The sequence below is a fragment of the Pagrus pagrus genome (assembly GCF_965226575.1).
Source record: "Pagrus pagrus genome assembly, chromosome: 17".
Classification (NCBI taxonomy): domain Eukaryota; kingdom Metazoa; phylum Chordata; class Actinopteri; order Spariformes; family Sparidae; genus Pagrus; species Pagrus pagrus.
Genome location: NC_140201.1, coordinates 4156638 through 4289348, shown reverse-complemented (window position 1 = coordinate 4289348; position 132711 = coordinate 4156638). Strand labels below are relative to the sequence as shown.

The 132711-nt window shown below is 40.7% G+C and overlaps 4 protein-coding genes and 1 long non-coding RNA gene across 15 annotated transcripts; 2 read left to right on the top strand and 3 right to left on the bottom strand.

The window, feature by feature from the left end:
* Positions 1-741: 741 nt before the first annotated feature.
* Positions 742-4571, bottom strand: LOC311273339. Of its 2 annotated transcripts, XR_014624658.1 has the most exons (4): positions 4500-4571; positions 2913-3098; positions 2276-2328; positions 742-1734 (listed from the first exon to the last, which is right to left on the bottom strand). It is a non-coding gene; the product is annotated as an uncharacterized lncRNA (long non-coding RNA). The 2 variants fall into 2 exon arrangements; XR_014624659.1 differs by lacking the exon at positions 2276-2328.
* brd2a (bromodomain containing 2a) lies at positions 3092-15438 on the top strand. Of its 3 annotated transcripts, none has more exons than XM_084380301.1 (12): positions 3092-3610; positions 8354-8660; positions 9064-9201; positions 9538-9679; positions 9847-10046; positions 10150-10674; positions 11062-11190; positions 11340-11531; positions 11628-11890; positions 12227-12549; positions 12906-13034; positions 13271-15438. In XM_084380301.1, the coding sequence occupies exons 2-12, from the start codon at positions 8382-8384 to the stop codon at positions 13396-13398; spliced, it is 2448 nt and encodes an 815-aa protein (XP_084236427.1). In that variant the 5' UTR covers positions 3092-3610; positions 8354-8381; the 3' UTR covers positions 13399-15438. The 3 variants fall into 3 exon arrangements, with proteins under 3 accessions (XP_084236427.1, XP_084236426.1, XP_084236425.1); XM_084380300.1 differs by lacking the exon at positions 3092-3610 and adding an exon at positions 3619-5221 and having other exon boundaries at positions 13274-15438; XM_084380299.1 differs by lacking the exon at positions 3092-3610 and adding an exon at positions 4747-5221.
* Positions 15439-21685: 6247 nt separating this feature from the next.
* Positions 21686-25608, top strand: hsd17b8 (hydroxysteroid (17-beta) dehydrogenase 8). Its single transcript, XM_084380336.1, has 10 exons — positions 21686-21861; positions 21998-22136; positions 23070-23272; positions 23470-23586; positions 24034-24129; positions 24442-24527; positions 24616-24700; positions 24852-24894; positions 25128-25202; positions 25392-25608. Exons 2-10 carry the CDS (start codon positions 22091-22093, stop codon positions 25409-25411), a joined length of 771 nt encoding a protein of 256 aa, XP_084236462.1. The 5' UTR covers positions 21686-21861; positions 21998-22090; the 3' UTR covers positions 25412-25608.
* Positions 25609-27338: 1730 nt separating this feature from the next.
* On the bottom strand, positions 27339-97881 carry col11a2 (collagen, type XI, alpha 2). Of its 3 annotated transcripts, XM_084380292.1 has the most exons (68): positions 97790-97881; positions 97624-97690; positions 91086-92567; positions 72528-72676; positions 60241-60402; positions 58576-58786; positions 58219-58381; positions 57969-58091; positions 52630-53823; positions 51118-51237; positions 49235-49450; positions 47949-48002; positions 47322-47363; positions 46972-47034; positions 46717-46791; positions 46504-46590; positions 46189-46245; positions 45896-45949; positions 45662-45715; positions 45292-45345; positions 44831-44884; positions 44666-44719; positions 44511-44555; positions 43643-43696; positions 42754-42798; positions 42520-42573; positions 42306-42350; positions 41389-41442; positions 41230-41274; positions 41051-41104; positions 40857-40901; positions 40642-40695; positions 40380-40487; positions 39783-39836; positions 39595-39648; positions 39315-39359; positions 38720-38773; positions 38432-38476; positions 38248-38301; positions 37994-38047; positions 37729-37782; positions 37415-37612; positions 37199-37252; positions 36754-36861; positions 36534-36641; positions 36268-36321; positions 36082-36135; positions 35704-35811; positions 35528-35581; positions 35364-35417; positions 35104-35157; positions 34937-34990; positions 34722-34829; positions 34509-34562; positions 34275-34328; positions 34125-34178; positions 33718-33771; positions 33270-33377; positions 33097-33150; positions 32677-32838; positions 32509-32562; positions 32317-32352; positions 32151-32204; positions 31773-32058; positions 31498-31610; positions 31206-31274; positions 30792-31028; positions 27339-30139 (listed from the first exon to the last, which is right to left on the bottom strand). In XM_084380292.1, exons 4-68 carry the CDS (start codon positions 72643-72645, stop codon positions 29993-29995), a joined length of 6516 nt encoding a protein of 2171 aa, XP_084236418.1. In that variant the 5' UTR covers positions 72646-72676; positions 91086-92567; positions 97624-97690; positions 97790-97881; the 3' UTR covers positions 27339-29992. The 3 variants fall into 3 exon arrangements, with proteins under 3 accessions (XP_084236418.1, XP_084236419.1, XP_084236420.1); XM_084380293.1 differs by lacking the exons at positions 52630-53823; positions 97790-97881 and adding an exon at positions 55917-56030 and having other exon boundaries at positions 97624-97685; XM_084380294.1 differs by lacking the exons at positions 52630-53823; positions 97790-97881 and having other exon boundaries at positions 97624-97685.
* Positions 92778-115977, bottom strand: rxrba (retinoid x receptor, beta a). 6 transcript variants are annotated; one of them, XM_084380306.1, is made up of 14 exons: positions 115724-115835; positions 114771-114911; positions 112393-112628; positions 111146-111299; positions 110802-110981; positions 108735-108755; positions 106439-106599; positions 106033-106162; positions 105183-105315; positions 101095-101130; positions 100137-100228; positions 99874-99979; positions 98980-99136; positions 92778-97830 (listed from the first exon to the last, which is right to left on the bottom strand). In XM_084380306.1, exons 2-13 carry the CDS (start codon positions 114784-114786, stop codon positions 98989-98991), a joined length of 1413 nt encoding a protein of 470 aa, XP_084236432.1. In that variant the 5' UTR covers positions 114787-114911; positions 115724-115835; the 3' UTR covers positions 92778-97830; positions 98980-98988. The 6 variants fall into 6 exon arrangements, with proteins under 6 accessions (XP_084236432.1, XP_084236431.1, XP_084236430.1 ...); XM_084380305.1 differs by lacking the exon at positions 115724-115835 and adding an exon at positions 115881-115977 and having other exon boundaries at positions 92778-99136; XM_084380304.1 differs by having other exon boundaries at positions 92778-99136.
* Between the last annotated feature and the right edge of the window lie 16734 nt (positions 115978-132711).

Below are 132711 nucleotides of genomic sequence, written 5' to 3'. Positions count from 1 at the left end.
AAGTTACTTTTGGAAAAGACTAAGCAGTAAAAGGGAAAACAGAGACTAGAGACCTTTGCAGTAACAACAGAGCACACTGGAAAACAATTCAGGTGTGTTTTTGAATACGGGCGTGTAAAACAAACAATAACACACTGGAATGCAAATGAAAATAGCTGGAAATGGAAATATCAGCATGCTCGGGCCAAATACTGTGAGTGAATATAGAAAACAATTTCATGGACAGAGATAACGTAAGTAGCACTCTTGACATGGTGATTGTGTGGGTGTGCATCCGTGTGGGTGGGGGACATGAAAGTACGCTTGCAATAGATATGAATTTTTCAGAGAGAATATGATTTACAGAGGTGACAACAGGGGTGAATAGGAATAGTATTAGCTATAACTACTATAACTATAACCTACACCACAAGTCAATCTCTCTTTCTGTGGCTGTTCCTGCAGGGTGTTTTGGACATTTGGCAGACTCATAAATATGTGTTTGTGGTCGGTATATGCATATGAATATACACTATCAACTTATCAGTGTTAAAACTAGCATCGACACCCATATTTCTTGTCAAACTTGACCACACTCTCGTATGTTACACTGCATCTGGTTTGTTAGTTTATACAGTAGTCTACATCATTCACTGAAGTCTCCAACAAAGTTTATAGCCAAACATCCAAGCATGTTACTAAACACTAGGTGCTGGACTGAAGGAAAAGTGAAGAATACAAAAATAAAGTATGCATACCAGATAATGTCCACACACACATTTATTACCTCCATATGTGATGTTATGGACTCTTGTTCACATGTTGACATGAAACAAGTGAAGAGACAAACCTTAGTACCTGTACAAAGGGATCACCTGACAGGTCATGTGACTACAAGAAATATAAGTACAAGAAAAAACAACACATACATTAAATACCAGACCTTACAAAAACAATTGATATGCACATTGAATCCTATAAGTACAATATTATCCAAACCATCTAAATATACAATGACCTTATCATCAGGTAAAAACCTTCATATCATTAAGAAGAGAAAAATACCAAACATGTTAACTAAACATAGTAAAAATGCATATTGAGGGCCCCAGAAGACACATCAAATATATACATATCCACAGAAGGAATGTACAAAGCTCCATACTTAAAAAATATTTATATACCAATCTGCCAAACCAAAGGCCTTGTACAGTGGTTTAATCAAAACTATTTGAATATCACACTATGAGAGCATCAGGTATAAGCCATCATAATGTAATGCAATAACAAGAAGAAAACAGACTTTGTTGTTTTAGTATTTTTTGTCGGGGTCTCCAACTTGCGAGTTGGTCTTTAAATGCCCGCTGTTCTTCTGTATCTGAGAACTGCTGCTTGTATCAGTTGTCAAAGGGACTGTTGTTGCTAGGGAAGGCATGCCAGCCATAGTGAGAGAAAGTAAATGGACCGAGGCAGAGTCCTAGATTTACAGAGTTGTGCAATCACAACAACCACACAAAATACATAAGACTCAGAATACACTTACTTTGTTGCAGTCTTTTTATGACACCAGTCTTATGCAAAACACCATAAAAATGAGCCATGATCCTGGGGTTTGGCTGTGAATACTGGTTACTGTAGATTTGCTAAAACTCTGGCAACCTATGACTCAGGACTGAGGCGTTGTGAGGGAGAGAGCTTCCTTGGCAACCATTTTGGACTGATTTTCATCATGTGACGAGCTGGTGCAGCCAAGCGCTGAAAAAAACAAAGGGACACACAGGGAGAGAGAGAGAGAGAGAGTGTGTGAGAGGGAGAAAAAGAGCACTGATGAGTCAGAGGAGGCTGATTCTGACGTAATCCACCAACCCCTCCCTCCTTCCCATTCCCTTGCCTACACTGGTGTTCCTGGATATTCAGGTCGGACCCTGTTTCTTCACCAAATATAGAAAAGTAACCCAACACATTGTGAATTGGGTCTAATAACAGATCAGTAAATGAAAAGTCCCTTCATCCTTTTTGGGAGCAATGACAATTCTTCTTCAGGCTTTTTTATTTTATTTTATTTTTTTCATATGGTTAGCAGGTGAGAAGACTGATGAAAGAAATCGCTCAAAAACTAGTTTGAAATGTGAACGTGTGTTTATGTTTTTCAGACAAAAACATGATAATACATAATAGAAGTAGAAATTATGGTAAATGAGGAAAAACATAAAACACAACAGCCTATCTCTTGATTAGATATTTACATTATTGATGTGTGGACCAATCCACAGCACATCGATATCAGTATACTCACACAGTATTTCTTATGCAGAACTGGAGTATGGCTGACACCAAGCCTGGAAAACCCTTAAAACATTTAAAAATACATTAGAGCTTTTATCATTTGAATTATGTAGTTATGGGCCCAATCATCTGTAGATTACAGTAATAGCTGTGGGTCAAACTCCCCATTTATCAGAGGCCACCAGTCTGTTTTATGTTATTATAGACATGTGGAATATTCAAGAAATTATGAACATATGCGCAAGTTCACAGGCACATTCTGACCCTGATGGTATGTCTTCTATCATAGTATAGTCAACGTCAAATCTTTAATTAAAAAACATACAAACTGGTTTAAAATTTCTTTGGGAAAGGAGACACAGAATCATTAGATTAGATATTAGATTTCACCATCTTGATTTATAAAGTTTCTTTAGTTTTATGAGATTACTCCAGTTTGTGGTTTATAAGAAATTAATGGTGAAATGTTCACACTGTTGTGATAGGTACTAGATAGAATCTAGTTGTAGTTCAGAGGTCAGAATCATTGGTCAAAACAAATACAAAAATATTGTATTTTGTAAAGCATCTTTACAAAAAGCGTGGAGCTCGAAGCTTCTTCCTGCTTTAATCTGAAAACCGACAGTTCGCCTGCAGCTCAATCCCACCTCCTTTTCTTTTCTTGGGAACACTGAAATGTGGAATCTCCCCTTTCATCGTGTGAACAACTCGAAACTGCTCTTAGATCAGCCTCTTGGATTCTCAGTGCATCGCTGCCAATGCGTCTTCATGGCAGGGACGCATGCGCAATGCCTCGTGTTGCAACATACACTGAGATCGACAGCAATCGTCATCTGGAGAAAAAAAAAGACATTTCTTACCCTTTTAAGACAAACTCGAACGCTACACACGGGCTGTAAAGGATTATTGCAACCATAAAAGGATTACAACCGAGGAGGTTTGGGAAATAACACAATCAATATTAGGCTACTAAATTCGTCCTCGTCACGTGGTCAAGCATGACCAATCGGAGCGAGCCAAATCCGGTCGAAAGTATGCTCTTTGTTCGGATATTTTGCCAACTTTATTTCCAAATCTGGGCCCAATACTTTGTATAAATCACAAGATGTGGATATGGAGGGGACGTTTTGACGAGAAAGGACAAGCTGTGGATGCGTTTTATTGCGGTTTTTGCGGAATGCCACGTGTTCAAGTTTTGATAAACAGTGCGCTCAGGCTTATTTCATCACATGACTCCCCTCCCCCACCCCGCGGAGGGAATGGGGGAAGAAGGCGGACATGTTTGAGGGAAATGTGTTGGTTAAAAAGTATCGAGGTGGAAGACAAGAAGATTATTTGAAGAAAGGTTTCGCATTATTTGGAATTTACCTGTCGAGATTTGTATTTATTTTAAAGTCAAGGTTTTTATGTCATACTTTCTAAAACATTTAATGTTATTTCTTTGTCTCTTTGATAACCTAACTTACCACTTTAACTGTATATGTCGTATTTTTACAGCGTGAAGTTACCAAAACTTAAGTAATAGGCTATTTCACATTGTGACGATCTTTTGTTACTTTTCATCGTTTGTTTGAGTGACATTGTAGGGAATTTGTAACCTTGGTGTGGGGGATGGGCGCTTGTGGTTAGGTAACCATTTTGTGTCGTCAAACTCGTTTAGTGTCGGTCGCTTTTACAGATTTCTTGTGAGAATTTACTCATCTCATAATTTAGATGGGGTTTAACAAACAAAAACAAAAAACTTTTCGTTTGATCGCCAGTAAACCCTTGAGGTCATGCCTGGTCGTTGCACTTTCAAACCCTTATCAGATTGATTTTCTTCTGACGTCCTTTCGACCTTAATGTTTTACCGTAAATAACGCAATTATTCATGTGATTGTCTAGTTTGTTGGGCTAAAGCAGCTTTTACTGCGTTCAAATGGAGCTTAAGGTCAGTGAGAGAAAAGTGCTGTGTCATTCAGTGAATAGGTGGAAGCTCTTATTACCCTGCTAGGTGTGGTCTTTTTTATTGTTCCTTGGTGTAAATGGCGGTTGCAGCCTCGTCTTTCTACATTTGGTTTAAAGTCTAAGCTTGGATTTGATCTTATTTCCCCGTTGCTGTTTGTGAGGCATAGAGGCCTTGTCTGACTTGTTCTGAAATGGTGGCCTTAAACTGCAGCAGATGAACGAAAATTGTTTCAGTTGTGTTTGTTAGGAAAATATACAGCGTTTTGTATGTGTTGACAGTGTTTTACCTCCAGTATTGCAAGTAACTCTTGTGTAATACTCGATGCCACTGTACTTAAAAATGGCGGCTGTGTGCCTCTTCTGAAAGACAGAAATGCGGATATTCCAGTAAGTAGTGAGCTGGGGAGAGGCTCTTGGCTCTTGAAGGGTACGCGTGACCCAGTGCAAGAGCCAATAGGGTTCTTGGTATTTACCCTGGAAGCCCGCGTTACAACCTTATTGACCAATCCCCGCCGTTGCTTTGCACACGTTGACGTAATGTAATATGATAAGGAGGAGGGTGGCCTGGTTGCCCTTGCATTTTGTACAGGATTATGTTGAGGAACCAGTTACAGACGGCTTTGCTGTAATACTGAATAGGCTCGGCCAATAGTATTGTGCAATTGCCTTGACGGACAGCAAGAACTTGCGAATAGGTTGGCCCAAAAGATTGGCAGAGAAGCGTCAGTATCGAGGGGTGTGGCAACTTTGACGGACACCGGAAGCAGCGAATAGAAACTCCGAGGGCGTTGACATTCTGAGGGAGTCTATCCAATAGGGTGAACGGCTGGTCTATAAATGAACGGGTGTAGTCGCATCGTCGCCATTTCAACGAAGCAGAATACAGGAATTCACCGTGGCGGGGAGCGGAGAAAACTGACGAACAGAGACGGGTCCAGGTCTGAGTCTAGCTAAAAACAGAATCCGGATCCATCCTGATGGATATGGCTGTTAACCCGCTCCTTGACAGGTATCTACCGGTAAAATTGACTCTCAGCTTTCCATCAGGGGGAATATTGTAAACATTTGACATGATTTTCCCCCCAAAATATCGTTGCTGGCACCCTGTGTTTGCTGTACGAGTGGACGACTGACATGGACACTGATTGTACTACGGGAAGAAAAGTATCGCGTCGTTAAAGCGAAATTTGTGTTGAGGGAATAAAATTTGTTTGTGGGTTGTAACAAGCTGCGACTGTTGTTCGCACTACGCCGGCGCCATCTTCGGAGCGCCTCTGCCGTTGGCCGCTCTCTCCCGCTGCCTGGCAGTTGGTGCTAGCTCTGCTAGCATTAGCTTTACAAACGCGAGCTCTCGTCTGTAACAGTGGCTCGGCCAGACTTTATGACTCGGGAGCGGTGCATTTTTTTTGTGTAATTGTAATTTTATTGCAAGTGCTCTGACCTAAACGGCCCGACTAAAGGTGCGTTAACAACACCGTTAGCTTTTGGTAACGCTAATCATGTAGCTGGGGATTGGCGAGGCGGACAAGTATTTGAGCTAAAGAAGTGTTAGCAGTTGCCAGATACAAAGAGACGACCGTACCGATATTATTGCTTCTTGTTCCACTAGGTTTGTTATTGTAGCCATGTGACGATCAGAGGTTGTTGTGATCAGTACGACTGTATTGTAGCGCTAGGGCTAAAGCAGCTACCCATGTGTGTTGGGTGTTTCATTTGGTTGCCTGGTTACATCTCTCAATATCACTCAACCCAAGTAAAGTAACAACTTTAATTGTGGTGTGAATTACTCACACCAACTCTGTGAATTGATCCATTTATAGCCTAACTCAACTCTACTGTATTTTAGTATGAAGTGTTTTTTTTCTTCTTTTTTCCCCCTCGGCACGCATTTTATTCATATTTATTTGTTAATCCGATTTACAGCTAACATAACATATGTTTTGTTTAGTGTTGTTAATGTTGTACATGATTATTTTCCTTTTTAATAATAAAGTACACTAACTGTCAAATGTGTTTCCAAAAGTTGTATCATTCAAAACGGATTTCTTTACCACAAACAACTCGAATAGACCAATTTCCTCTTTATTATCCCACTGTTACAGTGATAGCTAAATTGACTTATTGTATCTTGAACAATTTTGTTGAATATGGTGGACTAGTGTAGAAAAGCCTGGGGTAAAGGGAGTAGAGACACAAATGTCTTATGGCACCCCTTATTTACAGCACGATGCAAACACAGTAATACTATTTGCATCAATTTTTTTTCTTTCTTTTTTTCTCTTAGTGGTTAGACAAAAACATTTTCTAGATCTGAACCTTGATTGCAAAGGACATGCAACAATGACAATGCAAACAAATGGACAACAGATGCTAAGTAGTATTGTAGGGTTTCCCACAGATGACCCTAAATGCCCCCATTTGCACTTGGAGCGAGTTTTTGTTTTGCAGTGCCGGTAGGCCAGCGGAGATGTCCTATGGTGAGTTAATGCTGTTGACGACGGAGGAAGAGGATGGTCCTAGACACCAAAATTTGCAGTACTGGTATTATTTCATGAAGATTAATTGGATGTATTGCACGAGTAGATGCCTATGGTCAACAAGTAACTGGTTTTCATCAGAGCGTATCAAACATTTTTGAGAGTGGTTTATAAGGCAACCATTAGCATATGTAGCATTGCAACAATCAACTACTGGAACAAGTAATGGACCTTAAAAACAGTCTGTTTTATTAAGTGGTATGGGGCATCGCAATACACACGTGTTCATTTTAATCCCTTCACGGTGATATAAATATTAACATGTAAACTGGAGTTTGGCTTTGGACATGTTGGTGTCAAGTGGCAGCACAACTCATAATAGTGTATAACTGCATTCTGGGAAGTTTATATTTGCACCGGATTTCTGGCTCCGTATCTGTATTTTATTTACTTGATGTCTAGTGTCTGTCCTACCTGGCTGAATACTCTTGTGTTGGAGGGGGCGCACCTTGTTGTCTTGTAGTCGAACCAGCCCGGTGGTCATTGCCACAGTGTCACTACAGTGGTACACAATACTGGTGCCCTTATATCTGTGGAATTGTTTTTTACGGTAGTGTTTGGGCCTATAAAATTATTATATGTGGCTTGCAGAATACCATTATGCTAAATAAAATGGCACATCAGGTTTTTCACGTCAGGGTTTTGCAAAAACCTCTCCATAAAAGTGTGTTTTATACGTGTTCTTGTTTTTATTGATTGTGCTAAAACATGTCGTGTGCATTTTTAAAGGCCAATGCAAGCCCTTGACTTGTTCTGCATAGACTGTTTTGCACTGCTTGCTTTCCCAGTGTGACCAGTAAAAACTACACGTTGCAGTGCCCAACAGAGTCCCAGTTCTGAAAATGTGAAAAATGTGGACGTGTACGGCACTGCAGTATGTTTATTCAAGAGATCATAAGCATTACACTGTGACTGTTAGTAGACTGGTCCAGGCGATATTCTAAATTTTTAGGTCATGTTAGGGTGATAACTGTAGGAAAACTCGAACAGTCATTACTGTAACCTGTAAGATGGTTCCACCCACAATCCTTTGGGGTGAGTGTTTTTCTACAGGGAAATGGGGGTGGAGCTTCTGTCTGTGTACTTGGTGAGATGGATGTAGAGAAGAGGAAGTGGTAGTCATGACTGTTCGCCTGGGACTGTGAGTGCTGATTTGGCAGGAGCCTATTCCAGGTCAGGCTAACGGAGGCTTGCTGGGAAACGTGTGACTGACAATCCATCCCTTGTGAAGGGGATTTACTCTTTACTATATGCTTGTGGGTGTGAAGTAGGGATAGCAGGATTAACTGAATCTGATAGGATATCAACAAAGGGAACATTATGTCAGGCTGACACATAGGACAATTATTAGTGTTCACATTAATCCCAGGAGTTAGAGGGTGGCATATATACCATAAATGTTCAGAATTAAAAAAAAATCTTAATTCTTACAAAAAAAACCTGCCATTATATTAGTCTAACTGTTAAAGTTTGATTTTGTTGAGGTGAAGAGCAAATGCTGTTCAGTACGAGCAGCTAGTAAATATATCTGCCACAAGTGGTCTTTGAGTCATTCAAACAGCCTTTACTAAATAGCTAATTAGTCTTTTAACTATTCTCTACAGCTCCCTTGTCGGGGTCGAGGTTGGCATAATGGGAGTCACAACGATGGACCAGAGCTCTGGCACAGCCGGGAAACGCATCCGAAAACCATCACTGCTCTATGAGGGCTTCGAGAGTCCTGGATTACCTGCACTCAATCAGAGCTCCTATCCGGGACCCCCACAGCCCCCGGTTAGAGACCCCAGTCGGCAGGGGAGGATGACCAACCAACTTCAGTTCCTACAGAAAGTCCTGCTCAAGTCTTTGTGGAGGCATCACTTTGCCTGGCCCTTCCATGAACCTGTAGACGCAGTCAAGCTCAGCCTGCCTGTGAGTGTGAATGTCAAGAAATTGGAAATCTATCTAAGAAGGGACAATCCCTTTTTTACTTGCTCCTCTCCACAAAACAAAGTGAAGCTTTACTCAGTGTGTCCAGGGTTAAAGTGGGGGACATAAGATGTTTTTAACAGGGACTGTTTTAAAAATACAAAAAGTTTTCTTAAACCTCTCTCACTCTCAAACAGTGTCACCATCACTGTTGATGTTTTAGTTGTATTATAAGCTAACATCTAACAGGCTAATGGTACAACTTTTCAATCTATTTGTAGCCACATGGCCAAGTCATTGGTTAATCATTAGAGTTTTACCTATTATGTCTTTAATTTTGTCAAAAAGTTATTTTGGATGGAGTGGTTACTGTTTCCTGCCCTGACGGTGTCTTTTTCTTTCTCAGGACTATCATAAGATCATCAAAACACCCATGGACATGGGCACTATTAAGAAGAGACTAGAAAATAATTACTACCGCAGTGCCAGTGAGTGCATGCAGGACTTCAACACCATGTTCACCAATTGCTACATTTATAATAAGGTAAGACTTCGAGCATGTGTGTGTCAGAGTGTAAACCTAGACATCCTGGCAAAAATGCAGACTTTATGTTAGAGATATTAGTTAAGTCCCCTGGGAATCATTTTAAGGCATTGACAGAAGCTCGCCTCTACCATGAAAGTTTCAGATGCAAAATGTAGTTTTAATTAGGGGGATTTGGGATAAAAAGACCATTTTACCTGAGTTGTTGTTGTGTGTAGAAAAGTGTGGTTGATTTTTTTTTTTTTTTTTTCTTCTTCTTTTCTTTTCATTGATTTCATAAATTGTCTACTTTCAACTGTCGTAACCATTTTCCCCCCAAATTTTCCTCCCCTACAGCCTACAGATGACATAGTGCTGATGGCCCAGTCTCTGGAGAAGGCATTCCTGCAGAAAGTGGCACAGATGCCCCAGGAGGAGCTAGAGCTGCCTCCTCCCCCTCCGAGGAGCAAACCAGGCAAACCTGGAAGAAAAGGCAGAGGTAATTCATGTGAGCACTGGCTGCAAGCAGGCCACTGCAGACAGACATGTTGCCTGCAGTCATCATTCATACAGTACATGCATAGAATCTGTCATAAGGTGCATACACACACATGCGTATGAGCACAAATTGTGTACTGAATCTGTTCTCATCCTCTTCTCTCCCAGTCTCAGGAGGAGTGACGACTGCTCATCAGGTCCCAGCTGTCTCCCAGTCGGCCTACTCACCTCCCACCCCGGAAACACCCGACTCCATTCTCTCTACCCCCCCACAGACACTTTTGACCAAGAGCATGCCCCCTTCCCTTCCAACTGAACAAAGCATCCCTACCATTACGGGTCTACCTCCAACACAGCCCACAGCTAAGGTAACATTTGACATCTTGTCTTCATGTGTTCAGAATTTGCCAGCATTTTGAATACATTTCAGGAGACCTCACCCTCTCTTGATGGTCTTTTCCTCAACCCCAGAAAAAAGGTGTGAAGAGGAAAGCAGACACCACCACCCCGACCACTGTAGCCATGCCCATTATGAGCACCATGGGTGTCAGCGGCATCAGCCTGGGGATGGGCGGTGGTCACGACTCCCCGCTCACCCTCACTTCTCTGGGGGTGGACCACAGCTCCAGTCTGGGCATGAACCAAAGCCTCAGTCAGGGCATGGGGATGGGGATGGGCATGAGCATGGGCTTGGGCATGGGGATGGGGATGGTGATGATGGGTAGCAAAACTACAGCAGCGGCCAGGAGAGGAGTGAGTGGGCGACCCATCAAGCCCCCAAAGAAGGATTTACCAGACTCCATGGTGCCACCACCGGTGCGCCGCAGCAAGCTCAGCCCCCAGCTGCGTTACTGCAACGCCGTCCTAAAGGATCTGCTGTCAAAGAAGCACGCAGCATATGCCTGGCCCTTCTACAAGCCAGTTGATGCCTCATCGCTCGGTCTTCATGACTACCATGACATCATTAAGCAGCCCATGGACCTCAGCACCATCAAGGTAGTTGTCTCTGGAATACACAAACAATGGTGAACATTTGTCAGAACAGAGTAGTAGGGTGTTATCTGTTCTGCTGTAAACAGTAGCAAGTGTAGAATGAAAACAGGGCAACACTGTGACATTTTGGTAACATTTGCCCCTATGCAGGGCTTTGAAAACCACTTAAACCACAGGCGGCACTTTAAATAAAATAGTTTTTAAGTATCTCAAAGATGGAAGAAATCAGATGTTAGCCTTATGATGTACATCTTTTGGTAGCTGTCTTTCACCTTCTATTCAGGTATACTTTCTCTGATGGAGAATAGGCAGACAATGGTGCTATCTTTTTTTTGTTTTTCTTAAATACAGTATTTGGTGTAAACCTCTCTACTTCTCTGTTATCTTTAGCGGAAGATGGACAGCAGAGAATATCTGGACTCCCAGCAGTTCTCTGCTGATGTGAGACTGATGTTCTCTAACTGCTACAAGTACAACCCCCCTGATCATGATGTGGTGGCCATGGCCAGAAAACTGCAGGTAATTTACTTATTCCACTGATATAGTAGTAGTTTTTATAGTAGTAGTAGTAGTAGTAGAAACACATAGAAATTAATTAAGCTTGCTGCTTATCATTTAATGTTCGTGTTTTTAAACTGGTCCACTCACATACTGTTGAATTATTGTAGGATGTCTTCGAGTTCTGCTTTGCAAAAATGCCAGATGAGGCTCCAGTGCCCCCTAGCTCCTCGTCTTCCTCCTCCTCATCTTCATCGTCATCAGAGAGTGAACTCAGTAGTGAAAGTGAGGAGAGCGAGAGCAGCCCCAGCTCCGACTCCGAGGAGGAGAGGGCAAACCGGCTGGCAGAGCTGCAGGAACAGGTCTGTATTAAACTCATAAAGATGTTCAAATACAAGTTTCTGCGGCATTAATGTGATTAAGTATTTTTTACTCATCTGTCCGTCTTCTCCCTTCAGCTGAAAGCCGTACACGAGCAGCTCACTGCACTCTCTCAGGGCCCCATCGTCAAACCCAAGAAGAAGAAAGAGAAGAAGGACAAGAAAAAGAAGAAAAAGGTAGAAAAAGAGAAGCATCGGAAGATAGAGGAAGAGCTGCCGCCTATTAAACCTGCCAAGGCCCCAAAAATCACCAAGACTCCAAAACCCAAGAACAACCGAGCAGCACCATGTCCTGTTGTGCCGGTTAAGAAGGCACCAAGCAAGAAAAACAACAAGAGCAAGTGAGTGCTGACACCTGCTGGACAATGTTGGAATTAGAGTATGCTGTGTTTACTGGAGCATGTGACAGATGCCCCAGAAAATGCATCAAGAAGTCCCAAAAGCTTCTCATTTAAAAGGAAGTCGGACAAATTTCTAAATGTTGTAAGATTTTGTATAAAAATTGTATCATTAGAAGAAATAAAGTGTGTGTCATCCATATTGCAAGTCATGAAATATGATGTCAGCTTGCAGTATCTAATGACCATGCTCTTATGTTTTATGACGTCACTTTTGTAGGTTAGGTTTGTTGTCATTTTCTAACAGTCTCCATCTCCTTCTCTTCTGCCTTCCACCAGATCCAAAAAGGCGGGGGGCATGACGTTCAGCGTGCCTCAGCCGATCCACGAACCCATCGTGAGTCATTATGACTCAGATGAAGAGGAGGAGACGGCACCCATGTCATATGATGAGAAGCGTCAGTTGAGCCTGGACATCAACAAGCTGCCCGGCGAGAAGCTGGGCCGTGTCGTTTACATCATCCAGTCCCGTGAGCCTTCGCTCCGAGACACGAACCCAGAAGAGATCGAGATCGACTTCGAGACGCTGAAGCCATCAACACTGCGTGAGCTGGAGAGATACGTCATGACGTGTCTGAGGAAGAAACCTCGGAAGCCATATGGTCAGTAAAATGAAAAGGATGAGATCATGAAATTATATATGAATAATTTATATTTTCTAGAAGATTTTCGTCAACTCTTGATTCAAATGTTCAGGCTGTCTCTGATCTAGTGTTTTAGTCTTGGATATATGTGCTTGTTTTTGCTCACTGTTGATTTAAAATCTAAAAGGAAATGGATAAAAATACTCATCTCTTCATTCTTCAAAGATAAAATGGAACACAGGGACGGTTGTTGGGGCCTTTTTAACTATACAAAACAGTAAAGAAATCAGTGAAGTCTATAGGCTGTAGGTCTTTGAAAATGTAATACACTGCCCACATAATAATGATATTGTTACTTTTCTGTTTCAATGCAGCAAGTAAAAACAACATAGCTGGCAAGTCACGGGAAGAGCTCGCACTGGAGAAACAAATGGAGCTGGAGAGAAGGCTGATGGACGTCAGTGGTCAGCTCAACTCTGGAAAGAAGCCTCCAAAGACCAAACGTAAGTCCTCCATACTGTTATCAATAGAGCACAGTGTTAGGGGTGGAAATAATGGCATTAATAGTAGGGCTGCATTACATGGAGAGAAAAATCATACTGTGATTATTGAACAGATGGTTATGTTTGCTATATGATTCATGGCTAGTTGGAAAAGTTGGGGGTTACATTGTCAAAAACTTGTTGTATTGTGAGTTCTGCACGACATGGTGCTCATTGTGCGTATTTGTTTCCTCCAGCAGAGAAACCTGCCGCAGAGCAGCACACCCAGCCGTCACGTCTCAGCGCCAGTAGTTCCTCCTCAGACTCCTCTTCATCATCCTCGTCCTCCTCGTCCTCAGACACAAGCGACTCAGACTCTGGCTGAGAGGCAGAGGGGGTTTCCATATGAGAGGGACCCTGGACGTTTCGCTTCCCACCAAGTGGACTGAACTGCAGTAGAGCTACTGACGATGGAGCCGCAGGACGGATCAGAGGAGACCAGCACCAGGCAGAACTGGTCTGCCTCAACAAGTGTCAAAGAAAGAGAGAGATGGGGCTTTCCCTGAGCTCGGCTCATTCATCCAATCCTGTCCTGGACACAGAAAAGTTGAGGATGGATGGAAAGGAGACTCATTGCCGTTCTCTGGAGAACTGGTTGTGCTGGGCAGAGCGAGGGATGCTCCATCTCCTGCAAGAAAAAGGAGAAGAGCGAAGCATGTGTTGGAGGGTTAAGGGTGCTAGAGCCAGAATCTATCTCGTTTCTGGAGATTATTTCCCTTCTTCCCGTGCTCTCTGTCCTTATGCTGTATAGATGAGGTGTACAGTTATATAAATATCTATTTTTCTTTTATAAAGAAGCATTTTATGGCTAATTTATTCCCTCATTCTGGGAAAGATAAACTGGTGTGGGCGGAGCTGTGTTTTAGTTTTTGTTTAGGTTTTTTTCTTGAGTGACAGAAGGTAGAGGGGAAACACGTGTGTGTGTTTGTGTGTTTGTGTGTGTGTGTGTGAGTGAGTGTCTGTGCGAGTGTGTCCGTATGAATGTGTCACGTATGTGTTTGCATGCACATGTGTGATTGTGAGATCCGGCACCACAAGTGCTGCCTTGTGATGTTCCTCATAGTTTTGACGCAGGCGTTGAAAATCAGTCTGCACGCAGAAGCACCTTGGTTCAGTAGAATACAGAATGCATGCAATACAGAGGAGCTGACAAACACCTGCATACTCATGTACTACTTTACTGCATCCTTGTGTACTCATGTACTTGTCTGAAAGGGTTGGCCACTGTACAGAAATGTGACCTAGTTACACATCAGTTTATACATAAATATTTCTGTTCCCATGTGTGCTGTCTTTTTTATTTCTCTGTAAACGTTCTATTTTTCTTCTTGTGACCAATCTGCTAATAAATTGTGAGGACGTGTCTTGTCTACTCACCTGTGCCCAAATTACATCTTGGTTCTTTTGCTTTCTTTTGGTGTTCAGTTGTGTTTGACTTAAATCACAAAACATAAGAGTTTTTTAAAGTTGGAAGATAAAAGTTTTACATTTGATATTTTATTCAAGTAGGTGAAGCATTTGAACTTGGTTTCCCATGGGCCTTCACTTCTTAACATGGTGTCACAAAAGCAAAACAGCTTTGTCTTTTAAAACTATTTGGCCTTTGACATCTTTGGCAGCTGAAAGTTTTATTGTCTGTATTTTGTTTAAGAGTAAGTTTACTTATTTGTGTGATTTAGAGACGGTAATGACAGGTTCTCACCTGCAGCTTCAGGCTGTGGATGGTGAGACTTTTCTCCTTTAGCCTCTTTGTTAGTTTTTTTTTTTTTTTTTAAAGCAATGTGATTGGTGAAAACGAGAGTGGCTTTTTAAATTTTTTGGGATCCAGCAGCCAGTCTAACCTGTAGACACACATATGGTTTAATGTTGTGAGTAATAACGATGCACTGTTTGTTTGGTGGTACTACTAAACAAGTTTGTGATTTAGGTGTGGCCTGTATCATTTTGTTCTTTTAAAATCGCCTGTGGCTTGAGATTGGACTATTGTATGTTTGAAACTGATTATTTATTTAGCAGGAACTTGAATGGAGATTTTTTTTTTCATAATAATGAAAGTAATCAAATGATTTTTAAGTCAAAGTCTATTCTGAAATATGCACAGATTAACTGTCAGGATTGTAGATGTGTACATATTTTACAGTCTCAATCTTGGAGCATGTTTTTGTTTTTCCTTCAGTAACTTAGTTGAGCTTTTCTCTGCCGAGCGAAGGTTTTTTTGGGGGGTTTTATGTTCTAACAACAAAATACTCCAGAGTTGTCAGTCTTACCTTTCTGAAGTTTGTCAGAAATCTAAATGCCTCTGTACTTGACTCCATCGTTTCATCTGAACATCTGTACATAAATAAACTGAGACATGTTCATCTTTTCACCGACTTTGGGGATATTTTATTTACAGATTATGTCAATGTAGGAAAATACTGAGCTCAGGAATGAGGACGTCTCGAGTAAATGGTGACATCTACGCTTCAAAAAATATGTAAATGTATAATTATTATTCCAGTGGACAGTAATTAAAATTTAGTACAGTACGAACAAGCAAATATTTCTTATTTGTATTTCTCTTTGTGGGTTCGTTCTTTTTTTGAAATAATATGTTATAAACCACATTTTTAAAAATCCAGAACTGGCAGTGACTGGCATCTATCTCTGATGTAAACTGCCTTGAATTAATAAATGACAATAAAAGCTGACACTTATTTCCAGTCTATTCAACCAAATATGAACCGTGTCATGATTTGTGTTTTGTGGCCTTTGTAATTATGATTTCCAGTGAAAAATATCTGATGGTTTAATGTTAAACACAGCAGAATGATGTTAAATGAACCTTAAACAAGCTGGTTTTGGGAAATTGCTAACAACAAAAATATGAAATTGTCATGCACATGGATTCACTTTGGTTTGTTACTTTACAGCAGGAGTTTAACTTGGACTTCATTAGTGCCAGTGCTCACTCTCCATAAAATCTTCTTGCAAGACAGCACTGTGAACATCAGATGAAGCAAATTCATAAGTTACTAAGCAACAGGATCCGTTCTTGGCAACCACAATAGAGCTCAGTAGAAACACTGAGTTCTCTCCTGTGCTGCAGAAAAATACAGAAAGTTGAGTTCAGCCACTGGGGTTTTAGTGACAGATGCATTACTGCCAAATTCTGCTTCATGTAGCTCCATGTGAATAAATGGGCTGAGTTCTCCTTAAAAAGAAAAATGAAGACAGTTACAAACCAAAACCAAAATGGACATATGACAAAAACGAGTCACAATTACATATTTTATTATGAAAACTGTCAAAATGACTTATAATTATATGGAAAAAACCCTCACAACACTTATAAACTTAATGATTAAATATGCAAACAGCATGTGCATGTTGATGTAGATAGATCATGTAGGCTGTGGCTGATTATGTCTTTGACTATAGACTCATTTAGATCAGTAAATTAAATCAATTAGTTGAGGGAGAAGGCGGCCATGTTCAACATTCTCAAATAAAATTATTTTAATATAAAGTTAAAATGTACAAACTGTAAAGCAACAATTAATTACAATTTAAATTATATTAGAGTGAACAGACACTAAAAAAAAAAAAAGGAAAAAAAAGAAATGGGAACATAAAAAATAAAATAAAAATAGATCAGGCACTACATTGGTGATGTCATGTTGGTACATTTGGACTTTCAGGGACTTTCCCAGGATGAAGTGTTATCACCTACTGGTCAACCTAAGTCATTAATACATGAAAAACGGGTGTTATAAAGAGAAATGAGTGCCAAACAGCCTTCAAAGGAAGTTGGATACTATAAAAACTCTAGGAAATATAAAATGCTTGTTGATTAACCTGCCAGGATAAAAGTTTTGACAGTCAATCATTGTATTTACATGTTAAACAGGATGTTCCGCCCTCTAGTGGCCACACAGGATAACTGCTCTCCTCAGCGAGCAGCTCCGTGGTCAAGACAGACACAATTACACTGTGACACTTCCGGTGAGCACTTTCACAATAAAACTGTTACCGTGGAAAGACGTGAAATATATGATTACATTTTATCATACAACATGTCACAGTACACAGACAAACAAATAAATCAACACAGAAACGCTGCCAGGAAGCTATTTCTTATTTATTTTCTCCATCAAGGCAGTTAACTTCTGGTTTGGCTTTTGCTAGCTAACTAAATCCCAGACCAGGTACCTCTCATTTTAGCTAGCTAAACCCCGAATGTCGACTCAGCTTTAGCCTTCTTACTTGCTAGACTACAACTCCTGTAAGTTTGTACAGTAAGGAGGTGAAGCAGCCATCTTAGGAAGATAGAAATAAGACGAAAATGCTGTTAATATTAATTAAAACTGTCGTGTTAATGGTATTGACAGTCATTTAAATAAAGTATAATCAGGGTTTTTCTGCCCTCTTGTGGTCAAACTGTAGAACTACTCCGCTCCGCTAGCGTCAAGATAGACACAATCACACTACATTACTTCCGGTGAGCACTTTCACAATAAAACTGTTACGTTGGGCAGACGTGAGACGATGCTCAGGACCGTCACAGTCGTGATGATTATGTTTAATGACCTGTCACAGTGCATAGACAAAGAGATAATTACAGAAAAGTTGCGAGGGAGGTATTTATTATTTTACAAGACAACTATTGGTTTGGCTACTGACCTGCTGTGTTAATAGTTTTGACAGTCATTGATTATTTCAATTATAATCAGGGTTTTTCTGCCCTCTTGTGGTGAAACAGTAGAACTACGTCGCTCTGCTAGCGTCAAGGCAGACATAATCACACAGTGATACTTCCGGTGAGCACTTTCACAATAAAACTTTATTTGTGATTACATTGTATCATACAACATGTCACAAGTTCAGCATCTTTTTGTTTGTGTGTGAAAAGTGAAAGTGAAAATTTGTCCCCCTTGAAAAAGATCTTTTCACTCGTTATTCACAGCAAAAAGAAATTGTCCTTTTTTTCGCTTGGTTCCACACAAAAAAAAAATTTCTGTCTTGAAAAAAAGTTTCACTTGGTTCTACAAAGAAATTTTCTTTTTCCTCGTGAAAAAAAATGTTTCAAACATGAATTTTTTTTTTATGTGTGAAAACATGTTTTTTCATTTGTGAAATATGAACAAAATGTTTTTTTCAAAATGAATTTTTTATTAGAACTTAAAAAAATGGATCACCGGAAAAAAAAAAAAATCACTTGCCCCTCAGGGCTTCTGTAGAATTGTTTTCATGTCTGAAACAAAGTGAAAATGTTTTCCCTTGAAAAAAGATTTTTCTTTTTCACTCAGTTATTCACAGTAATAAAAAAAATGTGCTTGTGAAATTTTTTTTTCACTCGGTTCCACATAGAAAATGTTTTCCTGTCTTGAAAAAAATAATAAAAATGTTCACTCTGTTCTACAAAGACATCTGTAGAAAGGCTGTGATGTTTAGAAATTAACCTGCTGGATTGATAGTTTTGGTTCCTCACAGACAATGTTTTTCTGTCCTGATATATATATATATATATTTTTTTTTTAATTTTTCCTCTGTTCAACAAAGAAATTTTTTTTCCTTGTGAAAAAAAAAGAAAAATCACCATCATCAAAAAATCAATCATCATCAAAATGTTTTTTAGATCTTAGAAAATGGATCACCAGAAAAAAATTCTCATTGCTCCTCAGGGCTCCTGTAGAAATGCTGTAATGTTTGGTAATTAAACTGCTGGTTTGATAGTTTTGACAGTTATTAATTATTTAAATTATAATCAGGGTTTTTCTGCCCTCTTGTGGTCAAAGAGAAGAACTACTCCGCTCTGCTGGAGTCAAGGCAGACATAGTTACACCGTGTTACTTCCGGTGAGCACTTTCACAATAAAACTTTATTCATGATTACATTTTATCATACAACATGTCACAGTACACAGATAGACAAATAGATGAATACAGAAAAGATGACAGGAAGCTTTTTATTATTTTACAAGACAGCTTACTTTTAGTTTGGGTTTTGCTCACTAGATCCTAGCCCAATATTTGGAAATCTTTTTTTCTGGTGTTCCCATTCCTGAGTTCAACATCTTTTTGTTTGTGTGTGAAAAGTAAAAGTGAAAATGTGTTTGTTTTTTTCACTTGGTTCCACACACAAAATGTTTTTCTGTCTTGAAAAAAAGAAAAAGTTTCACTCGGTTCTACAAAAAAATGTTTCAACATGAATTTTTTTTTCCATGTGTGAAATATGTTTTTTCATGTGTAAAATATGAACAAAAAAATGTTTTCGAACATGAATTTTTTTTAGAGCTTAGAAAATGGATCACCAGAAAAAAAGAAAATCACTTGCCCCTCAGGGATTCTGTAGAAATGTTTTCATGTCTGAAACAAAGTGAAAGTTTTTTCCCTTGAAAGATTTTTTTTCACTCTACAAAGACATTTTCTTTCCTTGTGAAAAATAAAATAAAAATCACCGTCATCAAAAAATCATCAAAATGTTTTTAGATCTTAGAAAATGGATCACCAGAAAAACAATCTCACTTGCTCCTCAGGGCTCCCGTAGCAATGCTGTAATATTTAGTAATTAACCTGCTGGGTTGATAGTTTTGACTGTTATTAATTATTTAAATTGTAATAAGGGTCAAGACAGACATAATTACACAGTGATACTTCCGGTGAGCACTTTCACAATAACATTTTATTAATGATTACATTTTATCATACAACATGTCACAGTACACAGATAGACAAATAGATGAATAAAGAAAAGATGACGGGAAGCTTTTTATTATTTTACAAGACAGCTTACTATTGGTTTGGCTTTTGCTCACTAGATCCTAGCCCAAGATTTGGAAATCTTTTTTGTGGTGATCCAATTTCTGAGTTCAACATCTTTTTGTTTGTGTGTGAAAGGGTGAAAGTGAAAATGTGTCTCCCTCGAAAAAGATCTTTTCACTCGGTTATTCACAGCAAAAAAAAAATTGCCCTGAAATTTTTTTCAGGACAAAAAATAAATTTGTCTCTGAATTTCTTTTTTCACTTGGTTCCACACACAAAATGTTTTTCTGTCCTGAAGTTTTTTTTTTTTTTTAAATTTCATTCGGTTCTACAAAGATTTTTTTTTCCTTATGAAAAAAATCCCTGTCAATAAAAAAATCAATCATCATCAAAAAAGTGAAAATGTTTTTTACATTGAAAAAAAATGTCCTTGTGATTTTTTTTTTTTCACTCGGTTCCACGTGGAAAAAGTTTTTCTGTCTTGAAAAAATTAAAAATAAATAAAATTCACTCGGACATTTTTTTTCCTTGTGGAAAAAAAAAAAAAAAAAAATCACCATCATCAAAAAATCAATCATCATCAATTTTTTTTAGATCTTAGAAAATGGATCAAAAAAACTCTCACTTGGCCCTCGGGGCTTCTGTAGAAAGGCTGTGATGTTTAGTAATTAACCTGCTGGGTTGATAGTTTTGAGAGTCATTAATTATCTAAATTATAATCAGGGTTCATCAGAGATTCATGATTACATTTTATCATACATGTCACAGTACACTGATAGGCAAATAGATAAATTCAGAAAAGATGACAGGAAGATATTTATTATTTAACAAGACAGCTAACTATTATCGGGCTTTTGCTCGCTGTCTAAATCCCAGTCCAAGTTTTTACCTCTCATGTGAGTCACGATGTAATGATATCATGAGAAGAAACAAAGTGAGGCTAATATAGCTAGTTAAACCCAGAATTTCCACCTTGGGAAGTTAGAAATTAGATGAGAAAATGCTGTAATATTTAGTAATCATCTCGACTTATTAATAGTTTTGACAGTCATTAATTATTTAAATTACAACCTGCTGTTTTAATAGTATTGACAAAGACATTTAAAGAAATTATAATCGGGGTTTTTCTGCCCTCTTGTGGTCAAACAGCCGAATTACTCCGCCCCACTAGCGTCAAGTCAGACAGAATTACACGGCATTACTTCCGGTGAGCACTTTCCATAATAAAACTGTTACAGGTGACAGACGTGAGATGAGGCTTCCTGAAGGTAATTTAGGATGGTCACAGCTGTTATGATTTTAGTGGTCAAACAGTAAAACTGCTCCGCTACCTTCACAGCACTGTACTTCACACAGTGATGTAATGATACCACGAGAGGCTTCAAACTGGGGTAATTAAGGTTTAAACCCAGAATTTAGGGCACATTATCTACTACTTCTAGTTTGTAGCTACTGTAGGGAGGTAAGTAAGCTCAACACAGCCAGCATGTGAAGTTGAAAACGCTATAATGTTTGTTAATTTGTTGTCACACGGAAGAACTACTCCGCTTCTCTAGCGTCAAGGCAGACACAATTACACGGTAACTTTTCCGGTAATCCTTTCAAAATAAAACGTTTACAGCGGTTAGACACGAGCTTAAGCCGTTATGCTGTTATTGTTAAGTTTGTATCATGTCGCTAAGATCACCCTGCAGTAGACACGGGTGTTTTTCACCTCGGCTCGGCTCGGTTTTGACCTAAACGTAAGACCCGGGTGAACGCGCTGAATTCCGTGGCGCGAAGTGATGACGTGTGTCGATCGCCGACCATACCGGCTAACTTCCGGTTTAGCGCCCGGCTAACTAGAGGGGGAATAAAATAATTTAGTCGTGCGGCTCTTCTAGACTTTCCAAATGTTATTGGACGGAATGGCTTAAATTATGATAGTGAAACGAGTCATTTCGCGGGAGGTGTGACGCTCACAATAATTTATCCACTGTTTTACAGACGCTAAGCTAACTCTTAGTTTTGTTTTTTGGTAGTTAAATCTTCGCCCAAGTTCTCATGTGAGTCAAAATGTAATGACACAATGAGAGTCAACAAACTGGGGCTTATTTTCATATATATAAACCCAGAATTAAGAGCTAATGACACAGTACTCATTTAATAAATAAAGCTGTAACTTCTATTGTTTTTTTCTAGCTCACATCCATTGAAAATCATCTTCACGGTTTTCTGGCGCCCTCTGGTGGATAAATAGAAAACCACAACAACACGGGGGATAATAAAAGCATCATGGCGGCTGCCACAAGGCTCATATCAAGGTTGACACTGGTCACTGGTAAGTTTATATATAACCATTTATCATTCAGTGTGTATAATCAGATAAATAAGGAGACACGTCTCTACTGCAGCTTCTCTTTCCACGTTGTTTTCTTAAACGTCCCTGTCAGATTCCCAGTTGAACCAGCTAACGTTAGCTAGCAAAGTACGACGGACTTTGATCTTCAGTAACTCTGTGGCCGTTTGGTGAAGTACGTTAACTACGATATGTTTTTTCTACTTACTTTAATAACTAGTTTGCGAGCCATAATCTGTGGCATTCAAAGATAGTAGCACCTGGCTCAGGGCTGATTAATTTGGTCTATTTCCTGTGAACATAGTGAAACAAAGTGTTCAACTCTTCAAATGTCTTGTTTTGTCCAACCAATAGTCCAAAACACAAAGATATTCAACATTTTAATCGAAAGAGAAAGATCTTCATTGACTTTTATTTTTATGTCATGTCATTAGTAAAATGATTAATCGATTACCAAAACAGTTGCTGATTGATTTTCCTGCAGTTGACCAATTCATTATAGTAATTTCAGCTCTAATATAGGTGATAAAGCCTCATTTGTCTCTACACTAACAGTGGCAACTTTTGCTCTTTGGGATGCAAAAGATTCATTCACTTGTGTTTTGGTTACTGAGTGAGTTTGCAGGGAGGCAGCATGATAACACAGTACAGTACAGAACACACAACAAAGATCGGCATCGTTAAAATGATAAAACAGTGGACATGCAAGAATCCATGAGAACAAAGACTGAAGCAAAGACATGCAAAATGGAGTTTATTACACACACATGCCTGAACCTCTGGGCTAATCACCTCCTGAAGATCTCTCTTCCCTCTGAAGCCATGAACACTCATACATTCATGAGCCAAAGCAACAGTGTTTCCTGCTCGGGTCCTGCTCAGGTATGACTTCATGCTGCTTTTCTCCCCACCCAGGAGGAGGCAGTGGGATTGGACGGTCGGTGTGTCAGCGCTTCGCCTCTGAGGGCGCCTCCGTGGTGGTCGCTGACATCAGCGAGGAGTCAGCCAATGAGACCCTGGGGAGTCTGTCGAGTGACTTCAGAGGACAGGGTCACATGGCGGCTGTTGTGGATGTGTCATCAAAAGAGAGCGTAAAGAAGCTGGTCACGAGTATACAGGTGTGTGTGGCACAGACAGAAAACACCCCAACACACACATTCAGTCCATAACTGTCATAATGTGCAACGTTTTCAGAGAAATACAAACTTTTTTCTCTGTTGAATACACGATACAATGCCGCAGGGACTGTTACATGTTCTCTTTTTTCCTCTCTTTCTGTTCTGTTTACAGTGAATCTCCTCCTCTCCCTCTGCAGACTCGTTACTTTCAGCCTGCCTCGGTGTGTGTGAACGCAGCAGGCATCACACAGGACAACTTCTTGCTCAACATGGAGGAGGACCAGTTTGACAAAGTCCTCCAGGTCAACCTGAAGGTGCGTAGCGTTGATGTCCTGTAGAGCAAAGTGAGATTAGTGAGTTATTCAGCCCTCTTTGGGCCCAATGCTGAATTTCCAGTATCACAACGCTGACTCACTTTTAACCGGGGTAGATCACCACCGTAACCTATGCTGTAGTCATTCCTACAGGAGCCTGACAGGGACAAAAGTACTGTCTTTACAATTAAGTGAGAACTCTTAAGTGCAATTGATGTTATTTATTAGCTGTTTTTCTATTTCAACTCTGGTTTTATACAGAAGTGAGAAACAACAAAATACAAATACTTCCTTAATGTACTTTACAAAAGGGATAAAATATTCCCTGTATGTTACAACAAGACAACCGCCCTGCTTCAATCTGAATCTGTCTTTCTGTAAATGAAGAAAGAACAGAACCAAGTTAAGTTAGTTATTAAATCATCTTTCCTCCGGCGTCTCTCCCAGGGTTCATTCTTGGTCACTCAGGCTGTTGCTCAGGCTCTAGTTGCCTGTGGAGCACCCAAAGGATCCATCGTGACTGTTGGCAGCATCGTGGGAAAGGTGAGACACCAGTAACATATTGTGTTTTTCTACAGTGTTAATAATTATGTGAAGAGTTAAAGTTTTATCCAGAATGGCACAACAGTAAGTGTGTTAGTGGAATTGTTGTTATAGATTTAATTTAGTAAAATCAGCAGTTTTAACCTTTCTGATCAACACTTTCCAGAGTTTAAGATACAAGAATAAAGAACATATTTTTATTCTAAATCACAACATGGATGCTAAAGTAAGTTTAAAAGCCTGGCTGTTAGATGAAAATCCTACAGCACCTTATCCACTGCACGTTTGTGTCTGTGTGGTTCATGTTTGTAGGTGGGAAACATTGGACAGGCAAATTACGCCTCCTCCAAAGCTGGAGTGGAGGGTTTAACCAGGACGGCGGCCAAAGAGCTCAGCAGGTGAGAAGAGCCTGAAACACCAGTAAAACATTGTGACACACACAGAGGATTCAGTTTAATGTGTTGGTTTCCTTCTATTTCTCTCCAGGTTTGGGATTCGTTGTAATTGTGTGCTGCCAGGTTTCATATCGACTCCGATGACGGATAAAGTTCCAGAGAAGGTTATTAGCAAGGTACGACACAAAATGTTGTTTTTGGTTAAAATGACTGTTTAACATTATCTGCAAACAAATGAAAGTTTGACAGACAACACTGACTCTGCACTGCTCTCCAGTGAAACAACAGAGTCGTCCTCCCTAGTTTAAATCTTTCATGTTTTTTCAGATGACGTCTATGGTGCCTCTTGGAAGAATGGGTGAGCCAGCAGGTCAGTGAGACGGCAACTAAAAAAAGATCTTCCAGCTGCACGAAAACACTTGGAAATGTTACTTCATCACTCCTCCACACCTTCGATCCTTGTTGTCTCCCGTCAGTTTTTGTCCTCTACAGTAAAATTAAGGGGACGGAGGTGGATTGTACCTATGTGAGTCTGACATGCTCAGTTTCCAAACACTTCCTCACACTTGTGCTTCTTTTTGTCGTCTTGCTGTCGTCCTCCAGAGGTCGCTGATGTCTGTGCCTTTCTTGCTTCTGATGACTCTCGATACATCACAGGAGCCAGAATTGAAGTGACAGGTACAGCGATTGATTCGACTCTCTGACAGCAGCTTCTGTAAAAACACATATTTAATCTGATGTATTCTCATCACAAGGTGGATATTTGTTTCCTCTAAAAGTGACATGTACCCCTCAGCTAAACCTGTTAACATACATACAAATATGTTTTGTAAAGTTCAACTCAAATTATGTCTCTGTCTTTGCCAGGTGGACTTTTCATTGGATAGATGTGCTGTCCGTCACACTGATGAAGTCCACTGAAAGGCCAGTTCCTTCATAATTAGTTTGTCTCTAGTTTGTTCTACTTTTATCAGCTCTTCAGTCATGATTACTGTCGATTATATTTTATAAATCTGGTTGTAAAAATGTACTATACAGTGTAAAGCCACTTTCTGTGCCAATAAATACCTGTTTGTCATATTTATACACAGAATGTTGTGTTTTATTTTGCATCAAAACTATTTTCCATCAGCCTTCAGTTGTTTGTAGAGCCCTGCGCTATAATGCAGTTTTCTTACCTCAACTCATCCTTGTCTGGAGGGCAGGTGGAGTTTGAACCAGACACTGTTTGAGGTGTGCAAGAGCTTTTTAAACGCTATTGTAAGTTTAAAGCCTGAAGATGGTTTGAACCACTGAACTCTTCATCTTCAGATGCTGCGGGTGCTTAACTCACTGAGCCACTGAGCTCATCGGCTGTGTGCCATGTTCAACAAGCCTTTCAAAATGTAATCTAATGTGTTGGCTTTCACTAAGATTTGAAAAGGTTTGAACAAATCTGTTTTCATGCAGACTCAGCTGGCGTTTCTTGCTACCAATGCTTTAAAAAATGAAACCAAAACAACAACAGCAACCCAAATCAGATTTTAAAGTCATGACCACGGGAGTTTCTGTTTTTCAGAACGAGCTGTTGGTTGGTGGAGGCTGGTGCTCACAACATGGCTAGTTTTGGATTATGCAACAAAATTTTCCTCTCAGCCACAAATTGGAAACATCGGTTTAGTTTGTAATGTGTTGAATTTCTAAATAGTTTTAGATTTTAGAGTGGTGAAGGAAAAGGATTCATCACTGCCATAAAAACCCACATTTTTAAACACTAACAGATGCCAAAATACATGTTTAAACAATTTCCTGCAAATTATGGCTGTAACAGCTGCAGCTGCCAGTGGAAAGATCACAGCCAGTATCTCTTAAATAGATGTCTGTGAAAGTGTTTTTTTTTTTTTCTTTGCACTGAAAGTAACCAAATATAAACTAGAGTTTTGAAGTAGTTTATCAAGATTGATTACTTGTAGTGCACAAATAAATTCAAATTAAGTCACAAACTACCTGAGAGTAACTTACACAGTCTGAATGGTTTACTGAGCTGATTCAAAGCCAGTTGTTTTAACTTGATGAGTTTTCCACAGTGGAAGAAACTCCAAATGACCACAAGATGTCGCTGTTTAGCCGTGTAGTGACAATAACATGAATTGTGTGGCCAGCAGGAAAAAAAAAAATGAAGAGAGATGAATACATATTTGTACAAAACCGTGCAGATTTAATCTTAAAAAAAATTAAAGCTATCAAAAATATTAATTAACTGATAATTGCTCCTCTCTAATCAGACCAACAAGAGCATAAACACTCCATTATTCTGTAAAATAAGTTTAGCTGTGTTTAGCCGCCAGTACCTGAGCTACTCATTCGTGTTTAAGTCCAAATAATCCAAACAAAACTGAATTAAAACCCACTTCAGAAGTGGAAGGTAGCATGCTAGCTGCTAACATTGACGGTGCACCTGCCTAACTGGTCGGAGTAGTCACAACAACTTGTAAGTTCAGTTCCTGCTGTCACAGTAACTTCACCTGACTGAAATGAATTATTTAATAATGCAAATAAATGATCAAAAATCCACCAGCAGTACACACAGGGCTCTGCAGATTTAAAAATTGATTTTAAACTTAGAAAAGCTGCATTTTCTAATAAAAAAGAAGTGTGATTGACAAAGGTAAGTTGTTAACTTCAAACAGAAATACAAGAACTTGACACAGCAGGTGATTACTGTTTGTGTTATAAAATACCTGTACACATGAGAAACAGCAGCTTCCTGTGGCCATTTGCAGAAAAAGATCTATTGATGACGGGGGTTTGAAAGAAAAACAAGAGTCAAGCAGCTCTTTTTAAAAAGATTATATATTACAGAAACAAGAATTTAAAAAAATTACTTACACACATTATAAAATAATACTTTTTTCTCTTTTCAGCACCATATTTTTTATGTTGAAATGTTTGTCTTCAACACAATAAAAACAAGTATTTGAGGTCATTCTCTCTGGAGAATCTCAAGGTCAGATGTCGTAAGTTTTGGCTTCGGCCTTCCCGCTCCGCTTCCCTGCTATATTAAAAAAGTGACAAACAAATAAAAAAACAATAAAATCAGAAACCCTAGTATGATATCACCCCACAGCCCCCCACAGTCCCTCTCACAACCTTCCTCCCACCCGCTGTGGTCTCAGATAGAAATTTAAAAGATCAGATGATTGTGTGTCATTATTTTTTTTTATCAATTACTTAGTAAACTGATTTTCTGTGATGCATTTCAAAGCCCAGTGAAGCAATAACCTGAGCCTGAAACCAATATACGCCAACTGAAACAGTAGCAATGACAAGGAAATGTGACAGAACTGGAGAGTCACCATTTAATCATTACAGTGGAAGCAAAATTTAACAGCACAGTACAGTTGATGAAAACACTAAAAAAAGGGATATTACAATAAAATATGGCCACAGATTCTTTGGTCCTACAGAAGAAGTTTGGACAGGGTGTGAACAGAAGCACCATTACTCAGGCTGGCATTGAGTTTAACATGTAAGTCACTCGCTCCACTTGACCTTCAAGTGTCAGCTTCAGGAAATAAATACAAATGAAATATACCACATTTGACTGGAATATTTGGTGGTCCTTGTTTTTTTTTAATTTAATCTCAAAGCACCCTGTTTGTTTTAAATAAATACAATAGAATATCACTATTTCTGTACAAATGGAATGTAATGCACATTTTCCCCAGTAAAAAGCTTCATGAAATTGTAAAAGAGACTAAAGAAAATGGAGGACTCAGAGTGAATACTAAAACTTTGGTATAATTAGCACCTTGCCACACAGTTTCTTTCAGTAAAGCATGCATTTTATTCACTGCTGGAGGGAATTTTCAATCTCATATACATATGTAAACCCTGATGTTGTTCTGTGCTTGTATGCTGGATGGAAAACAATAATCAAAGTACCCAGAAAGTGACTCAGCAAATACTGGACTGGTGTGTGGCAGAACCCCAGGTAGCCCGATCCATGATTTAAAGAACAATCGGCCCTTAACATGGAGGTACAATAGCATCAAGTTTAGCACAGTTTACAAAAGTAATGGCTTTTGAATTCACTGTCACTGTTGTTGAACGTTAACAAAAACCAAGTCAAAGAGAGGTCCTGCTGCTCTCGGCTGAGGAAAGAGCGTCCAGTTTAAAAAACAGAACGGATCTCGCGTCACACTGGACTCCATCGTAACCTCACTGCACCAGAAAGATTTTTCAATCATCACTTTGAGCTGTGAATCACATTTTGAGACTGTTTTAATAAAACTGCAGGTTGTCATGAAAAGATTTTTTACAAAGAGTAGAAAATTCACTTGGTGGCAGCTTAAACACAACAAAAAACAGATCGATCGAACAGACAAAGACCCAGCTGGTATCATTTTTGCACAGTTCCCACTTTTTCTTATCCTGGATGTAAACTGGTGGCTTCAATTCTTTGGTTCCTTTCAATTAAACAAGATAAGAGCTTTTTTTTTCAATGCGAGCAACATGATTGACAAGTCACTTGGACGTTCATTCATTTCTTACAAAACGAGATGACCTGATGAGTTAGCCCTCACAGAGACGCACCAAAGGTTCACGTTCGCCACAGCTGAACACATTTTCTGATCTGAGTTTGGTGTCTGCTGCTTTGATTTGAATTTCGTCCATGAGTAGGAGTTCTGGCTGGCAAGTGCAAAACGGATAAAAAAACAGTTTATTCAAAGCTTTCAATCGTCAACTTTTTATCTGAATAACTAAATGAATAAACGCCCAACAAATGCCAAAGCTGTAATTCAAAACACTTTTAAAACATACGTACATGCACCTCTTGTCAGTCATAAAAGAGTGACCGTCAACCACGTTGCTAACAGTGTAAACGTGGGATTAAAGAAATGGAAATAATGTCCGTGTGTGACCCTTTTTTGAGAGGAAGAGGAGGGAGGTAGAGCAGGTGAGATGAGTGGAAAAAAAAAAGAGAGACAGCGGGGAGGAGAGAAAAGTGAGAGGGGGATCGGAGACGGGGGGCTTCTGGCCTCAAGTCGCCGGCTTGCTCTGTTTCTCAGGCCGGCCCCTTTTCGCTGCTGGTAAAGAAAACACTGTTTTATTCCGAAGAACTCTCTCCTGGTTTTTTCTTCCTTTCTCGCGGTTGCGCACCCAAACGATGGTCTTCTCTCCGCGAGTGTTTTTTTAAAAATTTCTCTCCTCTTTACTTTTTTGACGTCCATTAATTGTTGGGAGGATGTTGCGTTCCCCAGGCACGTACTTGAGTGTGAGTGCGTGTTTGTCTCACAACAGCATCTGCGTGTGTAAGTGTGTGTGTCTGTGGGTTTGTGTGTGTGTGTTTCATATCATTTACAAGTTAATTTACAAATTACTGGGCATGTATGTTTAGTGTATATAAATGTGTCTCTAAGTGCATGTGTGTGCGCGTGAGTATTTGCATGTGTTGTTCTTTGCATGATGCGTGTGTGTGTGTTTTTTTAGCCTTGGAAACAGACAGGTCCCACTTCAAAGCCAAACTGCTGGTTGCTCTCCCCAAAGTCTGACACCTTGATATCCAACAGAGGAAGATGCTCCACCTGTGGTGTGTTGATCTCCAGGACTGTCCTGTCGAAGCCCTTACGATACTGCAGAGAGAGAGAGAGACGGAGACGTGTCAGAAAGTGGAAAACCTAAAAAAATGTGTTTTCAGTGACAACAACACAGTTTCAGAAGCAGACAGTGAGTTCTTAAGTGCATTCAAGGGTCAAGAATATCACAGACAGTGTAAATGAAAAGTGGTGTGATTTCTACTGTGACTTGCAGCGAAAGGGAGACGGAATTTTTTCCTCTTATTTTTTGTGTACTTCATAATATGATACAATACAAATATGAGTAGCTCATTGAATAGTGCCAAAGGAAGGTGGGGAACACGCTTAAGTTCAGAATCCTGAAGATCTCATGAAACACTATCATTAGTTCTCAATGTGATATATTCCCAATTAAAATAGGATGTTGAAGTGGGACATAACACATGAGGGATCAATCTGTAGTGAAAACCAAAGTAATGTCACTTTATCTTAATCTTAATAATCTTAATAAGACAGGAAGAAAGAAAGATGGTTGTGGCTACAAAAGCATGTCATTCACTTGTAATTTTGTTTTGAAAAGTGCTGAATAAAAAGAGTTTAGTATTATTATTGCTATAGTGCAGTATGGGGTCAATATCAAAGATGTTGAAACTGTTTTCCAGAAAGCAAAACTTTTCCAGAAAGACTCAATAAGACAGCTCAAACTCACAGAGCAGCCATCGACCAAGGCTTTGATGTAAGGGTTGGTCTCGTAGCTCAGGTCCTCATCGTTGGCACCCCTGAGGTGCAGCGCCCTGTTGTAGCTGTTCTTGGCACTTCGGTCGGCCCAGGCCACTGAGCGGTGGCAGTGGTAAGTGAGGTTCTGGCGGGCCTGGACGCTCAGGAGACGCAGGAAGCCCAGCTGGACCACGCCGACAGGCTCGCCGCTGGAGTCCACGTAGGAGAACTGGGAGGAGGAGGTGATAGAACGGGATTTGGGAGAAGGACAAGAAGATAATGAGGAGTGAAAGTGAAGAGCAAAAACAGGGAATGCAAATAAATGACAAGTGATGAGAATAAAGTTAAGAACTAAACTATTAAATAAGAACAACAACCAGTCTTCATGTCACAGATGGTTACTAACCTTGTTACCAGCGGTGAACTGACTGTACCAGGATCCTGGAGTCTCTGTGTCCCAGGAGCTCATCTTCACCTGCCGCCAGAACGGTCCACATCAAATATTACAGTCAGATACGTTTAGTTTTATATGTTACATTTTTTTTTTTAAGTTAACCTTCACCAAGACTGATCAGTTAATTTCTAGCCATTACATGTTTAAAGGATTTCTTACTTACACTAAGAAGTTGGTGTTGGGAGATTTTATTTCACAGCATTGTAAGAAAAAAGTGACTCTGGTGCTGATTTGGTTGACTGACCGTGTTGATGTTCTTGCTGGGGTACAGGCACGTCTCTGCTCCATTAGTGAAGTTACAGAAGACCTTGAAGGAGTCTCTGGAGCAGCCCTGGTTGGGGTCAATCCAGTACTCTCCTGCAGAGGGAGACAGAAAGACAAAGCAAATTAATGTGATGTAAATCCGATCCTTTATTTTTGTACTGACAAGGGTATGTCTGAAGTCTGTAGATCACCACATCAGGACCAAAATCTGATGGAGAGATCATCACTATGACTGGGCGACTCGGCAGGTCGTACCGTCTTTGAGCTCTGGCTGGCTGAGGTGCAGGTCTTGGCAGGTGCGGGCAGGGCTGTCCTGGGTGCCGAGAGGGAAACGCATGGTCTCGATCTCCTGTCGAAGTGAGTTGAGAGATCCGAAGATCTCCTCCATGCCTTCACTGCCCATCAGGAACTCAGTGCCAGTGGCGTCAGATGCAGGCATGTCAGAGTTGGTCTCGGGGAGCAGCTGGCTGGCGTCAATTGAACGCTTGGACTTGGGACTCCTCTGGATGGGCAGGGGCTGAATGACCTCGCCTGGTGGGCCCTAGGAAGCAAGTTTACATTTAAATTAATCAACTGCCAATCAACTGTGAGGTGCAATGAGTGAGCAAAAAAAACAAACAGTATAGCACTTACAGGAGGTCCAGGAGGTCCTTGTACACCCTTTTCTCCCTTTGGACCAGCGCCTCCCTAAACACAGCAAGGACAGGAAACATTCAATATGCATTACTGCATCAGATTCAAGTCAAGTGAACAATTTAATTAATTCTTCTTGGTACAAACACTCTTGAAGTATACTCACAGAAGAACCCTTAGCTCCTTTGATACCTTGAGGACCCTGTAAAAGATATGATGCTTTAGTTTAATGATGGTGACCATCTTCAGTGCTGTACCACTGTCATGAATTTCTATGGTACTCAGTAACATCTGAGTAACTGAATCAAGAGGAAAAAGAAGATGAGACGGCATGTTGATGGGATAAAACAGCACTCACAGGCAGACCAGCAGGACCAGCCGGGCCGAGGGGTCCGGTGCCTCCAGACATTCCCTTTATTTAAACACAACACATGTCTAACATGAGAAAAGTTTTCATACATTTTATCAAAATGAATGTGAATAGTGAAGGTTGAGCAGACCATCTCTAATACATGGTCAGACTTACAGTCTCTCCTTTTGGTCCTGAGGTTCCCTGAGGCCCGGGCAGACCTCTGTCTCCCTTCTCTCCCTGCTCTCCTGGGGGTCCAATGAGACCGATAAGACCTGGATGTCCCTTCTCACCCTTGGCACCGGGGTCTCCACGCAGACCAGGCAAACCAGGAGGTCCCTGCAGGAGGAGCAGAAGAAAAAGAAGAGGAGAGGAGGGAGACAGTGATGAGATGGTGGAGGAGACAAGAGATAAGAAAAACAGAAGATGAAGAGAGAGACGATGGATGGGATGGGGAAAAAGTTAGAAGATTGAAGGAGAAAGCAGTTGGAGGAATAAACTGCTGTTTGATCAAAATTAACTAAACAACTTATTTTACTGTACATCAAGGTGCAGAGTAGATGTATACATGAAGATATAAACACATTGCTATCTTACAATAGGTCCAGGAGGTCCTTTCTGTCCAGAAGGTCCTGGAGATCCTTGCTCACCCTGAAACAAAGTTCGCAACACATTTACCACGTGGTGACCATCCAACACACCATATAAGTATTGCATACACATCACTTATCACTTGTGACATATTGTCTAGTCTCAAAATCTTTACTGACCACTGATCCCGGGAGTCCTCTGAGACCCTCTGTTCCTGGTTTTCCTGGTACACCCTGGGGGCCCACAGGGCCGGTTTTTCCTGGGGGGCCGACTGCGCCTGAGTCTCCCTGTGAGCAACGATGACATAATCATGATTAAACATATTTTTAAGTGATGTAGAGAAGAGATACCTGCTGAAACATATCACAGAGGAAAAGAAATACAATCCAAGCTTGCAAATGTTTCAGAATAAAAGCAGTGGCAGTGTTTTTTTTTTCTTTTCTTTTTTTTCTTTCTGTGTCATTAATGGAAATTAATTATCATCACCAGAAGGTGGGACAGTGATCTGCTATCTACTTCGGTCTCATGGCATACCATTTCTGTATGGTATGCCATGAGTTTAGACTTATCATTATCTGTTCAGGACCACAGGGAGTTGAAAAATGTACTACAGAGCTCAAGACTCACCTTTGTTCCCTTCTCTCCTTGACGTCCCTCAGGTCCTCTTGTTCCAGCAGGGCCCTGGAAAATAACAGTGCATTAACAAACAAAAAATATATATAATGTGTTATGTGATTTCAAATTCCATAATTTCATTAAATCAAGAAAGGTATCATTAGATTATGTCACTGAACTGTAAATGAAATCAAGACCATTCTTCAAACACTGGAGAGAATCCATATAACTCGGTGAAAGATGTTTTTGCTACAATATTTACCAACTGCTACTTCACGACACAGAAAATGTTTTAGCTAGTGACTTTGGGAGAAAGAAGTGGAATGGATGCGTGATGGACGAAAGCATTCATGACTGCTATTCATGCAAACACCCCCTGATACAACCATGTGCCTTTCAAATTAGGACCGTGACCTTACCCTCTTTCCTGGGGGGCCGGGAGGTCCGTTCTCACCAGGAGGTCCAGGGGAACCCTTTAATAGGTGGCAGAGAGAGCAGATTGAGGTCAATGAGATATTTTTATAACACTTTGTTTTGTTTTGTTTTTTTTAAACATATATTTGACTTACAGATTCTCCTGCTTCGCCATCTTCTCCTCTCTCTCCCTTGGCACCATCTTGACCCTGAAGTAAAGCAGATTAAGGTTAGAAGTTTTTCTTTTTGTTGTTCAGTTAAGCACAAAGTTCAAGACAACATGTGTATGGAACAAGCTGAACTGGTGTCAGCTGTGCAGCCACACGCAACATACTTAAAAAAAAGTAGGATATATCATTAATATGGTGTGGAAAAATAAAGATACTCACTCTGGGTCCAAGCTCACCAGGGGGACCAGGATCACCGGGGAAACCAACAGGACCCTGAAGTTAGAGAGAAAAACCAAATGTTTTAATGAATTTATTTATCCAATAAAATGAGGAAATTAAGAAGGATAAAGATAGAAAACCACTTCTGCATTGGAGTATTTAGACATTGATATGTGTGGCGATGTCATTGTGTGTGTGTTGTGTGAATCATACAGGGTTTCCTTTGGGTCCATCATCTCCAGGTCGTCCTCGTCCTCCAGCAGGACCAGCAGTTCCAGGTTGACCAGCCTCTCCCTTCTCTCCGCGTTCTCCACGAGGACCCTGCCAACAGGAGTACAGAAGTCTTTGTTAACTCGTGGATGCTATTAACCGGTCAGTAACAGTATCCTGAGAACTCAACCTACAAGACGTTATAGTCACACACTCACCTTCTTTCCAGGCTCCCCTCCGATTCCAGGTGGTCCGCCCTCACCGGGCTCTCCCTATGAGGCAAACAGTTTTTCTCTAAGTTCTCAAGCCAAGTTAAAATTAATTCAGTGTTTATTTCTTCGGACACCATCAAAGTCATGCAGCAATGATGCTCCAATCACTGTACCTTCTCTCCAATAGGTCCAGGATTACCGATACCACCAGGAGGACCTTGAGGACCCTGAAAAACAAAAACAAAAACAGTTCGCATAAAAATGGTTATCAGTAAAAAAGAATCAAGACTTCTGCTGTTTTTGGGAACATTCTCAACTAGTCTCACTTAAAATGCTACAATGGACAGTCAATGTTGGAACAGTACAGTAACACCATGTAGATTTTATTTTATTAAATATTTTTTTGATTTAAATAAGAGCTTTAAACACTCACATCAGCGCCGCTGGGTCCAGCAGGGCCACGAGGTCCTGGAGGGCCTGGAGGACCCTGGAAACATAAAGAGACTCATGCTTTCATCACCATTTATGATTTTATTATGATAAAATGAGTCACTGATGCAGCCATTACAGCTGATGTCATGTATTTCTGAAACTCACCAGAGGTCCAACATCTCCCGTCTCTCCCTTCTCACCGGGTGGTCCTGGCAATCCCTACAGGACAGGAGTGAAAGTTTGAGAGTGTAGCTCACAACATCATATAAATATTTATATCAAAGTCTAAGATAAAGATACACTAAAGATCTCAGTGAATTTGCCTCTGAAGCGTATTTTACCTGCAGTCCGATGGGTCCTGGGGCTCCTGGGAATCCTCTGGTTCCTTCGTCACCTTTAGCTCCAAAAGGCCCCTGCTGGCCTCTTGGTCCAAGCTCTCCATCAGCACCCTGCACCAGAAGACATGAGAGATATTAATGAAAACATTGTCTTCAACTACTCAATGTTCAATGTCTTTCTTCTCATCATTGGAGTAAGGATCGTGGTAATGTTCGTATGATTACATTTCAATTTTGCTAAGCCCTTGTTGCTCAATACAATAAAAGCCTTCTTGGGAAAATGCCTGAGCTGAGGTTGTAGCATGTCTAAACAAAAAGTACAACCAACTAGCACTGCAAACTCGCTGATTTTGTCCTCAAAGTGTTAAAACTTGTACTCACAGCAGGACCGGGCTGACCGACGGGACCCATTGGCCCAGGTGGACCAGGAGGACCCTATCAACAAACAAAAAACAAGCACACAAACAATGAGCAAAACAACAAAACAGCACTCATGAGATAGACAGAGAAACAGCATCGTGAGACAATTTTAATTCACACAAATTGACACAAGTCAGCGTCACTCACATGCTCTCCTTTTCCTCCCTTGGCGCCCTTCTGACCGTGCTCTCCAACCTCACCCTGCAATGACAAACAAACATCATGTTACAGCAAAGACAAATATGATGAAGCACTTAAATAAATGATCATCACCCGTGGAGAGAGCAGGGTGGAGGCTCAACTTAATAACCGCATTTCACCATTGTAGACATTATGACACTTTATTCTGGATGATTAATAAGGTAACTAAGACGGTAATTAAAAAGACATGTCGGTGACTTAGAGTTACTGGCCTTGTCTCCATCCTCTCCGGGTACTCCAGGTGATCCAGCAGGGCCAGGCAGACCCACGGGACCCTGCACTCCATCTCTACCTGCCGGGCCGATCGGGCCTTTCTCACCCTGAACAGGAGAAAAACACAAAGAGGAGAATCAATAGTTGAGCATATTTGGGTCTATGTACCATGTCCTTGCACAGTACTGCACATTGGACAAAATTCTCAAGAATACTCACAGGAACTCCCTTCTCTCCAGCAGGTCCAGGAGGCCCCTGAGGGCCTGGTCTACCAGGGGGTCCAACAGGTCCAGCAGTACCAGATTGTCCCCTCTCACCAGGAGACCCCTAAAAAGGTACCATGTCAATAAGAAAACAGTGATTACAGCAGGTATTCATTGAATGAATTCTTCATTCTGAAGTTGGATGGATTGAGATATACTGTTAACACTGCACTGAACACGTTCACAATCACATCTGATAATGAGATATTTAAATATTTGGAATAATAAAACTCAGAAAATGAAACAACCATAAATGATGCTCAAAATAACTAAAATCCTTCATGGACAAACTCTCGTACTTTAACTGAGCGGGCCAGCGAGATATCACTGTATTTTTTTATTTATCCCTTAAGGAGTGAGGATGTTTTGAAAATGAACTTTTCACATGGTTTGAAACGTACAGCGGGTCCAGGAGGTCCGGCAGGTCCTTCACTTCCCTTCAGTCCTCCACCTCCCTGTAAGAAAAGGCAAGAACGGATTAATCAGTAATATTTCACCTCACCTCTGCAAGACGATTTTATCCACAGGTGAACTTACTGCTATCAGAGTGATTAGCTGTATTTGGCTGACAGTATCTGCCTGGAGATCTACACGGTATTTATTTTGGTCATACTCACAGGAGTTCCAGGCAGTCCTCTCTCTCCAGGGAAACCTCTCAGTCCTGGTGGTCCGTCTTTACCAGGGCCTCCGGGGGGTCCAGGGTCTCCCTTGGTGCCCTCCTTCCCTGAGGGACCAGAAAGTCCCTGCTCTCCAGGTGGACCTGGGGGTCCGGGGTGGCCGCGCTCGCCCATGGGGCCGGTCTCTCCTGATGGACCCTAGGAGGAGGCGGATGGAGAGGAAAGAAAAAGGACAGGTTGTGTTGTCATGAAATCTAATATGATTTACTGCATCAGTGATGAGAAAACTCTCCACCATGATTTTTAAAACTCACCTGAGGTCCAACGACTCCAGGAGGCCCAGGTGGACCCATTTTACCTTGGAAACCCTGCAGGAAGAAAGTTCAGTTAGCAAAAAAAAAGAATCTACGAAATATTGAACCTTTATATGCACATCAACTTCTCAATCAGTTTATAATGATTTGGTCAGTTCAAACTTATAAGGTATATTTTTTGAGCTGCTTCTTCCTAAAATAAAGCCATGACTGGAAGGTTAAAGCCTTAAAGACTCTGTAAGAGTAGCAATAAAATACAACTTACAACTTCTCCTCTCTGGCCAGGGTGTCCAGGCAGTCCATCCTTTCCTGGTGGTCCCTGTAAGGAAACATTAATCAACCTTGATATATTACTTAAATCTCCATCTTGAGAGAGCTGCCTCTACAAGCAAGAGGGTACAAACCCAAGTCAATGCTGGAACAATGTATGTGTATAATTCTCTTATGAAAGGCCACCATTTTGAATATATACAGTATCATCAATCAGTCTGTTAGAAACTTCATAAAACTTTTTCTTACAGGAGGTCCCTTTGGTCCGGGGAAACCATTGGCTCCCTGAGGTCCGGGCAATCCCTGTTAAGACAACAACATATGATATAAGAAGGACATATAAGAATGCTGAATAAACCATCCAGTGTCTTATAAAAACCTAAGCTCCAACCCTGCAGGACATGTTTTCCTGTAATGAGAATCAAGCACTCACCCTCTCTCCAGGAGGACCAGAAGGGCCATCACTTCCAGAAGTTCCCTTAAAAAAAGTAAATAAAAAAGTGAAGTTTTGGATCCAAAACTATTGTTCCTAAATATGTTTTACTTCTTGAGATGGGCTTATTCAGTCAACATGAATATTTAGCAATGATGATGATGATGTTAAGAGACAAAACAAGATCAACAACGATAATAATCAAAATCATCATAATGGCACTTGTGAAGCTCTTATGTGGACACAGTTTTTCATTTTGCTCTGAATAAATTCACTTCGTCGACAAACCTTTGCTCCTGGTTTCCCAGTGGCGCCCCTCGGTCCTCTCTGCCCTCTGGGGCCCTGATGGACACAAACAGTCAACATAATTAGTAACAAGTCCTCATCAGTCCAAACCGTACAAAACAGTAACTCTATCTGTGATTCCCTTGATTTTGTATAAGTTTTAAAACAAACAAATCAGATCAAATCAGTGCTTAAAGAGGCTCATTACACCCACTGAAAACCATGTGACCATTAGTTGGTTTAACCTCTCACCTTGCTCCAGCAATGCACAGGTGTACTACAGGACCTGTGACATCACTGTTGGGTGTTGTAACAGGAGCAATAAAGCAAACTTCTGATCACAACCAATCATACCCAGCAGTGATGCTTGTCAAAGGTTAAATAGGTTTGAATCTTTCAACCAGAGAGGGCATTTAAAATATGCTTTCAGCCTGGTGCTCAGTTATTCTTTAATACCATGCACAGAGACAAAGAAACAGTTTTTGTCCATCTGTACTCAACAGCTTGAGTGGAAGGAAGGGCAAAGACTGTCATCCTCTGAGCAGAATAGCTTTTATAAACCGATGTAAAGAATGAAGGAATAAAAGTGAAATGGTACCGTTGGTCCTCTTTGTCCTCTTGGTCCTGATTTGCCACCAAGACCCTGAAAAACAAACATAAAACAATTGCAAACTCAGCTGGACAAAGTGAACTGTACATTCCTGACTATATATCTTAATCTAAAGGATCCATCAGTAGCCTCTCTGTGTAGAGATACTTATACAGCTACATTATTGACACAGAACAGCTTACGACTCTGACCACTAACCATTTAAAGCCACGTGGAGCTGAATAGTCGGACTTTAGAAGGAAAATACTCCACAGAGCCATCGACTTACCCTCGTTCCTTTCTCGCCGTTTGAGCCAGGGAATCCTGGGAAGCCAAGTGATCCCTAAATAAACAAATCAACATTTCAGCATTGGTACTGTTTCACACAATACAAACACCTGGTGACCACTAGTGTGAACAAAGTCCTGGACGAAGAAATGAGTCAGTGAGGATTATCGATAGATGTGTTTCTCTTACCTTGGGTCCTTGTCTTCCAGGATATCCAGGAAGTCCTGGTACACCAAGTTTACCCTGAAATCACATGATCACATCATTAATCAGTATCCTTTAACTTGAATGGGTCACAACATCTATAATTTCTATGTTATAATACCAAGGGTACATGAAAAAAATTGTGCTCCGGTGTGCTACATTCATATTAACATGTAAGAAAATGTATGGCAAAATATCTGACAGAAACTCAAATGTTTAGTCCCCTCAACTAGTAAGCAGCAACTAACACAAAAATACAAGAAAAAAGATAAAACACCTGTGTGAAAGATAATGTGTTTTGATGTAACGTTCCACTCAAGTGCACATACATGTACAACCACAAGAGGGCAGCACAATGATATGTCCCGCCTAATGTATTGCCAAAGAGAAGGCCTTCAGCTATTTCTCAGAAAATGGGAAACATCATGGTACATTTGTGGGAATTATTTACATTTGCAAATCGAAAAATAAAAAAAAACAGTTTCATAAGACTTTCACTTTGATGAATAATACATAAGACAAGAAATGATGCTAGAATATCAGTGCCACATGTCATGTTAGTAAGAGCCGATCATGAAGTACCTTCTCTCCAACTAGACCAAGTGGTCCGATCTCACCAGGGGGTCCGACGCGACCCTTTGGCCCCTCTGGGCCATCCTCTCCCCTGGGCCCTGGCACTCCAAGCTCGCCCTGTAAGCATGAGACAAAACAAAACCATCAGCATAAATCAATACAATATATCGTATACAGAGTAATAACTCAGAAAATATAGCAAAGATCAATCATTCAATCAATCCACTGCTTCATTAATCCATGAATCATTCTATCAATGAGCTGATCGTACCCTCTCTCCCTTGAGACCAAAATCTCCCTTAATTCCAGGGAAACCATCTTCTCCCTAGAAACACAAACAACACATACAGTTAATATTCAGCAAGCCTTGTTTGTGTGAGTTGTTATTGTGACTGAACTAAAAATGTGCTTATTATTACTTTGCAACTGTGATCGATGAGTAAGTGATGTTTATTTGGAAGTATTAAACTGTAATGAATCACTTACCTTCTCTCCCTTGTGGCCCTTCAGTCCACGGATTCCTTGACCTCCCTGCAATCAAAGCATTACATAGTCACTTATATGCCGAGGAATGTTTAATACTTGTGTTGGTTCAGTTTATTTGCAAGTGCAATGCAAAATCACCCGAATGGAAAAGAAATGTATACAGAAATGACGTCACAATCAAGTTGTGAACTGACCTTGATGCCACGAGGGCCAGGATAGCCGATAGCTCCCTGGGGACCGTTGGGACCCTGGAGAAAGTCAAAGAAAGAGGGACAAACTTACAACACAATAAATACTTTAAAGTAAACATTTACCAAAAAATGGCCCTTTTAATCAAAAATTGTTCAGATGTATTATGTTTCTCCACACCCACCTGGTTTCCTTTGGTGCCAGAAGGCCCCTCCTTTCCTGGGTGACCCTGAGAAGGGAAGACAGAGAGTTCAAGCCCCAGTAAAGACATCCAGTGTTGATGGGTTCAACTTAATTCAGTGTTCATGACATAAACAAAGAAAAAACAAAGAATCAAACATACAGGAGGGCCATCAGCTCCGGGCATTCCTGGCAGACCTGGTTTTCCTGTGGGACCCTGTTGGAGAAGACAAGGTGGTCATGAGTGAGTCTAGTCCTTGTGCCAAAAAATGTGTAGCTACCAAGCTGGTAAGTATGACATGGATGAACTATGAGAGAGACTAACAAGCCAGCGTCCTGCACTTAAGCACACGTCATAGTATTGCACCTAAACAGTGTGTTGTCTTCCCATCACAGCTGATCAGAGAAAATAAATACCTGTAACTACTGCAGGGTCAGTTGACGTGGCCGTGAATGCCAATTGCACTCATTCATATTGAAGACAAAGGCTAGATGTTAGTGGGTGCTACTGGGTTTTTTGACCAGTGTGAACGGGGCATTAGTGAGTATTAGAGGTGCTGTTGTGTAGATCTTTCAACCTGTGAATAGAGCATGGCTAGCTCTTTTCCCCTGTTTGGAATTGACTAGTGATTATAGCTTCAGGTTTGAGGTTGGTATCAATCTTCTCATGTAAATATTGGCAAGAAAGCAAATTTCACAAAATGACTACTGCTTTAAAAATCTACAGAAGAGAAGGACATCATTAAAGAGTAATAATCAAGCATCCCTCCACATTAATTCCTTAATGTACTAAAATCCAGAATGATATATGTTGCTTGAAATGTTTCTAACCTAATCTAATTATGTGCAAATCTGCATCGGTTTACAATATACAGACATTTTTTTGTTAATTTTCTACAAAATTGCTTCAAAAGACTGCAAATGTGGCATTGGATTGCAGACCAGGAAATTTGCGACTTTCTCGTGTACCAGGAAGTGCAGATAAATATCACAACCAACAAAACTATCACAAACTTTTAACAAATCTAGGATGCTACCGGTTTTCACGCAGAGTAACTAAATATATTTTTGGTTCCTTACTTTCTCTCCTGGGGGTCCGAGGGCTCCCTGAGGTCCTGGCATTCCCTGCAAGAAAACAAAAAAATGTATGGAATGAATACAAACTCTATTTTACTTTTTCCTTTAACTTTTTTGTGCATGTGAACGCATGGCTGTGCTTTTCACCACACAATTATTTCTTGAAAGAAGTTAAAATCACAAGTATGTGATACTGGCCAGCTGTCCTCTATCTCACCTGAGTTCCTGGGGTTCCCTGCTGACCTGGAGGTCCTGGCTCACCTTGGGGACCCTGGGTGACAGAAATAGCAGATGATAAAGTGATGACAAACGCAAAGCAGACAGCAGGACATATCTTACAATTACTCATTAGAAAAAGTTTTGTGTTACAATAACAGGCATTGCTACTAATTATCTACTGATAGTACGAGATTACATGAAAACATGGTGGATAACTTATAATGACACTGACCAAGTTTCCCTTGGGACCATGGGACCCGTCGTTTCCACGCACACCCTGAGAAAAAGAGAGATTAAACAGAGAAAATCATCAAGAATTGATAAAACCTCAAAACAATTAAGACTGCAGATACTGAAAACTAACTCACTACCGTGGCGGCTTCTATCCAAATAATTTTTTCTGTCTTCAGAGGGAACTGAAACTATCATTGCTAGTGCCTTTTTTCAATGAAATGTCATGTTAGTGTGCGTCTTTAGATTCATAGGAATCAGCAGGCACTCCAACACTTTCACCCACAAATCTCTAGGTTGACCTAAGCAAAGTTTGTTGGGGCTGAACAGTAAAAGTCTGAAAATGATAACAATTATCTGTGAGTGTGAAGTTACTAAGAAGTGAAATAAGCAGACGTCTGTAGCCCACTCCTCATTTCTGCTTGAAGCTGGCAGTCGAGGCTACATTAGCCACTACAAACTTGAATCTCTGACTGATCATGTTGCATTATGGGTAATGTAGGTGCCAGGTTTTGACAAGAAGATTCTGCTGCATCTCTTTGGATCCTTTTCAAAATAACTGTCCACTATGAGTCAGACAATGGTATGGGAATGCAATGCTACATCGGTGGAGTACTCTTCTTTAGGGCAGAGCTCAACAACTTTTTGATCAAAGTTTGAGCATCAAATAGAAACATGGGACTTGGATAACGTGTGTGTTATTACTGTTTCGAGATGACTGTGGGAACATTACATGTTCATTTTTAGATTACTGGATATCCCTGTATCTATATCAGGTCACAGGGTGTTGTTTCAGTCGGTGCAGTGGGTGTTGAGTGGCCACAGAGAGAGAAAACAATGCAGCTATAATAACAGCAGCACAATGTGGTTTGAAATTGTTTTTTACTCACAGGAGGTCCAGGGATTCCAGGAGGACCTTTGGGTCCGAGCAAACCACGAGGTCCCTAGACACACACACACACACGCAAGTCAGTTATCAAGTCACATTTGACATATTCAAATAGTCCTACAATTTGAAGTATATATGGACAATATTTTGGTAAATGGGTGCAATTTTTGTTTAAGGAAGTTATTTTATTATTTATTATATTGATATCTATGGAATTGTAAATTCCTATAAAAGTTTGTAAAAATACCTGAAACGCGTTCTTCAGAATTTAAATAAATGTAAATAAATAAAAATAATAAAAACAATAATAGTAATAAAACTAACTTCTGTGAACTACACACATAAAGGGTTAAAATATCAGGAGGAAAATAACCTTTAAGCAAACCTTATTAAAAAAAAAATATATAATTGGATCCAACATAAGAAGGAAAAAAGTCCACGATTTAATTTAATTGAAATCTGAATTTACAGACTGAAGATTATAGACTGTGCAAAGGAAGAGTTTATGGCATGGCTGTTGTATTGGATTGCTTTAGATTTTACAAATGTGCCTAATAAAGTGGCCACTGAGTGTTTTATATTGTCCCTGTAAAGACAAGAAAGAAGAAAGAAAACTAGTAATTCATCTCATTTTATTACTTCTGTAACATTTTCAATGTGCATGCACTAAACACCTGTGATCCTGACAACACTTGGCTGCATCTTCTAACTCCTTGTATTAATGCTATGGTTAGAAACAACAGGTGTAACAGATGGAAACAGAGAGATGTATTTTGGGATGCTGTTTATAACAGACATTGCATAAGTGACATACAAATAGACACGTGGGAGGCATTTATAAACAGCTGTTTTGTCATGGAAACACTCACTGGTTCACCTGGGAGACCCCTGGGTCCAACTTCTCCATCGTCTCCCTAAAAACACACACGGAAACAAAATGCCAAAGACAGAAGGATGCTGATAAGAAACAGTTACAGAGTGACGCAGTGACAGATGTTTTGAGTAGTGCTTTTTCATGTCGTACCCTCTCTCCGTCCTCTCCTTGAGGCCCTGAGGGTCCCATTGATCCAGTGTCACCCTGGGGGAGATAACGAGTGGAGGATTCAGAAAAATTCTTGACCTTTGCCACTACTACCACTATTCCAAAAATGATAATACTGTGTGAAGTGTATGAGGCATTTTGACTTACCCTGTGTCCTTTGTCACCGGGCAAACCAGGAAGGCCATCAAAGCCACGGTCACCCTGAGAGAGACACACAGATATGTGAGGTATTATTACTGCACCAAGTCAAAGCTGGCTTGTCAAGTGTTTTTCACTGAAGAAAAATGAAACAGATCGTACCCAACATAGATAATAATGTAGTAATCACTAGTCACAACACAAGAGTGTCCACTATGGTTTGTTTCTTAGGTAATAAACGAGGGGTAGCCAAATCTTAGGGAAGAAGGGAACCACCTTCTACTTCCAGATGATCGAAATATTTTTTTTAGCTGTAATCAGACTAACATTTTTGTCCAATAATCTCTCTATCCTGGGACAGAGAGCAAAACTGTGGAGGAGATTAACTTGTCATGTGACAAAGTCAGCGACAAGCAGAGAGATTTTATTTTGATATTGTTCATAAAGGGATGACACCAGAGAGAGGTTACCTTAGTTCCAGTTTCCCCTGGCATTCCTCTGGCACCATCGGCTCCAGCACGGCCCTGTTAGGGGACAAGCAGAGGAGGAACATCTTTTTAAATGCTACTGTATAAGAGGGAGACCTCAGGTGTATAACTTACAATGTTTTGTTTTTGACTGGGCATGCTCGACTAAGAAAGAGAGAATTTAGACAGGAGTATAGGAAAGCTCCAGGTATCGATATAGAAGATTTTTTGTCTAGGTGTTGCAGAGGAGGTGACAAAACCCTTTCTGGAGATATCCAGAGGTGTCGTGCCTGTGTACTTTTGGTTGAACAAACAACAAACAACTTACTGAAAAAAGGAATTACAAGGTAAGCTGCACATGTTTTATACTCACTCTTCTTCCTGCTTTGCCTGGTGGTCCCAACAAACCCTGGGGTCCCCTGGCACCCTGAAAATTAATTTGATGTCTGTGAGAAAATGTTTTCATACATCTGAGCTGAGTATACTATACGTCCAATACTAAGATACACAATGCTGCAATGTAAAAAGCAAAGTAACTTTCAACATGTGAGATAAATGTTATTAAAATGATTTGATTGAGAGTTCAGGCTTGGCCCAGTGTTTTCACCTGAGGTCCGGGGTCTCCACTCTCTCCCTTCAGACCAGAACTTCCTGGATTTCCCTGAAACCGACATCATCATCATCATCATCATCATCATCACCAAAACTATTTACCTTTTCACATCCATCCCATGATGAGAAAAGAAAAATGCTGTTTTTGCAATCACTTAACAAAAAAAAGAACCTATTCGACCTATTATTCTGATACATTTGAACATTTTTGTATTGTGTCGAATCAGCTCGATTGTGAAACTGACTCTTGATGTGAACAGCTAAGGGTCAAAATGACAGATGGCATACCAGGGGTCCAGGGCGTCCAGTGTATCCCATTGGTCCAGGAGGTCCTTTCAGAGCCATCTAGAGACAACAACATCTCAAAGTCAATGATGATGGAGGCAAAGCGTTACTTGTAATGTTGGATAATGTAATAGGGAAATGGTCTTTCTTAACATCAATAGCAAAGAAAGGCTAATGTTTACAAAATCAAACGTGTAAAGATCAAAGTTCTTCAAAGAAGGCGACAATCTCAGTCAATGGCGAAGCATCGAGACTTGATACATTCCTTGAGGTAAACTAACCACAGAGTGGAAATGTGAAGTAAAAGTGATCACTGACCCGGGCCTGAGACAAGATGGCTGCCACCTGGGCTTCCTGTGCAGAAACGACAGGACCCTTATCTCCTCCACTCTGACCAAAACGGAACTGCAAAAAGAAAAGAACGAAATTCAAACCATGCGAGTGGAGACTGTGATAAATAAAGGGTAGAGAGCAGCAGTTAGATAAATACTTAATATTCTAATAAAGCATCAAAAGTTCAGGGTGTCTCACAGGCAGCATGACTGAGGTTCCAGGAGGTCCAGGGACTCCGTCAGCTCCAGGCAGACCAGCTCGACCAGGAGGGCCCTGCAGGATGGAGAGAGGGAGAGATAAGATGACAGGTTCAAGGAAAGAGTGGAAGTGAAATACACTTCTTTTGCAAAGCCAATCAGCAATGACAAATAATGTGTCTGAATTGTCTGTGCAAAGATTCAGCACTATTGTCGCTACAAACCTGCATCTCATCAGATAAAGTGAAACACTCACCCTCTCGCCAGGGTCACCAACAGAGCCAGGAGGTCCAGAAGAGCCAGGGGGGCCAGTAGGACCCTGAAAGTAGGGTAAGGGAGGAGGACTTAAATATTCTGATGACAGACTCAGGTGCAGTTTGATTACAGTGATGCATAGGAATATCCGAAATATAACATTCAAGAACTTGTCACAACCTTGCAATAGAGAAGTGCACGGGCTGAGATTCTACCTAATATTGGCAACAAGCAAATTACACTATCGAAAAATAAACCAATCTAGAAGAGTAAAATACAGGAGACTTATATTAAGAGGTAAGTTAAATGTCTTTCATAAAGAAAACAAGAGAATAACCATAATTTACTTACAGCGGGTCCCTCAGGTCCAGGAGGTCCTTCAATCAGCATACCCTGCAAAAGTTTAAATTAAGTTAAAAAATGTAAAACAAAAACCCGACAAACGAAGTTTAAATCAATTTAAATTTAAGTCATTACTCCATTAATTAGCCTCCAATGATTTTGTGAGAAATATGTTGGTTTGTTCGTAATTCACCTTAGCTAGTAAAATGTTCTTGACTAAAAACATGTTTGCATCCTGCTGGTGGGATCTGTCCCTTTTTAAAAGCTACATAACTTATTTCAGTTATAATGACAGACAGAAACATCTTCATCTGCAAAATGTTCTACATGGACATGAGACTTTGTCATTTAGTCATCAGATGGGGATAATCTCCACCATTTGAACTCACTGGCACCAGTTTAAACATACAGCCTTTGGAACAGCTGTACATACTGTATATCCTGTGACTTTATCACATATATCCTATTGCCTTAGAGTTAAAATAAACAAGATTGTGTGACTGAAAGGTTGCTGGTCCAAATCCTTGGAGCTTCTGGGAAATGTGACTGGAGGTCACTTTCCCTATTGGTCACAGAGGGAGCCATTTTAAATACACCTGCTCAGGTAAAGCTGCTTAAAGACAATCAGTTACTCACGGGCTCCAAAACAGCAGGATCTCCTTTCTCTCCTTTCTGGCCTCTGACGGCAGCCTGAGGAAAACACACATGTAGCCAACAATACAGCATAGTCAGTATAGAGGTACTCACACACACACCCATCGAAATAAAAAAGACAAACACAGTCTCAGAATGCATACGGCAGACAAAAGTGTTTTGGCTGCATGCATTCAGACAACGGGTAGATGCAAACTCACATAAAGACACCCTCATTAGTTTATATCCAACACTGCTATGCCAGTGTAGAAAACAGAACGATAAAATGAAAACCTGTTATGCTTGTGATAATGGCGTAAGCTTTGGTCCAAATACCGATGATTCATAGGTCCTCCAAACTGTTAGTCCATTACTCGTAGAGGTTTTTGCATTGATACAGAGAATTATCAGGGCTTAGCAGCTCTAAATGAAGCCAGACACTGAGATAAATGGCATTCAAGAAAAAAGATGCAGCATTTGGTTACTGCTGCACTTCCTAATGCCTCTTTATGCAGTGTATGTGATAGTTCAAGTTATCATTTATGTTTATTAGGATCCCCGATAGCTTATACCATGGTAATAGCTCATCTTCCTGGGGTCCTGAGATGCTTACTATACGCCGTATAGAGTAAAACCGATTTCAACCACTGACGCAGGGACTAGTTCTTGGTCCTTGAAGTATTTGAAATGCATTCAAATACTGATTTCTCTGTGACTGATTGAGTTTGCGTGAATAGGCCTTACTTGCATGGTGGCCATTTTTAATTTAGTTATATCACACTTTTTATAATCTAGTGGAGTATAAAGTACATTTGAATCCAATATGAAGTGGAGTGGAGTTATCTGTTGCCACTTTAAGTAGAGTGCTTGAGTAAGTTGTACTAAGTTATATTCTATCACTTGTTATTCTAAACTTTGACATTGAGATTTTTAATTTTACTGCAAATGTGTATCGGTTCCAAATATCAGTTATCCCTTCAATACCAAAAACAAAAAGTATTGTTATCGGCCTTGAAAACACAGTACTGGTTGATTCCTGATCTGAACTCCACACTTGTCTGATAAAGTGAAGGTAATTATGGCTGCATTCTGTATCCCAGTCTTTTAAGTAGAGTTTAAAAACTAAATAAAACATTTAAAAAGGGTCTCTACATAATGTTTTTTAGGAGATGGCAAACTCAAACAAGTCATTTGAGAGGACACTGAATATAATTTCCCAAAGACTAGTTTTCAGAGTTGGTTGAAACTGATTTTTGAATTTTTTTTGCCCGTGAAGCAAAATTACTTACGCCTCCCTCGTCTGTCACAGCAGACAGAGCGGGGCCCATGTTGGCATCGCCCTCTCCAGTCTCCAGTAATGGCTCATTGTAGTCCCTGTAGGAATAGTCGTATTCCTTCAGGCCCACGTCCCCAGTCACATACTCCTCAGTGAAGGCCTCCTCGCCCACACCGCCTGCCTTGGTGGCATCTACCTCCTCTCCTCCCAATGCTGGCTCCACCTGGGGCTGGGTTTGGTTTATCAGAGGCGCAACAGGATAGATAGAGGGGCACGAAAGGATGAATCAAGCAAAGGGAAATCAAGATTCAAGAGGAGGAAGGGACAGTGAAAAGAGTAGGGAGAGGTATGTATGATGGGAAAATGTTAGTAAAGAAAAGAGAAATATAGAATGAAACAAGGGGAGTAGAAGAGGGAGGCATATATAGAAAGAAGTGAGTCTTACCTCTTGCAAATAAACAGTGATTTACGGACAGAAAACAAAAGACATCTGGCAGATTGTGGGGACGCTATCAGTTCCTCATGCTGTACCTTCAGTCTGATTTTTTCAGGTGAAATACGGATTGGCAGGTTTATCCTGCAACCTAAAATCCTCTGTTAAACACTTATTCTTGAGCTAATAATAGTGTTTCCACCAAAGCATATCCTCATCAGCTTGTGTGTGTTGACCTGTAACCAAATGATTTCTCCAAATTTACCTAAATATATCAACTGACATTATAAGTTTGGTTTAAAAAGAAAAAGACACTTTTAATCTGAAGGTCGTGCCTACATATTCCCTGAACACACAGAACTGATATGAAGCACTTTGTGAAAACAAGCTGCTGCTATGTGTGATGCTACGCAAAGCAAAAACTATGTTATTTTCTATTTTACTTACCATGGGTGTCAAATACGAATATGAATCCATTGGAATTATGCTATACTGTTATGTCATATCAAAAAGCAATGAAAAGGTGGATACATCTGAAGAAGTACAACAGGAAATTATGAATTATGTGTATCGTTTCTTAAATATGCCGTACAGAAGTGACACATTTCTCTTCAAAAACAGTAGCAAAAACAACCTTAGCTTCAAAATTGTAAAACAAATCAAATCAACAAGTCATCAAAAGCAGCTAATATAGGTTAAAAAGTAATGATGACAATACGGATTATTGCCAAAATAAGTGAACTGTGAGAAACAGATCAGAACTGTGAGAAACCCGTTCTCAGTTTCTGATAGTTTAGGGCTGTAAAGTGAGCCACAGCAACTACTGTATTCTTTAGTTCAGTTAGATTTTTCTCTCAAAGAAGAATGCATTATATTCATCTGCCTTTGGTTCAAACTGCATATCAAATATTCCCATGCGGATCCCTTTTTCACAAGATTTTTGTTCTGATGTCAAGATCAAAACCTGATCAACCGAGGATCTTGAGATGAGAACAAAACGGGAATCTTGTTGTTAGGGGAAAGAGGGAGCCACATAAAAATGTTTGATGATACAAGTAAATGAATGTGGTGCATTCTCTCTTGAAAAGCATTCTTTTGTCATGTCACATGGCGTCGGTGCCAACAAAACATTGATGGTTGGTTAGGAAAGTGTAAAGAGAGACTCAGAGCTATGACTACTTGGTTAAACTACAAAGACTGGGCTCACCACCACACAGGTATTACACTGTCTTCTTCCTTTGGTGATGGAAGTGTCTCGTATTAAGGTGATGATTTATTCTTGTACTGTCACCTTGTGCTAATTAGTAACGTCTGAGTATTTATATTTTACTGTGAAAAGGAAGCAAATCTGGAGCTGCGTTTACATGTGTTGTCTTTATAAGGTTTATCTGTTCTGTTGGTCTTCCTTGACTATTGCATCGTCTTAACCGGTGTCACTGATTGGTGTGTAATTTTCTTTTTACCTGTCCAGCGCTCTCTTCTTGTCCAGTCACCTCACCGTCTGGCAGTGCAACCGTCTCCTCATAAAAATAATCAGTCTCTGTAGGGGTGTGGCCAGCCTCCGAATATTCAGTGTCTACATCCTGATTGGTCAAGTTGACAGGAAGTGGGGAGCAGGGAGGAGGTAAGCAGATTTGATTGGAAGAGCGTGGTTAGTTCAAAGTCTGCTTGTAAGTGATAATGAGTTAAAGAAGAAAATAGATCACATCATAAAATTGTGGTTGCAAAAGGCAAAGCCATGTTTATTGGCAGCCCACATTTTTTAAGTTGTAAAGATCAATTTTAAAAAAGAAATTTCAGGTCGTTTCAGAATCTCAATGACTATAAATGTTGCAATGTGCAAGATTTAGGGAGTCATTGAGACTACTTTGCTGAGATTTCTTTTTATTGTATTGTCGAACAAGTATTGCTTTTTTTAAGCTCACAAAGCCAAGATTCATGAAAGGGTGAAGTCTGCTCTTATTTGAAGTGGGACTGAGAGCCTCTATCCATCCCGTGAGATGAAAACATCATAATTTGATGCTTTGGGATGTGTAGTTTCACCCAAGACCAGAAAAACAGAGAGACAACCCCAATCAACAGCCTCACAGAACATAATGCAGTTACTTCAAGTCATGAATTTCCCAAAACCCCTTAATGAACATGGACCTCAAAATGTCTCTATGTTGAAGTACGTCAGCGTCAAAGAAGTCCTTGAATTAAATTGAACGCCTAACGAAGGCACACTTGAAGCTAGCTTTTTTAGTATCTGTGAGGCTGCTTTATTCATATTTGATACAAAATATATCCAGAGACAGTGAGACAGATGTCAGAGAGAAAACACAGGTACTTAAAAAAAACCAACAAAAAAAACACAGAAAGAGAATGACAGAGTGACAGGGGAGTTTTGTTGTGCTGCTTGTGTATGTGATAGTATTTGTGTTTTCTCAGGTTTAGTTTTTGTGCCATAGCAGTCCATGCTCATTCATTTGACCAGAACATTAATGGTTTCCCCCGAAAAGAAAGAGACGAAGTGCTGGATTGTATTCAGGTTCTGAGATCCAGTTTCAGCAGCTTGAAGGTAGGAGTATGAAGTGAAGTAAAGAACAATGAAACTTTACAATTAGCCATGCTTCAGTGTGCACCGCTGTATCATATCATATGGAGAAGTCGGGGTAATCACGAAAATCATATGATATATAAACAGAGGCGAAGGCGCATAGCTCGGTATGAACCAACTTCCATTCTGAAGACCAGAATCTCCACCATCAAGGATTTACCTCAAAATTTGTACTACATCTCATTTACTGAAAGATCAAACTATTCATAAATGAGACCCACAAAGGTGGTAAAAAATTCAAAACATTAGTAGTATACATGTATCACAAAAGTTTTGTTGCAGACCCTGGATGGTGGAAAGATCTGGCAACCAGGTGGGACAGATGGAACATACCACTCTGGCCATTCCAACCCAAACATGGGTCCTGCTGTTGTACCTGTTGATAACCGTTGATAATTTTCTTCGCTGGGACTGCAGTTCCACTCAGCGCGGTCTTGCCAAAGGGTGGGAAAGGTTTGTGCTGGGATTTGACATTGGTGTCCACCACCATCTTGGATTTCGTGGGTCTGGGTGGAGTGGGCCGGACGGGGGCTGATGTTGCAGCAACTTTCTTGGCGATGGAAACCTTTTCGACCACATTCTTCACTACTTTGCTCACCGTTGATTTGACCAGAGGGACTTTTGTGACCACAGTTTTAACTTTGGTTACCTCTTTGACCTCTGCCTTTGCTTGAGCTTTTTCTGCAGGAGCTTTGGTGGCCAAAATCTTTGCCAGTTTTGTAGGTTCAGGCTTTGATGCTTTTGTGGGTTTAGGTGCCTTGGTAGCTTCTACTTTGACAGCTGATTTAGCTGCACTGACCACAGTCTTTTCTACTTTGACAACTTTCTCAGTCTTTGTTTTTGTAGTGGTTTCAATTTTTGCCTGATTTGCAGCACCATTAGTAACGACTTTCTTTTCTACCACAGTGATAACTTTGCCATTGCCATTAGCCTTAGCCTCACCATTGACTTTATTCTCAGCTTTGCCATTAACTTTGACTTTAACCTCTTTAACCTCGATGGTAGTTTTGCCATTTCCATTGGCTTTCTTCTCTGCTGCAGCTTTGCCATTGCCGTTTCCATTAGTCTTAGACACAACAGTGGCTTTTCCATTTCCATTGGCCTTCTTTTCTGCTGAGGATTTTCCATTTCCATTGACTTTCTTCTCAGCTACAACCTTACCATTGCCATTTCCATTCACTTTGGCCTGAGCTGTAGGCTTGGCATCAGCTGTAGCTTTGCCATTGCCATTCGTTTTTGCTGCAGCTGCTTTTCCGTTTCCATTGTTGTTGGCTTTAGCCGCACCATTGGCTTTCTTCTCTGCAGCTGGTTTTCCGTTGCCGTTCTTAGCTGGGGCAGGTGTGGGCTTAGACTTAGCTGCTGCTGTTGGTTTGATCTTAGACAAGAGAATCTCTACTGCAGTGGGCTTGGCTTTTGATGGCTTGACTGGGGAAGTCTTTGGTGCTTTGGTAGGCATAGGTGCTTTGACTACAACTTTGTATTGTCCAGACTTGGCCGGCTTAGCTGGAGTGGGTTTCGCTTTGACAGGGGTGGACTTAGTGGGGGCTGCTTTTCCATTGACCGCCTTCTTCTAATATCCGAGATTATTGTTTGGTTGAGATGTTTTGTTTAGTATGTAAAAGTGCATATTGACAAAGGCAGGGAGAGGGAGTGGAGGAAGACAACAGTATATGGAAGGGTTGGGAGGGGGATGAAAAGCACAAACAAGGGATGGACAGAAGGAGAGAGAAAGACAAGAGTGGATGTTTTGAGAAACAATGACATAAAGATGGCCAAGGCTTGGATGATTTACTGAGACTGTACAGGCATTACTGGATACAGCAGAGGATTAATACAAGTAATAAAACAGTAGCAAAAATTCAACAGAAAAAGTTCTAGTAATTAAACAATTTCAAAATCCACATTTTGAGAAATTTCATGTCATATTATTTAGTTAATTATTCATTTTTTTTTTGCTGATCTCTCCAGTAATGCCATTCCCAATATTAATTGACAAAGCAGCATCTTTGTGCTAATGATTTGGAGCCTGTGGTTTGGCAGAGGCACTGAGGGTGTGACTGGTCAGGTAAAGCTGGTGCTGAACAAACACACACACACAACACACACACACACACACACACACACACACACACACACACACACACACACACACACACATGCAGACACACAGAGTGTATAATGCATTGAGTCCAACTGCAAGACAGGAAGGGTCACTGCTGTTTAGTCATGCAAAAGGAGGAGCATGGATGCTAGGCTAGCATGCAAATGCACGTTAGTCACATAAAACCCCACAATGAAAACAATAATACATGATTAATTCTTACTTCTCATGCTATTATAATGAACATACATGCAAATTAACATTGAAAAACTGACAAAAACTTCACCCAAATAACATGTGCGAAGGAAAATCAAGCCATCGTAGTGAATATGAAGTCCTCACGTATGCGATACAGAACACAAACAGACTTAAAGGAGACAGACTGTGGCATACATGTATGTCATGTATGCCATACAAAGGTCATATGTACAACCATGAATGCGTATACCAAGACAAAAACATGTGCATTGATATTCCAATGTTAACTGGAAAATGGGCACGTAAACTGTTGATGCAGTAGTACAGTAGGTGCATGCGGTGACATCCTCCATGACAATTAATACAATCATGCAAGTAACAAGACAACAGAGACACATGCCCTGGTCAAATAGTGTTGCAAATCTGTCTGTTCTTTTTTCTTGTGATCAACTGTGAAACCAAATTTGGGGTGTTTATTATAAAAGACTGTGCAATGAGTTCCAGAAAATTAAAAAACAAAGTCAATTTAATTGTTTTGTTCTCTGATTAGCAACTTAACACAAATCTTACCTCGTCTATAGTGTCTGCAACATAAATGAAAACAAAACTCATTTACGAAGACTGTTTGACCAGGATCAGTTCAGGAAAAGGCTACTCTGGTACTCCAGTTGGTGTGATACGGTTATGTTAGCAGATCCACAAACTGATCAAATCAAGTAACCTTTCATAACAGTTGTTATTAACGAACATACCATATCACGCTATTTGGTTTTTCAGAGATTGTTTTCTTTGTGATAAAACGTTATTATGTGCTGGGAATGTTTTGTGACACCTGTTTCTAAACACAAACTTTGGTGATTTAGGGTAGAAAAGGATGTGTGAAGAGTGAGAATTGGAGAAAACAAATAATATTGTGAATGTGTGTATAACAACACAGCTGAACTTACACCACCCTAGTGCCCCCACTTGGCCACATCTGAACACACACATATATATGACAACATGTAAAAGACATGAGGACAAAATTATCATGAGAAAAAGTAGTCCTGTGTGACGGAGAAGGTGGAAACACATGTGTGAGGGTTCAATGTGGATTAAAGAAAAGGTTAAATGTGAATAAAATAAAGGAGGTATGGAGAGATGAGGGTCGAGAGAGGCATCTGGAATACTACAAATGAAAGTAAGTGTGGATTTTCAAAGTATATTTTAGTGAATGTAAATTTAGTCAATACTCAAATATTTCGCAAGCTAAGCTACAGTATATTATGAATTTAGCGGTTATTACTTCAATACCTCTCTCTCTCATTCTCCTTCCCTTCCACAAACCCTGTTTGTGTTTTCTGTCTCTCTTGCTCCCTCTTTACCTGTTGATTGGGGGCCCCAGGTTGGGGAGAGGGGTACGCAGAGGCAGAGGGAACGCCTGTTGTGTCCTCATAATAATAGGGGTATTCATGGTCATCCTGCTCCTCATCAAAGTACTGAGAGATGGGGGGGTTTGAAAAGATTGAAAGATGGGAAGGATGGGTTGGCAGAGGGGAGGTTTCATGAAAGCAAGAGGAATGCATGAAGATGGGGAGAGTAGATTTCCGAGGGGAGGTGAACAGAGGTTGTAGAGGACACAGATGGATAGATAAAGGTAAAGTGAATGTGGGGTGAAGCATTATGAGGGGAAAAAATAAAACATGGTGATAGACAGCAAGAGACAGCAAAGGAGATAATAATAATTTTTCCATTCATCAGAAGGAGTCTGTGCCGCTGGTTATAAAGCAGTGATGTTCAGACACAGACGACACTGATGAATGAGAAAACAGCAAAAAATAAATAAAGCAATGGGTGAAGCAAATGAATAAAACCACACTGATTTATATTCATTAGAAAGCAGTCATTTCAACAGCATCAACATGACAGGGTCTGGGACGCAAACTGTTGGAGTTCTGTACAGTGACTGATACAATTTGTATTGACTGATCCAGCATGCAGGCTTACAAAACAAAGGTCATGTACTTTAGATGGATGAATGCGGATGAAAGCTACTTTAGCTGTGTGAGGCAGCTGGTGTCAGGGAACGATTAGCTCCAAAATATCAGTAAGTTTTAGAGAGAAAAAAAAAAAAAAATGAGGGGGAGCTTGCAAAGCTTATAATGTGCACAACCAGTCTCAGTAAGCAAAGAGGCTCCACCTTAAGCCATCTTCATGCCAAATCCTTATTCGTCTCAATTTTACAAGAATACCAATCAGAATTCAACTTGATTGGCATGTTTTTATCTTCTAAACAAGTTCTCTTTCTTTCAATCCATGACGAAAAATGAGCAAGACATTGATGTTGGCTTGTATCATCCTCTTTCCCCTACCTCCCTGTGCTCCATTGTAGTGGAGCAGAAATAAAGTGACAACTCTCCAACGCAAAGGGTATGATATGATGGAAAATTGCCCATTCTTAGCGGTGTACTTTTGGAAAGGTGTGATATGACAATGCCTCTGCTTTTTCTTTGGTTACCCCAGGGACCGCAGACCGAGGAGGTGAGGAGGAAAGTGGATGGATACAAACTGTTGCTAAAGACGGGGATGCGTGAGGAAGACAGAAAGGGAGAGCAGCACTTTGATGACGTTATCGGACGACCCAAACTGAACCTGAGGACTTCCCTTTCATTTTCAGAGCACTTGTGCCTTTAGTGTGGCCTTTGGTTTTACTATGCAACCACATTTTCATGAAGTGTGGCTTTTCTAACACAAATCATATTTTTACAGGATTAATTTCTTTCGTCTTCGTTGATTTTATAACCCCTTTGTAGGAAGAAACCAGTTAACTCAGGTGTATCTTGAAGAAAATGCAAACCCCAGACAGAATGTATTAGAAAGCTGCAATATTTTAGTTGAGGATTCTGGCATTTTCCATTTTCGTTTTTAGCACTGTGGTTGCCTTTTCCTTCATTCTAAATATTTCCTCTTCATATCTTTCCTTGAAAACACAATGGCTGGGAAAGAAAAAACCTTTTGCTTAGACTATTTAGATCCTACCGGTAAATATTTTAATAGTTTTCTTTCTTCAGGTAAAACATCTTTTAAAAAGTGCCACAGAAAAGGAGAAAACAGTCCACAGGTTCTATTTGGGCCCACTTAATCGGAGCAACAGATGAGCCTGTAATTTAATGAATGAGTTGTGTTAGCATAGTGCTGACGGGCTGAGGTAATCCACTCTGTTATGGATGCTACTCAGTAGTCTTGTAAATGCTAAGGGATGTGTGTGTGATCCCTCATCCCTTAGTACCCTTTTTAGGAGGTGTGAGTGAAATATAAAAGCGGGTTACTGTACCCTGTGGGAAGGTTTTCAAGATAACTATTCCCTGAGAAAGTTTATTGTAGTTGTTGATTTCACACGACCGTGTATGAACTCGTGTTGTGGTGTTGTTACTCACGTATGTGTTGGGATCCTGAGCCTGGGTCTTGGGCAGTGGGGAGTCACAGTCGGGGCTGTAGTGTTCGCAGAAGTCATAGGCAGCTTGGGGATTGGAGGCAATCAGCAGTTGCTGGATGTCTCCCTGTAAAGAAGAGAAAAACTTGTCAAACTTTGTAGTCAAGTAACACACAGTCACCAGTCATTGGTAATCTGCCACACAACCAGTAACTGCATATGCCAATTTGCATTATGCTTATCAAGGTCCTCACCTGGAAAACCTCCTCATCAAGCAGACGGGCTCCAAACACTGTGATGCCATTGGTGTCGACCTCAGCGTTGTTGCCGCGGGGCAGGGGACGGGTCATCTTCTTCTTGCAGTCCAGCAGCAGTGTCACGTTTTTCTTTGAAACAGAGATAGCGATGCGGTGCCACCTAGAGACAAGGAGGAGGAACCGAAGGCGAATAAATGTGTACTGTGACTACAGGTCTGATTAAAAAAGTCATCAAACCAACCATCACATCACATATACATCCCAACCAACACTCACAAACATACAATTCCCACCCACACAACCCCAATCATGTCATCTCAACCAGTCACAAACTGGTTGTTGCTGGTTACTGACTTGCCATCAGCCAGGTTGACGCCTCTGAACAGTGGGTAGTCCTCGGGGGCTGGCTTGCCGTTCTGGTCCTCGTACAGGAAAACAGGTGAGCGTCCCATTTCAATGCCCAGCTGCTGGATACCCTGCTCGCTGTAGATGGAAAGGAGGAAGGCCTGGAGACCAGACTGTGCCTTAACCAGAGCCATGATGGAGAAGTTCTCTGGGAATCGACCTATTAATGAGGGAAAGGAGGGATGGGAGTTGAGAGAAGGGTTACATCATGTGCACGGGTCATTGCTATACTGGCTTGTGGGTATTTAAAGAGGAGAGAAAATAAGGAGGAGGCAGTAAAGGAGTATGGAGGTAAGAAAAAAAACTGTACAGCCAGTTCACAGCAGGAAGGTGTACCTTATCATGAAAAGAAAGGAGGCAGGAGAGGAAGGTCGGGGTGAATAAGGAGTGACAAAAGGGATGTGTTTGAAGCAGGGCAGATGAACAAGTGGTAGCTGGGGAAGGATGAGGCAAATATGGAGAAGAAATGCAGGATGAGAGAAGGAGAAGTAAATGTGAAAATGACACTAGTGAGGAGCTTTAAGTGATTAAAGTATGATATCTGTGTCAGGATCAACTGATTACAAAAAATCCAAATAAAGTCCCATGTTAAGCTGGCATAGGTGATGAGGACACATAATAACAGGTGGGAAGAGCTGGAGAAGGAAGCCTAAACCTCAGAAAATGAGTTGAAATCAGCTTCGACTTTTGAGGATTTTTTTTTACAACCACATAAGTGCTACTTTCTCTTTTCTCTCCTTACTCCGGGGTGTCAGACAGTATACTGAAGTTAATTTGTTATGGCACTCCCACACAGTTTTACTGAGCTTCTGCACTGCAACACATAATTATACTTTATATCCATGAGCAGTCTAGCAAAGGGCACAATAGCTTCACTTAACGCCAGAGAGCTCTGTTTTAAATACACAGGAAAATATATAGCAACCTGTAATTATAATTATAGGCTTTCGCACTCTGGAATTCATAGAAAATATGTTAAATACTATGTTTTCACGTGTACTGTGATACTGTGGTGTATGACAGGAACACGGGTTAATTTCTTTCCTGAGCAATACCCCTGCTTTTTGGTTAAAGGGTAACACTTTTACACATTAAAGTGTGTTTACAGTGTACTACTGCATATGTGAAAAAAGAAGTATAAAGCCTTTGGTGGCTCCAGAGGAAGCTGATAAACTGCCTCCAGTGATGTCTCTCAGTGGCTAAGTTGTTTTGTGGGTAGTGTGCTATGCTAGTTGCTTTGCCACCTCTCTCTTGCACAGTGATGGTTAATGCTAAACTGTCGATGGGAACAACTGTATGCTTTTATGTTTTCTGGTTTTAATTGGCAGTGTTGTGCTGTCTGAAATGTGCAAAAGGATAGTTCAGTTTGCTCATCATGACAAGTACTACACAGCTGTATAATGTCTTCTGCGGCTCTTCTTGGGGAAAATAATCCTGATGATGTCAGGGTCATCTCTTTTAAATGCTTCTCTTACAATTCCTCCAACACTATGAAAGTGCAATATTAAATCACAGATACCTCTTCAAGTTTGTACAAACAGTGCTCACACAACCTTATGGCAATTTACAGAGCAGTCTCTCAAACAATGGATGTCCACTCCAGGTGAGGCCTACCTGAGAAGAGCTGCTTGGTGGGGGCGGAGATCTGGGCCTTCTTGGTGATGCGGTAAGCATGATCGGGGGTGCTGGAGCGACGGGATGTGCAGAAGCCAGGGACTTTCTTCACGCCCTCGGGGAGAGAGGGAACCTGCAGAGCCCGCAACACATCCACTGGGTCTGAGGAAGAGAAGAACAAACTGTTGTTAATCCAGATGGTCTGTGATAGGATAGAGGTGTACATACAACATACAGTAACACACAGATACTGGTGTATTTTTGCGTTAACATAAAGGAGAAAAAGAAAACTATTTATTTAAGTGCAGCAGGTGTTTTCTCCAACAGCTTATCAGCAGGCCCATCATCTACCTGGATGCACAGAAATCACTGTCAAGATCTTTTAAAGCTTAGTCCTATACCGCTGCTATTTTGCTAAATACAAACAAGAAGTCTCTTTGCAGCTGCAGAGACCTAACGTTGCCCAGAAGATCAAAAAAATAATCTTGAAAGTAATCTTAAATGTTCTTGCAGCACTAATGCGATATGGGAGCAGGTACAGGGAACGTCCACAATGAGTACCACTGTACATTAGGCATAATGTAAGAAAGGAAGCACTGTGTAAGTATAAATGGGCCACAGTCCAAGCCACATATATGAACCACCGCAGGGCAGGTACAGTAAAGCTCAGTTTAAATCAGAGCGGAGACAGTGCCCTCTATTCTGCTCACATTTATCAAGCAACTGAAACAAGTGGCTGTCGATAAACACACGAGAGTTCAGGTGCACACGCACACACGCCACAGATATCCAGTATTCATTCTAACAACAGACAAACACTGTACCAACCGGTCTCGCATCCTGTCTCCACTTTCACACACCGAGGTCAACCAGTCTGTTTCTCCACCTTCAGTCTGCACTGTGGTTTACCTTGTCTCGCATTGCTCAAAGGCACTGTGTCAGTCTGAGTATTTCAGCTGACAAGCATGATTCTAGCTTCTGGAATTCAAGGTTTTATGTTCTTTATTAGTATTCATCGTAGCACGGGTGGTTACCATGCTACAATAAATACTGTACTTTAAGATTATAGAGGAAGAGGCAAAATTATAAGTCACAGTTATTCTATATACATTCTGTGCATCTATTTCTCTTTGTCCTCTAGACTCTTACTGTTTAACTGATACTTTAAAACATAATTTACAGTTAGTTTGACATTCATGTCAGCACTTATTTCACCACAGTAGACGTTAAATCTTAAAACAGGACAGATGTCTAATTACTCACATGGCTGACTTGTACTGTCTTGTTGCAGAACAGTACTCTGGTAAATAAAGTGGTTTGTGTATTGGATTCCTGCTGAAATAGCAGCACACTGTTGGTTTCTATAGGAACACTAGGAGGTCAAAGGTCTTAGTCTAAGTTGTTTCATACATGTCCACTTCATGAGATATCATTTGTTGATGTAAGTCCTCCCAAGATGCCGAGCTGCTGTGTACTGTGCTGCCTAATTCAAGAAGGAATGCCGAATATGCTCGACAATAATTCTGCCAAGGTTTCAAAACTTGCAAGAGACTTGCACATACACTTAGATAATGTTTTGCTGTCTGAGAAACCAAATCAAACGTAATTATAAAGTCAACCTTTGACAGTTGCAGCATCTTGATGGGTCCCTATGGTTCTGAAGTGAGGCAGCTATAAAGTTAAAGTTTTCAACATCATTTTCCTAGATGCAGTTATCCTCCCTCAGTCTTGGCTAGCCTTGCTGTATTTGAGGTGCACCAGAGAGCTAACTTTGCTGTTAACAGCCAATTAAATACATTTACAGCCAGCTCTGACGGGGCATTTCTCATAATAAACTTCTGGTGGCAGTGATGCATTGGCCCTGTGAAAACTACAGCGCTGATTAAAAGATAACAACAGAGCCTTTGATGCAGCCTGTGAAGTTACATATTTGTTTTCATTTTTCATTCAGATTTAAGAGGAAACGATACAATCATGCACACTTCAGCATGCTTGAAAACTACAACAGAGCATGTAACAGCACAGTGCTAACTTTAACATAATGCGGAAGCCATCACCTCTTCGGCAACTGCTGCAAAATATGTCACCTACCAGTGCAATAAAGAGTATTTAAGAGCAAAGCCACAAAAGGATGCAGTTACGCACCACTCTTATTCGACACCAGTGTGACAGCAACTAACTACAAAGTTGGTGCACATATAGACAGCTAAAGACTCATATCACTGAATAATTAATTAATCTGACAAAACTATAACATTGCATTATAAAGCTGTCTCAAAGTGCAGCCACTTACGATGCTTTATATTGGCCTCTAATGTGAAGTTTCCTTGTGTTTGTCCTACAATCACACTGATCCCATCAGTGTTGCTTGTGTTTAGGTGACACCCAGTGTGTCAGAGTTAACAGTTATTCAAACAGGCCCACAGATGGAAATATTTATTCTGACAGAGCAAATGGTGCGTTAATATTGTCTCAGGGTGTCTAGACCACAACCCGTAAACGTCACTCTACACCAGGGAGAGGAAGAGGAAGGGGGGGTGGGGGGTGGAGTGAGGATGGAGGGGAGGAAGAGAAAGAAAGAGTTAGATGAATTGGTATTGTGATGCTTCATTAACCATTTTAAAGCAGAAACTTCCCTTAAACAGCTGCTTGAAGGAGGAAATGAATAGAAGGGAAATTAGTTAGTGAAAGCTCAAAAAGGAGACACAAAAACAAAACAGAGATGAAGACACGGAGGGGATAAGAAATGTAGGGTTCCTCATTTCACTTCTTTCAGAGGTCAAAGTCTTGACTGGACTGTTTGTTGGAGGGTTAAAGTTATTCCATAACATTTTATAATATCAGAAATGAAGGTGAACCTTCTGTTTTCCAATTATATCAAATAACCCTTTCCAAGACCTGGGGGGCGTTGAATTTTATATACTTGTCGAGATTTTTTGAGATCTGCACAGGAATGCCAGGAATGAGAAAGAGGCAGAACGATGATATGAGGGAGGGCAATGAAAGGATGAAGGAGAGAGAGAGAGAGAAGTTCAGGCAAAGGTGGAGTGTGTGAGTGAGTGTGTGTTTTGGGGGGTCAGGCAGTGACAGTAGACAGCGTGGTTCTGTGATGGCAGGATACTGGATCAGATTGCAGCCCGAGCTCCCCCAGTACACCCAGTACAATGTGCCGCTCTGTTCTCCCGCTGCCTGCCCAGCTCACATCTGCAGCTGGGGCCCTTCCTGCCTTGAGGACCACAATCACGACAAAAACACACCCACAAAAATAACACACAGGGCCACAGAGGTACACACTTACACAGTACCAGCAGGGAAAACTGCACCAACAGACCTAGCGAGACGAGGAGAGGCAAATATGAAACTAGACAAGGTAGGAAAACAGAAAGCCAGGGGGCACAAACTCTCTCTCTTTACTTTCTTTCTTCTCTGTCTTCCTGCTCCTTCGGCCCTTCTTACCATAAGCGCTCACAGATGGCTGCAACTCTTTGATGTAAACACAGACCAATTACACTGCTGTCATTAAGACAGGAAACAGCTCCCTGGCACGTGAGGGCAGTTACTACTGGTGCTGTAGGTAAAGATTACAGTAGCCTGTACAGTCATCTCTCCTGACAGCTGCAGCAGGTGAAATAAAAAGGCCATTTTCAGTGGATATGGCAAATTAACACAGTATCTTAATGACCATAACTCATCTACCTGATGTTGCTGAACACGCTTAATTGAATCTAACATTGTTCTAATACTGAGGAAGCTCAATGAGTACCTCATATATACCCCAATTGTTTTCTTAGGTTGTCTATTCTGATTCCTATCAGCCCAGATGTTTAATCCTTTCATACAGGGAATATGTAGTATGTGTCACTGAGAGTTGTGTAAAAGTCATCTGAAATAATGACATGCTGTTCAGGGTATAATGGAGCACTGTACGATGGGGTGGATATATTTCTTCAACAGGTGCCTGAGGACTAAAACAATCCTATCACTGTTAGACTCCAACACATTCAGCTCCACAGATCCACGACCGATCCCCGATAGAAAACATATGGAAAACCCAGGTAGGCAGTCACACTGTAAAATGAGGTGGTGTGCTGGTAAAACAGCAGTGTTTTTCAGCAGTGTTTGTATTACTGCAGTTCCCCTCAGACGCCACTAGATGGAGCTAAAACAGATTTAATGAACTAGGTGACAGATGCCACTGTTAACCAAGTACAGTCAAAGCCTGTTGAACATGCACACACACACACACACACATGCATGTCTTTAAATGTACACACACTATGCAAACAAACAGGCTCACAGCAGTGAAGAATAAACAATGCTAACGCTCACTTAACAAGTAACTATCAAGCAGAGTATGTACTTCTGTCAGTTGACAGGTTAAACGACTTGACTAACTGAACACACCTCTGCTGTCCAGTGGTGGAAAGTAACTAAGTACATCAACTCTACTACAATACTTAAATACAATTTGCAGGTACTTGTACTTGAGTATTTCTATTTTCTGCTGCTTTACACTTCTACTCCAGTACAACAAATACTGCATGTGTTTTAATATGCAAAATATGATCAAAGATGTAATTAAAATAGAATATTATTAACATAAAACTTAATTGATCCCCAGGAAGAAATTCACAGGCTGCCAAGCAGATGAATAAAATCCAAATATACAATATACATTATTCTGAAAAATGAATAGACTTTTACTTCATATGGAATATTTATGTGGTACTGACTTTTACTTGAATATAAAATCTGAGTACTTCTTCTGCTTCTGTCTGAACCGAAGCAGCTGCACACACAGATTAGACCCTGTATGCACACAGCACGCCAGAATCATTAGTCAAGACAGTTTGCACAGTAAAGGAATTCATCTTCCTGGATTTCTCATAAAGCCAACATGAAACATTACACAACCCCAAATTAATTAAATAACAGGAATAAGGGACTCCTCTGAGGGGAAGCATACAATTATCATAATCCACACATATTCCATCCCTGCATCCATTATCAGTAACTGTAGGCTGGGGCCTATTCCAACATGCACCGAGTCAAAGACAATCCTGGTTGATAAATATTACGTATATGTTTCTATGTTTAAACATATATTGCATGCACACACAGTTATCTGGTCAGCCCTCTGAGCCCAAAGGCGTACACTTCACTGCAGACTTCTGTGAGGTGACAAGTGTGTGAGTCTCAGTTCACTTCAGAGGAAAATCTTTATCTCCTCTCCAGGGCTTTCTGCTTAGATGCTCTTTGTAGCAACTTCTGTGTGTGCATATGTATCTGTGCATGTGTGTGTGTGCACGTGTGCGCTTTCCTTTTCTGGTACAGTTGTGCTAAATACCGGACACACACTCCAGCTGACACGCTGACCCCTCACCTCTCACCTTTACACAACGACCACATTGTCAGACACTCTAAGCAAGACAGACGTGCAATATTGACCACAGATTAACACACACACACACACACACACACACACACACACACACACACACACACACACACAGTTGCACAAATTCATCCGTACACTAATTTTCTGTCTCAATATTTGGGTCTTCTGGCTACAAATACACAAAGATGGATTGTTTTTATGGAGCCTGAGATGCGAAAAATGTAACATATTTCTAATTTCAGGATTTATACTAAACTCCAGTTGTTGCTAAATCACCAGCTGTGTCCCCATCCACCCAGCTGACCACGATGGCAAGGCCTATGGGCTGCTGCAGGTTGTAATTTTCAACATGGTGCTCTATAGTTACGATTTATTTATAATGCCTTGTGTACACAGACAGAGAAGCCATTATGAGTACCCATGCTGTAAAAAGGGGGTCATTAGACTTTACATTGTTTATATGGTATAACATGAGGGTTTGGTTTGTCAGTGAGGTGTTGATTATCATGTAGATGTCACATCATATGACAGTGACTGGCTAGCTTCTCCAAAAGACCAATACAGAGTGAGTCAGTCAAACCTGACCTCAGAGTTATAACACCACCAGATGGAGATACATTTTCTATAAGACTTGAAGGAGTAGAAGAACAGTAAGGGGAATATCATTAGAAGTACAACAACAAATCTGAATTCTTGAAATCTTGGCATTTGAATACAGTAATATGAACATATAATATAATCGAAAGTATGCTGACAACTTATGCAATTCAAACACATGCTGTGCTGCAACTGACTTTTACTGAACAGAAGAGCTGATGAGGGGTTTGATTAATGATGCAAAATACAGCATCTGCCCTGCCCAGCCTAACAAAGTGAGGAAAATAATCAAAGTCGAGCAAAATATGCAAACAGTGGAGTTACTTGTTACACGTCTCTGTCATGCATCTGGTATATAAACACCAAAAGGTGATGAAGGAGTCAGGTGGTCAAGTCAAGACTACATCTGAATGGATAACCAGAACCGATGCATTTCAGGTACAATCCTTTATCGTGTAATAAAATAATTTGCGTATTCTTTTTTTTAATTTATTCTAACTGGATCACGTCTTGAGCTTTGTTATCCTGTGCTTTTATCTTTTCACACCTGCCTCTATCAGCACTATTTTTAGAGTAGCAGCACTAATGAATCCAACAGGGATTATAGGGCAGTGCCAACATTTACTGTGACGCAGCCTTATGTGGTTTCTTCATTCCCTCCGTCGAGGAGCTGCTGCCAGCATATGCCCAAGTCCTCTACTGTACCCGGTGTACCATTATGTGGTCTGTGCCAGTCTGTGTGTGCTGCGCTGAGGCTGCCAACGTGTATCGTGCTGGAGTCTCGTGTGGTTTCAGGGCTGGTGGCCGCAGTCTTAGTTTGGATCAGAGGGTGGATACTGACACCACAAGGCCTACATGGGACCACAGGGCCCCGACCAAGAGACAGTCAGTGGTTCCCTACTATCACATGGGACAGACAGTCAGTATGGGCACAAATTAGAAACCCGTCTTAGGCCCACTGATGTGCCTGTGCTCAGTGGTAAGACGCTGACCTACAATTCTTTGAAGTCCAAAAACACTGACTTTATATTCGACTTTTAAAGGAAAAGCACTTGTTACACTAAACTATATCACAGTCACTGTAACTTTAATTATATTCAGCCGATATTACATTTCACTATGATTGATTTAAAACTGCCAATTCACACAGTCTGAGCCATTTTCACTACAAAACAGTGCAGAAATGATCATGTGCCCTCTAAAAACCGGTCTGTGCTACTGCAGATAATACATAAGGAGATGTAGATGATATCTGAAAACTTTGAGGAAGAGTCAAAAAGTTTTCTTACACTATCTTTTCTAAATTCTAAAGATGTTGACCAAAATACACCTGGTCTCCAGTTCACCAAAATATTGGTCTCATCCTAATGGTTAAACAAACTTATATTTGGAGCAGTGTTACGTAGCAACAATATATTTATATAAAACCAAACATCTTCAATCACAGTGATTAGTGGTATCCGAATACCTACATTAATCTCAGAGTTTAGCCAGAAGTCAGACTTATAATAAAGAAAAGTGTAACAGCAGTGAGCCAGCATTACCTATTAATCATCACTGTCTCTCTTGACACCTTTTTAGTGTGGAAATCCCCATAGCAGATACCTACCCAGGATACTGCAGATATTTAAAGGTGAAAAACAAGTGTGAGGCACTGTGGAGCGAGTGCAGGAGGACTTTGATTGGTTGTGATGTGCAGTGTCTGGATCTTACTACAACACTCCACTCTAATTACTGAGTACTTTTATCTAATTTTTGTTCCTGCACTAATGCTGCCAACACTAATTCATTTATGTTCATTGCATTCAGAAGTTAAAATGATTCATCCATATCTGAATATAAGGGACATTTTTCCAATTTGTCCATCTGTTATCTCTCCAGGGTGTTCAATGTCTTCCCCCCAATGCATGCTGGGATGGACTCTAATCAGAAAGAAGTTATTTCCTGTGATCAATTCCTTTTTCTATAGTCCACTCATCCCAGTCTGAGCAAACAACTCACTGACACCAACGTTTAAAATTATTTTCAAATGGAAAGACAGGTCTGATGTCTGGAAAAGAGATGTACATTAACATTACATGTAAAAACACACAGCTGGTCTGCACGCCCTCCTACACCGACTTCCTAGAAGCAGCAAAATAACAGTGACTAGGAATAGCATCCTATACAGACAGTCTGTCATTATAAAGTTGGCACACTCTCCTGCCGTACTTGTACATCTTCTGCTAAAACAGAATGCCTTGGAGGAAAGACGCCTAACTATCCACACACACACAAACCACAAAATCATCACCTATGAAACCAAAGAAGGAGGAACAACCATCTTCAACTCACTATGTTCCTTTAGGTCTGCCGTGCTAATGTGGTTTTGTCTGAGAACGGCTTTTACAAGTTCACAGTCTGAGGAGATGTCATGGTTTAGAAACAAGGCCTCAGAAGCATCTCATCTTTGACTTCTGCATGATTTCATTTTACAACCACAGGCTGGGTCTTATCTCTCCATGCAAATGATGCAATTTTGAGTCTGGTGGTGGTTGAGGCCATTGAGTGACTGAGAATGAGTCACAGTGTCCTGGCCATAAAGATGCCCTAGCCTCTCCACAGTCCTGATTAGTAGGTATGAGAAGGATGAGTTAATGACTGTAGGCCAGCGTCTCTGTAGGAGTAAGAGCTACACAGAGAAATGCAGGATACAAAATGGGAATCCTACACAAATATAAGAAATGGTAAGTCACCGATCAAACAAATCTATTTTAAAATCACCAGTAAACTGAGCCCGAAGCTGTCACAGTGTTGCCTGTGCCAGTGTTTATATATTCTGTTGTCATGATCATTATAAGTCTCTAAACTGGAGGACATCAAGGACAGGACACTGTGAGGAGAACATTTTTGGCCTGACTCTGTGACCAGCCTTTCTCTCACAGTCTGTGTACAATGCAGCAATCTTACATTACACAAGGTCTTTCTAGTAAGGCAGTCTATTGATGAGTTAAAAAGTCAACTGCTAATTCATACCCACCAAATGATTTGATAACTCTGTGGCTAAAAAGGGAAATCTTACTGGTTTTAGCTCCAATCTCTTCATGTTAGTGTCATTATGATGGCTGTGTGTATGGAAATATGTGCATCGATGACATCTGGGATAGAGCATCTGGCTAGCCAACGCTAGCCGGTGCTTGACTGGACACATTACCCTAGACAACAAGAGTATAGAGTATGGATGTGGATCACCAGAGCCACAAGGGCCCATGGGAAAATGCTGACAAAGCAGAGGAAATTCAAATGGATAAAGTTGAAGCTGTCAGACTGAGTCACACGTGACCAGCAGGAGCTTGAAATACCACACACTTCCATACAGTCACAGGAATGAACTGTCAAAACCCTCTGCCACCACATATAGGAGCTCTATTCACCAGGAGAGAGGGAGCGAGAGAGCAGGGTAATGTTTAGTCAAGGCAGAGACAGACTGCCCTTTGAGGAGGCTCTGCTTTGAAATGAGGTTGAGGAACATCCATGTCAAGAAAATATTGCCCTCTGATTTTCTCTCCCTTTGAACAAACTCGGCTTTCATGCCTCTGTAGGCCCGCTGCTCTCTGGGTAATGACTGCGCCTCATCCGTCCCTCCTCCTTTTTTTTTCTAGCCCTCATTCTCTCAGGGAAGAGAGAATAAACATGAAAGATTCTGACCACTTTCTTCTCTAAATCGGTCTTTCACAGTTTGGGTGGGGCGCTGTTATAGTTTACACTAACATCTGCTGCACCACAGTGCGCACACGGGAGCGCGCACACAGGCGCACCACGCACGCAGTGGTCCAGCGCGTCTGGCCAACTAGTGCATAATCCACAGTGAGCGCGCAGGGACGCTGCATGCACACGCGCGTACATGAGCAGGCACGTGCGTACAGGTAAACGGGGTGTTATATTCGCGCCACTCTGACATTATCTCAGGGTCAGATGATTAAAAAAACTTTTCTACAAGCAAATGAACGGCTCCGGACACACAGCGCCTCTATACGCGTCTTTTAAGATGAGAAACAGCACCCGGCTGAGGTGCTGCACACAGAGGCACATTCACATAGATGGCATACATTTCCACACCCCGACCTGGGAAAAAACATCCATAGCTTACAGACGCATATACACAAACACAACTGTACAAAGCGCACATAGACACGGAGACACTGAACGCTTTCACTCCCAAACCCCTGCGACCGAGGTGCTCCGCCGCATAATAACCTATTCATAAAGAGCAAAAATGTCTCAGGCTTCCGCCTCCAAAATACACACGGGAGACGACGGGAAGGTGCAATCGCCTCTCGCAATCTGAAATTGGACACGGGGCCAAAGAATACACTGAGGAGGGCAATTTATGTTACAAAAGCCCCCTTGGTGCGCAAGCTGTCCCCGCAAGTTACCCAAAACGAAGAATAAAGAGCCATTGATCCATCTGTCAGCTGAAACTTCTGAAGCTAATTTATTTCTCCAAAAACGTTCGTGTAAACTAAACCAGCTTTGGTGTTTCTGTTGAATATCTGCATGCTTTGTGTCAGCCAAAGAAGTCAAACTGCTCCTCCACTTTAACAACAATAAATATAACAGCAGTCAACTGGTAAAAGTAATTTCCCGACCCGCTTCAGATCCACAGAACAGTTTAATCATTTCAAAGGTTAATTGAAGCCTCATCAAATATCATATTCAAACATCACAAGTCGTGTTTCTGCACTTTAACTCTTCGTTTAATCTTCGACAGGCCTTTAACCATTTTATGTCTTTCCATCAGAAGTCTTCAGTCAGATCTGAGCTGGACTGGACTCAGGTGAATCAATGGATTCTCTGTGTTAAAAATAACTCAAGACGACTATCGGTCCGTCAGGGAACTGCAGCGCATACAGATCATTCCTTATAGGCGCACTGATCCAGGAGAGGAGAGGAGGGGGCATCAACCTCTACAGGAACGTGAAAACTTAAAGTAAAACAATACTGACAAGTGTGCACTGAGAAAACTGTCCAAGATCTCCTAAACCCTAACGCAAATCTTCTTCATATACTTATCTTCGTTATCAAAACGATTAATACAAACACAACCTGTTGATCTAGACAGAAAAAACGCACACTTTCCACAGGCTTATAGCCCCATCCTACAAACGTGATGCAGAAATCCCTCCTCCCTGGACAACCAGAGGCAGTGATGGAGAGACTGGTGCACAGGCTGAAATGGTAAACACTCACACAGCCTGCTGGCAGCCTGTAGGATATCTACAGTCCAGCTTACTCAGGGGCCCACATTCAGGTGCAACACATACAGAAATACTGGTACAAATATCATGAAAGAAACTTTCAGCCGATAAACTTCCTTAAAAAAGCGACTGCAGCAGCTTTTTGCACCGTCCTACCCCATGACCCCCTGCGGATGGGGAGCGTAAAGTGCGTAAAATGAACAACAACCTGTCCAGACTGAACGGGATTCTTACAGGTGAAATTCAAGGAAGTTAATTATTTAGGAAAAGCCAACGTCAGGAAAATAGTTCAACATTACTGAAAAGCACCTGAGTTGAGCTCAGCGGCTAATATTACGCAGCACTTGGTGAGATGACACCTGTCAGCAGGCTGCGCGCACACCGAGAGAGGGGGGGAGACAGCCGAGGGAGTTGAGTTCAAAGAAGCGGAAAAACAAACTTTCAGACGTGATTCAATGCTTTTCTGAAGCCAAACGATCTCCTCTCTTTGAGCATTGGTTGATGGAAACCGTGTAACATCAATGATCGGACAGATTAACACTGGCGGTATTTCAACTTTCCCCATAAGAAAAAGTTCCAAGTACTAGTTTTTTAGGGGATGGACCCTCAGAGACGCAGCACCTAAATGCTCTACTTCCCTATGACCTTTCACGAATTTTCCAAAGAACTTTTGTCAATTTCAAGGCCTTTATAAACCGTGCGTAAACACAAGCCGCTCCGGGGTGCTTTAGGAAGTCGAATCAGTGTAGAAAGCAGAGACAAACTTCTAAACATACAGGTAACGACACAAAAAACAGTGGACCATGTCTGGATACGGTGCGGTTATTACTGCTGAACACATTCCTCGGAGAAAAGTTAAAGAAGCATGACAGGTGCCTAAGAGTCCAATTATGGATGAGGTGTACAGTTATTACGCACGGTAAATCCGGGTAGAAAACGATAAATGAAGATGCTTACAACGGGAAAAAACAATTAAGAGGGCCAAATAGTCTGACCATGTCTCGTTAAAAAAGCACAATAAACACCACAGCTACTAATAAGAGAATCCGTCTTACCTGCCCGAACCACGGTCGTTTGGCACAAGGCGAGCGCCACGGTAACCAAGGCGAAGGAGGAGAAGTCCATGGTCCATGGTCTCCGTTTCTTCCGGACGGAACAATCTCCAGTATCCATAGTGTTGCAGTAGTTCGCCGGCCTGGTTGAGCTGTAAATGTAGGATACGGTGGAAGTTATCCTCTCACAGAGAGCCAGCCGACGACAGGGACCCGACTGAACCTTCTGCGAGGCAACAGACAAAAAGGCACGCCTCTGGAGACCTCTCTACCTCTCTCCCGGAGACTTTCCTTAATGGGTTACCTATGTCTGTCAATGGTAATGCACAAAACCTAAACACTAAAGGGGGCTTGGGGTGAATAAATATCTTTTATTTTAACTTTTAACCCCTTCGTGCTAAAGCCCCATTGAGTCAGACTGGGTACGAGTACCCAAAGTGGAGAGAGCAGCAGAGAGAGACCTGGAATCACGCTCTCTCTCCGTTCTCTCTCTCTTTCCCTCTCCCCTTCTTTACTTACACATTTACTCCCACGAAGAGTGAGAGCGCGTGTGTATGTGTGTGTGAAGAGAGAGAGAGAGAGTGAGTGAATGGCAAAGGGGAGAGGTAGAGAGAGGGCGTGCGTAATTGCGCCCTTGGCGCACTCAGATCTACGTGTACGGAGACGCGTCAGAGAGTGTGAACTGAACGTTTTTAATGATAGGCCTATACAAATACTTCACCCCACATACACAACAATGGCATCTCTCTTTTTAGCTGTGAGTAAGTGTTTAATGTTGCTCAAGGCACTCAGTGAAAGCCTTTTTCTGTCCGTCTCTGATTCTCTCTGAATCTCTATACTATCGTGAAAAGGGCAGGCAGGATGTATCTTTACCCTTTCTACTTCCTACTCTTGTCTTCGCATCTATAGGATGAAAAATTCTGGCTTTATAAACCAAGAAGAACCGTTCAGGTACACGATAAAAGCCAGCGGGACCACGCGCCGCCTGTGCCAGCGGAGAAGAGTGAGCGTCTGGCCAGCCAATCAGACTTCTGTCCGCGCTACTGACCACGCCCCTTCCATGCAACCCTTGGTGCTCTCCTCTCCTTCTGATTGGTCAGTCCCACGTGGCCGTGTTTTGCAGCATCAGCTCAGGTGCACAGAGAGAGAAAGGGGGGCCGAGGAAAAACCGACACGAGCTAAAATCATCAAAACACACAAAACACTGTGTTTTGTGATGGTAAAACAGTTTAGGGTGAACACAACAGTAGGTAAAAACAATTGAGCATGGATCGGTGGATGTTTGGTACAAATCGATTATTGTTTCCAACATTTTAAGGTCCCAAAATTACCATGACCAAAGTCAAGTGAAAGAATATATACTGGTAGACTGGTGGTCCTGAGATTGTTTCAAAGACTTCAGGCTGAAGCTGCATTGAAGCTGTCGAGGTGGCTTGCTGTGGAAAGACACCTCACCAAGACATCTTCCACTCCATTAAAAGTCCATTAAACAAGCACCACTTGGGTTTAGATCAGAATGGTCAAGACCCCACCTTCACCTGCTGCACAGCTGGCAATGCACCATGACAAGGTGTAGGGATTCTTGCAGGCACCATGCTGTCTCCTGCAAGCTCCTCTCACAGGTCTGACTGCAAGAGGAGGGCCGGTGTTTCCTTGTCCAGAAGAGGATGCTGGACACACTAAAATATTTCAAACCTATTTCATATTTATAAATTGAAAACACATCAGATAAATGAATATACTGTATCCGTCTCACTAATTTCACCACACAACAATACAAGGAACCCCGACATTAATAAAGGATACGGGTGATGATATTCTCTACTTTTCTTATTGCCATCAAGACCAAAATCAACAGTATATTAGTCTGTCTCTAGATAATATCACAGCTGAGCCCTTTTTACTTACACAGGCGGTTTAATACTCATTTGGTTTGCTCGTGGGTGCAGGACTGTACATGGTGGATCGACTAAAAATAAACTACAGTAGTAAAAATAAAGATAAACTCAATTAAAACATCACAAACCACCTAAAAAACGGCCAGTCAACAATGACAGAACATTAGAAGCTTCACATAATTAATATTTATGATAAAATGTTATTGGATTGGATTGTGTTACACAGTATTATCAGTTGTATTATCAGTTGTTTGTGATATTCTGCCGTCCCATAAACCATATGCACTTTATTCACTTATGTCAAATTTGTAAGAGTGAACTGAGAAGCTGTAAAACCACTGGGACATAAACTTTAAACAACTTTGTCTTCAAGAGACATTCCTTTCATAATTTCAAAGTGGCTTTCATATCCCCACCTGTCATAAACACCCAGTAGCATCTTCTATATTTCAAGGGTATCCCCCCTGTGCTCAGCCGTCTGCCTTGTAAATGTTTCTGCAGTCACACAGCCCATGGTTAGTCACTTTCTTTGAATGCAGACTCCACACACAGAAAGTAGTAATTAAACATAATTATCCCCTGATGCTCTTTACCACTCAGTCTTTCTCACTACCTTTTATTCCCCTCACCCAATTCTATCTGATTCTCTGAGGGGATAAGGAAGAGTATGTGTTTACATTCTGTGGTATTTCCATGACTTCCCTTACTATCATGTGTACTATAGAAAAAAATATAACAGCGAAAAAACAGTAAAACTTAATGGTTGTTCTTTACCTTAAATAAAAAACAATAAAACGTATATTTGTGATGGCAGACATAATTATCTCGGGGATACTTTTTAGAGGAAAGCAACGAACTCTGAAATGTGTTTCAACACAGAAATGCTGCACATTTATCCTGACTCATTCTGCCAATATTAAACTGAAAATGGAAAATATATACTTAAGGATTTAGAAGTAACAAAAATGAATATCCTGGATTGGGTATCTGCTGGTATGGTTGATCAAATGACTTGCCTAAGATTGCTGAAAAAATGGATCAGTCAAAGACACAATATTTAACATTTCCACATTAAATTAGATAACAGAGAAATCTGTGATTTTATTCAGCGTAGGGGTGCGCTTGATTTGGTCGCCTGTTGCTATAACTTCAGAGGAAACACGAGATGATACATCAGAGAGTGAGGAAGGAAATCAGCTAACGTGTCTCTTAAGTAACGTGAATAAAAACTTCCCCTCGTTACCTCGTCCTAAACATTCCTGCCTGCGTCACGTCAGATAGATTCTCATTGACAACGCTGAGCTGTTATGTGGATCAAACCCTTCTACTATGGGTTGGGGTCTCCAGACACAAGGCGACCTACTATGAGGTTAGATTACTGCCAGCAATCATAACATTAAAAGTAAAATTTGAAAGGTTGTAATCAAGTTTAAAAATCTAAACTGTGTAAAACTGAAAATTAGGATTTAGACTTTCTAAAAATAAGATTTGAATGATTTAAATAATTGCTTCTATATCACAGTGTTTGCAGTATAATGTTATATTTTATGAGTTCGTGTTCAAAGTTTGGATGATTTCAGGTATGTTTTTTCTTTTCTGTAGAAACCTAAGCACATCCTTATTAGTAAGTAAATTTCATAAAATGCATCTTCAGGTTCATGGCAAAAATGTATCAGTATTAAAATGTATTGGGTTACTTATGCTGAGTACACTGCAAGTCAGACCCACTAGGAGAAAAATCAGAGCCTCACTCACAGTGTAGATACAAGATAAACTATCACAGCAGACTAAACATAAACATGGTACAAGTATACATTACAAAGTAAACATTTGTGTCAGCGTAGCAATGCTGTGAGCAGGGGAAGGACAGACAGTAAGTCCAGGTTGATAAAATATGCATCATCTTATATCAATTTGACCAAGCAGACTCAGACCTATAGATAGAGGCTGTCAAGTTTAATAACGTTTTCGTAGTACAAAAAAACCTGCTGTTTACTGTTTAATCATATTTTTAATGAATTAAGTCATCATTTCAACAGGTTCTAAGGTTTCGCTAACATTGGATTTCTATATTATAGAACTGCTCACCGTAGAAGTTTCATTAGTCAGACTTCTGCTGGTTGTTTTTTTTTTTTTTTTTCAACCTTGACAAGAAGGAAATTTAAAGTGAAACATTAAACATCTATATTTATCTATATATATATATATATATATACATTTATTGATGTGAAAACAGCCAAATGTAAGGACAACAGCATAACATCTTGCCCCCAGACAAGTTAAGTCATTTACATTGGTTGAGCTATAGTACGCTATATAGCATAAACCTCATTGTGGATACTCTCCACTCTTCCTGCCAGTGCCAGCCACTTTTATTTTTATATGTTATGTGATTTTTTTTTGGACCTATATGGCCCCGTAAGATGCCTGACTTAACTGCCTCTTTCTTTAGATTACACGTCTACATGAAAATAAATTCCAACCAAAGAGAAAAGGGACACGATTAAAGTATGATGGCCATGTTTTAGCTTGGGTTCGGCGGTGGTGTGCTGTCTATGGGTTTACACACAAGGCTGCCAAAGAAGAAAATTGTACTGCCTTTTCATAAGAAACGACTGGGGCGAGCTTTGATGTATGCAGAATGAGAAGGAGCGGCTGCCGTGTGATCATTCTCTGAAACCATCAACTAAGCTGCTGCATCCAGCAATTATCCATCAGGAATCATAAGGAAAACAAGGCCAGTGCAGTTTTTATACCTACATATTACGATATGGAAACCGTAGGAAAACAGACATTTTTTGGTCTTGGATGCATGAAAAAAAAAAATCTGCAAAAATTGGAAATATGGAATAAAAAAAAAAAAAGAGTCAAGACAAAGTGAACAGAACAACAGGAAAGGTCAGAAAGCAAAGAGTAATAGACCAAGTATCAGAGCTTTGTTTGCAATAAAATGGAGTAGAAACAATATAAACCCAGACTTTTACCTGAAGGCCTAGTTAGGAGTTATATCCCCCTTTTTGTACATACTGTAGCTTCACTTGGCTGTTATTTTTCACTGCAGGGTTATTCATACTAAATCAGAAAGTCCAGGAAATGCTCTGCGGCAGCTCTGGGTTTTTATTTTAGCTTCCTGGACACAGTGAATCGAGTGTTTTTTGGAGAACAGACTGTTTGGTTCTGGCCTCCTTGTGCTCTGAAAGTAGATGCCACAAGTCGTAAAAAGAGACACCCCAAGAGACATCTGTGGTATGTGTTTGTGCTCGACCTTGCACATGCGTATGTACAGTACTTGATTCATATTCAAGGATTGGAATCACCACTTTTGTTGCGTCTATGGTTTCGTGGACACGACAGAAAGTTGTGGTCAAGTCGAAATGTGTCTTGTTTGTTGTTGTTTGTTTGGTACAGCAAAGGCAAGAAAGTAAGTTATTCACGATTCATTTAGGTTGTTCTTGTAAACATCGCCTTCTCCTACAGTGTTTTAACGTCAGATTATATTTTATATCTTTCCTCCTGTCATTTTTATCACATCTGTCATCTGCTTCTTATTTTAAGCATTTTGTGTCACATTTCAAACATTTCCCTCCATTCTCCCTGTTTGCCTCAGCTGTTTCTGAGGTCGTCTGAAGTTATTGCCGGTAAAAACTTAACATTTCCTGGATTTGCTGCTTCATAATAAAACCTTTTAAATAATTAAATAATATAGGAATATATGAAGATTTATGTGAAATTTAATGTGTTTGTCTCCGAATTAGCTGAGCTTTGTTAGTGGTTATTCTTTGATAGCACTGCAGGTAGAAGGAGAACTTACAGGCGCTCCTTTGATCACTAAACAAGACAAGCGCGTCATCAGTAGGCCTGTTGTAATGTAAGTCCAAATCCCTGCAGCGCTTGGCTGACGTGCCGAGTAAAACTGAGTCAGTCAGAGCCAGCACAAGTGTACGAATAAACACCCTTTGTGTCTCTATCTTGAAGCAGGTTCACACTTTTAGCAGGTGCCTACTTTTTCTCAAACTGGTCCTGAGGCTCACCTCCATTTTCTTTGACATGTTGTGCGTCCCCGTAGGTGATGTTACTTGATGAAGATTCAGTCTGCAACTAAACGTTTGCCGTTTGCAACACAAGCTGAAGAAAATATAAAAACACAGACAGCAGGAACAAAGTAATATCAAAAAGAGGTACAGTAATGCTCTTACAGACTTAAAGACAGACTTAATTGTTTAATACAAGTTTGCTTCTGTACTGCAGCTCCACATATTCAAAAGGTTTTTGCATTTTACAAAGTGCATTCGTACAAAGTAAAGTCAGAACCTGGACCTTTATAGGGAGAGTTTCTGTTCGCAGAAAACACAGATTATCACAGAACAGAGCTGCGTAGTGTGAAATTGTAGTGTAGCGTCAACTACAGGGTGACGATGAGGCCTGTTTCCACAGACATTCAGTCACCTACAGATAGTGACTGGATGTCGCCAAACCCTGTCTAACTGTGTCATGCCTTTAAAGGCACAAAGAATAGTTCATTCAGATCACATGCATCTGCATCTGTCCTCCACTTGCCAAGTAACATTAAAGAAACTGTATACTGAATCTGTCACGGACAGCTTTACATGGAGGGACATCGTTACAATATAACAGTAGACATAAACTCATTAGGTCACTTTTGATTTTTCACTTTCAGTGATTGTAATATTACTCTGCCAGATATATTACACCATTTGGTTTATTATGGTGACTCTGTACCAACTCCTTATTATTTTGCTGTAACAAGAATTTTGTCTTTATAATCTTGTCGAGCGCCGTGTTAGTGTCTGATGTGTTTCATCCCGACTGCCCACACCCTTAACCAAACACAGCATAAAGCAACCCTGCCTTTACACCAGTATAATCCACACAATCTGCTGAGCATCCACATTATGAAGTAACCACAAATTCCAAAGGACAGGAATTGCATGTATGCTCCCACCAGCAGCGTGACTTCACCATCCTGAAACAGACTCAGGGCACATCACAGTGACCACTTTACCAAGAGGTGAGGCTGCTACAATGTTACAACAGTGAAAATATCCTGACATCAAAAGACAGGTGCTTCCACTTGTCTAGTCCAGAAGAAAATCTGTGTAACAGGTCCTGTGAACCCTTTAATTACACAATTAACTTCCAATGTCAGCCATATTTGAATTAATAAGGCCATATAATTTGCCGGGCAGTAATTTAAGGGTTATAAGAACCCAGAGACCACAAGGTTTCCCTAAAGGGAAACTCCATCAGACGTGGCCACCCACCAAAATTATTTCTGACACCCCATCCAGTCAGACGTCCTCTGGAATCTTAACTTGGTGTAATGTCAAAGGGTGACTAGCATCCAGCTGATAAAGCCGCATGGTGTGACAATATCTGGGTCAATCTGGGCAAACGAGACTTCAAGAAAGACGAGGACCGAGACAAGGGCGTCTGCAGAAGGAAAGCGAGAGATGGCATTAGCTCTTGGAGACGGACTCAGCAAGTGCCTGTGGGCAGCTCTCTCTGTGCGCCATTTCCAAAAGGAGAACCTTGTAATTACAATAAAGCGGCCATATTATATTGCTGACTTCCTTGAAAAGTCTGTATTTTACTGGGCAGGGCCGCAAACGCACACACACCCTGCTCGCCACAAAACACCGAAATAGATCAGAGCAGGGGCTCGCCTGGGAGGAAATGTAGAAAGGGAGTGGACAGATACGCTCGGCACTAACAGTGGGGTCAAAGAGTGTGTGTGATGAATACACACTCCGCTCAGCCCGGTGAAGCCACTGGAGGTGTGCAGAACCAGGTATGAAAAAAGGGAATTTATACAGAGAATGGGTCAGTGATTTTGAATCTGGCCAGCGAACACACCCAGCTAACCACATACCTCGAAATAGGCAGCAGGGGAGGAGGAGGAGGAGGAGGAGGGAGGACAAGGGGTGACGAAGGGGCAGAGCGAGGGAGGGGGGAGGTACAGCAAGGGTACACCTAAGTGGGTGTGTTTTTCTGTGTGGGGTGAGTGTTCACAAGCTCTGACGTTTGCGTGCCAACTTAACAGTGTGTGGTTGTGAGAGAGAGAGTTTATATATGTGCACACAGTATATTTGGCCAAAGTGTACTCGTCTTTTGATATTTGATAAACTCAAGTTAGAAAAATGCCATGTGTGTGTTCCCTTCCCTCTCATTCTCAGCGTTTCTCTAGTGTACATGTTTAATTGTGGCTTTCAATCCTCAGCAACTCTTTTTTGGGAGTTTGAAGGCAGCTTCTTTACCTCTTGATGTTAAATATAGCAATAGGTGAAGTGAATTATTGCTCTATTTAGCACAATTACTCACTGTTAGAAGGTAATTTGCCCAGATGGCACATAATGGCTGCAGTAATAAAAGGCAATTAGAAGGACTGGCCATTTAGCATGAACCAGAAAGAGGAAAATATGGTTCCCTGAGCCACTAAATAAATGATTTCAGCATAAATATGAGGAGTAGGTTTCATGTACAGTGTATGAATTTGTCGAAAACATAAATTCAGCAAGCTAAAAGCCTCATTGTGTTACACAGAAGCAGTAAAGTAAAGATCCATATCTACCTGACACTAAAATACCTGGAATTATAAGAATTGAGCTCTCAAGTACCGGCAATTCTTTTGTTTTCCTCATAAATGCTAATGAATATGGCCAAAGCTTGAAATAACCACATCTAGATCTGCATCTAAATACCAAAATCCCTGAAATGAAACATAGCCAGAGATAAAGGAGAGCGATAGGACTCGAATGGAGGTTTGAGGAAACTGCAGCCAGGGAGGGGACGTTAGGGCCGTGGAAAGGTACAGGCAGGAAAAATCACAGGAATGAATAGAAAGAGAGAGAGAGAGGGAGGGAGGGAGGAGAGGGAGGAGAGGAGTGGGGAGGATGGGTGGGCAGAGAGCTGGTGGTGGGGGGCACACAGGCATGCAGAGGGTGAGAGGGAATGAATGAGGGCCATTGATAAAGAAGGAGAGAGAGGACAGAGGTGAGGGGTGGGAGAAAGCGAGAGAGGGAGGAGGGATCAAACAGTATTTACACATGGAGATTCCAGAAAGAAACCAAGGTGGGGAGGACGAAGGTGGATGGATGGAGCGATGGATGGATGGAGGGACAGAAGCGTCGCTAACTGACCTACTGACTAGAACACAGGGTGGGACCTTGGTTTCTTTGACACAGCAACATACTTGTCAAAGTCGCAGGTTTTTCCACAAATTAAGTCACCTAAACAGCTGCCGCCGCAGGACACAGAGGGCTACAGTTAAGTTTAGAGCAGAGTTTCCCTTAAAGTGACTGTGCAAAGGTTACCTCAGTTTAAAGGTGGCACTGAAGTTCCCATGAAACGAGAAACACCTTTGCTGTGTTGCTTTTCCTGGTTATCATCTTTTAGTTTACAGTACATGAAATTGCTTTCTTTTTTCTTTTCTTTTATGTACCAAAAAAAGCTGATATGACATGTGGAACTGATGTCATAATAAATGTTGGGGAGAGAGAGATAACTCTTTAGGTCAGAGGTGTCAGCATCAGTGGAGTCTACCATGAACAGGAGCTTTTTAAGGGTAAAACTGAAGCACCTTTCAAGCACCTTCAAGGTACCTAAACCAAAAGCCTTTATCATCATTCATTTATTTATCATTTATAATAACTTTGATTGTAAATTTTGATCATAAATATTTAAAGGAACACTCTGATTTAGTGTGACACAGGCTGAGATATTTCTGACTTTTTGTATCTAGTACGAATGAAACTCCAAATCTGTTGGAGCCTGGATTTCCCATAATGCAACTTAACAGCCTCTTTCATGAGACTTCCCCTGCCTGGTAAAAGCCTACGTCTTTCAAACTCCATGGCCCAGTTTTCTAACACAGACTCTCAATTATAAATTCTCCTTTTTAAGTCCAAACCACGGTAGCACTGGTGACATCACCATGACATGATCAGATTTATTGTCTCAGGCTTTAGAAAGCTCCTCCAGAGAGAGAGAGAAAACATGATTCAGATGTTTGATTTGGTTGAGTGGTACTCTCCTTAACAAGGAACCAAACTTTGTCTAAGATGAGTCAATTTTACACATAGAGGGTGAGTCTGGTGTGAGATGCCAGGACACAAAGAAGGAGTATGACAACGGGATCAATTCATTTCAATTATTTGAAAAGATGAAAATAAAAATGTTTTTCATGAGTGATTGGGAAAGTTCACACTAGATTATTTTTAAAATGAAGCATTTCCAAATGTCTACATTCGAATTCAAGCAAATTACTAACCTTCAAAACCCAACGGTTAAGATTCAGCATTTTACAAACTTTCTTGAATTTGTATAAACTTGTATACATGGCTCAAAGATGTAACCTGAAGCCTGAGATAAAAAATAACACCTCCAACAGCACATCACATGGGGATGACCTTGTTCTTACCTATATATTATCTTTTATTCCTATTTAGCATTTTCAGTTTTATGTCTTAGTACAATAATGTTATTGCCAATGACTGCTTCTCTGCAATATGACAACTAAGGAACAAGAGTGTGCACTATGTAAAGGGAGTTAAGACAAGAGGGTTTCCCATTAATCAATGTGTGGTTCTACATCTCTGTGCTCAATTCACACCAGTTTCAGGTGTGTTTTCTGGCTCGTGCCTCTGAGATAGGAGATGTTTTCAGCAATCCTGATGCACAATAATGCAACTTGTCTGGCTAGTTAGAGATCTGACATAAAGGAGGAGATGTTGTATATCAACATGCTAAAACTTAAATAAAACAGCTGACTCGTTACAACATATTTTCACCCAGAGTGACTAGGCTTGTGTCAGCATCAGGCTGAAGGGAAGGACGCCTACACTCTTCAGTCTACCTGACCTACTCATTTCTGGACTGTGGACACACGAAGAACATGAAAACTACCTGGATACTTCCAGTTTTCGAGCTTAATCTCTTTAGACGATCCTATGCTAAAATCATGAAGAAACAATAGCTCCAGTTTAAGTCTTCCCACATTACAAGTTGTGGTTTGTAAAAATAACTTGTATTGTTTGGGTTTAGAAAAAGCTCCTCACTGACTCTGCCAAGAAAGACGAGCATTTTTTAGACTGAGAAGACTGAAAACAAGCCCGTCTTGTGGGTTTCCTTCTTGAAAGGGATGAAAGAGGAGAAGCAGCAAGTATGTGAAGCATTGAAAGTATTCAGTTGGTTGAATGGTGAAGGGACAGAGGGCAGTGAAGCCCGGCTGTAACCCAGACTAGTCAGCTGGACACTGCGAGGTCGAGGCGAAGGTCAGGTGGGTTATTTTGCCGTTAGAGTGACACCCTGCTATACCTGGACCAGCTGACCATTACAAAGAGCTGTGGAGAAGCAAAGGCAGTGGCTGGGAACTCAGGAACCTTTTTCACACCAGCTGCTCAACTGGGCTCTTCAAGGCTGAAATGACCTGAGGTATTAGCACTGCATGTGTCTGCTGATTGTGAGGAATCGGTTGTATAGCAACATACACATCTCACGAATAAGATTCAGCATGAGGAAAAAACTATTTAATTAAAAAAAGAAGAAGATGGAGTTCTCTGCTAAGAAAACTTATTATGAACATCAGATCTTTGCAAAGTTAACAATATTGACGGCATGATGATGATGATGAGAAGGTTGGGGTGGTGGAGCTGCAGCAGGGTCAGAGTGTAAAAAAGTAACGACTGTCAGATTATAATGGTCGCCCGGTAAACCTCTATGATTCAACGTTAGTAGTAGATTACGTGATGCAAATGTGATTTTAAAGCTCTACAATCTATATAATAAACTATAATCTGCTTTATACCACTTAACAGTAAATGGGTATAATTTGAGATGAACTAACAGTGTTATTTCTGTGTCTGGTAGGTAAACAAAAACACAGGTTGGAAACAAAAACAGTGTTGTGCAGGACCGCACAACACTGTTTTTGTGAAAGGTGAACTAAACGTATACAATCGCAGCTGATGAACCTGAGCGTTGTTAATTCGAAGTAAGTGACACTCAAACACTGTGATTTATGGAAATTCAGGCACAGCTACCGATACTGTTGAATCCGATTCATATAAATAAACAAGTCTGGATGTCAGCCATATTGGCAATGAGATTGACACGATGATCACAAGAAATCATTAACAAAGGCCATGAGCCAACAGCCGCAAAGTTCCTCCATCCAAGTCGAACTCAAAGTAAACTAGATCAAAATATTTGAACTATGAACCTGTACTAGTTCATTTTAATCTGTGTGAACTGAACTCTGAGCTAGCTGTGAACTTGCACAACACTGGAACGAAACGATATATCTAGGCTGGTTTTAATACACAGACCTTTTCTTATTCTTCTGCATCGTTTGCAGTTTGCATCTCAAAAACTTGTCAAAACAGAATTTATACCACTGATTTGTGTTGAAAAAGTTTATCTTGAGGTGAACATGTATGTAACGCTGTGATCATACCCTCTCACTGAAGTTGCATAGTGCAGAAACAAGTGATGGAGGGGCAGAGTGGCTGAGACGGAGGATTTTGATGCACTTGTCATTTACTTAAGTACTTTCATGTTATGCTTCTTTCAAAATCTACTACACTATAACCTTAAAATGTAGTTTTTTGATACAAATTATAAATCAACCAATATTCTGCTATATTATGAATTAAGCTACCGAGCAGAATTCAAAGCAACATTACGTAACTTTCTTACCTTAAAGTAACAGTTTCAAACTCATGTTGCTGCGACAGCGTCTTGTAACAGGGTGAATGGTGTCTCTGTCACTTGTTTCTGCACGATGTAACTTCAGTGAGAGGGTAGAAGTTTTTGTTGTAGTTAGCACCTACATTACATCTGACAGATTGTTACAGACCTGGGATTTATATTTACGTCAGTGCTGTTGCCCTCTGTAACTGTGGGGGGCACCAAACTTCACAAAGTGCTAATTTCTACATAAAGTTGCTTTAAGGTAATACAAATATGATCCAGCTGCAACATGAACGTGTTGAATAAATCAGTAATTTAAATGTAATAATAAAATAGATTCTGAAATGGGCCATTCTGCATAATGAGTACTTTTACTTTAGGTACTATAAATATTTTGACGCTAATACTTCTCTTCTTTCACTTATGTAGGAGTAGTTTTTTGCAGCAATAAAGTTAATTCAAGTTATATTTAAAGACAGACTCTCCAGACTGACGTGCCCTGAACAGAAACGCTGATTTCTGCCTCCACAGATCAGTTAAGGCTCAGTTCAACTCTCACAGACCCCGCTGACAGAGGGACTCCTCAGCCGGCAGAGGTCAATAAGGAATGCACCAGGGGAGAGGGAGGGAATGTACCACAGGGGTGTTGAGGAAGGGGGTGGGGTGGCAGCCGAGGAAACACAGAGGGGGGAAACAGAGGGGTCTTTTGTGAGACAGGAAGCTGCTGAGACCAGGGCCCTCTCTCTGGGTACAGTAGTGGAGCAGAGAGAACCCTGGGATATGAGAAAGATGTGACTGAGTGGATAAAGACGATGTTAACTGAGGAGGGAGTGAGGGACACGAAGAGGACACCTGGGAGGTGGCAGAGAGAGGGCTGACTGATGGAAAGAAGAGGCAAGATGGAGGATGTGAACAAATACTGTGTCGGAGTGGAAAAGATCATATCGACGCCCAGAAGTTCACATGCTATTAATGTTTCCCATAGGCTGTGAGATGACTGAGTGTGTGAACCTTTCCGAAACATCCCAGTGGAATTATTAATATAGCCACCGTCCAACTGTGCATACAAAAACGTTTGAAATACAGTCAACTCAAAGAAATAAAACAAATGCCAGCAGTCTTAATGGTGATGGTGAAGTTACAACGTTGAACTTTGTATAAGTTGTTGGATAAACTCAGTACTTTCAGATTTTAGAGACAACATTTTAAATCCAATAATTCCATCGAAAAGATAAAATATGTAACATTTCCCCATTAAAATGTCTAAATATGAATAGACCATTGTTATACACTGTATGTTGTTGAGTTTTGTGCTTACGTTATCCAAAATGTTACCGACAATATTTCAACCCAGCGAAATCCTAATTTTACTTGAGGTACTGGTGTGTTTCATTTAGTCGCCCGTTGCTTTAACTTCCAGGGAAACATCAGATGATACATCAGAGAGCGAGGAAGGAAGTCGGCGGACATGAATAAACGTAGCAAGAAAAAAACATGATTACATTTTCCATAAACAAAGTCACATCAGATAGACAATGGTGGTTGTTTAACAATGAAGCCACACTACTTCACAGCCTGCGTCTGTTGCCTTACATTGGCGAGTTGTGAATTTCAATTAAATTTGGATCAATTCAGCAACTATGGTGTTCATAAAGTGAACATGAGGGAATTTCACATGCGGCATGATGATATCTTTGTTTAACAAGTGAGCTGACAATGAGATTTAAGTATTCAAAGATATCAGCGTGGAGCACCTTAAGCCAGGCAGGTCCACTGAAGTCTTTAATCTGTTTTATTTAAGCAATAGTGGCCAGAGATTAGACAAATTGGTATGTGACTGGAAAGCTGCCAGTTCAGTCATTGACCTCGCAGGAACAGGATCAATCTGGGTGGAGATTACAAACACCACTGAGGTGCTCTTTAGCAAGCCTCAACTGTCAGCTGCTACAGCCGGAGCTGCTCAGTGACCAACAAATCTGACTGTGGTTTCACCGGACAGCTTCCAGGTGTGAATGTGTCAAACTGCGTGTGTGAACAAACAGGGCGTGACTGAACACTTGAACAAATGTTTGTAAAAGTAGGAAAAAAGAAAAAACATCATCATCTTGGGTTTTGGAAAATACTGATAAACACTTTTCACCATTTTCTTACATTTTATGGATGAAAAAAATAATTGAGTAAATAATTATAAGATAAACTTACAAAGAATAATCATTAGTCGCAGCCCTTCACACCATACTGAACACATTTAGGAGGAACGGGGGGATTCAGAAGAGATGAAAGCTGAAGGAGTGAGGATGGAAGAGGACGAAAACAGAATCAGGACCCTGTGTGGTTTTGAAGTCGGGCTGTTCGAGGAACAGAAACACAAAAGATCAAATATAAAAAAAAGAAAAACAAATGGTTGATTTCCAAAACATCAAGCTGAACATGTAGGCCAACAGTGTTTGTACACATACACAGATGTCAGTTAATGAGGTCAGGGAAAACCAGCAATAAAAACAATCTGAGCTGTTATGGCCATGAGCTCATTCCTGTCTGTCTGTCCTGATGAGCCATCAAAGAGCTTTTCATCTCAGCCCTCAGTTCAGTCCCATCCGGGCCATTACTGTACGGACAAAACATGCACACACCAAGGCGACGGGATGAATAACTGTGATGCTGCAAAATGAAAATACTACCCTCCCTCTTCCTCTTTCTGTCTTCTTCTACACCCCTCTTCCTCTAAATTTTTCCCGTTTCCCCTCACGGACACATTTCGGCCCTCTCACGTTCGCTCCTGGCACGCAGACAGGAGCTCGTTAATCCTCCCACACACAGACTGCCCAGTCTCTCTCAGCGTGACACTGAAATTAAGAAGTGGCTCTAAGATCTCTCTGGTAAAAATATTTCACCCCTTCAATGAACATGGCTCACGTAAAGAAGATTTAATTAATGTAACCCCTGCACGTTTTACACGATTAAACTTAAAAGTTTTAAAACTACTCCAGACTTTTTCTTACTGGAATCTTAATATTTTGAGAAGCTGTTGAATGTTGTGAAATGCTGCTTTTCTCTAAGCCAAACCACTTTATAGTGAGCTCATTTCCCAGTCAGTATCGTGGTTGAATGATAGTTGGTCTACAAGTGTTAAGTGTATAAAATCTTAATAAAAAAAATCACCTTATGGACTTTTGAAGGCTGACTTTTCTAACCTGTTTAATCGTGTCTGTTCACCAGGCTCTTACTTAACTTTTGTAATAGGTCTACAACTAATGACAACATTCATTTCACATCAATGTAGCCAAAAATAAACTATAGATTAATAGTTTTGTCATAAAATGTCAGAAAATAGAGGAAAATGTCACAGGTTTTTAAATATTTTGTTTTGCCAGCCCAAACCCTAAAGATATTCAGTATAACATGATATAAAGATGATAAGAGAAGCAGGAAATCTTCATATTTGAGTGAATAAAAACAGCCTTTTCTGCCTTTTTTGCATAAATATTTACTTGAATACTTGTGTCTCATTGTCAGCTCAGTTCAGCATGTTTGTTATGAGTTTTAGTCGTCCAAATGGTGGATGTGAAATGCCCATTTTCATGATTTCATGAACATCACACCATATTTACCTTTGCCAAGGAGGTTATGTTTGCCAGTGTCCTTTTGTTGGTTGGTTTGTCGGCAGGATTACACAAATACTACACGCAGATTTCTCAGGCAGACATCAGGTTGACAGAGGAGGTAATATATTAAAGTGTTATCTTATGATTACAGTCATTCTCTCTCTCTCCTGTAAGTTATAGGGATGGAGTACCAAATGAAATGCACTGTTATCGTACTAAAATTAGGATTCATCTTGAGTTTAAACATTGTTAGAAGCATTTGGGATAAAACAAGTACACAGCTCAACAAAATACATAGTAAAGGTCTAATCGTTTGACATTTTTTCAGCTCTATTGACTAACAACAATTTGTGCACATGGTTCATGGTGCCGCTATTGCGTTTAGTCGCTCATTGATTTGCTGTTTGGGTGCATTAAAGTTTGCATGCAAAATATAGCAAAGCATCCCATCATCCTCCACAGAGGCAACAAGTACAACCTGCTACTTCATGTGGAACAAACGAGACTAATTTATGATGTTCTTTCAAGACTACATTTGAATCTGACTCACAAATCAGGCATTTACATTTACTGCAAAAAGCAGAATTCACCACAAAAAGCGAGTCAATTTTCCCCTGCTGTGAGTGGCACCATGATGATGACATGTCTTCCCTTTCAGCAAATCTCTCAGTCTGATATATTTTTATCTGACATCTTCTTTGATTAGAGAGCAAGACCAAGTGCCCTCAAAAGCAGAATTATATACTTTATGTATTTCTCAGTTTCAGACAGATTTAGCTCTGCTCAGGAGGCGCTCTCAGTCCTCTAAGTGTACCCTGGCACAGATTTGGTCTGTGTATACCCAAAACCTAACATATCATTACAGCTGAAAGAACATGGGGACCATGGCTGACCAGTAATTTGGCTTTGCTAAATGTTGTCACTTGTCATTCCAAGGTTTCTTCCCATCCCAACAGTCTGGACCTTACAGAGGCAACCCGCTGTAAAGTGTAGCGGGCAGTTTGCCTCTTTGTGGAGACATGACTGTGGATAAAGTCGATAAAAATATGGCAGTAATTCAACATTAATACCTTTTTCCAGCATCAGTCACCCAACAGACACGACACTTTAATTTGACATGCAAGTAAACATGCACATGTTGTCTTTAATCTATCGCAATAAACACTTGGGGCTGACTACAGTGGACGCTTTTAATCATAAATCTAAATGTTTTTTTTTTTAAACTTAAAATGTCTGACTGCAGTCTGAATTTTAAAGGTACTTGCAGCTTTAATTTAGATTTTTACTTTTTTTGCACTTTGTGAAACATAATTAGTGTTTTTGTTGCTAAATTCAGATCTAGCATAAAAAGCCTGTAACCTGGAAAAGCATTTGTTTTAAAGCAGACAGCAGATAAAGTGTTTAAATGTTCGAATCAATGGCAGTTCTCTGTTGCATGGTTAAGAAAAATTATGCAACTCTGAAGTTCAAAGAGGAGATTATAGTATTTATTTTACCATGTAGGTCAACCTGAGAGGACAAAAAATAACAGTGAGCAGCAAACACACCTGACATCTTGCCCTGCTGTTTGGTATTTGAGAGTACACAAGCTCAGTAAAGCTCTTTCTTCCTCAGGTGTGTGTGTGTGTGTGTGTGTGTGCATGAACGCAATGTGTGGGGCATTTCTACCACACAGGATCCACCAAAGCGCTGCTAGCAAGTGACTTCAAACACGGTTCGTTGATTCAGTGCCTAGCAATAACATTCACCTGGTGAAAATTGACATTCGTGAAGGCGAAATTAAGAGGAATTTGACCCTCGACATAAAGGTGTCTTTCTGCAGCACTCAGGGAGGAGGGAGTGGGGCAAGAAACAGGAGGGAGGGAGAGGAAGAGTTAGAGCCAGAAGGAGACTGAGGACAGAGGAGGGCAGGAAAGACACCGAGAGACTGAAAGGATGGAGGGAGTCAATGAGAGAGAAGGAGAAGAGGTGACTATAAGAAGGTGAAACAAGAGTGTGATGAGGAGGGAAAATGAAGCAGGAAAAGAAAGCTGTCGAGGCGTAAAGATGGGGAAAGGAGAGAGGACAGGAGGCAGGCAAGATACTAAAGGGCCTGAGAAAGGTTAAGAGGCCTATTGTTCAAAGAGGGGACTCAAACACACCACGAGGGGTCTAAAATGAAAAACTATAATCAAGTGGTTTGATTTTAAACTACTAACCATGCCAGCAACAACCAGCTCAGTATTAAAAGACAAGGCTTTTGTCAGAATGATATCTTTTGCTGGTGAAGATCTTGTTCTGCACTGATCTCAATAAAACATGTAACTCATCACGTAGGCATCTGTTCTCCTGAATCAAAGTGGGTAACTTACTGTCTATCACTTCAAGCTGCGAGGTTACAGGGTCCCTCTCTAAATGTGATGCTGCTGACATGGCTGCCATGTGCTTCATGGTCCTGAACAGAAAACTCATTGTGCCTGCTCCCTCTGCTGGCAGCGGCTGGGACTACAGGAGCAGCCTCCGCAGTGGCACACTTGGCTCAGACATCTGCAACATGAAAAGTGATGCTTAACCTCCATCTCATTTGTCTTAGTCCACTTTGTCCAATTTAACTAAACTTGTGTTTTATTGCCTACTACTCTGCACTAGTGTAATGGAGAGTTTGGCCAAATTTTTTTCGTGAAGTGTGACTGATTCAGCAGATTTCTGTAGACTAAAGAATCCAAACTGGGGTTTACAAAATCTGTAGGGCTATATAAATAAAAATAGATAAAATAAATTCAAAGGGAGATCTATAACTAAGACACACATCATCCAAAGAGGAAAAACTGCAACTGTTAATATATCTGCGTGATTTTCTGTCTTCCAGTCTTGGTTTGTAAACTGAATCTGGGACAATTGTATACAGGGATATTTTAAAGGGTGAAATGTCAGACAAGCTAAATTGCCATTGAATTGCGGTTTGGTTTTTCTGAACATGAGTTTAGTTAACATCAATTCTGTGGCCTTAAACCAAAGTTAAATAAATGCTACTGTACAATGGGCTGTGGGTTTAACACTACTGTCAGTAAAAACAAGACACATGAACATAACAAGGACCTGGCTAATTCCAAGTCACTGCTGTAAAATCCTATAAATATTCTTAGTTAGCAGAATTCTTAAAAAACTGGCCTGACAAGCTTTAAACATGATATAATTACATACATTTGAGTGTTCAGAGTGAATATAACAGAGTGATTTAAGTTTGTTTAGGACTTTAACTTGTATTCATCATTTCAGTCCTGGAATAGTGAGCTAAGCTATGGAAAGGCTTCACAGTGTAGCTCGTATAGGCCAGGACTAAAAGAAGAGCTACCCTGGATTATGATCTGGATTTACTGTGAAAGACGAGGGAGGAGACGGACTGAAAGAGGTGGGAGGAGGGACGAAGACATAGAGATAGAGATAGGGTGAGAGAGTACGAGAGAGAGAGACATTCCTGTCTTTCTTAACATTTAAATATGTGGCGGAGGGACAGAGTCACCAGTGCAGGGTGAAGTGTACCTATAAAAATGTAATGATCTCAGTTCTGCTGCTTCCTTATTGGTCAAGGTGCGTTAAGTAGGCGGGAAGGCAATACAAGACAATTTCACCACCCAGCAGCCCTGGTGGAGGAAAGAGGATGTAGGTGGAGTAAGTGGAGAGGCGGGAGACCACGGCTGGTGAAACTTGGCGGCACAAGAGGTCAGTGCTCCCTCTAGAGGTCGAAAGGTGGCAGTGCGGTGCCAGCGGTCAGCCGGGGCCCTGGGGTCCTGCTGGACTGAGGAGCATACCGTCATTTCTCCAGGACACAGTGGGAGCCCAGCTGGGACGTTCTGCTTCATGGACGGTGAGCGGGTGTTTCATGTGGAGCCAAAAGGAAATGAGTTCACTTTGGTCATGAAAGTGTTGAAAGTGTGCAACTAGTGTAATTAAAAGTCCTTTTCATTTACATCTTGTAATATTTGAAATCATTTTAAACAACTTAACAACTGTGATGATAAAATGCTTTCACTTTTTAAATAATAAATGAAAAACACTTCACGTACAGTATTAAAACCTTTACTCGGACATGATACAACAAACAGAAACAAGATTCAGAATTAATGACTGAAAAAATTATTCATATTTTTTTTTTCTTCTTTCAATCCCCGAAGCACACAATAGTCAATCAGCTCCACATGTATGATGGAATAAGATACAAACAGGACAAAGAACAGACACGAGAGAAAGAGAGAAAAATAAAAAATAAGAGTGACAGATTCCATTCTGAGTTTACAGTTCTTGTATTTGTTTAATACTTTGTAATAAACAAAAGATGAAGAGCATAGTCGGAGAAGGAGACAGGAAACCAGACAAAGAAACAGTGTGTGAATGTTTTTTTTTATGGTGAAGAGTAAACAATTAAGGAAGATTCTAGATCTACTGGAAAATAGTTTCTGTTTTTCTTCTCAACAAATGAACCTGATCAGACTTCTTTAAGTCCCTGCCCTTCTTTTCTCTCTGACACACCCTTCACAATTCCTCCAATCTTAAAACTCAACAACCTTCTCCTGAAAGAAAGCAATCATGTTCAGTTGATTCCTTCCATCAAGTCCAATCAATGCAACCACATCCTGCTTAGAGGTGTCTCCTGCAAACCACAACTGTGGATTCTAGTGATCTTTGTCTAAGATCAGAGCCACAGTTTCTCCCTCATCATCTAAAGCAGATTCTGAAGGTCTTGTTTTTATTGCTGGTAGCATCCAGCGACAGCCAACTCCAACACACTGAACACACAACAGGTTGCAGTGGAGCCAGTTGCAGTCAACACCCAACCAAATGTAACTGAAGAAGAGCAGGTCTAGGGCTAGGCTAGGCCAGCCCTGTTAAATCATTCCTTATTTGCATTTCACTCATATATGCATTTCCCTGTGTCTTGGAAACCAAAGCAGACGTTTTTCAGGCCGGGGGACCCCATAAAAAGCACCAATGCACAGCTTGAGCACCCAGAGGGGACCACACACTGGTCTACTTCTCCCTCCAGTGACCAATCCTCCCCTCTCCACACGAGCTGTCATTCCATTCCTATTAGGGCCCCTCTTTAGTATGCACAACACAGGCCAAGGTTAGCGCACACTCTTTAGTGCACTGCACAATAATCACAACATACATGAAAAACAAGCACTGGGGACTGAGTGGCCCTGCATTTCAAACGGCCACATCCGCAAACAGCTTGGCAGTGATAAATAAACCAGTGAGGGTTCAAGGCTGCATAGCACACACTGCCTCATTGATCGTAATGGGATGGGCCTTGGCTCCAGGGGGCCTGTGTCAATAGGTAAAAATGCCACCCTGATATCTTATCTATATATACGATGATCAATTCTTCAGTCACAGCCTGCGATCCATTTCAAAAAAAGCATATTAATCAATGTTCTTTATTTTCAAAAAAGCGAGTAATTTCAAAATGTAACAAAGATGGCGACAACAATACTGCTACACAGTCAAAAGGTCACAGCATGCGTCTGCCTTGAGTGCACACGGTTGCAACGACAAACATTTGTGGGCAGTGCGGTGCGATCCAGCAGATCGTCGCTGCTCTGCCGTCAAGTAAAGTAAGCAAAGAGGGACACGGCACCGGATCCCTTCCTTACAGCTCTCCAATGCTTGTCCCACGAAAAGCTTCACATCCTTTTCAACAACAGTCCAAGAATCATAGGTTTTTGTTGCAAGTCCATTCCAATGCTAAGCCCAGTAATTTTCAGCCCACATGGGTGAGTGAAAAAGCATTTGTTAAGTTTAAAGTAAAGCAGTGGAGACAGGGCAAAGTGAAGGAAGGGAGAAGGCTGGGTTGTGTTGATGAAGCATCAGGTCAACAAGCCAGTTAATCATCCCTCCAGCTTGGTTTCTTTTCCTCTGTGCATCCTTTCATTATGTTGCTCAACAAATCAATTTAACAGCACTCAGCGCATCACAGCCAAAGCTATAGGATCTGCCAGTCAAAAGGTGTAGCTGCATACAGATTCCATACACATGTGCATAAAAGTATACACATGTGGCCACATATACCCTATAACAAATGCTAAAAAAAACTGACATACCCAACCACCAGCTCTTGCTAAAACAGTCTGCCTGGCAAGCAAAGCTTAAAGTGGCTTAGCAGACAGAACCTGCACTGACTGTATAGCTTTTTTTTATTTGTTTACCGTTTATCATCCTCTAAATGACCTAAGCTCATAGTAAAATGTGAAGAAATATAAAAATGATATAGCAGAACTTAAATGCATTGCTGTTATATGGAGGGATGGGAACTCTACATAATGTCACTGCCAATTAAGTTTGACTTATGAAACAGACTAAGCTAAAATTGACGAATACCAGAAACACAAAGCACATATTGCATGACAATTGTTTTACAATGTTACCACAATATGAATACACAAGTTGCATATTTTGACTTTTTGATGTATCATCAACAAAGATCGGTGTTTGCTCCGTCATTCATGGATGTTACTTGTATTTTTTTACGTCAACTAGTGGATTATCCCGCACTTGACTGATTGTGTGATCATTCCCATCCCTAGCTATTAAAATGATGCAGTAGCAGCAGGCTTAAACATTCAACAGAGGAAGCTACAAAAATAAAATCCTGCAGAGAAAGTTACTGAGATATCAACCTAATAGAAGATGAGATTATTCACAAAAGCACACGTCCTAAAGTCGACCTTCTCTCTGAGAGACAAGAGGGAAGAAACTCATTTTGAGTTTCACTCACAAACTTCATTCCACCGCCCAACTGTTTTAGGATAGCTGAGCTCTAATCCAGATCAAAGATCTTAAAGCCCTGTGGCCACAAAGTCATTTTCACTCCAAACTCAGACTGCTAGTATTAGCCCACCTGAACCAACTCAATTCACTAAAGCACTGAGACCATACTGCAGCATATACAGTACAAGACAATGGTAGCAGATATTGGTGCTTGACAAATAAATCACAAGCTTGCCACCACCTTGTTTTTCTTTGCCTACAACAAAATGACAAAGAAGTGGTGGACAAGGGGCTGAACTTTCTCTGCATGTAGGAAATGAATGGCCATCTAGAGACTACTTTTGGCCATATGTATGCATGGATGGAGAAACTGAAACAACACCAAACTCTACGGTTAGACCAACTTACAGACATGTTAAACAAGACCACCTGTCATACAGGCCATCTAACTGCCAGCCTCCGAGTCCACATCGCATGGGGGAGGCCAAGGATCCTCTCTGAGAAGAAGTATTTGGACTATCTGCAGGGCAGGAAGCTCATTGCTTATTCTGGTCAAAGTAGCTGGTGGACCCCAAAAGTCAGCAGCTACTTTCATTGCTTCCACCAGATTAACTGCTTTCTACAATACAAAACTCACTGGCTGTATACAAAGACTTATCAGCCACAGCCAAAAAGTACAAGGACTTAGCTGGTGTTCATATTCTCTAGTTGGGAGTCTGCGATAAAGTTAGGGGTCATAAGATAACAAAAAGAAAAAAGAAATCTAAGAGGGAAAATTACATTTTGAGCAGACCTGTTGAAAGAGTGGAGAATGGCTTTCTGATTTGTCTGTGTATTTGCATACTGTGTTTGCATTGATGAAAATGTGCAAGTCTTAAACTCAAAGACCATGTTAGTTATTTAGCACCTGGTAGAGGACAGCTGTACCTCTTCCCTGTAGAATGATACTGTAAAATGTAAGTTTCTAATTACTATTAAATTTGGCGACTAATGAGAAGGCTAAATATACCTCAGACCGCCAACACTCTTAAATACTTTACTAACAAAAATGGTCATAAATCTTTGTGTACCCCAGTACTGCTCGTCTTTGAGCGTGTGAAGACGGTTCAATTCATAGTTTGCTGTATTTCTCCTGATCCAGTAGTAGCTGCATTTGACTTTTCACTGCAATGCTCAGATGCACTTGCCCACAAATTTCAATCACAGTAAATGTCAAGTGCTGTTGTCAATGAAGTCTAGCCAATCAATCACCAGGAACAACAGGAAACATTGGCAGAAGTTGGTGCAAAAGCAGCGGTGAGGTGTGGTTTGGCCCTGGGCTCAATAACAATTTAATAGTGATGTCGTTACATGTCGAATGTTGATTCAACAGCAAAAAATAGAGCTTTGAATTGCTTTTTTTTGGGAGCCACATATTTCACATTCACGTGAGTGTGAACAGGCCTTTGTTTCCGCATGACTCCTGTGTAGTTGTTTTTTTTTTTATTATTTACATCTACTGTACAAAAGTGGCAAGCATTGAGCCAATATACACTAAATAAAGTTTCCAAAGCAGCAGGTAGTAAGTGTAGGATTTCCATTATGTAGGACTAACCTATTTCATTATTGCATTACAGTAACATGACACACAAGAGGTCTTTTGTAATTCAAACATCACCAAGCCATATGTGATACCAATTGACTAACAGGTGAAATTAAATGTTGCATGATTGCCTCCGTCAGCTAATTTCTGCTTGTCTTTACATTTTTCATCTCTGCTGCTGTTCACTGTGTAGCAAAAAAAACACATAACAGCTTTTTTGCCCCTCATTTTATAGAGGGGACAGAGTGCAGCATCTCCAATGCAAAGCAATGTATCTCTGACCACTTCAGTATCTTGTACAAGGACACTTCAATAATTCCTGTGTAGAGGGGTCAAACGTCACAGTTACTTATGTACTCAATAGTCTCGCTGAACAGTAGGACACACAATTGAAATAGAGGCTGACCAGTTATAAGCAGAATTGTTCAAAGAACACAGCATTTTGTTTTTCTCCGCCATGGCCGATAAACAGGTGATACGAGGACTTTTTGGAATAAAGAGCAACCTATCAAGTATAATTGACATTCAGCTGAGCAGGGTGTTAGGACAGACTAACATACCTGATGCAGCCAACATTTCCAACCATTTGACTGGTGGTTAGTGCTAATTCCCAAACCTGGTCATCATCTGTACAGGGAGTGGCCAATTATTAAACAAGTAATATAACAAATCATCACATCTGACTTGAAAAATTATGCAATAATGTGAAAACCCTACACATAGTACCTTCAGGGTCATCTTAGGTGTCTGAGAATAGATGGTCATTTCTAGGAAACAGGAACATTTACACAGTTACAACTCACAAAAGTGCATAAATGACCACCAGCAAAGGGAGGATTTGGGGGAACGGGAGATAAAAGACTAACAAATACGATTTTGTCTCGCATGAAGCTGTACTTCCTGTGAGCCTCAAGCGGTTTAAAATACCAAACAACTGCCAAAATAGAGAAAAGGATAAAATCAAAACTAGGAAAAAAAATAAAATTCAAGTCATTCTTCTTGTCTTACAAAGCCCGCTGTGCGCATCAGAGTGGGAGGGACAAAGTTTTTCTGTTCAACAAAGTGCTCCCAACCCCCTTTTCCTGGATTTCAATGCCTTGGAAAAAGCTCTCATTTCATGAGTACAGTACTTCAAAATAGAAACTCAAACAAGTTTCAGCATGAATATTCAAAAAAAGCATAAAATATTTCAATGTTTACAAGACCGGATAAACTCACTGGGAGGGTGTTTCTGCCTGTCCATTAAAAGGACACCTCCTGGCCAATAACAAGTGATTTTTTTTTTTTTTTTTATGGAGGACAGTTGATTGAAATGCTACGCACCTGATTTTAAGCTAAAACCATACATGAATAACTAACTGGCTAGTGATGGATATAATATACAGAGGTGCAGCTAGCAGTGTAACTAAGTCACCCAAGTAAAAACAGGGGAAGTAATACCAGTTACGCAGAAGCAAAAACCCACTGTGAGATGAAGATGTGAAAACTGAAGGCTAACTTAAAATTAAGACATTAACTGTTTATGTGTGATAAAAAGGGGGATGTATTCCTTGAGTCGTAATAACCCCTATGGTGGAAAACTGAATATGGGAAAAGATGTTGAAAATGTGTGTGTGTGTGTGTTAGCATATTAGCAATTCAGAGCCATATCATCTGTGTAATAGTTAAGTTTTATGTCAAGTCTTGGATGCAAGTTAAGATCTGCGTGTATGTGTGTGATGAGAGTTAGCCTATGACAGGGAATATGTGTGTTTTTTTCTTTCTGTGTGTGTGTGTGAGTGTACAAATGTACAGCCGGTACATTAAAACCAGCAGGTGCTGCAGTTAAGCGAGGCCCAACAAGAAGAGCCAACAACCCAACATGGGGTGACATTGTTGGTAATCCTGGTGTAAGTCGGATCCTGACCGGACCGAACCTGGCTCCTCTAGGTGAGCTGGTGAGGCGCTTCTAGCATCTCCATCAGGAAGGTGTCGATGGGCGTGTCACCAATCAGTTTAAAGAAGAACAGGTGCTCCAGGCACTTCAGACCGATGGAGCGCAGTGCTGGGAGCCGCAGAAGGAGCTTTGCAAACCTGCAGGACAGAGGGAAGGATGAGAAGGACAGCAGAGTGAGAAATCATCTATCAATCATGTCAACTGAAATCAAGCGTGAAAATATTATTCTTCAGATTGTTGTCAAATGGATTTCTGGGAAATGCAGAAATGTAACTTACTAGAGTGGAGCTAATTGCAGCTGGTTGTGGAGTCAAGTGGGTTGGGATACATACACAATATCTAATAATATCTAACAGTGTAAAGCCTAATTTATGCTCAGTATGTTGACAAAGTCTCAAATGTTGTCTACTGATGAAAGGCATGTTCCACCTTGCCCTGCATTTACACCTAGCTTTAAAAACTAAGTCAAAATGAAATGTACAACTTTTAATCTGTATGTGTAAACCTCACCAGAAAGTGACAGTATTACTGTCAGTCAGTGTTACTTCTTCAGCCAGCTTAGTTGAAGAGCATAAACATACTACCATGATCAAAGCAGTGGCATCAGTATTAAACTGAAATTGTTTCAGACCTGGTTAAAAACACCTTGTGGCATGTTTGAGTAAGGGTTCCCGAAGGCAAATTTGTGATTCAACAGAACTTGTTCTGGTAGATGTCTTTTGTTTGTGGCCTGCATAATATCCATACTTCAACCAGCTGTTCTGTGCAGCAATGACATTTTAAAGCGGCTGTGTTGAATATTATCTAACTGCCGCCAGTCAAAGCAAAGACCCTCACCTCTGACATTTGAGTATGTCTGTGTGTTACAGCGTACCTGCCCTGCTGATCGGGGTACTTCTGTTTGCAGTAAGACTCGAGAGATGCGTACACCCTCTCTCTCAGGAGCTCCACCTCACTGGGGTTGGACAAACCCTTAGCATCTTCAGGTGAAAACAGACATTTACATTATTTCTATAGAGAAATTACAAACATTTTTACATGTACCTACTTTGAGTGCTATTCTTGAATTTATTCATTTTTATTTGGTGTCTCTGATTAAATTTTCCACGATTTTAACCCTTCCACGTGTCTGTGTACCTGGGTTAAAGAGGATGATGGCTCGAAGGCAGCCCAGCTCTGTCTTGTCCATTTGCATGTCTCTCATCTTGCTTACAAGCTCTGTCAAAACTCTGAGGAGAGAGAAGGAGAGGAGGAGAGAAGAGGAGGAGAGGAGGGGAGGAGAGGAGAGGAGAGGAGGGTAATCCCAGAGACAAGAGGAAAGGGAGGGAATGAGAGTAACAACAACAGAGAGGGGCCAGACTCAATAATCACACTGTTATTTATGGTTTCTTCTCAATGTAATGACTTTAAATCCAAACTACTTAGTGAATGGCTGAACTGCTGGTTCTGCAGGGGCAAGAAAAAACACTCCTTACAACTGGCCAGAGTGGCGACTGCTGCCACCAAATGGTGGTAGGTTCTGGCTGCGGCTGGTGCTGGTTTTTGTTTTTTCCTACTTAATAATTTAGTGTTTGCTTGTCTCAATATTAGTTGTGCTAGCAAATGTGTGAAAGTTGTTGTGAAAACGGTGTGTAGGTGACCATCAGATGTTGACTCTGGAGACATATGGCAGTCAGGGTTCAGAGGCTAAACACATATTTTAACTCTCTAACCCCAAACACACACTCACATTTTAGTGCATAACAGTTTTATTGATATTTGTTTGAGAGGAAAGCTGGGGTGCCCTTGGTGTAGACCCAGAGTGTATGTCATTGATGTATAATTCGAGCTTTCCATCACGGACAGAGTATCACTGAAGTGGCCCATCACCAATTCCTGAAGGCTCAACAGTAAATCATCATCTAAACCTGATTGAGTCAAATGATTGTGAGTGGATGTCGTTCTGAATAATATCTCGAAGCGAAAACCTGCTGGCTTCTGCAAAGCTGCTGAAAAGCCTGAAGCATCAACCTTTTAGCTCTGGGCCTGTGTTTTTCTCAATGCTGAGTCAAGAGGAGGGGTTTAAGAAAAGTGTTGTGTGTAGTGGCGTAATTACCTGTCAAATATGGCCCCAACCTCAGCATTGTGCGCCCTGTGTATTCAATCACAATGTGTTATTACAATGTTATTACACAGTTACATTGTTATTACAGAATATTGTCTGTTATCTGATCCCTTCAGCTGTACAGCGTGTTTACACATGATTTATAAACTATTTTCTGATATGTTTAAAACTGTTTTTAAATACTATGCTTGGGGTTTGTTGACATTTTTTGTGTCTGGACTCAGTTTGATTTATCTTGCACCTGCACCCTAACACTGCAGTCTTACTTAAGACACAACTATATTCACATGTATTAAAATAAGCAAAAAGGAGGTTATGATAAATCTTATGAGTGAATGTGTAACAGCAGAAAACCATTAGTACACATGAAACTGTTCACAAGTGAAAAACTAGACCCTCGACCTTTGTTAAGCTGTCAATGTGTCAATGCATCATGAAAATTAACTTTAAGTCCAACTGAAATAATGTTTTTGTCTGCTACAGACTACATGACTGCTCTGTAAATATCTGTCTATGCAGATGGTGACTTTATTTTATAAATCCTGCATACAGCAGTAATGTAAGTGTCATTTCATAGGCAGAGCAGACGGTTATGGGTCGGAGTAAAAGTGCTGTGATGACGTCAGTTTGTGGGATTGATAGCTATTCAGCTGCTGCACATGTAAATGTACCAGTGAACACTTTGGTCCAGTTAGACGCCGGTATGTTCTTTACTCGTCAATATCATTTACAACGCTTGTGACGTGTAAGCTACAAGGATGTAAGTTTGTTTAATTTGTCCTACAGTGGAACACAAAATCCCTTTTTTCTTCCTTTTAATAATGATAAGTGTAAAAAAACACAAACGGGACGACTAGATGTGCTTTCAGTTGGACTTCAAGCAGGTTTCAGAGAACTGAACCTATTGTGTGAAAATTAGAGGCTTGGAGTGCAAAATACAACATTTAAAAAACTAATTAACACAAAAAATAACCAACAAAACAGAAATCAACAACTTGTTAATGAACAAAACAGAAAACAAAACATTTCAAAAAACACAACAACCTATAAAGAGAAGTGCCTACTATCTTTGTCGTTCTTGTAATTTATTGGATGGCAACAGTGTCACTGAAATAACAAGAATATGTAGATAAAGAGGCAACACGTGCTCTTTTCTTCTGCTGTGTGCACCTGTTACAGGTTGTCACACTTCCTTCGCTCATGGATTTGGGGATACATGGGTCGAAAAGACAAACCCCCCGCTTAGAGACACAAAATAGTAGGTACCCACCTTTTCAAGTTTGCAAAATGACTTTTTGAGTTTTTTCTTTTGTCAATTTGTGCTGTGAAATGCCATGTTTTTCTGTTGTGTTCTCTGCAAAAAGCAGTTTGTTCAGTTGTTTTGTTAGAGCTTGCTGTCTTTTGCACTTCTGAGCCAATAAAACAAGAAGTATTAAGATATAGTGAGATATTTTATCATTTGCATCCTCCTGTATAAAATATGATATAGTAGTTTCAAACAGATGCTGGTGCGAAGCTGAAACAAAAGCCTGCTGCAAGAAGAGAGCAGTGCTATGAGAATATTAATAAGTATCAGAAGAAAATCATCTAGCCATTTGCCATGTCAGATTGCTTTAAACCTTTTTTCTAAGCAACAATAACCCTCTCTAACAATGTAATTTCTGTGTAATTAACAGTGAACTGACACCCTGATGTAGTTTGGATTGAACATAAAAGATAGAGTTTTTTTTAAAGTGATTTAGGTATTTCATTGTGATCCAAATCGCAGTTTTAATGGCAATATTTTCATGATTTGGATGATGCTTTGCTTTCTTCTGCACAGCATGGATGCAGGAAGGAAAACTGTATGAGGGCAACACAAACAGACACGGAGGAGAGTGAAAGTGACGCAGAACATGTACTTAACATTATTATGTGTAACTGTTTTATATTTTTGCCACAAGTTTAATTTGTCAAGGAAATAGGCCTTTCCACGTGGTCAACTATTTATTAACTGAAAATGTGTTTTATCCTGAAACGTATACTTATCGCACATTTCAACCAAATATAATTTTTGTATTCGAGTTATCCAATTGTAGGTTTCCAGTGAAATGTCAAAAACATCTAATTGTAATTTGAGATAACAACTGATGAGGCTGTTTTTATGTTTATATTTTATTTTCCAGCGATATTGTGACAAGTATTTTGGGATCTCAAACTTAAAAGCTTCTTTGAGATAAAAATGTGCATGACTCTGGATTGATATAGAACCACATAAAGAACAATAATATGTATGTAATTCAATCTCCATTCCTAGGAGCAGAGAGTACAGGGGCAGATGGGGTTGTTTAGTTGAATATGATAGTTTACTCTGCCTGACTCATTGATCCTTTAGCTGACTGAAGTTTATAGTAGTTAGAATCTATGGCCATGACCGTTACTATTTATGATGATGTCTACAGTGGAACGTTGTGATGGATGATAACATCATTGTTTATGAATCAGAGGCAGCGTGTCCCCTCAGTGTTGTCGTAAGGCAGCAGTTGCGTATTAGCTCACCACTGTAGCCGCCGCTGTTTCCCACCGTTGTTCTGACATGAATCTCCAGCTGCCTCGCCCTGCAGAGGAAACTATCTCCTGTTACCAACGGCATACACCCCTGTGCCAGGTTTAAAAACGTCCTAGTCTCCGCACCACATGTCAGTAACTTGGCTTTATTCAGCCTCATATGCATAAAACAAGGTTGGCCAACTAGCCAAGGAAGTAACGGTGTATACAAACGGCATGACTAAGAGAAACAGCGGCCCGTGGGAAAAGTCTTGGGTTCACCTAACTGAGCTGGTTTAATAAGAAATTTATAAATGGGACATGGAGATGTCATATTAGTGCACTGAGAAGCAACATGCTTCTTTTCATTTCCTCTCCCCACATATCACAAACAACAACTCTTGCCCTACAGCAACTCTGAGGAGACACGCCACTTGATTGTGCTCTCTGGCGGGGAGCCTTTTGAATCACTATGTTTGCGATGGTCAGGGATTAGCAGTCGATGGCTGTCAGCCTTCGCCGATGGATGACGGCATCGTTCATCGGCCCAACCCTACTGTGTATTGATAAATCAATGGTGCTGTCCGTGGTGCTGAAGTCACAGACATATTTGTAATCCTGCCGTCAGTTTCGTCTTGGACCTTGAATATTCTCTGAACTTATATACCATAAATACCAAGTGCCATATTGTAGCCTAAAATACTGCTCTGATTTAGTTTGTTGTAGAAAATTTAAAGGTGTATTTACTCATTAATTTATAAAAAAGACAACTGTAGGAGGGAGATAAAGAAAAGGAGTAGTATCAGAAGGTTTCTGTTGTGAGGTTTTGATGTCAACATGATATCACAAAACAATTATTATAGGTGGGCCGGAAAGAAAGTGTAAACAAATAATATAGTCCCATGGCCTCTACAACTTTTTGTTTTATTTTTGTGTTCACATGTTAGTATTGTACATTTGCCAGCTGTTAACACATTATCAAACTCTGCAATAGGTGCTATGCCACTGAGTGTGTGTGTGTATGGTGCGCATGAGCGCATGCATGTCTATGGGTAAGCATTAGTCACCAGCCACCTCGGCATGCGCTGTCACCCTACAGGCAATACTATAGAAGCAAAGTCTCTCAGCCAATCACAGCCAACGCAGAACACAGCAGCTGCAGCCAACCAAAGATGAAGACACAGAATCTTAAACTTTTACCACAGTCACTATTCCAGCTAAACCTGAATAATATCTTTGATTAGAATATAAAAATAAACCATCAGGGCCAAAGAAATCCACGTGGATGATAAAGTCTTCTTTCTTTCTTCCTCCAGCTTTCAGGATCGGCGTGGATTTACATGAATCAGGTGAATTTAATTGGCATCTGGAGTGGCTTTTAAAAATCACTGATATCACAGAATGCTAAAACTCTCCAGTGAACACTTTATTTTTTGGGGCATTTCCTCTCCAGTTGGGTCAGCCACCAAAACTTTCTGAATGCTGGGGAAAACACTAATGCGGCAAGTCCGTCAGAGTGATACTGTTTGTGCATACATGTATCTATGTATTACCTGTCAAAGATGGCTCCAACGCCTGCACTGTGAGCACTGTTCCTGTGGACATGCAGGCCGGTGGCCAGCAAAATCCCGTCCTTCACCGAGATGGAGCGATGGGAGAACGATGCAATCAGGAGTTCATTCCAGCCTGTTGGTGTCGGAGGTGTGGTGTCAATATTTCTGGAGAATCTTAACGTCTAAATATTGTACAGTTTAAGTGAATGTTCCTAGTGTTAATTTATCAATGATATTCTCACTAAACACCTGCTGACAATTCCTAGAAAAAAGACTGTCAACTTGTGAATGTAATTTCTCTGATTCTCAAGTGTAGGAGAGGTGTTGATTTAAAACTGCAGTTGTGTGTAATGTTTAAGAGTGTCCAATGTTTTCTGCAACCTGACGAATAACAAATGCTGTATTAGGAGTTGTCTGACAGACATTACACCCCAACTACTTTCCCTTTAATTGTCATGTTGCAGAAGGACAAGTTAAAACTCTGAAGCCACCGTCAAGAACCACAGAAAAAGTTTGTATCAAACCAATTTCATTATTTTCAAATTCTGAGGGCTGGGAGTGTGGTGTTGAAGTTGGCTAATTTTTGACCGCACTTGCATGACACCAAGAAAACACAATTGTATTATAAGGGGGTATATATTCTACAATTAATTCTAAACAGCGTACACTTAAACTGAAGTCTGAACACTAAGATGGCCCTTTTGTTAGGTGGCTAAAATACATTTTGCTTGTGCCCCTGTCCACAGCAGTCAAATGTATAGCTTCCATGCCGACACTGCTGTCTAATACACTGACTATGGACACAAAACTTTGAAATTAACCCTGTTAAACCTTCAGATTGAGATCTCACCTGCACGGAGCAAGATAACCTGGTCGTCCAGGGGCAGTTCAGAGAAGTGAGGGATCCTCTTGGCCCACTCCACCAGGGTAAAGAGCTGCTTGTCTGCTGCCTGACAGATGTTGGTGACAGGGTCGTTGGGCTGAAGAAAGCAGATTTAGAGGATTATTGATTATTTCTTCTTCAAATATCATATTAATCATACCAACAACAACCTGTGAGGATTGCTGAACTGTACCTGCAGTTGTTGTATTAACATAAGCTCAATTATATATTTGAATATACTCAACAAATACATAAAGTGGAGATCATTGCATACGTTCAATATTTACATCTAAAGCTTAATTTGGTAATAATTTTGAATGTGAGAAATCACAAAGAAACACAGATTGTAGCGTATTTCCACCAGACTACTCACAGAGCTGCCGCCTGAACTTCCATCAGCATGAAGCTCCGTCTTTTGCTCGACAGCCATCTCTGCTTCCAAAATCTTCTCTACTGGCATCTCCTCGTTCACTGCACTAGTCGACTCGACCTCGCCTTCTCGTTCCTTGTTCCTCTGTCGCTCCTCTTGGACAGCTGTAGGATGGGGGATTGGGGTTGACAGAAGGGAACACAGAAGAAAACAATGAAGGACAAGAAAGGAGAGGAAGGAAGGAAGATTAGGAATAGCAGAGAGAAGCAAATGTGGGTGCGAAGGATGGGTTACATGACAGAGAAACAGGAAAGGTCGAAATACAAATGAATGGACAGGAATAGAGAAGCAGATGGTTTGGCCAGACAGGCAATGGTAGAGAACATACGACAATTAAAGAAGAGCACAGGAAAAGAAGAGAATGAAATGTAGTGGAAAAATAAATGTACAGACACATGCTCCACCAGACATCAGAATGGAAAAAGTGAGAGAAAAACAATTGGAGATGTGTGGATAAAGACAGAGAGAAATGAGTGAAAATGAATGGTATGTGAAGTGATTGGCATACAAAACAAGATACAAGAGTAAGACAAGATAAATGAAAAGAAATGTACAAAACAGTGGGAAAGAAAAGAGACAGAGATATGTACAGTTCATGATAAATTCAGAGTCTCTCATACGGTCTTTCATACTTCTTTCAGGCCCTCTAACAAAGCAGAAATATATACATATTACGCATAAACATATATTATTACTATTATATAATAGTAATTGCTTCAAAGTGACATTCAGGTTTGTATTCTGAGAGATGGCATTTTGCCCAGAATTAACTTTCACTGTGAGGAAATCTTTTTTTCTCTTAGTCCCTTATCCAGATTAAGAAAACTAGGATTCTCGTTGTTAAGAAATTCGAGAAATCAGGTTACTGCAGAAAGACGACCCCAGTCAGGTTCATTTAAGTGCATGTTAAACCAATGAATACAACCGTCCAATCATACTGACAAACATTTTCCCTCTTCTTGAGGCTCTAAAGAAGCTGTCATCTAACAAAGTGTGGATACCAAAGCAAATCACTTGTATACGAGAACCTACTCAGCAGTAAACCTGATTCAGATTGTGTTGGAAAGCTTTATCCATTTCAGTGTAGTGGATGGTGCATTGTATACACGACACTACAAAGATAATTGGACAAATTGTATAAACAAAATTAAAGTCAGCATGCTCGATATTTTGGTTACAAGTCCTGAGCAGTCAAAGACTGTTGACAGTAGACTGTGGTTATGTGACTGGCTTGGTCCGTCAAGAACATCCTGCTGTAGCCCTACAAATGTTGTTGCTTTAGTTGTATGTTTAAGATCACTGACTACATCATCCTAAAAATGGGGAGGATAGGAATAAAAAAAAATTATAAGAGTCGTACACTGTTCACCAAATACAAACATAACCACCATAAAACATCCAAACTGATCGCTGCATCACACGACAGAAAGTTTCACTGTCTAAATACGTACAAACAGCACTGTATTACCACATTTCTTATGTGTGTTTTTGTTTTTATTGGTTGACCATTTGTTGAATCGCAGAAAATGTTAACAATTTGTTGATCCCAGCTTGCAAAATGGAAGGATTTGCTGCTGTTTGGTGGCATTTTTGTTAGTAAATGAAGAGTCTTTGAAGCAATTTGAGGATGTCACTTTAGACAGATATGAGATAGATTAATGAACGTGCCTTAAGTTTGAATCCTAGTATGTGCACTTATTCTCAAAGAAAATCAAGAGTTTGGAAAAACTGATTTTAATCTACTTAATATCATCGATCTCCATTTGTCAGTGTCTGTATTTGATAGATAAAGAAAAGGAGTGCCAGTTGGCAAAAATGTTGAAAAGTGGGCATCTCACGTAGAGCAGCCACTTTGGAAGTGAAGACATCAAAGTATCCTTTAACAAAAAAGTTTTTAAAGTTCCTGTAAAAAAGTGAATCTGCTCTGTGGCGGACTGTCAGAACTATGAATCTGGGCAGCACCCAAGAATAAATAACTTTATAGTAACGTAGGATGATGATTAAAAGGAGTGTGCAAAGTCAGAAAACCCTACAGAGACCTATAAAGGTTAAAAAAAAAAAAATAAATATGGGGAAGTGATTCAAGGCTGGCACAGGTCCACCTCGGAGCACTGGGAGCAAACTACGGCATAACATTTCAAACTAGCTCCTTCTCATAGATATGCAATGTAATATCTCTCTGCTTCTTGCTCACTCATACAGACACAGACACACACCCCTCCCTCCCTCTTCTCCTTACATCTGTCGTTCATCTTGGCCACTACAGAAGGAGGGAGGGGGGGAGAGAGAGAACGAGAGGAAACAAAAAGAGGAAGAGAGGGGGAAAGGGGGTTAGTGTTTACAAGGCTTACCCACCCCCATCTCCCTCTCTACCACTCTGTACTCGTTCTTTCTATCCCCTGTTGTACAAATATTACTGAGGCTCTCAGTGAAAATGCACAGGAAAAATGTCAACACTGATACCATCATTCTGTGATGCATTAACTACTAATTATAGATTAGGTATTAAATCTCAATTACATTATGCTAAGGATTTACAGGTTGGGGCATATTACAGTAGAGAGCGCAGCTGCCTTGAGCGTTCCTTTCATTTGCGTTAGTTTTATACTCCATGATCACAGTGATCAATATAGAAACAACAGTGACCACACATCTCAGCATCTTCACAAACATAAAGTTAATAAAAGTTGTGATTAATCTGCGATGAATGAAGCATCTTAATGAAGTCCTTCTCTACTAATCCAATATGAGAAAGCACAGTAGGCAGTGCAGTTAGGTCTTACCACCTGTACACGGCACAACTCTACTTATCTGCAGATAATCTCAGACTGACTGGCTGAAAACGGATTTAACGTGAGTTTCTGTGTTAATTTGACATTGGTATGATGCACAGAGATCAGTGGTAGTTTGTAAAAGTGTTTCCTTTTAATATAAAGAACTTTGAGTATTTCACAAACTCTGGCAATTCAAGACTGAAAGTTTGATGTTTAATTTCAAAATCTGGGGATATGATTAAAAGTAAGACAGTTTAACAGCTGTTTAGAAGACCAAACGGTGGAGTTTCTGCTTTAATGGGTGCAAGTATGGGAGACATTTACCTGTAACTGATGGCCACCTGAAGACAAACACCTGGTACATATGACAAAGTTACCTGTTACTTCCAGACTACAAGTTCACAAGGATCACCTCAACCATAACACAGCACCCACAAAGTATTTAACCCCTCTGACTTCTTCATGGTTTGTTTTACTGAATCACTGTGGAAGCAATGGGGACTTGATACCAAAAAAAGAAAGACAAAAACTCAAAAGGACGGGGTATATCGTCTAGGTTCTTACGTTATAGATTACAGAGGGACACAAAGTATGCACTAGGGTTGCAACAGTATGAGGTTTTTAATGATACGTCTCAGAAAACATCACAGTTTCACGGTAAATGCTTTTATACACAATTATTATTATTATCATCAGTTAAAACAACCCTTACAGTAATAAAAACAGAAGCATTTTTTGGTTAAACGAACATTTTATTATAATTTTCCAAAATATTATGTCCTGACAGACGTGAAAGTTGATATAAACTTCTAAAATATTTCTTGAAATAAAACTAATATGGTAGAATTTAATATCGTAAATGAACAAATGCACGTGGTACTATAACTGTCAGTTCTCATACCTCGGTATACCTTGAAACTGGTATACCGGTGCAACCCTAATATATACTCGTGTCCTCCATTTTGGGGCAAACGAAGGCTGCCATTTCTCAAACGTATCTGAGGGGGGCCTTTGGAAAGGGAGACCCTTAATGATGTATCCAGCATTGATGTGTCGAGTTTGAACAAGAGCAAACTGTTGAGCTGGGAAAGAGCCGAAGTATTTGTGGGAGCTTGTGAAGTGAAGTTGGCAAAACTTTAGATTTTCTTTTTTATAAATATGACAAGTGAGTTCTTTATTAGTAGTGTCAGTCCAAGACAGTAAATATGCCACATTTAAAGGAGACTAATTTCTTCCAGCTCTGGAAAAGAAGATCGATCAATATCATCACTGATGAGAGTTACAAGGGTACAAGTCTACTGTTGGATACTCTTGAAACCGGATTTTGAGTGGACAATACATAATGTGTTTTGCTTTAAATAATTTATCAATTAAAATGATCTTGAATCTTTGCTTGGAAATGTTTTTTGTCCATTTTAACCTAGAACTGTATGTGTGAAAAGGTGAAACGGCCTCATTTTTATGGGTCATGAGCAGAAGGGGCTGAAAACCAGCCATGTACAGGGTGTGCTGAAGTGCCCCTGCTTGCTCACCTTCTCTCTTCATGCCCATGGCCAGGCACTTCTGGTAGCGACAATACTGGCAGCGGTTCCTCTGCCTCTTATCCACCATACAGTCTTTGTTGTCCCGACAGGTGTAGGTCAGGTCTTTGCGCACTGTCCGCTTGAAGAAGCCTTTACAGCCCTCACAGCTGTAGACACCGTAGTGTTTACCTGGAGGACGTGGGAAGGAAAAGAAATAAAACAAAAGGGATGACAAAATGTTTCAAGGTTGACATTTTAAAGAATCTCAGGGCCTCTGAATTGTTTAGACTGTTTTGCAATAACTCAAAGGCGAAGCACAGAAAATGAGAGTTGTATTGAAGGTGTCTTGTCACCAGAGGATCTGTCTCCACAGATGGAACACAGGCGTTTTTGGGAAAGCATCGGCCCTGGGCTGTGGGGCGAAAGCTGCTTCAAGCCCAACGGAGGTTTCACATCGTCGGAGCTGCTCACTGCATGCAGCCCGGACATGGACACTGTTGAGTTGATCTGACAGAACAAGAGAGGAGAGAGTGAATACAACGACGACAAGGTTTTCTTTTAGGTGAATTTAATGATGCCCCTTCTAGTAATGTAAGAATGTAAAGGATTAACATTGTAACCAAGACCACAAAAAACACAAGGTCACAGTGAGAGTCCAGTCTGTAGCCATTGTTTTAACTTTTATCAGTCCCTCCCTCTATCTAAACCATGTCTCGTCTCCTCTCGTCTCTTGTATCACTCTTGCAAGAACAGAGAAGATAAGGACTGAAGAACAAAACTCATAGCATCTGGCAGGTAAACATCGAGGCAAACAGTGGCTCCCTTTATTCGATGCAGGAGCGTTGTGTCATTATTCTGCTTCATTGTTCTGTATAAAACACAGACGGGGGGCGGCATTATTTTTCCACTTTTTAGCTGACAGCGGAGCTAATAACAGAGTCAAATTGACGTCTGTGTGAAAACGGTGAGCCGGCATGCTGGGAGCCACACTAGAGGCAGACGCTGTTGTGTTATACATCACTGTGTCATGGAGTTATGCCAAAAGCAAAGCCAGTGTAATGACATGTCTTCTTTATGGTAGTATAGTGGGCTCTCCGTGTTAAAGGGACCATAGAGACAGAAGAGTGGGAGGAAAAGCTAGATCTGTAGCAATGTATTCATGGCCTCATGGTAAAGTATGACAGCCATTTTATCAACAATATGGCAATGAATTACAAAATATTGAAACAGAGACAGGAATCTGTTTGACGTATGTCAGATATGCATTCAAATTAAATATAATATTGAAACAAGTTGCGATCAGGACCATCTTAGCAAAGGTAAAAAAATATGTGACTTCTTTTCAAAGTTATAACCAGATAGATTTTTGTTTTAAAATGTAAAAATTAGTTTTTGAACTTTATATTTTCTCTGGCCTAAAAATATTGAAAAAATAGAATAATCTTCTTCACACTATTGCTCCTACACAGCTGCTGAATCTTGAAACTATAATGACAGTCTGACCTGTGACAGAACAGGACAACAACTGCATGGACAGAAATATACAGCATGTTCATGATCTATACGTCCTGAGATGTGCATTTACTGTATCCTCTCTTACCTGCGGGCTGCTAATGGGGCCATAACCAACTGACGGCGTGCCAGGTAGGCACGGCGAGCCCAAAGAAGAGCTGATGACAGAAAAGGGGGAGCCAATGCTACTGATGGGGCTGTTGACCCCTGTGGTGGTGACGGGAGGCAGGGAGGTCATAGACGCTGCAGCTGAGGGAACCAGCGGAGGCGAGCGCTGGCCCGATGGAGGGGAGGAGACAGACGAGCTGTCTGGGCTGCGAGAATCTGATAAGAGATGGCAAGAAGAGAATATGTAAATAGTAGTAACGCAATAATTAGAAAAAATAATGTGGAACAAAAATGGCTGAGCTAATCAACAGAGGTGATGCAGTTTCTTTAAATGGGACCATTTTAATTTTATTCTCAGATTCAAACACAAATATGGTAGTTCAATTATCCACTAAATAACAACTGTAAAAATAATAATAAGCAGCTGGAACAAATAAAACCTGACACACAAACAATAATTTGTTGAATGTATCGGTCAGTCCCGAGTTTAACAACATGTTTTTATAAATAATAAGCAGCCTCGCTGGTTTCTGTTCTTACTGCAGCTTTAAGTTTTATTTTTACAAGAGAAACGGCTGGTTTGTCTGTCTGGGATCATGGAGTCTATTTTTCCTGTGATGCCAATCAAATGTTGCAGGTTTGTGTTATTTCTATGCACTTTGCATGAAAACAATAACATTGAGCCCTGCTGATAACTCGGCTGTAGTGCTGTCTCGATTGTGAACTCTTATTTTGCTAAAAACTCAACACATCAGTTAAACATCGTCACTGCACCGTGTAAAGAATAGAGCTTTATATAAACAACACAGAGTTTGAGGCCTCATGAATCATACATGAAACAATGATGGGTCAGATTTGGTTGCGTAGTTATTCTCTACATTTGTCTCCAGTTTTCACTTACGATCTGAAATGAGGTTTACCTGAGAGATGCATTATGTGACTGGTGTTAATCTAGAGGATGAAATTAATTTCAGTTTTATTGAATCCTTTTTTGGCTCTGTGAACTAAATCTGTTGGAATTATTGTGTCACATTTACTGAAACATTAAATCATGAAATAACAGACTTGAACTTCACTTTGGTAAATTAAAACTGTGATTTGTACATTTTGTTACTGTGTTGTGCTGGGAACTAATGGCACACCTTGCAAGGGGAAAGAGTGCTGATTTTACCAACCCTCCATCATCCTCCCATTTGTTGAAATTTTTATGATGCAAGTTGCTTTATTTATGAATATTTTGTTTTTGCTGTGGTTTTTTATTTAGTCGGCACTTTCTTCTGCAGCTAGCTGTGAGCTGCATCATCCCTGCTTCAGGCTGTGAACTTAGTTGTCGTCCGATCTATTTTTCTTGCATCAAACACACTGGAAAGAAATCAACCGTATGCTTACGCAGATAACATACTACAACTCACTGAGGCCAGTGCAGTACTAATCAACTCAACTTATGAGAGGAGTCATGCTTTCAAACACTGAGGACATCTTTAATGTCTCCTGATTTCTAATCTGACGTATTTTTTCCTCACAAGTCTCAATCAACTTCTGACACTGGCACAACTCCACCCATCATTTGCATCACCAAGCGCCAGAATAAGCATTTGTAAGGCCTATTGATGTCCAGTTACATAGTAAGATTTGCGGAAAATCTACTTGTAAATCACTGATTTTATGTTACTGTGAAGTGTTCTGGATAACATTACATAAACAGTGGTCATCATACTTTCCACAGCAACGTTTTGATAACAATCGTCACTAAAAGATCTTGAAGAAGCCAGAGTCTGCAACACTTTTTACACTTTCTAGTGTGCTGTCAGTGATCAGCACCTCATTAAAGCTCTTGCCATGCACAGAGATGCACCGCATCGAGAATCATTTTGCATTCGAATCGTTGACAGCTGAATCGTAATCGAATCGTGAGGCCGGTGAAGATTCACACCTCTAATGTTTATGGAGTTTGTTTTTTGTAATGGTGCACCATTTAAATCTATTATAGCACCTGCTGTACATTACAATATGTCTGTCATAATGAAAAGAGACAATAATTGGACATAAAGGAAACTTCATTTCAAATAAACAAAATGATCTTAAAACACACTTTGCTTTAGAGAAATTGTGGGGCTGGTTTAAACATACATGCTTTTGAAGAAAGGCAGTTTTAGGTGAGCTGTGACACTATCTATCTCTATCTTTAATAAAGTATTAGATTAGTCATTGCTTCATCATAACCCATATCTTTCATAGTCCTGATCTTATATACAAATATGTATATAAGTATAATCTGTATAGTTGCAGCTAATACACATTAGTTTCCAGGTGCAGTGTTGTCTAGACATTAATGTTGCTGTGCAGTTGTTTTCTTACCTCTACTGTCTCCCATGATGGTGGAGGGGCTGGCTGACAGCAACACACCCGACGTGCTTCCGTCTCCAACAGCCCGCTGTCAAACTCTAGACCGCGGACTGAGGCCCGGGCCGGAGTTGTTTTGGGAAACCAAAAACGGGGCTGAAATTCCAACACAAGACAGACAGAGCCCCGCATAAGACTGTGGTGTGGCCCAAATAACGTCCATTTGGTCATGAAAATGTCAAACAAAACGAGTATCACTCAGCCCAGTACGAGGACCTGAGCTGTATCTATGCTAAGTGAAAGAAATATGTGTGTATTTGAAGCATTTCTGGCATTTCGTGTAACGTTAACGCTGCATCAGGACTTGCAAAGCAGCCAGCTGTTCAGCTGATGCCAGGACTGTCTCGTCTCAACACAGCGCAGAGCACAGACACTTCGTTAATTATTAATAAAGAAATAGTCTATTGATAGCAGACACTGGCTGTGTTATCTTGGCTCATCGCGGGGAAGGAAAGACATAAAGATAAAGACCAGACAAATGGCAACAAACCACTGTTCACACATGCTACCGTTAGCCGTCTGACTAGCTCACGTTGCTAGCGAACACTAACAACGTCTGTGCCTATCGTAAGGCTAAGCTGCTTGTGTTAGCAACCATCGTTCACTATAAATGTTTTTTATTACATGTACCAGCATGACATTCACAGCAAACAGCTCTCTGACGTTACGTTTTGTTGAAATTATACTACGTCTGGCGTTAAGTTGGCAAAACAAGCTAGGCGCTAACCACACTTAGCCACCTCGCCTAGCTAGCAAGCTAGTTAGCCCCGAATGCATCGTAGGAGAGCTAGCGAACGACACCAAACCAGTTCAGGACAGGTTGTTCCACCTCTATCCCAGTCTCCTTGCCATAAACAAACAATCTGTTGTACACATATATTTCGTGCAAATAAATACAGATTACTGACTGTTTAGCGGCACAGCTTCTTCGCATGAAAGATGTGGCGACTAGGCCCCGTGCGTGTGTCTGTTTCTCCCCCCACTTTGCCTCGTAGTCAACCCTCCCTCCCCCTGCAAGGATGAAAACATGATGATGGTGGAGGATTTGGCTTAGTGCTCCCTTACAGTTGAACATTGGCTCAGAATCATTGCAAAACACTGCAGGCTGACTTTTTCCGAGGCAGGGGAAGAACTTGCGTGGTCATGTCACGCCTCACATGTCAACAGAGTGAGGGAGACGCATCCAGTGCACGAGGTCAAGAGGTCAAGACGAGTTCAGCTCAGTGTGTCAGCTGCTGGAGAGGTTACTGTGGGCCACTGGTGCATTGATCCACCTGCTCAGCTGGAAAACAAACCAGAGTTACAGTCCTGCAGGTATGACCCCTTCAGATCAATTATGCATATATGTTTCTATACTAGCAGGAGCAGCAGACATGAAGCCACATATGGGAATCAGAATCTGTTATTGTTGTTATTTCAGGAACAAGACAGGTAACAACAAACATTTACCTGAACAAGGAGGTGAAAAATGTAGATGAAATGTACATGAAAGCAATAATGAACAACAGTGTTGCACCTAAAAGACATAAAAATAAAGATATTATGTTAAGTGTATTTGAGTAAAAAGAAAAAAGCAGGCTAGCTGATATTAAATGAAAAGTAATGTTGTTGCAGTAAATGTATTTAAGTGTTAAAAGTACAAGTAAAAGTACATACACATACAAAAGTACATAAAAAGCATACAGTTTAGCCATATATATATATATATGGCTAAACTGTATGCTATGGGTTGACTGATTACCCTCTTGGCTGATAATCAGAATTTTTCTGATTATCTGAATGAATTTTAAGTTATCAAATAAATGAAGGGAGTAGAAAATACAGTATTTGCCTCCAAAATGTAGTGTTGTGGGAGTATAAAGTAGCAAAACATAGTATCTCAAAAAAAGTATGTAATTGTTGGATAGACTGGATGTTAAACACAGGGATTGTTTTCTGCAACTATATGACAGATTTTTCAACTTTGGGTCAGAAATACATTGAATGTACAATCACATATGTGTTATGTTTACCTCAAATCTACCTTTTTATTCACTGTAAACATAGATGGACAGTGTTTGGTCACACATCCATGTAAACATCATCGACAGATTATATCCTCAGCATCCATATTACAACTATTGTGGTATAACTCCATCAAGAATTTCTTCTGAGTTGACAGGAGAGGGTTTGAAGTTGACTTGAGTTTTCATGCTGCACCACCCTGAAAAGTGTCAGCTCATTTAAAAAAATCACACAGAAATATATTATCAAAGTTGAGCTGAGATGTATTTAATTTAAGGACACAGGAAGTGAAGCACAACATATTTTTGTGACCAGAAATGATATGCCACAACAGTACATTAAGAATTTTAACAGATAAATCCAGTTTGCAGCCACAGAAGAGGGATCAATAAAAGGTATCGTTGCTGAGTTTTCATCTAAAAATCAACTAAATGTTTTCCATCTCTGCTTTCAAGTGTCCTGTGGGTGAAACCTGCTAAGTTTATCCAAATATATTTAATATTAGTATTCTCATTGGTTTGCTACTTATTTGATTTCTTAGCTTCCTTTATCATTTGACAGGAGGGAGAGACAGTGAGTGTGTAGGTATTAAAAATCTATTTTTTCATCACTAATCATCTAATTATCTAACTGATAATTCAACGTGTCAGGAAACCAGGAGGGAGAGACTTCGTATCCATCATGAGCCGGCAGTTTATTCTTCCTGTCTGTCTTATTCAACACTGACAAATACATGAAAAATGTCATGTTTTTTTTACATTATTCAGATGAGTTAACTGTTTGCTGATGACTCAACCATTATCTAAATCTTTAGAGCAACAAGGCGATGATGGCAACAGCAGTGAGTTATCAAAGTGTTTGTGTGTTCACAGTTTACACACCTACCTCGTTTAAAAAGTGTCCAGCTTTTTCCTGATGAGGAGGACGTCTCTCTTCAACCATCAGTGGTCGAACACTCCAGCAGGTTTCTGATGCTTTATCACCCTCAAGGGGGCTAAACTGGCATTACACAGATCTCATGGAGGCTCATTATTCTGGAGCTCTTAGGATTTTTTAGTATAAATGCACAATTTCATCTTGGTGACCATTTAAAAATGTAGCTTTACATTCTGCACACTTCTCTTCAAATTATACCTTTGTGTATATTTTTACTGCATACAGGTTAATAATTATATCCACTTTTATTTCTTTTCATTTTTTTGAAGTTGACTTCATTTATTTAGATTAAAAAAACAGTGGAATTCTCTTAATAAGGGTTTCTCTTCTTCTACATTATTATGTAACAGTAAGTTGGTGTGAAAGCTGAAACTTGCACATTGAATTGATCACTTTATTAGTAAAAACAAACTACATTAGTGTATAATTAAAGTCATATAAATTAATCTGATGATTGAGGTAAAATAAAACAATACAACATCCTCAGAATTTAAAAAAAAGAGACTGCTAAAAAAATACAGCACCACAACACTGAAACTGGTTTTGAAGTTTTATTTTTATTATTTAAATTCTGCATCATTCTTACCTGCAATATTACAAAATACATTAATGACCACACACATGCAACACATAAAAGTATAAGAGACACGTAAAAGCAACAGTTGAAATTGTGTATGTTTATGAATTCAGTGAGCATTTAATTTTAATTCATCCTGTGACATATTTTTCTATTTTTTTGTCTCAGCAGACAGAATTTAAAATAAATCATGTTGTATTTTGCCTCAAATATCAAACATGTTTATGAAGTGTTTGCCTAATTGTTCCCTTTCCTTTTGAAACATAAGAACATAATAAAAATGTTGCATGAACTTAAATTACATCATAAATAATATTGTAGTTCTTAATCATCTGTAGTCAGTCTAAAGCCTGCAACTCAAAGATCTTAATTTTCTGTTTGGGATTATTTTCCTGGATAAAATTCAGAAATATAAAAAAAGGATGTGTTTCTGACACTAAACACCAAAACTGACACAAAAACATGCATATTAAAGCAGAAAGTCTTCCCTTTTCTCTCACACTCAGTGTTTCATTTCTAATCCGATGTGCTGGACTACAGAGACAAAACAATGCAAATATGTCACTCTCTTAAATTTTAACCTGCACTGTATGTGCATGTGTGGCTGCATGTGTGTGAGTGCTGTGTGAGGGATTAGCCTCAGTGTGTGTCCACCAGTGATTAGCCTGGTCAGTGGGCCTGTTGTGCATTCACTCAGGCCATTAGCATATTAATGCAGCCTCGCTCTTGATCTCCCTCCCACCCTCTCTCTCCCACTCTCTCTCTCCCTCGCTCTTTCTCTTTCTCTATACGTATTTCCCAGACCGAGTTGTCGCTTCCTGCAGCTTCAATCTATAAATATCACCAATTTACGCCACTCGTGCTGTGAAGCAGCGGACTATTTCGCCACACAGATTTCAAGGAGCCTGGTCTCCTTTTTCCCTCCAAAAATGTCCTCTTGTCCTCCTCTCTGTCCTCTCTGTCCTCTCTCTCTCTCTCTCTCTGTCTGATCTTTGCCTTCTTTTTCATCCTGTCTCACTCCCTGTTTCTCACCACCTCATTCAAATCCTTTACTTTCTCTCATTTTCCCCTTTTCTTTCTCTGAGTCTGGCCCCCTGAACTTTGTCAAACACAGGAAAAAACACACACAGAGGCAAACACAGAGAGGGTAAGCACACACACACACACACACACACACACACACACACACACACACACACACACACACACACACACACACACCTCCCTACCTACATTCACTCTCACTCTTTTTCTGTCACTCACTCCTTCCACTGCAAATTTAGCAAGGCCCTCTGTAGACGCCGGTGCGAACCGGACACATTCAACTGTACTTAACATGTTGAGAGCTATTCAGGCCTTTCTGCTCCACAGACAGACTCTAACCCCCTTCTTTTCCAAAATGGGATACCCCTGATCTGCAGTGCCAGGCTTGTATGAGCACTGGGCTTTGCACCTGAGCAAAAGAAACGTGCAAAAAAGTTTAAAAAATGAACATCAGCGCGGGTCAAGCATCAAGTCGGTTTTAAAACCTGTTGAAACGAACATGTGCAAAAGTTTTACAAAATCTTTTGCAGTAAAAATAAACTGTGAAGGTTTCTGTTTTATATTATTTGCCAAATAAATTAATTGTCTTTCTCTTCACGTCCCACTTGGCTGCCGTCCACCTGCTGTCTGTATTTGGTGACATTACGTTTCAGACCAATCATGATATTAATTATTCATCAGCCTGTCTTGTAAACCACTGCCCACCTGAGTCAACCCGAAGAGCAGATTTTGCTAATTTTACATTTTTGTTGTTCTGTTACAACTAAAAGCTTTGAGCAGAGAGCTTTTACAGCCTCAACTCTGCTGGGTTTGTTTGGGAAAAAAAAAAAAAAGAAGTTCAGTGACCTCTAAAATTGTCAAGAAAGGTTCTTACAGGCTTTACATTTACATAAACACACACTCTCCCTTTCTCAATGTCTCCCTCTCTCTGTTTGTCTTTCAGCGTCTCTCACTCATCCACCCACAAAGCCAGAGTTTCATCCTGTCCATGTGATCCGTCCCTCGCTGATTTTCAGAGGTCAGGGGCGTGATGTCCATCCACAACTCCTGTTTTCACAAAGGCAGACGCAAGAATTGCGTTTGGACAATCAGCTCCGGACCTCCGTCTCTTTCTTGGTCATCGGTATGTTCTCATACTCACACACACTTTACGATGGTCAGGTGAATGTCCTGGCTCGCTGGCTGGAGATTTAAGGTTGCTGAAGTCAATTCAGCTTTAAATCACCAACTTCAGAGAGTGAATGGCTGCGATTCCATCCAAATATCACTTCCTCCTTTTTGCTGGTCAGTATCAGCAGAGCGTTTGACCCCCAGCTGGCCTCGGGTCAGTGCCTACGGATGGACAAGAAGGAGAGGATGGTCAGACTAGAACAGAGGAATGAGCGGGAAGGCAAGGAGAAAGGAAGAGGAGAAAAGAGAGAGGGAGAAAAGCTCTAACTCATGCTTGTCCTCTGTGTGGGTGACACCATGATGAACGAAGGGGTCACCACCCGGGGGCAGGCCCGTCCAAAAGGAGCCGGCGATGTGACCCTCTACAAAAGAAGAAGTGGGTCCCCCAACGGTCACACAGATCAAAGAAGACAAAAGCCTGAGATGATAACTCAGCACAGCAGTAGAGCGCATTATTATGAGACGCATGAGCAGCAGTGGTAGTAAATTTAACTGAGTTGGAGACAAGAGGGTGGAGCGGGGGGGAAAGAAACCCTGAAAATGAAAAAGTAAAGCTCTGACTCGCTCTAATCTGATTTGCCGTATGCAACATTTTATCTTTATCTGATTCGCTCCGTGAGGTGTTTTCTCTTTCTGTGGGAGCCCGTCTTTATCCAAATGATGTGGTCTTTGGTGAGGCCTGGCCTATTCATGGGAACCCCATGTGCTGTGTGCCCACCATTGAGGTGCAGAGCAGCATGGCCACAAAGGATGGCAGCGTTTCAGAGAGGGTCCTTTCCTTACAGTTCGAGTCTCTGTGCAGAACAAAGTTTACACTTAGATCACAGAGCCAGTAAATCCAGCACATGGTTCAAAAAGTAAAATACAAAAAAGGCTTTAAATGTTATCTGAACGCTGAAATACAAATTCCTTTTAATACTTATAATTATCAAAAAATGGAAAACATTTGACTTTGCTCTTCTTAAGTAAAGTAAACTAAAAACTCTGTCATGAATGCCACTGAGACATAAAGGCTGAAACTTTTTTCCCAGAAAAAGATAAAACTTTGCAATAAAGTTTGTTAGCCATGTTAAAAACATCTATAATTAAATTATGTTTATTCTATGTTATCAATTTAAAAAATAAAATAGTGTGCTCAATGTCCCTGACTAGAACAGATCCCTCTCCACCTCCTGCTGGTCTTAGAAGAGGCCTAGAGGCCTGAACTCAGCTGGTTCACACTTCTCTTCAGGTGCTGCTACCACACAGGCTACAGGAGCCCATTTCAAAAAGACTTGACCTGTTAAAAAGTAAAAAAAAAAAAAAAAAAAAAGCCTAAATTTACATCAGTTAATATGAGCTCAAAGCACTGAAAAATAAGAAATAGGACAAGAAAAAGACAAAAGCACAGTAGTGCCCTGTATTTGGACCCTTTGGGGCCTAAAACCTGTTTTAAGAATTACTGCGAAAAGCCCATGATAAAGTCCCTCTGAGCCACAGAGGATTCATCCTTACATGTCGGACAGCCATCCTCGCCTCTCATTCTTCCTCCCTCAGTTCTGGGTCGAGTTTTAGCTGCATCGCTGTCGACGTCTGGCCGCACTTGTCCTACTTCTCCATCTTTCATTCTCAACGCCTCTGCTGCCTCTGATCCTGCGTCCTTCTCCCTCTCCTTCTTCAACCCTTTCTGTCCGGCCCTCCCTCTGCCTTTACATTTCCTTCGCCCTCTCTCAATTTCCCCGCCCTCTCTCTCTCTCTCTCTCTCTCTCTCTCTTTCCCTGTCTCTCGCTCTCTTCCTCTCCTCATTTCATGCAGTGCTGGGGTTACCTAAGAGACTGGGCCTCAATGGAGAAAATCTCCTTTGGTACAATGAACTGGGTGAGAGGCAGAGGGGAGGAGGGGGAGAGAAAAGGCGTGGGGGGGGGGGGGGACAGGGTAGGATGAGGGGGTATTGGACACAGGAGGGGAGGGAAGGGTGAGTTGGGGGGGGGGAGTGAAACTAGAGGGAAAGATAGTGGGATGCAGATGCATGCAGGGATGGATGGGGGAAACGAAATCCCAAAAATTGAATAAGTGGCTTCGCTTGTGTGATTTCGCCTCAATGGTCAGTCTTTTGGCGGTTGCCTGTGGAGCCCCCCTCTCCCCCACCTGCTCCCCAGTCAGCCCAGTTGGTTTAACTTAAAAAAACCCCCCACAAATTTAAAGAATAAACAAATAAAATAGCTTCAAGAGGACAAATCTGTCTTTTCACTCATGGAAAAATGTAATTATGCTCTTTTTTTTTTTTTTGCACAACCCTTTAAGACAGAGTTGAATCTTAATAACCATGAAATGGGAGGCCTCTGTTGTGTCAGTGGTCGCCATTTTGTTTGTTTACTTGTTTGTTTGCTCTCTGCAGGGAGTGCGAGATGAGACCCAGAGGATCAGAGCTGTCTTTACAAAGACAAGTGTGTTTCGACAGCGTAAACCCTTTCTTCCCCTGCACGGCGCAGACCCCATTCAGCACAAGTAATTACACTATCCCCCTTTAATCTATTCACAGTGTCCGTCCGAGAGGTGTTCCCCACAGAAGGGGACAAAACACACACAACCTTGTTTAGAGGTTAGTTACTGATTAGCACCAAAACTGTTGCAGTTCATTTTCCTGCTGCACCTTATTGAGCTCCTCAGCGATGCCATTCAAGTCACCGTTTGTCTCCGAGTTAGCAAACAGATCCCCCGCTGCTCAGCTCTGTGTCTTTACAACTGTCCCCCCAGCAGCTTTTCTCATCAGAGGATGTGAGAAAACAATAGGGCTAATAAAAGAAGCAGAGAGATAATTACAGCACGCCGATGAAGTTGGTGCTCCTACGCTGCGAACCATAAATACCAGCAGTGTGAAATGGGATATGTGGGTGACTTTGGGGTGTCTTTTCATGCGCTTTCCTGTGCCAATAATGGTAACTTATTCTTATTCCCATGTATGTCCCGTGTACATGCCAGGGTGAATCTGGGATTTCTGTGTTAATGACTCTATCAGGCCCTGATACCCAGAGGCCCCTGCTGAGGGAGTGGATCCGAGGGGATTGGGGTGTTAGAATGTGGCACAGGAGGTGTCAAAGTTGGGTTGGGGGCGCTGTGTACGAGTCCAAGAGCGTGTATGTGTGTGAGTCAGGGGGAGGGAGGAGGGGGGGTTCAGGGCAGATTGTCCATGGTGCTCACCCCTCCGGGCGGGGCTGAATGAAGTTATTTCCAGGCCCCAGTCCATCTGTTACCGTGGCAGCAGCAGTGACCAAGGTGTTGCCATGGCGAGGTGGACACAAAAAGGCGTGGCGTGGGAACGGGTCCAGGGGTCAGGAGTGAGGGTCAGGGGGTCAAGGGTCACAGCCAGCTGGACAGCACACAAGAGGAGGCGAGGGTGAGAAAAGAAGGAGGGAAGGTTCGGTTTTCTTTCTCCTCTTCGCCCTTTCTTCTCCAGGTTTCTGCCCGGGAGGGAGACGTCCGACGAGTGGACACCGCTGGACATTAACATTGAACTGGGGCGGTGAGATGAAATAGGGAGGGGGGTTGCAGAGGGTGAAGGGGAGTGAGAAGGGCCACGGGGTTCACAGAGTGGGGCCCCCACAACGTCCAGGCTTTGGGAGGCTCGCCTGTATTAGACCTCGTACCTACTGGTGTCTAATCGTGCATAGCATTTGACAGGCAATTGACTCTGGTCAATGTTCACGCAAATGCGACTATTGAGAGGACGTGGACGGCTGCATGTGCGTGTGTGTCTGTCTGTGTGGCCACCGCCTGCACTTTAGCCAGATAAGTGATATGAAGAGGAAACAAAGGCCATTCGACAACATTTCATTACGCTCGTTTTAATCTCAGACAATCAGAAAGAAGCCATTGAATCAGTATTTTCGCTCAACATGGGAAAACACTTTTTCTAAATTTTGTTGCATCTTATATCTTTTCCTTTAACATTACTGTTGTATGTGCAGTTAGACACTGATGTTTCATGATGCACTGATTGAAGACTTGATAGCCAACATCAACATCGCTGAGTTTCATTGAGGATTTGTGAAAAATAAGACTTTTTTTCTACAGAGCTGAATATAAGAAAGTTTGTAAAAATACTAAACTACTGACATTTAAAGACAGTTTTTAACAGTTAATGCCATAATATAGTACCTGAGGTTTTCTTATTTTTATGTATTATTGTCTGAATCAATTAAGTTACTGTTTACGATTTCCAATCATACAGCTGTCATAAATTTAATGATGAATTGATTCCTTACGAAACTGAGTCCAACTTACTCAAGGAATAAAGATGAAAATTTAGATGGGAACGGCCTGGACAAAAATAAATCCACAGCGAAGTTGTTTCAGTGTTTTGATGTTGTTTAGACAATAAGGTATATTGTTAAATATTCCACCTCTGCTACATATCTGTATCACAGGTGTTTGAGCGCCACGTTTGAGGGATCACAGCAAAAATGTTTGTATATCAGCCAATATTTGATGTCAGAATTTTTTACTCCCTAATATTGCAAATCTGCATCAGTCCCAAAAATTGAGTATTAGATGGACTCTAGTTAGAATTAGCTTTTCTATCCAGTATCACAAGTTTGGCTCAGATATTAGTGCCGATTATCTTCCTCTGATCACTGACAGATCATCTATAACGAGGGTCTAAGGGTGTAAAGGTTCACAAAATTCAAGATTTTACTTTGCATGGGTGTCACTCTTTAATTCCTTATTTAAAATAACTAATTAAGATTGCATAAATAAAAAGATCCCATGTTCAATTTGGCTTACCAATCATCTTTATCAAGTCCAAATATCTAAGATTTGAGATAGGCCGAGAGTTACTAGGCCTTCTACTGCAAAACTACTGTACCGATGTGACAGATTTTCAGCTGTGTGGTTATTGTTATGTAATGATTCAATTCAGGCAGTTTGACTCAACTTCTCAGATGCCTGCAGAGTTGTCAGATGTCAAATATTAAACAAAGAAACATGTATAAAGTGAGAATCTTTCATTTTTTGGAGGATACTTCTATTCATTAAATGTCTTATTGCTGTGAGACACTCCAACCGTACATAACAGCCAAATAACATAATCAAATACTGTCTATATTGAAAGATCTGACTTGAAACTGCGCCACAGATGGATCAGAGTTTTGCTGAATATGGCAGCAGCGACGAGCGAGAGATTGAAATGTCCACCTGCCCCGTAGCAAACCGAAAGAGACGGCAAACCTTGAGCCGCATCACTGGATAACACATTATGACAACGTGGATAAGAAGTTGCTTACAATGCAATTACACACACAAGAACACACACATAGACACGCACACATACGCAGAGTAAACACACAGGGCCCCCTTGGACTTTAATAGTTTCAGGGATGAAGGGAGTGCAGGATCCATACTCCTCCACAGCCCACAGTAATAGGATTAGGAGCAGCCTCGGGAGGACATGGCAGGCCAAGTCCAACGCTCCGTTTGACACCTTTTGTCCACAAGCCCTGAGACGCAGATCACAGCAAAAGGATGAGGGACAAAGGCTTTTGAACATTGTGTTGTAGCTACAAATATACCCTGATGGGAGAGCGCTGAGCTCCAAGTTCCACAGCAGATAAAATGAGCAGACAGCCAGTTTGACAACTCAATCAATTTGTGAGCGAAAACCTGCTTTTCTCCTCGTAAATCAATAACATGTCTTACGTTTAAAGTTTTAGATACAAATATTTTATTGATTAATAATACAAATGATCATATGAAATAAAATATTATGATACAACATGCTGGAAAAAAACTTTTTTTTGCGTTTTACTTTAGGAAGTTTACTAAGAAAGTTATATTAATTGAATTGTTGTTGTTTTTTTTATATATAGTTTCTTAACTTTCTCTGAACTTGTCTTAACTTTCTTGTAAAGAATTGCAAAAACAGTGTTTGAAAACAGTGTTTTTTGAATCTCGTAATATTATAGCTGTGATGGAATGTAACTATTTACACAAGTACTGTACTTAAGTACAATTTTGAGGTACTTGTATTTAACTTCTGTTACTTTATACTTCCATGCCACTACATTTTGGAGGCAAATTGTACTTCTACTCCACTACATTTACTCTATTGCTTTAGTTACTGTTTACTTTGCAAATTGCATGCTGCATCAGAGGAAAAGTTGTGCATTTTAAAATTTATTTATTCTATCGGTAATCAGAAAAAGCACACTGATACTCTGGGGGGTTAATGTAAGGGGGAAAGGTGGGTTCTTTTTTATCGGGTGGAGAGCAACACTGAAAAAAGAAAAAAAGTTTAAAATGTATTTTACAATCGTTTGAATGCATTCAGTTAAAAGAGACCCAAATATATTAAAATCCAGTTTAAATGAGTCCCAAATATATTAAAATCCCAGCGTCCCTTAAAACCTGCAGTCCAGTGTGGGTGTAGCAGAGAAAAGGTGGCGGCTTGTCAGTCTCCCTCTCGCCGCCGCCTGGTACACCACCGTCCTTGCTCTGCACGTCTCTCCACACTTCCTCTGTCCTCGCTCTCCACACCTCTGCCTTCTTTTCTGTGCCAGTCTCCTCATCTTTAACCTCTGCCCAGGTGGTTGGTCCCACCTGTTGAACCACGCCATTGATCCCTTGTGCCATTCTCCGAAAACCAATTGGTGGTCACCAGTGCCTGTTACAAACTCAAGACATCTACCAGGTGCAGGTTATCAGGCTATCAAATGAGTTAAGGGAGCGCAGACATCAAGCAGTGACAGGAAGTGCAGACACAAACCAATTTGCAACAATAAAAGCATGATATAAAACAAACAAACTCATGCAGATAAAAACACAGCACGCAATGATATAAAATACTTAAAAACAGTCACTTCTGCCCTTTGAAACTTGACTAACTGTGCATAGTCTGTTTGTTCCAGACACACTAGAAACTTCCTCAGCACCTGAGGAGAGTCACACCACATACCAGACTCGCACACTCGTGCTTTTGGTTTTGAATGTGCTTCAAGCGTGTGAAGACAGATATATAGCCTAAGCCTTAGCTGACGTGTGCCTGCTTAAAAATGAAACTAATGTCGGTGTTACAGGTTATGAAAAATGCCACGTGAAGGCTGAAAGAGCAGTGATTGGTCCCCTTGGGCTGCTTGTGTTTTCTGGTGCAGGTAGAGATCGTTGAGAGTGAAGAAAACAATATTAGTTCTAGAAAAACTCAGTGATCTTCTCCATTCCTTTCGTTCCTAATGGTATAGAGACTAAACAACATCCATTGTCTTCATAGGTGTCACTGCTTTAGTTTTTAAAAAAAGCAATAATTGCATTTTAATTTCTCTAACATTGATATTCAGGTGGTTCTGTTGCACGGAGAGCCGGCAGCAGCTCGTCCTTGGTTCGTGCCATTATTGACATTCCCAACGATCTCCTCACATCCCGTGCCATGGCGAGGTGACACAGAGATTCTCTGTCCTCTCCCTTCCCAGTGCACTCTGGGAGAGCAACCAAAAGCAGTTTTACGACCAAGAGCCGCCGACGCTCACTTCCTGCCAAGAACCAGAGAGACGAGGTTCAAAGTGATCAGCGGCACACATACCAACACACGTGCAAAGAGGAACACACATAAACACTTTAGGACAGAAACCCTGGCACGTGTGTTTTAAGATTTAGTTTTGGATGCATTCAAACTATCAGACTTTATGCTGAAAACCCGAGCTTCAGTGTGTTTTCTCCTTTAAAACTATGATTTTGCATAACGTATAGAAATTTCACTGAAGTACAGCCAACAGGTGGATGTAACAAGTCCATGCCTGTTCTGGGTGCTGTCATAAGGCACAAAGACTTCGGTCAATGACAGGAAGCTTCTAGCCTGGCTGCGTCGATAGCTGACAGTTAAGTAAGTGATTGTTTTTACATCTATTTCCACACAGGCTCTATCATTGAGTCAGACACATATTAAGGAATTAGCCATTTACAGAAAATGTTTCCAGTTAGATTGGGCGGTTAATTGAGGAAGCTCTCAAATGATCTGGGCAGTTTAGTACATAAAACAGGAGGCGGGGTGGTGGAAGGAGGTGCAGCATGGACAGCCCATTGTTCCGACGCCCCGATAGTCTGAAAAAATGTCCCACTGGATGGAAAGCCCTTATGTCCGACAACCTGTTAACCTGAAAACAAACACCCATCGCTCTGAAAATACACACTCTCCTCGTAGTTGTTAGGTCCATGACTGACGGCTCTGTCCATGGTGCTGAATCAGCTGTCCAAAGTCCAAAAACTGCCTCTGTATCGGACACACAGACAGGAAAGTGACAAAAAAAGTCTAATTTTCTCTTAAAAATTTGACTTTTTTTGTCACTTGTTTACTTTACAGCAGAGAAACTTGAAGCAGCTACAAGGAACTTTCATCCTGGTTGATTCTGGTGACCCCTGTGGACAGAAGTGGTACAAGCACCACCGACTGTTTGCAGGATGCATGACAGGCATTAACAAGAACTAGAATAGAAAAAGCCAGTCTTTTCACGGATGGTCTCAATTGTTTGTATACAGGATCAAATTAACACTGTTTCATAACCAGTTAAAACTCCTTATAGTCTGTTTGATTACAGAAGATACTGTACACACACAAACATTTTACCTCAGTGCATCTTTATCTTATACTCACTGCTCTGACCCACATTTATGCCATTAAAAACCATCTCAGATGTCTCTTAACGCTGAGCTTGGTTATTTTACTGAGCCAATGAGCAGGTCCTCTTGTAAACCTGCTGTGGTTGCTGGGAGATACATGTTGCACCTTCAAAATGTTTATTGATTATCTCGGGTAGATTGCAAATTATTTACTGACTGTTTCAGGAACAGTTCAGGATAAAGGGATGGAGCCAGGATTTTTTCCCCCACTTTCTTTACGTAGATTTGTCTTTTTTGAGGGGGATTTTTTGTTAATGTCTCAGGGAATAATTTAATGCATCTTAATGAAGATAATCAGGTGTATTCAGGTGGCTGGTATCTATGAGTCAGTACAATTTGATGCAGATCCGAATACAAAACGGGATCAAACTGATTTAAAATATGTTTTATTTGACATTGGATGAGTCTTGATTGAATTGAAGGGGACTGTTGGGCCTTGGCGGAGGTATGCAGTCTACTGAGAGCCCTTATAGCTGTTAATTCAAATCAAATAAATCACTGTCAATACTTTTAAAGAGGCTGTTTTACAATTTTCACTCAAAGCAGATGCAACAGTGCCTTAAAAGGGCCTTTTATGCAAAAAGGGTTTTAGATAATGACATTTTACATTTTTACAATTATTATTTATGGCAAATGTTGGCTGAGCACTATCATACAGTATCACATCATGAGTCCCACAATAAAAGTTAATGAATGGATATTTTTAACTGATTTAAAAAAATATTTTGATGGTATTCAGAGTAGCATATATGTGTTGACATTAGGGTTATTATGATACAGATGCCAGTATCGGAAAATGGCTCCTGTACTGGCTTAGATGCTTAAATTGGTATTGGCAAGTACACAAGTCTATGCACCGATCTGATACCATGTTATTTATTTATTAGAAATGGGTCCCTGCTACTTACCAGTAAAGTCCTGTCCTGTTTTCTTTTACTGCACAAGTAGCCGATATTCATAAAGTGACTTGTGTAACTGCAAATACATAACATAACATCCATACAGGGCGACAAGATACAAGATCCATACAAGGTTTTAACGCACTGGTATTGGATCGGTCGGTGTAGGTGATACACAAAGGTCAGGTATCAGAGTTGGTAGCAGGGGGGAAGAAGTGGTATCTGTACATCTCTGGTTAAAATGATACAAAAAGATAAGTATTCTGGATAATAATCATTTTAAAGCTTCTTTTAGATGCGAAAACATTTGATGTTTCAAATATGTGCTACATCGACCTATTGCAGACATGACAAGATGACAACAGATGTTTTATGTCAAATTTTGAATGTCACACTTATGAGCATGCTGTCTCTGGTTCTGACCATCACATCCCTATTTTTTCATTATGTGTGATAAGCTCAAGATGTTGGTTTAAACTTCTTGACATGCTCTGTCTCACTTCCCAGAGCTGCAATAGAGCCTGATGAATCAATGAGAGCGATGAAAAAAGGAGGGAAATGGCCTGAGATGTCTGAATTGATTACAATGGAAAAGCTCCAGAGAAAGGGAAGCCTTCATTTTCTCAGCAAAGGCATGTTGTGTCTAAAAAGGTTGCAATGAAAAAACTGTGTGTGTGACAGAGAGAGAAAGTATGAAAAAAAGAGCGGTGCATGTGATTATCGGACAAGGACCGGACAGGGGCCAGGCAGGGCAGCCCGCAGACAGACGCAGAGAAAGGGACATTTACCTTGAACTCCAATCGGCCCGTCTCTGGGGCGGGGTCAGGTATTGTAGCCGGGCCTGACAGGGTCAGGAGGGGCCAAGAGGGGGAGACAGGGGGAGGCGGTTGGGGAGCAGGGACAGAGCTTGCCCCTGGGGTCGTGGGGCGCTACCCCCGTGGGGGGCCAGAGACTGAGGGGGCAGTGGGGGGAGGGAGGGGAGGTATTGGCAGATTTTCATGGGGTGCAGATGCTCAATATGCAGATGTCTAATCGAATTGTGCAACGATGAATTGGTTCCCCTCCTGATTTGCATCAGGACAATCCCTGGTAGTGGCTCAGGGGTCAGCGGAGTTCCCCCGGACGAAATGAGCAGCCGGCTGCAGACGCCCCTGAGAACGTGTGAACTTGAAGTAGACTTTATTCAATGACAAGGATATTGATTGATTTAAATTTCTGTCTGTCTGTCTGGGAGTGCATCTGACATCTGTCATTCCAGTGAAGATGTTATTTCTCAGCCTGAAATGGACAGAACATTCATTGTTTTTGGGTGTTTGGCCTGCACTTTACGTTAGAGCTGCTATAAGTAAGTGAACAGGTCCAGTGACAGTGAAAAAACCTAAGCAGGACACCTTAAAAATACCATCATTTAAAAAAATACCTTGTAGTAAAACATGTCAATAATCTGATTCGAAGTTCAGACGTCATAAAAAGCCAATCAGATCTGACATACTGAGTGTAAAGATTCATGTTTAAAACACTTTAAAGCCAGGACTGGTATACCAAAAACCAAACCAGAACAAGATGTATAATTTCCTGTGTTGCAGTTTTCTACATTTATCTCTGCTCTTTTAGTGAAAAGCCTTCAGTTTGTGTGTTTTGTGAAAAATAGGTTGTCTGGTTTATACAGATTCCCATTTCATTTTTACTTCATGAAGTAATGTTGCAATTTTTGTAGTCTGTTTTCAAATGTATGTTTTCCCCTCTGAGCAATTTACCAACATCTAGTAGCACATTTTATTATAATATATTCTGCGTTGTGAATGATTTCTCACTGCTCTTTAACATCAGCTGTGTACCGTTTGTTGTTCAGATGAATTGCAATTCATGAACCTACTTTTTGAACCCGCTTGACCTCTCTGACATCGAACCACTTACAGTACACAACATTTTGCCGATGACTACGACCACAAATTCATTAAGATCTGCTTGAAAACAATTATCACAAAGATGGAAATACTCAAATACTGGCATCAAAACTCACACCAAGTGTCACAGTTTATTTTTTATTTTTCCTTCAAACTTGTTGATTTGCTCTGCCACAGAGGGGAACAGACCAATACCGTTCTGTTGTTGTAATATTAAGGTAAGGAAACCTGAAGCTCTGGAGGTGTGAACATTCACAGGCAGCTTGTGTGTCTGTGGTGACTTCTCTCACAGCTGATACATTTCTAACGTATGTTGCTCTCTAGTGGTAACACAGGGGAAGACAGTTTGAGCCCCAAGAGTCAGTGCACCAGTCCTCACACATTTAACAGCTAAAAACTAAAGGTTATTGTTACGCCTGTGTGTCTGTGGATTTATGTTGTTATGCTTAAATGTTGTTGTAACCCCAACATGGTCATTTAACATCTACATGTTTATAACAGAAAGAACTGTCTTTACATTCAAGTAGTTATTCTACACATTTATGTAAAGAATGTTTATATGAAAACACTTTGAATGACACTAAAAAGAGGTGGCTAAAATAATAAAAGAGAAAAACATCACATGTTAATATACACATTTATGTAGACATTGAATGTATACTACATATAATTATACAGAATACAATAAATATGTTACTAACATGAACTTTAAA

Excerpts from the sequence above, each read along its gene's own strand:
- col11a2 (XM_084380292.1), bottom strand. The coding sequence starts at position 72,645 with ATGGATACTGGAGATTGTTCCGTCCGGAAGAAACGGAGACCATGGACC. Across the intron at positions 40,902-41,050 it reads CTGGCCCTCGTGGCATCAAG|GGAGGTCAAGGAATCCGTGG; the intron begins GTCAGTTCACAA and ends CTTTGATTGCAG. Across the intron at positions 34,179-34,274 it reads ATGGCGAAGCAGGAGAATCT|GGTTCCCCTGGACCTCCTGG; the intron begins GTAAGTCAAATA and ends CACCTATTAAAG.
- rxrba (XM_084380305.1), bottom strand. Across the intron at positions 106,163-106,438 it reads GAAGTTCAGGCGGCAGCTCT|CCCAACGACCCTGTCACCAA; the intron begins GTGAGTAGTCTG and ends TGCTTTCTTCAG. Across the intron at positions 99,980-100,136 it reads CATCATCCTCTTTAACCCAG|ATGCTAAGGGTTTGTCCAAC; the intron begins GTACACAGACAC and ends TTTCACCTGAAG.
- brd2a (XM_084380299.1), top strand. The coding sequence starts at position 5,190 with ATGGATATGGCTGTTAACCCGCTCCTTGACAG. Across the intron at positions 8,661-9,063 it reads CAGTCAAGCTCAGCCTGCCT|GACTATCATAAGATCATCAA; the intron begins GTGAGTGTGAAT and ends TTTCTTTCTCAG. Across the intron at positions 11,891-12,226 it reads AAGAAAAACAACAAGAGCAA|ATCCAAAAAGGCGGGGGGCA; the intron begins GTGAGTGCTGAC and ends GCCTTCCACCAG.
- hsd17b8 (XM_084380336.1), top strand. The coding sequence starts at position 22,091 with ATGGCGGCTGCCACAAGGCTCATATCAAGGTTGACACTGGTCACTG. Across the intron at positions 22,137-23,069 it reads AAGGTTGACACTGGTCACTG|GAGGAGGCAGTGGGATTGGA; the intron begins GTAAGTTTATAT and ends CTCCCCACCCAG. Across the intron at positions 23,587-24,033 it reads TCCTCCAGGTCAACCTGAAG|GGTTCATTCTTGGTCACTCA; the intron begins GTGCGTAGCGTT and ends CGTCTCTCCCAG.